General features: G+C 37.0%; 1 protein-coding gene across 1 annotated transcript; it reads right to left on the bottom strand.

Moving 5' to 3' along the window:
* Window positions 1–51,444: 51,444 nt before the first annotated feature.
* Window positions 51,445–128,446, bottom strand: LOC120538592 (sodium- and chloride-dependent GABA transporter 1-like). The gene is made up of 14 exons (XM_039767981.1): window positions 128,218–128,446; window positions 107,648–107,779; window positions 102,008–102,108; window positions 89,648–89,757; window positions 80,690–80,822; window positions 76,513–76,647; window positions 74,404–74,507; window positions 73,925–74,049; window positions 71,070–71,182; window positions 68,942–69,073; window positions 65,062–65,164; window positions 58,389–58,489; window positions 52,632–52,799; window positions 51,445–51,549 (listed from the first exon to the last, which is right to left on the bottom strand). Exons 1-14 carry the CDS (start codon window positions 128,444–128,446, stop codon window positions 51,445–51,447), a joined length of 1,791 nt encoding a protein of 596 aa, XP_039623915.1.
* Between the last annotated feature and the right edge of the window lie 15,733 nt (window positions 128,447–144,179).

Here is a 144,179-nt window from a genome sequence, read left to right as displayed (position 1 = left end):
GGCTTATACAAGAGCGCTAAAATTCATACTGATTGGGTTTTATGCATCTGAATTTTTTTTTGCATACACACATTTCTAGTTTTTTTCTTTATGCCATGTTTTACTGTGAATTCTTCACAGGTCATTATACATGAAATTCCAGGTGTTCAGGTTTTACCCTGAAAATTTGCATGTTAAAATAGTGGCAGCTGTCAATTGGAATTATGTGAATTTAAGCAACTGTGCTGTGCAATAGACTGGCACCTCATTCAAGGATGGTTCCTAATGTGAACCCAGTGGCCCTGTAATAAGCTAAGATGTTTTAGAAAATTGATGAATGTACTGCATGTTTAAAGTTGTAGAAAAAGAATATTCTCTAACACTTAATTCTTTTACAGGCAATTAGCCACTGATGTATACTAGTGTAAAATTTTGTTGTTGCATCACTGTCTTAGTAGCCATTTGAATTTGATTATCCATTGTCACACACGTGTGAGTAGGAGGCAGCTGAAGGGCTTAAGTAATGGCAATACCACAACTGACCAGGGGGTGGCGGGGTGCACTAACTGTGTTTCTCAGTTCCCTGCAGACCGTTCCCGAGAAATCCTGCCAGGTTCCACTACTCCAAGCGACGTTACTTTCGGGTCCAGGCCCTCCGATGATGTTACTTCCGGTCCAAACCACATCACTTTTGAGTCCCGGTCCTTCAATGATGTCACTTCCGGGCCACCCCTTTCATTGACGTCACTTCCCATATGGGCTTTTAAAGCCTCCATCTTACCACCAAGAAATCAGTTCTGTTTTGGACTCAGTATTACAAAAATCTCTGTCAATTTAAAAACTTTTTGCAGCCAGGGATATTATACGGGTGGCTGCCCCAAACCTTTTTATGATGTCTGGTCTGTGTTTTTATCACACCATCTGTTATTCTGTAGATAGAGCATTATATGGGCAAAGTAAGGTATTGAGACATGAATCTGCATCATAGTGATTCCTGTCTTTGCTCATTAGCCACTTTTGACAGGACAGCATCATCTTCACACCTAGAATAATGCCAAAGAAACTCTAAAGTGATAGCACAAAGGAGGGGTGAATGATTGAAGAATACAATGTAGCAAAAGAACATCAAAAGCCTACAGCAAACCTTTATACCCAACTGGAAATGTATATGCTTCCTGCAAATCCCATTCTCTATTTCTTCTTATTGATAAAACCTGACCCAACTTTCTTCCTGACTCCAAGGTCACCATAAATACGATTAGCTTTACCTAATGTGTTTAACACATATCCCTGAATCAGTTCAGTGACAAGCCTTAGAATAACTTCAGAGTTGCTCAAATGTTAAACACAAGGTCTTCTAACTCACAGACGCATCACAGAGAATTATACAATAGACTCATTTCTCTGATTCCCCTTGGCACTCTTTGAACCTATGCTGATCTTGGAAAGATGTGGAAGAATGTCCTAATAGGAAAATTAAACAAGGTGAAAGAGAAAGCCGCCTGGCTTCCTGTGCACTAAGAGGGATTAAATTCTATTATTTCTTAGGAAAGAAAAGTGCCTGTCAGCTGATACAAAATTGTTCAACCAAAGAGGGAGGTGGTAGAATCAAGCTTCCAAGTCAAAATGCAGAATCAGAACTGTGATCTAAACTGACAGGACAGCAACGGTGGTGCAGTGGTAGCACTACTGCCTCTCAGTAAGGTGACCTGGGTTCAGAGGTCCTCCCTGCGTGGAGTTTGTATGTTCTCTCTCCTTGTCTGCATGGGTTTCCTCCGGGTGCTCTGGTTTTCTCCCACAGTCCAAAGACATGCAGGTTAGAAATTGTTTTGGCTTTGCACCCTGTTCTATCTAGGATTTGTGACTCCTACAACTCTGTTCAGAACAAAGCAGGTTAGAAAATGACTTGACATCACTTGATAAAAATTAACCAAAGGTTAGCTATCTCTTGTCTTTGCCCCTAACTTGCACATAATATAGTATTTGTTTTGTGAATTTTAATCCAATACACAGATAATGTGTCCTAAAGGCTTCATGATGATATCACACATTATAACTCCATCCCAACTGGCAGCAGATGACATTTCTATTAACAATGCAGCTGCAATCATCAGGAAAAAGACCACAGAAAGATGGCACCAGTGGCAAAACAGTATATCAAAATAGCTTAGTGGTAACCACATTAGCACAATGCTAAAATATTATAAAGTGTGTCCATATCAAATACAAGTACACAAGAGCTATAAAAATTAAGATGAAAGGTCCATTAATAGTAGTTACAATAGAACCTATTTGTCAGCCGAGACATACTGTACTGGGCTACTACTAGGACTTTAGATCTTCTCTTTCTTTTGGGTATTAATACCAGAAGGAATACAGTATGCCAACATGGTCTCTATGCTCTATAGACAGATTTTATCTATTCTTGGGGCACACCCTGCAAAGTAAGGACTCTAGCAAGACCCTGTCTGTTCATCCACACTGGCTAGCATTTTTATTTAACTGTGTGGAATGTTTCCTCTCTGGACTTTGAATGGCACTGCCCTTGTTACATATCACCAAGAAAGTTTCATATCTGCTTCTGGCAGCACCTTGCTAACCAACAGCCAAGCAACTCCCTGCACAGTAGACCACAGTGCCTCATTTAACAAAAAAAAATCTGAATTACTTACATAAGAATTAGTCACACAAAAATTACATTCTAATTTTAGCTTTTCAACACACCCTTTACAATGGAAAGCTTCAGAAAACTGAAAACGTATCAAAGAGTACTATATTATAAATGTAGAATTGAAAATTTGAATTACTATTTTTAAATTTTTGTTACTAGAACAGAACACATTCCCATAGTAAAAAATAACAAAAGGCGCAGTTAAACTCATTCTAGAACTTAAGTGCATTTAAAAAATGTACTGTAGAAATAAAAGAACTGGTGTAGTAATAAAAGAATCAATAGGATTTATTTCAAACTTCTGTGATAAAGACTCTCAAGAACACAGCCAAGTCAAATTTATTATCATGTGCATTCACTACAATGAAATTCTTAGTTTCATGTCTCTTCAGAACAGTTAACAACAAAACAATGCTAACAAAAGACACAAACTTGATTACTGTATATGCTACATATACGATATGGTATTTCTAGTATTATATATACTCTCTGCTTGTTATGTTATAATGTTTGTTGTTATGATTGAGTTTTAAGCGGCTGAGCTCTTTAATTACCCTGTTTGCCTTTTAAAGTGGGGAGTATTGTATATGTCATAAATAGAAGGCGGATAGGTGTTAATAATATTCTATGCCACCTTCACCATCCTCTACGGTACATTACAATCTTGAGCTGATCAGGTGCCGTACTAGGATGTGTTGTAGCCAGTGAGAATGGACTTCACTGTGTACTGTAAGAGATGGCCAGCAGCTCAACCTGGTCAGGACGCCCCTGCGATGGAAGGATTTTTAAGGACATTGCCTCCACCAAAACACTAGATGGCAGCTCCCATGGAGTGTAACGGTGCCCTGGATTCCTGCAGGGCATTCTGGGACTTGGAGTTTGGTTTCTCAGCCCTGCTGAGTACTGTGGGTGCTGCCAGGAGGAGCTGTGAGAGGAATGGAGGAACCATGCCTCATCCATAGCCCGGAAGTACTCCCAAGTCATGAGGACAGGAGCCCAGAAGTACTTCCAGGCTGGTTAAAGAACTTTAATTCTCTTCCTGACCGGGAAGTGCTGGCAAGTCACATGGACGGAAGAGCAGAAGCACTTCTGGGTCAAGGACTATATAAAGAACTGCTGAAGACCCAGCAAGTGAGCCAGAGTCGGGAGGCAGAGGATAGAGCTTTCCTGGGAGGTGTGGAGGAGAGAATTGTGTTGATTTATTGTTTATTTAATTGTTTATGGTGGCTGTGGTGCCTGAAAGGCACTTTTTAAAGAAGAAAACTATTAAAAGTCTTCTGGGTGCTTTTACTTTGTGTCCTGAGCATTTGTCTGTTAGGGTTAAAGGGGCAACAGTGAGCCCTAGCATTCACAGTATGTATAGAAGTTCTTGAGAAGAAATGGACAAATGTGAGCTATCAGATGTCTAGGAAAGTAGAGATGCTGGCAATCCTTTTGACAAGAGCCAAAATGTGTTGTGCCCACATAAGTTCATCAGTGATAGTCACTCAAAGAATTTTAAAGCTGATTACCCCTTCAGCAAAATCTCCTACAATGCAAATGGTAGTGTGGTTTGTGTACCACTAGTCTGTGCCAAGTCCTTTGTTTTAGATGACATTAAGAATCAGATTATTATTCTGGCTCCAATGAGTCAGCAGGCAAAACTCTTCTCTGTAAGCTGTCATCTCATTATTATTGGTGATCAAGCATATGATGGAGTTGGAGCTATGTCTGGCCGCACTGTCATAAGTGAACAAGCAGTACAAATGGAGACTTGGCACATTACTCTGTGGAGTACCTATGATAAGGGTCAGTCAGTATGGAGGTTAGGAAGTCCAACGTCTAGTTACAGAGGGTGACAATGAGTCCTAAATTAATGAGTTTGGTTTTCAGCTCTTCTGGTAAATATAAGTTAAATACTGAGCTGTAGTCTATAAGTAGGATTCAGATGTAACAATTTTTTTTTTTACTAGACATCCCAGAATGGTATGAAAAGCAGGGATATAGCATTCTCTGTACACTGGTTGTGTTGATATGCAAGCTGGAGATAACTATCTGGAATATTCTTTTTAATGTGTCCAGACACAAGTGTCTCTAAGCTTTTCACCATGACTGGATTGAGTACCACTGGTCTGTAGTCATTCAGATAGTCTGCTTTTATTTTCTTAGGTACAGGAATAACTATTGTCATTCTGAAGCAGAACCACAGAATCTCTCAGAGAAACATTAGTGATGCCATGGAAGATGTTGGCTAGTTGGTTGCTACAGATTTTAAAGCACACCTAGAAATTCTATCCAAACAGAAATCCTTGTAGACATGAACTCATTTAAAAGTCCTCCAAAGAAAGGACGACTCCTGTGGTGCTGCAGGCAATTGAATGTTGAGCTGCTTGTTATTATGATTAAAGCAGACATAGAAAGCATTATGCTGATCTGGAAACAAAACAAGCAGACATGGCTGCATTATATTCTACAGTGTGGTCCAGATCTAATTATGCGGATCCAGATCATCTGAATATTTTTGATTTATGCAGGGACGATTCCAGTTCGGCGCGAAGACAATTCTTCATGTCGTCAGTTCATGCACTTCTCGATGGTCCGGGATTTTTCGGGTGATTTTCTATGTAATAAACTTAATAAGTTATAGCGTAACAAAAATTGCATAATTAGATCTGGACCACCCTATACATTGTAGTCCATAAGCATCCTCAATCAATGACAAAGTTTGCAAGATTTGTTATAGTTGCAAAATTATGTCTCTAGTTTACTCCCATACTGATGTTTAGCAACTTTCATTGCCTTTTTAAGTTTGTATCCGCATTTCTTTTAGGTTTCAATAACACTGTTTTAGAATGCATCACTGTGTGCTTCAGTGGTGCTCCAATGTTTCTTATTGGAAAACATGCAGATTGGTTTCACAGGCAAATGGTCATTCACATTTTTTTGATGAATCCCATCGCAATGCCTGCATCCTTACCCGGATCTGACAAGGAGATTCGAAACACATCCCAGTTTGAAAAGTCAAAACAATACTGCAGATTTTCCTCTGCCTCTTTAGTTTAGTGCTGTACCCCTTTTCTTATCAGCTCCTCATATTTCTGTCTCTGTAAGCTGGTAGTAAGAGAACTGATGGGTGTGGGCTCCATAGCAAGCAATAATTTTATCAGGATATAACCAGAGTATTAACACTCCTAATGGAGTAAGTGATAGGTTGGTACGATAAATATTACTTAAATTTTCTTTGTTGAAGTACCCAGCAGAAATGAATCATTCCAAAGGATGTAAATACTTATATTTTGAAATAATGTTGTAGAAATCATTCAACACATTGTTTGTGTTGCCTTGTGTAGAAATATAAACAGTGCCAAAACTCCCTTGGAAGATAAAATAGATGACAGTTAATCAATAAATATTCCAGATCAGGTGACACCTCAGAGACAACTTGTTACATTTATGCACCATGTGTGGTTCACCATAAAACACAGACCTCCACCTTTGCTTTCACCTGACAGTTCCGTCCAGTCTCGACGAATCTCCAATGGCCAGTCTTGCCTGAATGCCATTTAATTTATTATTCAACAACCTCAAATTGGCCAGAAAAATGATTGGCTAAAGAGGTCAGTTGACACGGTTTGTTGCTGTTACTTAGAGGGCCCCCCTTCATCGCCCTTTCCTAGCTCTTCTTGTCTGGTTATTCTTGGTTGAGTCATGCCAGTTGACTGAATATCTATGATAGCAGCAGCCCCACATTTAATCAGTCATTCTTAATAGTTGCTCCAATGCTTAAATATTATAACTGACTGTATAGACAATAAAATAAATAAATTATATACAAAAAATAAAAATGTATGCAGGAAGAAACACACAAGACTTTGCCACTTTCCAACAACAAAAGTCACAGGCAGTCCATTTCGCAAGCATTTTTAGATTTTCTTCTGCATTGCTGTTTCTGAGAGCTCATTAGTCAGAAGATCTTCAGAGATGTTGCATTCACACAGCGGACTGTCTACTTGGACAAGAAAATGGTAGAGATGTACAATAAAGAGGTAAGCTACATCAAAAATCATGAGGCTTTATAACAAGCTAGCGAGCAGCAGTCACAGTCACTGCATGTGCACCAGGCGGTGGAAAGTTCAGCCAACAACTATGTGGCTTTAAAATCCAGGAGCAAATACATCAGCATACCAAGGAAGGAGCCTGTCGGAACATGCAGTACTCTAAGTTTCCATGGGATGTTGGAAAAATTATCAGTCACAGAAAGTTTTCTGTATAGACCCTCTTTATTGTTGCAATTAAATCCACCTTATTTACTGCACTGATTTCCTTAGAAAAACTCAGCAGCGTATGCTTCTGCCTTGAAACGTTGCACTCATCCATTACTTATTTTTTCTTTTTTCTTCAAACCACAGTAACAGTTTTCTAGAAACTTGGCATCTGAATACCATATTTAAAGCTTTTCATTGACCCCCTTTAGAAAAGTTTGTCATAATAATTTCCCTCTCCAGCCAAATCTTATGGGAATTTTCTTTTTATAGGCTGAACTGAGACACAGTTCATGTGTTACAAGTAAGGGAATGCTTTTAATTTTCAGAGCATTTTAGCTTGACAGTAGCAATTTGCTGCATTCAGTTCTGGATGTAACCTGTTTCAAAATGCATAACACAAGGCAACTCTTCCATAGTATGCATTCCTACACAAGTTTTATATGTTCTTAGTCATTGTTTGACTTGGCAAATCTTTATTTTAATGCTGGAAGAAGAAAAAAAAACTAGCAGTCCCTGCCAAAGTTTTGGTAAATGCATTTTTTTTTTCAGGGAGTAAATGGTGTCATAGTTCATTCTTGCTTGTTTTCTGGAAAGTGTCACTGAGCTCATACTGCACACAGAGAGCTCCTTGTTTCTCTGTAGTCCTATGTAAATGTAGTGATCCGAGAAGATCCTTTGCTTTAGGTAAGAAAATAAGACCTAAACCAGATATATTATTGACATATTTAAAGTCAGTCATTTTCTAAACCTATTAGTCCTGAAAATTGTCACAGAGGTGTGCAGGAGACTATCCCAGCTAGCATAGGGTGCAAGGCAGGAACAAACCCTGGACAGGGTGCCATGCCAGCCCATCACAGATCAAACACACACACACAAATCCATCCCAACCACACACTAGGGCCAGTTTAGGAAATGTCAATCCACCTAACCAATGCATGTCTTTGGCCTTTGGGAAGAAACCGGAGTAACTGGAGAAACTCATGCAGGGAAAACTCAGGACGTGAACCCAGGTCTCCTTACTGCAAGGCAGCAGCACTAGCGCTGCACCACCGTGGCATCCCATATTGTACATTACGTATATGCACTTACAATTGATTAAACATACATTTCTCTTGATTGGAACCATACAGCAAGTAAAGTTTGTTTTTTTGTTGGGTTTGCGTTAAAAGTATGGGCATAGAACAGTAAAGATTAGTGAACAAAATGGAATTTTTCCAAAGTAAATATAAAAAATAAAAATATTAAGTTAATTTACTAATAAATAATCCTGGGAATGGGATTGTCAGGTCAGTTTAGTTCACCAAAGTTGTCACCAGGAAAAGCAGAAGGAAAAACTTGGAGGTGATGATGTTTCATGAGAATTCTTCAGAATGTAAGTTCCAGTATTTCATTGTTATGTTTTTTTTTTGAGTTTACAACTATGAAATCTTGAACTTTAATACAAAACAAAATTTGTTTTCCATTTTCCTGCAACACCTATATGTTATGGCTCCAAATATCACTTCATTTCACTCCTACTCTGGTCACTAGCTACGTAACATTGACACATTTTCAGATCTATAAAAGTGCATATGTGGATGTATTGAGGTTTCAGTTCCTCAGCCTCTCACCATGGCACTTGCACACTTCATTTATTTCAGCCTCTTGACCGTCAAGAACATTAATGTGATGAAAATTTGTTTTGTTAAATTGGGTATTTGTAGACTGTTGGAGAATGATCATTGCTGTTGCCTTTATATTGTATTTTATCATTTTTATTATTATTGCATCTATACGAGTTTCACCAGTAACAAAACGAAGTAATGATAATCACCTGATACTGCCACTATCAGATATGGACTGTGAACCTTACAGTTCCATTACTTGATGTTTGCCTTTTATTGTACCAAGCAGCACTTAGGGTGTAAGCCCTTTAATTATTGATAGATAGATCTTTGTTTGTCCCCAGTGGGAAATTTGCCTTTTTACGGAAACTCTATAACCACATAAATATTATTATATTATAACAAACAGCTAAAAGACTAAAAGTAAAAAAAATAAAAAGACTGAAAAACATCTGACTTGGCCAAAGATAAAAAAAGATCTCACAGTCACAGTGAAACGTTATAAAGAGGTATTGCTGTTTGCATAAAGGATCCTCAGTAGCGTTTCATGACACTTCTGCTAAATGATTCATTGGCTGAAAGTCCTCAGTGTTAGTGTGTCACAGATAGGATGTGCAGCATTGATCATAATGGCATTTAGTTTTGTTCTCATTCTGTCCTCTGCTACTACCTCCATTATCAATGTAAAACCAACCAACAACCAAAAAAAGTTCTTCAGCATTGACCCTCTTAAAAAGAAACTAAAATACAAAACTGCATATCATATTTATCACGTCAAAGGTTTAATATGTTTGTCACGTCAATGCACATTATAATAACAGTTTGGTGATACAGTATGTAATATTATGCGTGTGTCATCATTTAGCTGGTTTGGCTTACTTGATGTTGGCATGCGTCTAAGTTTCTGTAGATATACACATGCTCCCATTCAAGTTTCTCATTTAAATCCCTGGGTTTTCATGAGAAATTGTGTATGCACATTTTGAGCCTCTTTTTTGTGTGAACGCAAGCTTTATAAATGAAGGCCCTGCACACTACAGCTTAGAAAATTATCCTGGCCATCACAGAGTTGTAGAATATCTACAGGATGTTACTACCCACATCAACGGAACACAGTCGGCTAAGAAAGAAAAGAGTCAGCACTATGGCATGTGCAGATCCAGAGATGGTATCCAAATGTGTAGCAAGAGTGGACAATGTAATTCATCTTCTCTGATGAAGACATTCGATATGTCAATAGGGGATTTCGTGTGCATTGTTGATGCTCGACTAAATCGAGCTTCATTGGTTATCCTTCTTATTCCCAATTTAAACTTTTCTCCCCATTAAAAAACTTTTCATTGAGTCATTCTGTTTTCACTTTCACATTAAGCCGGACATAATTTGGTGAATTTCAGCAGGTTTCACTCCCTCTGCCCGAAAAATTTTTACTATGGCATTTTTACTGTGGTGAAATCCCACAACGGGGCATCCATGTTCATTTAATCTTGGCTTCAGCTAGACTAATGGCAGAGCACTGCACAGTTCATGTCCGGACTACACACCACATGTGTCTTCACAAATATGTTGTATTGCATCATCTTCTAGCCATTGTGATTACTACGTAATTTTCAAATTGCCTTTCCTTTTTGATTTATCCTCATACAAAAAAGGACATGAAAACTTTTTTGTTTTTATGTTAACAACACAGACAAAAAAGAAAGTAAAAACCATAAAAATACACCTCTCTACCATTTCAGCCTTGAGAAGTGATGAATGTTAACTAAAGGAAACAAAAAAAGGAAGGGGACAGAAATTAATCAGTTGGACAGCAAATAGAGGACACTGAAGCACAAAGAAAAAGAGTGAGGAAACAATGGTGCAACTCTCACCCGGCTCCAGATCACCTGAAATGCACTAAGTCAACTCTGAATTGTTGAGGTGGGCGAGGTGTCGACATGCAATGCAGAAAGTTCCAGGAAAATTAGGTTGTAGGCAGGTGATCTTCCACTGAAGGCCAGAAATAATTTTGCAGAAACAGTAGCTAGAGAGATTACCCTTTGTTGCAAAAAAGAGTTGGAAAAAGTGGAGAAATACAAAAAAAAACTGACAAGGTGACAAGAGAACATGCACAGAAGGAAATGAGGAGAGAAATTTGGCCACACGGGACCAGCAACAAGCAACTGAAGGACTCTGCCAGAATATGTGAAAGAAAGTGCCAGGGGCATCTGAAGAACAGAGATGACAAAGTGGGCCTGGAGCCAAGCCCATTAAACTGTACTTGTCTTGTTTATTAAATATTTTTACGAAAATGAGTCATACTAATAATAACAATCATTCAACATAATAACATGTATTAGTAGGGAACATAAAATACATTTTTAAGGGCATTTTACTTTTTACTTTGAAAGCCTCAATGAAGTAAATTAGCCAGTAATTGAGGTCTTACAGAATGCTCCTCTGTTTTAAATCAGACGATTTTGGAAATTTGCCAACAACTGTGCCTTTTACACTGGAGATTGTGAAATTTTGAAAATGTGCGTGGCATATTCTGTTCAGGTTACCTCAACAACTGAACCTTCCTTACACGCCTCCGTGAAGAATAACTGCTTTAAATGTGAACTAAATTGGAGCTGTGTTGTTCCTAACAGACAGACATAGTTGGCAATGACAATTCATGCTTTTGCATTTTTGTGAAAATTCACCTCTAAAAGGAATACAAAAAACGATACAAAAAATTAAAAACTACAGAGAAGACGTCCTGACCTCCCCAACTTTGTTTTTGTGAGCATCTGAAGTCTTGAATCTATTAACACACTATAATGAAAGACCTCTTATTTGATAATTGTCTAATGTTGCTCTCTTTTTCTTTCCACATTTTGTGGTGTTAGCAGTGGGATTTTGCCTGTGGAACCGCAACGGAATATGTATCACGGAGCCACCTCAACTGCTTATGCTCCTCTTTCCCTATATTTTCTTTCTTCTTTTGTACTTCTTTCTTTTGATTTTCTAATTTGCTAGCCATAATTGATTTTTCACAACTATCACCCAATTCAATTTTCCAAGCTTTGTATGCTCTTTCTTTAGTTCAATCCTTTTTATCTATGGACAATATATCTTATACGCTAGTCCATCTCTCCCAGTTATAACTACCTTCCACTGGCCACCTCATCAGCTCTGCAATCTTTTTGTACTATTTCTTACAAAATTTCTTAACATCTGGCACATATTTATTAGCCATCTGTGAAGTAGGACTAAGTTTAACCGTGCCTACTTCACCCTTCTGACCTGAACTTTGTTTTTTATCCATTATCGCTAATCTAATGCAAATTTAATTAGGGGAACCGCTCCTAAATTCATCAAGGCCCCTCTTTGATTTTTGTTTTAATTTATACCGTTATGTGTGTAGGAGAATCGCTCCTTACACCCTCCAGGACCCATCTTGAGCCAAATATAAATGTGCAAAAGGTCAGGGGTGGGGGTTGATGTGTTTTCAATCCTATTTTTGTAAAAATTTATCTATTTGTATGGAATGATTACATAAAAAAAATGTGCTAAAGGAAAACCTACCAGTACTCCTGCCAGTTTGGTTTCAGAGCTCTCTGACAATTTCCTCCAGACAGAACTGAGTCTGTGAGCAGGGGCTTTTATTTAAAAGGCATGCCTACCTTGAAGAGTGCCAGCTGCTTCTTCTCACAATCCACTCTCAGAGCCTGTGCTGCTAGAAACAATCATCATAGCACTCTAAACCCCCTTCTGATACTATAAACTGTGGAAGAAAAAGAGAGACTTTTTGGACAATTATCAAATAGGAGGTATTTTATTATAGCACACCAGTGTATTCAAGGCCTTAAGTCTTGAATAAACTGGTATACTCCGAGTTATCACTTTAAAGAAGCTGCCATCTCCCCCTCACATATCCATTCTGCTTACATCATACACAGCTGTACTGTACTTCTTCAGGAAGATAATTCCAGGTACCTTCTGATTGCTTAATATTCCATGGCTTCAGATCTAATGGCTGCAGCACTTCCAGCATGTCTTAGAGCTGTAGCAGCAACACATCTGGCCTTAGAATCTTCACATCCTTTACTGCCAGGGTATAATGTCGCACCCCTAGTTCCACATGCAGTGGCTGCTGTTCTGACTAAAGCAGCTACTCGACACTTGATAGCTTCGATTAACGAAAGATGACTTGTCAATTTTAGGCGTTGTTCTCAATTAAATACTGCCACACTTTTACCTTCATCACCTGAAGTGGACATGTGGATGCGGAATTTTTTCACATTGCTTCTCCTCTAGCAGATCCCTGTGACACACTATTGTCAAATCCTGACTTAGAACTTTTTGTAGATGGCACCTCCAGCCATTTTATAGATAGTAATATTCCAATTCTAATTGTAAAGAAACAGAGTGCAAAGAAAAGTAATATACAAAAAAACATCTATTCAACAGAGTGTGCACAAATATTTGCCTTTCGTAGGGCTTGTATACTAACTAAAGAGTACACTGGTAATGTTTGTACAAACGCCTACTATGCTTTTTGGGGAATCAATGATTTTGAGGTGGTTTAGCATCATCATGCATTTTTAATGTCCTTTGGCTCCCCTATTTGACACAGTGTGCTAATTTCAAATTTGCTCAATGCTTTGTAGTTGCCATCTTCACTAGCTGTGATAAAATATCATGCACATAAAGGTAATGACACACTGACAAGAGGCAATGCTTTAGCTGATTTGCACACCACAATGTTTGCAGTGACTGACGCTTCAGTACTCCAGTGTCCTCCCTCAACGTCACAGGTGGATCTTTACTCAATTACTTAATATGCAAGTTCAAGCTAGTGAGAAAGAAAGGCAGGTCTGGGTCGCATAAAAGCATCTGACATTGAGGGTCTGTGCCGATCCAAAGACTTTCCAAAGACGGCCATCTTGCAGCACCACGGTCCCTTCAGCCCTGGATAGTCCCAGCTTTTCATGGTCCATCTAATCTGTCAAAAGGTTTTGCTACAGAAGCCTGCAAAACTTGTGGTCAGTGTATGAAATGTCAACTAGACAACATTGGTAAAGTAAAATCGTGTCTGGCTGGTGCTTTTCCTTCACCTTTTTGGGCCTTTTGTACATTTACATATTGATTTGTTGCTATTACCTAAAGTATTGGTTTTCAAATATGTATTACTAATAGTAGATTTGCTTTGTAAATAGGTAGAAGCTTTTCCTTATAGAAAGGCTGATCCAGCAGCTGTTGTTAAGCATCAATTAAAACATGTTTTTCATGACCTTTGTAAGGTATTAAGGATTAACAAACTTTTAACAAACTTTTGCACTTTTCTTATTGTCTGCAGCTTCCAGGTCGCTGGAGGAACTTTGCAGGCTCATTTGGACTCAGAAGATTTTGACTACAACTTAGACTTCACACTCATGTTCCAGAATTTCAATGATAATTCCTATAAAGCACATTGTCACAATAAAAGATACCTTTCACATATGAAAGATGAGCATGAACATACCCATGGTACTGTACATATGGTATTAATACATATTTGGCCGACTCTCACATTTGGATCTCTTTGATGCTTAACTACTCCAGTTGGGTTCGTACTGACTTTCTACATTCAGTCAGTACAGGTATTCCTTCAAATGTTGCACCTACGTGCCACCCATCACAACTGATAACTCAACGCATACTAGTTTATTCAAGACCTAAGGCCTTGAATCCATAGATGTACTATAAAATATTTGATCATTTCTAATGTGGCTCTGTTTTTCTTCCACTTATCAAATATGTTGGGAGGGAAGTTTTACTGAATTCCAGTTTGCCAATGTCTACAATAAATATTATTCTTCTGATATTTAATTCTACTAATTTTTTCACATGGAGACACTGTGGCAGTGGTAGCACTGCTGCCTCATAGCTCAAGTCACATTTTCAGCCGCAATAATTGGTCTAGCATAGTTGGCAGTGCCCGCTTCTTATTTTGACAGCCTCTTGAACCCAACGTGGTCAGTAATGTAACTGGATGAGATGTGCAATGAGGACAAATCACATATGGAGCAAGGGGATGGTGTAAAGTGTGCAAGTCCTTTATTAAAAACAAATCTAAAACAGTGTCCAAAGTGCAGTACTTCAAAACTCCATAAATAAATAATCCATAAAAACAATAAAATAAAGGTGGTGGGTAACATCATTAAATAATCCTATAAAACAAGGTTAAAATGAACAGGCTGGAAGCTGTCCTTTATAAAAATCCTGATGGATTATCCCAGTGGGCTTTGCAACAGGGGAGTTGCCCAGCCTGCAGCTGCATCTGACCTTCTCCTGGTCCAGTTGCCTTCTGTCTCCTGGCTCCATACGGCTACTTTACCGGACCGAGACTTGGGTCCCCCAACAGCCAGTGCGCTCACACTGTGGCTCACTCTCCCAAGCCTCCTTAACTCCTGCTGCCTTCCACAGCCTTACGTAGCGAGTCATCCCCACTGCCAGTCACTCCAGCTCCTCAAAACTGCTCAGCTGGATCAACCCCTTCTTTCTGCCCCCGCCTGCCGAGTGTCAGCCACAAAGTCCTCTTTAGGAGCTCTTCTCCTAGCTGCCTGCCTTCAGCAGTGAACCTGCTCTCATTTGCTCGCTTGCTAGCACCGGCTCTCGACATCTCCAGCCTTCTTCTTCCTTAACCTCTGTCCTCCTGTTTCTCCTTTTTATTTCTTTTTTCCTCTCTCCACACTCGCACTTCTCCTTTTTATAATGGGGATGTGGCACAGTGAATAGTGTGGTGAATAGCACATAGGATCTCCCAGCATCAGTTATGAACACGGACAATCCTGCACTTGTGCCATTCAGTGTGAAAACGCCTTCACCTATATCACGTCACACTACCACACCCCGGTGATTATTTATTTAAAAAGTGGCCATCTGTTTAGAGCCACAGACCCACTTGAGCATGGAAAAGGTGCTATATAAATAAAATGTATTATACCACAGGCAGACACTTTCTAAGACAACAGGGACACTTAGAATACCATTGTACTGTTATAATCCACACCAAACTACTTCAGTTTATCCTTCCCCTTTGACTTTAAAGCATTTTGCTGAGTTCCTGAAAATTTCCAATCACTACTAATAAGCACATTATCAGCATCATATTCCAAATTACAAAAAATCGTTAAACAAAACAATTATTCCACAATGGCTAAAAGAACATAGAGAAATCATAACTTAAGAAATTAAAAACAGAAAAGAAAAACTGACTACTTGAAATAAAAAGACAAATGTGCCAGGGATGAGACACTTAACTTTTTTCTGACAAATACTAAATACAGTATTAACAAAAACTGGTTGTTAAGCAAAGCTCAGCACGACTTAGAGCAGGGGATTGCAAAGTCGGTCATGGAGGGCTGTAGTGACTGCAGGTTTTTGTTCCATCCCAGTTGCTTAATTAGAAAACAGTCCTTGCCAATAACTGCTTGTTAGAACTTTAACTCTAGTATGTCAGGTTATTCTCACATCCTAGAGAATAGGATTTCATCCAAATGATTTGAAGCCTAATATGAATAATTCTCGGTCCTTCACTTTCCTTCCAAGTATTTAATTAAACCAAATAGTGCATGTTAAATACACACAGGTATAAATGGAAATACAGTAAGCTAAATGAGGAAATGCTGGTTTCTTGTGTAATAAGCAGCAATTATAAAACAAGAATACCGCTGTTTAAGACTAAACTAAGCAATAAAGGTTAAAAATCTTAATGAGCGAGACAACTAAAATGAAGCAGAAAAGTGTTACTGGAGCTTCACATTAAGCAATTGGGTTGGAACAAAAGTCTACAATCACTGAAGCCCTCTAGGATCGACTTTGCCAACTTCTGACTTAGAGTCACTACAGATAAATTGGAATTCCCCAAGAAAAATTATTAAACAAAGGAAAAAACAACAAGATTAGATAATTCAACTCAGGAAATACAAATTTAAAGAAGTCAAAATGCACAATAACTGCACAAGTGTTCCCAAATTATAACAACTGCATGCTGCCCGTAGGAGCATGGCATAAGAAGAAGTACTGTATGCCTGCATGTTGATGCTAACATAACAAACTCAGATATCTCAATGGATTTCAGGTGAAGCATTTTGGAGATTTCCTTTTGATGCCAGCATGGAACCTGCAACTTTCCTTTGGGTAAGTTGTAATAGCCTGTGAAGTTTGATTAAAGTAAGAATGGGAGAACAGCAATAGATGATGAACAAACAAACAAAGCTCAGATGGCTTTAACAGTTGAGCAGCATTTTTGTTATGTGAAATAAACCCATAATGCACTAATGCACTGAGGGCACTATATATTTGCAAATTGTGGTAGCCTCCAATGGCAAACCTCTGTTTAATAAAATACACAAATTTTAGAACAAATGCTAACATTATAACAGTCCTTTATATGCCCATCACTATGCCTAGGTTTAAATCTTTGTTATAGTTAAACAGAGCTTTGAAAAGCCCACAGCTATATGACGTTGCTTCATATCTCAAGAGTTCTGTCTTTAAATCCTGACCTGAACACTGCACATTATTCATGCTTCTAAATTAAAGTTCTGTGATACTCCAGTTTCTTTCCAAAGTCTAAATTATTTATGATAAGGTAAAATTTACAGTGTGTTGCCCTTGAATGGAATTTTGCCTATTGTTGCTTTCTGGCCTCTTAACACATAACTTCAGACCCCTGTGACTTTGTACTGGAATAAGGAGGTCTGCAAATTCAGTGAATAACTGAGTGCAAAAAAAAAAATCACTAGACTTCATTTGAAATTTAATTTGGGTTACTTTTCTAACGTCAGAAGTAATTTTGTTTAAATTTTAAACTTATGGGGTCTAAGACAGATATCAGGAACTAGAGAATTTAATTTTCCATCTGAAAAATAAAACTATGATTTGGCTAGAGGACAACATCTAAATTAGGCATAGGAAGAAGAGTGCATTTATTAAATATTTTATAACACTTGGTGCTTATTAAATTACTTGGCAGTCCTGCACATGATCTGTCAAATCTTTAGATCTATGGAAAACATGTTAATGAGCAAATTTAGAGCCCTGCTAATTAGGTAGCCAGGTTGATTTCAGCATGGGTGCTAAAGAACGCTCTTCTTCAAAGCAAACAATTTCTGGATGTTATCTGTCAATTAGAAGCTCAAGGGGTAAATGAAACATGCTTGGTGAAAAGAACGTGTCAGCTGCTAAGCTGTCCTGCACAAACAGGATATCTGTTTTAAGATTATATCCAAAGATGAAGATGTCATGTCTAAATATAGATTAACAGAACCGAATAAGTAAAAGTTCTTAGTGACCTGTAGGTTTCTAAACACTGGCAATTACTTTAAGAAGATAAAAAAAGTAAAAAATATGGGGTAATTTGAAAAGCACAGCCAATAGAATCCAACACAAAAATAACTCGTAGGAACAGCTAGTCAAGCAGGATGTACTGTAGGTGTAATATTTCAAATGCTCTGAACAGTAAATCAGCCTTGCTAGGAAGAGGGAGATGATTGGAGAATTCCTGTTTATGGTGAAAAGGGTGTTGTAACAGTGAAATACAAGTTGTGACTTCGATTTCTGTCTACTGTAACTAAAATCTAAAAAAGTTTTAAAAAATTCTTTGTAATCATTGGTACTGCTCATTGTATTCTGCAGCCTTTTACAGAAGATGAGAAGCCTGGATGCCGTCACATATGGCTGGCCCTTTATGTAAATGCAGAAAATTAATTTTGCTGTAATACTCTCTCCAGAGTTAATCCCCAGATTTTCAAGGGGCAGGGGGGGTCCCTTGAGCCTAGAAAGGGTTCTGGGAGTCTGTCATGTCCATCCATCCATCCAGCCATCCATTATCCAACCCACTATATCCTAGCTATAGGGTCACAGGGGTCTGCTGGAGCCAATCCCAGCCAACACAGGGCGCAAGGCAGGAAACAAACCCCGAGCAGGGCACCAGCCCACCACAGGGCACGCGCGCACACACACACACACACACCAAGCACACACTAGGGACAATTTAGAGTCGCCAATGCACCAAACCTGCATGTCTTTGGACTGTGGGAGGAAACCGGAGTACCTGGAGGAAACCCACGCGGACATGGGGAGAACATGCAAACACGTATAAATCCAGGGTTGAATGCAGAGGCAATTTCTTGAGTTACAGTAAGATGAGAATGCTCCATGTGGAATGAGGTCATCAGTGGAGTCCCTCAATGGTCTGACCTTGGACTGTTATTTTTTCTGATTTATATTGATTCTGGTATAAGTTAGTAAACTTGTGAAATTCACAGATGACACTAAAATATGAGGGACGGCAGACACTGAGGAGGCAGCAAAAATTATTTCAAAAGACCTGGGGCCTCATGTATAAACGGTGCGTAAGCACAGAAATGTGTAAGAATGTTTCCACGTTCAAATCGCGATGTATAAAACCTAAACTTGGTGTAAAGCCACTCACATTTCCACGGTACCTCTCTGCTCAGTTTTGCAGACTGGTGGCACCCAGCGTCAAAGCAGTCCTACTATTCCTGTGTGGTTATCCTTTCTTTTCCTGACGCGGCTTTATAAATACACTGAAATTAACCCCATATTGTTTATTAGTTTAATGCAGCTGATTGTAAGTAACCAGTAACAATATAATGGACCACGGAATGGTCAAACTATTCTAAATACCATAGCTGCTTTAGTGTTGTTACTCTCACTGCACCTTCTTCTTCTTTCAGCTGCTCCCGTTAGGGGTTGCCATAGCGGATCATCTTTTTCCATATTACTCTCACTGTACCACTCAGAGCAGCTGATCGGAAAGAGAATTATCGGTATACAGCATCAAGACACACTGCCTCAGCCATGCTTCCTATTTGAACTGCTTCTCACATGGCAAACGCTTCAAACCTTTCCTGTGCGGACCTCGCAGTTCAGAAAGAGTTTCATCCCAAGAGCTGTAAACGCACTCAATCAGTCCATCAACTGCTCCTTGTAGAACTGTCTGTGCTTATAAGTACAATCACCTCACTGTAAACTTGCACTACAGTTCTAATATTGCACAACCTGAGCCACTTTATAAAACACGTATTTACATATGATGACGATATCATTTTTAAGATGAAATGCAGCAAAATATATTTATTTATTATATTATACAGATAGAACTTTAACTTAATTTAAATAATCTATATCGTTAATAATTAAAGGACACAGTGTTGCTACGTTAGCAAGGATCTGGCGCTCCGCTCACGATTGTTCCTGCATGCCTCGCACTGTATGCTTCACTGGGACTGGCGTGAAGGATAGAATAATTAAACATGTACAACAAAGATATTTCAATGTTCCTTAAAAGTTTTGAAGAATCGAAGTTATAAGCTTATAGATGGCTTAACGTCTATTACAGAGCTGATTGTGTGGCGATCGGTTACTTGGAGAAAGAAAAGGAAGGACAGGAATTGGAGGTTAGTATGTTTGAAAGAGACAGTACTGCAGGGGCGGCCTTAGGCATGTGCAAACTGTGCACCTGCACAGGGCCACCAAGCCAATATACAGTATATTGAATATAAAACAGAAAGAGAAAATAACGACACAGCTAAAAATGCAGCGGCAAATTTCGGCAAAAGTTAAACGCTTGTGTCATGAGCACGAGGCGACTATGCAGTGTCTGCAATGGACGTGGCCATCCGCCGTGCATAAGATACCATATTGACATTGGCGAGCGAATAGGCCACCGATTCTTTCTCTGTCCAGGGCTGCCACGAGCCTAGAGCCGCCCTGAGTACTGCTGTAATAAATAATTTCATCGAAGGTCGCGCACAATCACTGCGCCACCGTGTTCCCATGTTTAATAACGTGCTTTAACTCTTATCATCATGAAAATGATATCCCGTGTACATCTCAGTATTTTAATTATTCAGAGAGCTATAATATCATGAATGTAATGGATTCAGTGTCCCGTCGGAGGAAGAGAGCCAGTTTAAGAAGCACGTAGTGATTCACACACATAGAGCACATAGAAGAACACATACAAAACAAAGCATTTAACCTGCTACTTTAATTACGATGTTATTTGAGAAACTGGTTAATTAAACGATTTTAAGATGAAGTTTATGATGTTCTACTTTCATGACAAAATAAACTACGTGATTAAAGTGGAAATTTCGAGATTGAAGTTGACATTTCATGCTTTTTCCATACTATGTGCCTTATTTTTTTCTCTGTACCGTAATAAGCTTTCATATGACATTCAGATGGTGGGCTACGACTTGCCTTTTCACGGCGACTTTGATATCTGACAACTTCTTTTTTACAGTATTTCGGGCACTGTGCGACTTTGTGAACTTGAGCTTTTGAGTTTCTCTGACATGCTATGTCAGTCGATCAGCTTCCTTTTGTTGTTTATACCACGGTTTAAACCAACAAATTGTACGTTTTTCCTTGCCTCCACTTGGTATTCGCTGAAATTCTTCCATTTTCCCTCTTGCTTTTCCCATTGTCTTTTCACAGAACACTGAGCTTAAGGGCTATTTATATTGATTTGCATATTCAAAGAGGCATACTGTAATTCTGGGAGGAGGTGGGGCGGGACATCAGGCGCATGCACAAGCGTTACTTTTCACGCTGATCCGGATTATGTAGCGGAACAACGTGGAAGTTTGCGTACACACAGATTCCTGCATCTGGATTTTTCTGTGCGTAAGCACATTTTGGCTTTTGTGCTTACGTCATGTTATAGTGTGAGTTCTACGCATGGCGTTATGCATGAGGCCCATGGACAGGCTTCAGAACTGGGCAAACACCTGGAAAATGCACTTTAATATAAAAAGTGCAAAGTGCCTCATGTGGGCAAAGTAACATCAATTATAAATACAAGATGAAAGACACTGACAAATATGAAACAAAATGATTTAGGGGTTTATGTTGTTACAACATTTTCATTGACTAAGCAATGCATAGGAGCAATTAAAAACGGCAAATAAAATATTACGTTATATCGTAAAAACTGTTGAATTTAAGTGAAGAGGCATTCTGCTCAAACTACAGTATATAAGGCACTAGTAACACCAAATCTGGAATACTGTGTGCAGTTCAGTTCACCACAGCACAAGAAAGACATAGCAGCACTTGAGGCTGTGCAGAGTTGAGCACCCAGGTACATCCAAAGGATTTAAGGACATGTCGTACTCTGACAGACTCAGAGTATAAAACCTGTTTAGTCTTGAACAGAGGAGACTGCATGGGGACCTAATCCAGGTATTTAGAATCTTCAAAAGCAATAATAAAGTAGATCCGGCAACATTCTTTCAGCTTAAAGGCGAATAACGTACTTGTGGACAACAGTGGAAATTAAGGGAAAGTGCATTTAAAACTAAAACCAGGAAGCACTTCTTCATGCAAAGATTTGTGGGACTCTGGAACAAACTACAGTGACATGAAGTTGAAGCAAAAACCCTAGCAACCTTTAAGAAGAATCTGGATGGGATATTGGGGCAGCTTAGCTAAACTGGACTGAATGGTTTCCTCTTGTCAATTTTCTTATGTTATGTTCTGTTTTAATCTTTACTTGGGAACAAATTTTGGTTCACAGTTTCACATTTAAAGGTTATGTTTCATCTAAACATTGTGCATATAGTAGTTATTTTTATTGTACTTTTGGAAATTCAAAATGGGTATTGTGATGCAGTAGTTAAGAATACAAAATCCCTGGGTTTGAATTCTGGGCCCCCTACAGAATTACCGTGTCTGTATACTCTGGTTGTCCTTCCAAATTCCAAAGATGTGCATGTGAAATGAATTGTTGGTTCCAATTTGGCCCCTAGTAGAGGTGTGTTTTTCATACAGTTGGCTGGAGTCCTGTCTAGGGTTGGTTCCTGCCTTGTGCCCAATGTTGCTGGGATAGTATCTGACTCCCATAACCCTGAACTTATGCGAATTTATATTATTTGAATTTTCATGACTTTATAGGAATTTGAGTTCCTTTTTTAACAATAATAAGTTTCAATGTTCACTTACACCCGCTTAGCATAACAACAAGCTCTTTTTTCAAGATTCCAGGTGATGTACAAAAATCAGTTTTTTTTAGCTGCTTCCATTTTTGATATCATATATGTATCAATGAAATACCATTCTTGTTCTCCCCCAAACATCTACAAATCATAATGACATGCCTTTTTACGTGGCTAAAGGGTTAATGTCCCAGTTCATCAATGTTTGCAGAAATACAGCAAGTAAATAGACAACCACCTCTAAAAGGAACGCTTCATTATTCCCAGACTTTTAGTCTCCTGAAAGTTCATTAGGTAGTAATCTGATTAAGGATCAGATAAGAGTGTATGAACCACTAACTTTACAAAAAGGCATTGCTACAGTGTAGAACTTCAGCTGAAGTTTAAAATTATTCAGAGTAAACAGTGCAAGTTCTTTGCTGATCCCTAAATGCTGACAAGCTGGCTTTAGTCATCACATTTCTGCACTGTGGAAGTAATGCCCTCTCTGTTTTAGAAAAAATAAAGACAGTTTCTTACTGTGCAGGATGCTGAAATGTTTCACTGAATGAACTATTGTATACTTTGCTGTCTAGCTGTTTAGATCTTTCCTTTTCTGCTATGTAATTAAACTCTAATTTCACACAATTAATTTTAACTATAACTGGGGGTTACATACTGTAAACATTTCATTCTTAAGCGCTTACACTGACTACTTCTAAAATTTAGAACCAGTTTCAAAATCCCATTTTGACATTTAAAAGAGTGAACTACTTCATTCCCCTTTACCTGACATAATTTATTAATGCTTATAATACTCCATGGCATATACTGCAATCACAAGGAGAAGACCTCTTTGTCGATCCAACAAATTTAAAAAAAACGACTGGAAGAGGAAGTGTCTGTATGTACAAAGCTCTGAAAGTTATAAATGATCCACCTCTAAATGTGAGAGACCTCAACACACATAAGATACATGATTTTATCATAGTGTGCTCTTGTTAGCTGATGGCAAACCTATTTATGATAAATTGTCTTTTTTGTAATCTGTAAATAGGGAAATAAGTATAACCACCTGTTAATAACCCTTTGTTCTGTTTTCATAAGCTGTTGTGGTGTTTGATGCCAGTATGCCTTTGTCTAAGTCATTCATCTGCACCTTGGAATAGGATCTGACTCTCAGTGGGAGGTAGTGGTAAACTCCAACATCAAACCCTTGTGTCATTCTACTACAATAATTGATACTAATCTGCTTTTTCCAAAGGAAAACAGCATGGAAGCCTTAATGTGGGCAAAGAAGCAGTTTTGAATAGATGATGAAAAACAATATTGCCATTTAAAGAGGACGCTCAGCTGCTATAATTACTATGTAATGGTAGTATATAATAAATAAATATTAGAGTGACCTATTTGCTTTAACTCAGATGAAAAGTAAAAACAGGAAAAAATGCATAGTCTCTGATTATGCCATTTTCAATAGTCATAGTGTTTGAAAAGTAAGGACCCCATTATTAAGGTAAGTACGTCTTGTGAAATCAAAACATTTTTCAATCTTAAAACATTTTTATTAACTTTATCAGAAACCTTTTTATATTGAAAAAAGACAAAAATTAGAACAGTGGCACTGCAAGAAATATTAGAAAAGGGGTGGCGAACTCCAGGCCTGGAGTGCCGCAGTGGCTACAGGTTTTCATTCTAACCCTTTTCCTAATCAGTGACCAGTTTTCACTGCTAATTAACTTTTCCCCATCACTTTAATAGTCCTATTAGAAGAGTTCAGCCCTCTGAATTGATTCCTTTCTTCATTTAATGAAAGCCAAGTAGAAATGAGATGTGAAACGAGCTAACAGATGACCAGCTAAACTGGGGCTTCAAACTCCAACCAATTTCACTCCAATCACTTTCTTAATGAGAAGCCAATTCTTGCTGTTTATTAAACCTGTTATTTAATTCCATGGCTTGTTGCTGCTCTCATTCGGCCACAGCACACATTTTGAAAACTGTTGTCTTTCTGTTCTTTCTAAGAGAACCGTCAACATGTTTTGATGTCCTGAGAGATCAACCTTACCAAGATCATAACCTCTCTTTAATTTCAGATATTGTGTAATGGGCACTGGGAAGCTGGTCATGTGGTGGCTTGTTTTGTGTCTCATTATTGTTTGGATGCTAATTAAAGAAAATAAAATAACTATGGGGCCTGAGTTAAGTTAATTAAAACAAGTAATCAGCAGCAAAAACTGGTCACTAATTAAGAAGATGGTAAGAATGAAAACCTGCAGCCACTGAGGCACTCTAGGCCTGGAATTCGCCACCCCTGTATTAGAACATAAGAAAAATCTGTGACAAGAACAGGCCATTTTCCTCACACGCTTGCCCATTTTACTTTTTTTCTAAATTAACATCAAGTTGAGATTTGAAGGTCACCAAAGTCCTACTCTCCACTACACTACATTGTGATTTATTGTATGTGTTTCTGGTTCTTTTTGTGAAGAAAAACTTTCTAATATTTGTGTAAAATCTGCCCTTGGAAATTTTCCAATCACCTCCACGATCTTGTTGCAGAATTTGTTTTAAAAATAATAGCTGGGATCCACTCTACTAATTCCTGTCAACTCTTAATCTCCACTTGCTTAAACTGAAAAGGTTCAGCTCCATCAGTTTGTCCTTATAGCTAATACCTCTTAGTCTTGGAATCAACCTGGCTGTTCTCCTCTGGATTTTCTCTACCGCTGCTGTGTCTTTTTTGTAATGTGAATATCAAATCAGGTGAGGCCTTACGAGTGTGTTATATAACTTAAGCACAACCTCCCTTGATTTGTACTCAACACATTGTGATATATAACTGAACATCCTATCAGCTTTCTTGATCATTTCTGTAAACTGTCTTGATGTAGACAATGATGAGTCCACCATGACTCCTAATGTCTTCTCATTATGATGCACTATGTATTATGGAATATCTTCTCGTTAGATGAACTTTCAAATTTCAGACCTCCTATCATGTATTCAAATCTAACATTTTTATTTTCTACGTGTTATACCTTACATTTACTTACAATAATACCATTTCTGTGTTTGGACCCTGGTTTGATTTCCATATAGTGTGCCTTCAGCATGGTATGCATATGTTCTCTCTCAATGAACTCTATTTTCCATCCAAAACCCAGAGATGCTCTTAATTTGATTGGAACATATGAATTGGAGTGTCTTGCGTAGTGTGGTGGTATCTGTTTTATGATTGTGTAAAGTTATCACGGAGGGGGAGTGCTGCCAGTAACCAAGAAGAGCAATACAGTCAGTGTTTGTGATGACTTCAACAGTCTCAACCAAGCAGACTGCAGAGAGAAGTACGTCTTACCCTCAGTGGAACAAACCCTTGGCATGTTTGCTGGGTCACAGGTGTTTAGCAAGCTGGATGCTAAAACAGGCTTTTGGCCAGTCTTACTGTTAGAGCAGTCAGCCAAATCCACCACAATTATTACCCCATTTGGATTGTATTACTATAAATGCCTGCCATTTGGCACTGCCTCAGCCTTGAAACATTTTCAAAGAAGGATGTCATTTGTCCTGTAAGTGCTTCCAGGTACTGTTTGCCAGATGGATCATATTCCTCATCTGGGGGGAAATGAGTCTCAACATGATGAGAGGTTACACAGTGTAGTAAAGAGAATCTAGAAGGCGGTTATTTTACTGAACATTGACAAGTGCGAGCTGAGCTGACAGTAACTAAAGTTTCTTGGTCAGCATTTATCAGAAAGAGGTATACAGCCAGATCCCGATAAGACAGCAGCTGTTTAAAAAATGAGAGCACCAGCCAATGTCAGGCAAACTCTGGATTTTTCAGGAGAAGGTAAACCACATAGATATGGGAAATTCAACCCAAGTCTATTTGAGAAGGATAAGCTTCTGAGAGATCTGCTCTCCACAAATAATCAGTGCTGATGGGACACTGTATAGCTCAGTGCCTGTATTCATTTAAAAAAAGCTGTCCCTCCCATCATTGCTGACATAGGTGGACCATAACAAGAAGCTAAAGATGTCAGCTGACACATACTCAGGCATTCTTGAGGCCTATATTAATGTAAAATGACAAAGGTCATTGGATGCCTGTGTCATGTGCATTCTGATTATTACCTCAGACAGAACAAAAGTAGTCTCAAGTAGAAAAAGAAGCCCCTTGAAAAACCTTGGCATGTAAAAAGTTCACAGATTCCTCACAGGACAACAGTTTAGACAGAACACAAGCCTCTGCTATGGACTCAAAGTCTGTCTGAGTTCCTGCCAGGGATCCAGAAATACCATCTCAGGCCTATGAGGAACCAAAAGAGTCACGTTCCAGGCCAGACATTGCTAATAGCAGACACTCTTTTTCACTTTTTGTCCAGTTATGCTGGGTTAGACTTGGGTTAGAATTTTGTTAAGTAGGTTTTATGACGTTGGGTAATTTGTTGGGACATTACATTTTCCATGTATTTTGCAACTCATTTGTAATATGTCCAGCAGAAAAACATATTCGGTATCAAAATATCCTAAGGCTGTAAACTATAACATTTTTAAAGGGAGAAGTATATAATCCCATGCCGTAATAAGTTAAACTGTCATGGGCACATATGCAGATGAGTTGGTTACTATTTAGGAATGCATATAGACCCACTCCCCAGCATCTTGAGGGAACTTGTTAATTAAGAGGTCCCACTGGAGCTCACAGTCATCAGACTACATAAAGCCTCTTCCCACTGTACCCATCTCCACCACAGTCAGTTAAAGGAGACACATTGCCACAAGAACCTTATTTCTTTTGTGGTGACACTATCAAGTCCAGTACATTGATATTTATTTGAGTATGTTTTAATGATCAGTTGAATAATCTATTTAAAAATTATTAATCTCATTTCATGGTTCCCAAAATATTTCACTGGAAAGAAAAGCAATAAAATTACATAATGAAAAATATCAACATTTAAAATATTTGAAGCTATTCAAAAACAGGGGCAAACTTTAAGCTCTTCAAATAGGAATGGATCTCTCTTATCACTATGCCCTCGTGTCACTAGTGACTTACAACAACATAAGACTAATTTTTAAAAATCCATAAAGTTATTAATTTACTTACTGTTACACATTTTATTACATGCTTTTGTACGCCTCTGCTTTTTCTCCATAGCTTCTTCAAATGGGCACTGCACAGCTGATTACAAGTGAGAAGAAAGTGAAGATGGAGCTTCTACTTGATAATTGAAGGCGTTTATCAGTTAAAACAGAGTGTAGCCTCACCTTCTAATCAGGGCCGGTGCAACCATTAAGGCAAATTAAGCATTCGTCAAGGGTGCAGATCATAAGGGGAGGAAATACCTAGCCACACAGGTTAGCTACCAAACAATCAGTTAGTGCACTAAAAAGCTTCGCCCAGGGCGTAAAATAATTTAGCATCAGCACTGCTTCTAACACATGTAAAATTACTTGTTTGTCAAGTACTGTTTTTGAGTGCAGGTCAAAATTACATTTCCATCAATTTATTCATTTGTTTTCATTTCAGTCGTGCATAGAAAGAACAAAGAGGTTGGTGGGAATGTATAAGACCAGAATATATTGTCAACAGTCCAAGCCCACAATCACTTAGCTAAAAGTCAAACAAAGGAATACAGTAATCCCTCGCTATATTGCGCTTTGATTTTTGCAGCTTCACTCTATTGCGGATTTTATATGTAAACATATCGAAATATATAGCGCAGATTTTTCGCTGCTTCACGGGTTTCTGCGGACAATGGGTCTTTTTACTTCTGTTACATACTTCCTCAGTTGGTTTGCCCAATTGATTTCATACAAGGGACGCTATTGGCGGATCCTGTGTGCTGATTGGCTCAGTGACGGAGCGCCGAATTTGATTGTGCTGCGTTAACCAGGAAGTCTCGTGTTTCGCTGTGTAAAGAGTTAACTTTTGTGCTCTTTTGTGTTTATCTTTGTGCATAGTCAAGCCCTTCATTATGGCTCCAAAACGATCTGTCTTTCGTACTTACTGTAACATATGTGATATCAGAGACTCTAGACATCTTTAAAATAATATTTAGGTTTTACTGTATATAAATAGTGTGTTTACATACAAAATTTCAACGAATCTTACCTAATATCTTAGAGAATACAAAGGGTTTATGCTGTATAACAGTGCGGGAAATGTTTATAGGACTGTGGGAGAGTTTATAAGGGCTTAAAATATATAAAAATAACCATATGAGTATATGGTTTTTACTTCACGGATTTTCACCTTTCGCGGGGGGTTCTGGAACGCAACCCCCGCAATAACACATTTACAAAATTTTATGTTTTACCTGTAATCTCAAATGGCGAGCAAGTGCATTGTGCTGACCTTTATACTGCCATACTAGTAAGTCACAGGACACAATCTCTGAGAATGTGTCACGGAAGTGGCCACTGAATCATGACAGAGAAGTCACAAAATGGTGTCAACCATGAAAAGCAAAATGGTGTCAAAAAACATGGATAAATAATGACCTTAAAACTAGCTTAAACAAAAAATAAATATTAAATTTGAAGTTTTTGATTATTCTGCAGTAGAATATAACAAGCAGATTTATATTTTTATTTTACGTAAAATGTGAAACAGGCAGAAAGGCATGCCTAGAGCGATATAATAAGCTGACAAAGCAGTAAGTAGCACGCTACAACCACACACAGTAAGCAGTTAGCCGTACCCCACTCTGTGGCATAAGGAACGTTCTGGGTAACCTAGATATCATCTTTTTAGATGCTAGATGCTGCTGAATAGCTGTTATGCTGTAATGGTATTTAGAGTTAGAGTGTCAGCAGACGATTGCATTTTCTTTTAAACTGAAATGTTCCCAGAACCATTTTCAAATTCTTTCCACTGGGATCCTCATCTATGATTTTTTAGCCGATTACTCAAAGAAGTAAATTTTAATCAAGAATGTTTTTAATTGATAGACTTCAGTCTTAATTGTGACACCCTGTGATGGCACGGGTTTGCTCCATGCTCCTTGTTACATTTGGGAGCCTCTTGAACCTGCCACTGTCGATAGTCATAACCAAGATGAGCCAGGCAAATGAGGACACATACATGCAACAAAGGGTAGGTGCAAAAGTGTTCAAGTGCTTTTATTAAAAACAATCAAAAGTGCAGAGCAATTTTTTGCAAATAAATATCCATAAAACTGAAGCAAATCCAGGAAGGTTAAAATATCCATAATTATATGTTCAGCTAAATGAAGCTAAATTCCACGTCAGGCAAAAACTCTTTAAAAATGCTTCTCCCTGGCTTACACTTTGCGGATCAATCAGCACAGGAGATGTCTCTCCTACAGGAATGGCCCCCACTCTAATCCAATCTTGGGTCCCTACTGGTTACAGGCATCCAGCAGTTCACCCACTACCAGCCTAGCTGAGCTCCTACCATCTTCCACTGTCTCTCCCAAAACTTATGAAGGAGACTACTGCAAGGATTGGGTCACCCCACACTCCTCATAATACACTTAATGTAAGTGACCCTCTTCAGCTCCCTCCAGTGTCCATTCTACACTTCCCTTGGGTCTCTTCACCTGGCTGCCTGCCTCCATCGTACTGCATACTGGCTTGTACACCTCCTGCTGTCTCCCCTTCTTTCTGTTAACCTTTGTCTCTTTATTGCTCCCTCTCCATCTACGTCTCTCTTTTTCTTTCTTTCCTCTACCTCTCAGCCATGCACGCCCCTCTTATACCAGCCTGAATGGGCACATGTGCAAACCTTGCCCACTTCAAGGCATGAATGAGGCACCTGACCAATCCACTCATTTTGCACGTGTGTGTGTGCAATCAGCCAAGCTACTGCAATCAACCCCGGAGTGGCACCGTCTTGTGCACATCCTCACCCAACTGAAGCCTACACACTACCGAGACCTGATTATTTATTGAAAATCTGCTCTATGCCACAGACCACTTATCACACACCCATAATTTGTTTATTTTTCATCATTGTTTTTTATGTGAATAAGTCTGGATCTTACATTTATGCAGTAGTTGGTGCTGAGATTTGTACATTTTTGCACTCTATATTTTCTATTCTGTACTGCTGGTGGAGCAATTGCATTTATTATATATTATGTTGTTAGACTTAGGCACGGCATTTAGATAGATAGATAGATAGATAGATAGATAGATAGATAGATAGATAGATAGATAGATAGATAGATAGATAGATAGATAGATAGATAGATAGATAGATAGATAGATACTTTATTAATCCTAAGGGGAAATTCACATAATCCAGCAGCAGTATACTGATACAAAAAAAACAATATTAAATTAAAGAGTAATAAAAATGCATGTAAAAACAGACAATAACTTTGAATAATTTTACCGTTTACCCCCCTGGGTGGAATTGAAGAGTCGCATAGTGTGGGGGAGGAACAATCTCCTTAGTCTGTCAGTGGAGCAGGACAGTGACAACAGTCTGTCGCTGAAGCTGCTCCTCTGTCTGGAGATCACACTGTTCATTTGACACCATTGACCATTCTATTTTACTGCACAGGCTAGAAAATGATGTTGGCACTTACAGGTACTGTGCTCACTTGGTTTAGTTCTTATTTATCAAATCGATTTCAATACGTACAGAAATATGCTGACAGTACTTCATCATTATACACAGAACTGAAATATGGTGTCATGGAGGGCTTAGTACTAGGACCTTTACTGTTTTCACTTTACATGTTTCCACTGGGATCTCTCATTAGGAAACATAATGTTAATTTTCACTCATATACAGATGTCACCCAGTTATAACTTTCTTTTACATCAAATGAAGTTTCTCCAATGTTGTCTTTAATTAGTTGTGTTAATGAATTAAAGGAGTGGATGGATGAGAACTTCCTATCTTTAAACACCGATAAAACAGAGATGTTAATTGTTGGAGGGAATGGAATGACCATTAATTTTACTGGAGTTATCTTTGACTCTAGCATGTCATTTAAAGCACATGTTACAAAGTTGTCTGAATCATGTTTCACCCATCTTAAAAATGTTATGAAATAAAGGCGCTTTCTAAATAAACAGGATTCTGAGAAATTAATTCAAGCATTTATTTCTAGTAGGATTGACTACTGCAATGCGGTGTTCACTGGATGTTAAAACTGTTCTTTATACAGCCTCCTGTTAATCCAAAATGCTATTGCAAGAATTATTACAAGAACAAGAAAATATGAATGCATAACTCCACTTCTTAAATCCTTACACTGGCTCCCGGTTAAGTTTAGGGTATATTTAAAAATCCTCTTTTTAACATATAAAGCATTAAATGGCCAAGGTCCCGCTTACTTTTCTGAACTTATGACTTGTCCCTTCGGTCTCAGCTTTTAAATCCCAGCTGAAGACTCACTACTTCAGTTTAGCATATCCTGACTAGAGCTGCTGATTAACTGTACATACTGCATTTCTGTTGTTGGTCATTAGCACTAAAACATGAGTAATATGACAGTTATAATTGATTACTAACCCTCACCTATTCTGCTTTTCTTCTCAGTACTCAAATGTGGCACTTGGTGCCACGGCCCACCTGCAAAGTTGTTTTGCCTGCCTAAAGTAAAGTCGTCCCTGATGGAGGATCTCAGGAATCGTGGAGTAGAGGGGTCCTTTCATTGGATTGACTGGCCCAGTGCTATTTCAGTTGTGGAATGGCCAAATGGGGGAGGCAGCTTGATGGCTGAGGTCTCCAGGACTCTAAACAAATCCAAATCATATTATGTGATATCATCTACTGTTAAATTCTGCTCCATACTTGTCAAAGTTTTATTTTTATACTGTATTGAGGATTTATTCTGTTCTTTGTGTTGTATTGTATTGTATTGTATTGACGCCCTTCTTTAAGACACCCACTGCACGCCCAACCTACCTGGAAAGGAGTCTCTCTTTGAACTGTCTTTCCCAAGGTTTCTTTCATTTTTTCCCTACAAGTGTTTTTTTTGGGGAGTTTTTCCTTGTTTTCTTAGAGAGTCAAGGCTGGGGGGCTGTCAAGAGGCAGGGCCTGTTAAAGCATATTGCTGCACTTCTTGTGTGATTTGGGGCTATACAAAAATAAATTGCATTGTATTGTATTGTATTTACTTTTGGAGATCAACAAAGTACTGACTTCCAGTGCTGAATTTCCAGTTGGTTAATCAGACAAAGTGTACAACATAAGAGGAGAATGCTTCACATGGGGACAGTTCACCTGTGCAACTGGCAACGGGTCTCTCCTTGAATTGTTGCTTTTTCAAATGAATATTTAGCATATAGTTAGTAGTCTTGTGAAATTCACAGATGACTCTAAAATTGGTGAGTTATCAAAGATTGAGGAGGTGGCACAAACAATTCAAAAAAACTTGGACAGGTTCCAATACTGAGGAAATACTGTAGTTTACAAATGCACTTTATGAAAAAAATGAAAAATGTTACCTGTAGGCAACTGAAATGTTAATTATGAATACAATCTGGCGAACACTCTTAAACAAACCATCTCCTGAAACACATATGTTGCACCTCAGAAAGACAGCGAGTGGGAAGGTGTGTTCCTCAAAGTCGCTGCTGGTCTAGTGATGATGACTTCCTTCATATTTCTACTGGACAAGAAGGGGAAGAGCTTGTGGTGAATGGACATAACGTCACTGGTTTTTGTGTGGTACTTCCTCCGTCCTGGGAATGGAAATGGAAATTTCTGATATACACAGTGCAACCCTCACTCCAATGCCCACCGGTGAACCCTTAAATTGGTCCCAGAAACATACTCATGTGTTTGACAACACACTAAATAGGTGTAATAATGCTAAATGTTTTAGATTTTTTGTTTTGGGTATAAAGAGGATTCTAACCCATTAAACCTGGAATAATGACCATCCAAGTATAAAACAGGAAATAGAGGATATTAACTGTACCCACCTATGATTAAAGACATTGGAGCAGAGTATCCAGAGTTACAGCCATTGAATTAAATCACAGGTTGTATGGCAGTGTAAAAGTAAGACATGAGCACTGAAGGAATACTACTTTTTAGATTGTGAGTAAAGATCAACATATACTTTTGAAATTGGTTAAGGATGGTTTTATTTTCATGGTGAAATTTGTCAAACAATAGTTTTATTTTAAATATTTTTTAATTAAGTGGACAAAGCATGCACAGTAAAGCTCAGTTCAAATATACAATCAATATATTCATTCAATACAGAAATACACACATTGTGTCACCAAATAAAAAAAAAATACGTCAGACCAGATGTTCAGTACCACATAGTGCAAAAAAGCCCAGACTACTTTAGTCATTCCTATACTGTATAGTAAAACCTGATTATTACAGAGTAGCTTAAATTTATTCTTGCCAAATTATATATACATCTTGAACCATTCCTTGCAAAATAATTAAACAAATACATTTTTTTAGTTTTATATACTATAAAACTGACAGACGCTGAGCAGGCTCCTGTCAATCATGGAGAATCTACTGCATCCACTGAACAGTGTCATCTCCAGACAGAGGATCAGCTTCAGTGTCAGACTGCTGTCACTGTCCTGCTCCACTGACAGACTGAGGAGATTGTTCCTCCCTCACACTATGCAACTCTTCAATTCCACCCGGGGATGGGGGGTAAACGTTAACATTATACAAAGTTAGTGTCTGTTATACCTGTATTTTTATCACTCTTTAATTTAAAATTGTTTTTTATAAAATATGCTGCTGCTGGAGTATATGAATTTCCTCTTGGGATTAGTAAAGTATCTATCTATCTATCTATCTATCTATCTATCTATCTAACTATCTGTGTGTCTGTCTGTCTGTCTGTCCGTCTATCTATCTATCTATCTATCTATCTATCTATCTATCTATCTATCTAAAACACCAGTTTCCTAAATGTGTTATATCAAATGTGCTTTGGACTCTTTCAGTTAAACAAAATGAGAAATGTAGTGTAGAGTACCACAGAAGATTTTTTATTGCATAATGTTATCATATCTGCTGTGTAAGGATTGGGAGTTATTGTAGATCTAATCGATATGATAATTTTTAACCCAAAGTGTTAGCATATATTGTAAATGTAAATGTAACCTAAGTGTGGAGCATTCCCAAAACATATGATGTAGCAAGGTTAAGTTTTAAATACAAATTATGGCTTTAGTAGAGAGAGATTCATGTTATCAGATAGTGGTCATGAGTGTGATTGTTTTTTTTTGTTTCGATTCTGCATTGATTTTAATATTAATGAAGGCTGATGAAGATGTCTATGGATAACCTGAATGTTATATTGATCTTTTTCCCACTTAGTATAATTAGTATTATTAGTAGTACTACCTGTAATTGTTACGGGCAATTAATTACATGGAGCATTAAGAACACACAGTGGAGCTTAAGTGAAGAAAAAAGAGTGAATGTGTTGGAGCTGTAAATTCCCATGGATGCTGAAGAAATTGCTTGTCTGGTTTGTTGACAGAAAGTGATCTAGTCGGAGAAAAACCCAACTGCTTGTCTTCAAAGAGTGCAGAACTAGAGTTAAAAGAAAATGGTTTGCCTCAAGGTCACCATATTATCTAATTCCTGTTTTTACATCTTCTGTGTGTTTTATTAGTTTAACATTTTAAAGTATGTGTCTAATTGTAGCACTACCTGTATTCTGGGGATGTGCAATTCCGAAGTGCAACTTTTGAAGCACAATTATGGCCTGAGGGAAGCTGAAAAGGAAGCAAGAGATGTGTGAGAAAGTGGCAGTGAGAAAAAACAGAACCAGTCTGAACTGGTGAACAAGGAAGCAAAACTTAAAATGTTAAATGTAATTACTCACAGGCTATTCTATTGTACATAGATAAGTCACATTCCCTGAACCCATAACACTTCTTAAACATACCAGCATAGTAATAACATCAAGAAATCTGTCCTATATGTCGTTTTGCCCTTTTGTAACCTCGGGAATCATACATAGCTTCTGTCATATGGAGTCAGTTGTACACTCCAAATAATACTTTAGTTGCATTAAATTAACACTGTGATTAATTTTGATGACAATATCTATTAATCAATTTTGTGTTTTATTAATATTATGTTTCTGTATGTTTTATCTAATAAAATTAATTAAACAATTAATCAAAATTGTTGTATTGGCAGTTTTGGCCTTACCATTCAGGCCTAATGTAAATTTCCCCTTGGGATTAATAAAGTATCTATCTATCTACCTATCTATCTAATCTTAACAGGCAGAGACCCTGGTAAATGTTAAAGTATGATGCTTTTGAAACTCAAAGAAGATGACAAGCCATGAAAACAAAATCCAGATGTGCACTCTACCACAAGTCTTCACCAATGGATTAGTAGGCCCCATCATTTCAGGCAGTCAGGTCCTATAATCAAGAGGCAGGCTTCTACACTGTACAGGCCCAGAAATGGGGCAATTGCTTTAAATACCAAAATGTCTTCACAGGAAGAGAGACCAATTTGCAAGAAACCAAATATCAGTTATTGAAATCAAGAACAGCACCTTAAATTGTGAGTGGGGACCAAAATCAAGAAATCAAATAATGAAATAAAAAGTGCAAAGTCTGAGACAGGAAATAAACTCAATGCCAGAGCATCTATATTAACAACAGATAAACAGAGCTGGGGTGGTTTAAAAGCGGTAGCACTCTGAGGCTCAACACACTGGACAGAAAATATTGAACACAAATACATATGTTAACATAATATGAAAAAAGCACAGATTTGAAGTAAACATAAATAAAACATGGAAAGAGCAAAAACCAAAAACATAATCAAAAATATAATATACAAGCTAAAATTAAAAAGACAAGAAAAAGCTTAAATAGAAAGAAAACATATGAACTAGGATGAGACCCTGGCTGAAACATAACAATGAGCCCTTCAGTCAAAAGGGGCAAAGGTTCTCTTTGGACTCCTCAGTATGATACAGTATGTACATATCACTTAATAAATGTTACATTATAATAATAATAATAATCTTATTTAGAAATGAATGTACAAATATAAGTGAAAATCAAAGAACAATAGGGTGAGTATCTCAGATAAAACATTTCTGGAGGGAGCATCTGTCAGCAGACATTGTACATGCAGATGTGGGTGTCTAGGCATGTGGGCATCTTACATCACAAAGAAGATGTACATAAAACACATGAGATAATGGGATTTAACAATGTTTTGAGTTCCATTTTGATATTTCCTTCATTTCACATTTCTTTTTCTTTGCACATTTTTCCCATATTTATGAATGTCTTAAGCAGGATCCTATTGTGATTTGCTTCATTGTTTCCCACTATTCTGCCCTCGCTATTGCATATCCCAGGAGCGCCTCATAAAACCATGCAAGAAAACTCACTCTTTCACTCAAAAGGAAACACATATCATTAAGATCTCTACTATTTCATTGAAATTACTGTGCAAAATGGTTTACATACCTGAATAATTGCCATTCATGTGGAAGTTTCATACAAATACAATTCTCCAGGCACATGAAATTTAAAGTAGGAAAAATACACTATACAATACAATACAGAAGTTTCAGTCAGCTGCATATTAAAAAAAATCACGTGGCATCAAGAAAAATCATCTTCCTGATGTGTCCTTGTCACACCCGTGCACATCGGGGGCAGCGTAAAGGCTCAGATAATGGTAATTTTCCACCAGAACTCAAGAAAACGCTGTTAACTGATACCTTATCTCCTCTCTGCAGACCGGAAAGTCGACCGCTTTAACACCCTTGACGTCATTTCTGGCGTCAGTCTGCCTGGACCCACCCCTTCCTGCCAGAAGTCTTTATTTCTGGAGGCTCCGCATCTTGAGGCAGTTTGTGTTGGAGACTCGCGTCAACAATGATTTTTCTTTTTAATGCGTTTATAACCCATGTTTTCTTTATTTTATATAGGGTTTGCATTCAGGTGCCCAAAATTGTTATAATTGTCTGTTTTTCCTTATAATCCTCCAAAAATGTATTTAAATGTTAAGAACTGTATTTTTTTCCACAGTATATTACACACCCAAGTCATTTTGCACATATAGCTGAGTTTCACTTCATATCACCTGCCATTTTCAACCTTCTGCACACTGAAATTTCCAGTTGCTTCATATACCCAAACATCTTCCATATATAGTGGAAAAGACTACAGCATAGCAGCACAGTATATGCTTCACATTCAGTGACATCGTCAGCATGATGGTGGTATGACATTGGAAAGTCTTGCTGTTGCTAATGCTAAATGTAATAGATGTAATTAAAGGTCTTTGGGTTCATAATTAATTTTAATAAAAACATATTGTTTCAAATTAACCGATATTGCCATATTACAATAGACCACTTTCCACTGATTGCCCCAGAATTGTTTAGGTATTTGGGAGTGTCAATCTCAAGGAAATTTAAAGATCTTTTCAAATGAAGTTTTTCCAACATGTTGAAAAGCATCAGACAAGATGATAACATGTTCTCAATTTACTTTAGCTGGGAGAATTAATATTATTATTTCTCATTGTGAGTATATTATTGCAGAAAATTTGACTTAATTGTAAGCTTGTTTATACAGAATGCAAAATGGCCACATAGTTTAAGATCAAAAGTAGAAGGTGATATGGCTTTAACTGACTCCTGCCTTTACTGTATTTGTACTTTGAGAATATGGACGGAAGTGGAAGGTAATGGGAATGTACCTGCTTAGTCAGCCTTGGAAACAAAAGCCTCCTCAAATCAATCTCTGTATGTTGTGCTTTGTGCTGTAGCCATCACAGTTTTTCATCTATTTACTAGAAATCTGGCCTTGTGCCCCTTCATTAAAATATATAAGCAATAAAAGAAACACTTTACAAAAAGATATTGTTTGCTGAAGCTCCGTTACAAGATCATTTTATATTCCAGCCATTATCTTTTAATGTATTTCATACATGGAAATCCTTAAGTATTTGGATCTTCCGATGTATTTATATAGGCAATATGTTTGCTCCTTTTTCATCAATTGTCTTAAATACAGAATTCCGTTAAAGCACCATTTTTTCAAATTGAAAAATCAGAAACTTTACTAAAAGGAATCAACTTAACTTCCCCAAACTTCCATCCACACTTATTCCTGAATATGTGTCAGCTATCAATGAGGAGATGTCATGATGCGCACCTCTGGATCATGCTTGGGACCCTCTTTGTGAATATCTCAGACTGAGAATGGAATTGAGATTTTCATACTATATAGTACATTCTTCACCAATCTGTGCAAAAATTATCTTAACATTATGTACCATACACAACTTTATGGATGAAGATTATCTATACTAATAAAAGGCAAAGCCCTCACTGACTCACTCACTCACTTACTCACTGACTGACTGACTGACTGACTGACTCATCACTAATTCTCCAACTTCCCGTGTAGGTAGAAGGCTGAAATTTGGCAGGCTCATTCCTTACAGCTTACTTGCAAAAGTTAAGCAGGTTTCATTTCGAAATTCTATGTGTAACGGTCAACAACGTCCGCCATGTTGAACTTTCTTATTTATGGCCCCATCTTCACGAAATTTGGTAGGTGGCTTCCCTGCACTAACCAAAACCAATGTACGTACTTATTTCGGTGGTATGACACCACTGTCAGCCGCCATATTGAACTTCCAACGTCACTAATTCTCCAAATTCCTGTGTAGGTAGAAGGCTGAAATTTGCTACTTATTTCGGTGGTATGATGCCACTGTCGGCCGCCATATTGAACTTTTCAACATCACTAATTCTCCAACTTCCCATGTAGGAAGAAGGTTGAAATTTGGCAGGCTCATTACTTACAGCTTACTTACAAAAGTTAAGCAGGTTTAATTTCTAAAGTCTTTGTTACTTATGGGCCCATCTTCAAGAAATTTGGTACACGGGTTCCCAACGTTAACTGAATCCTACTTACGTACATATATACGTCCATAGCCTGCAGCTCAGTCACCATGTGAGGCGGCATTGGGTCACCCATCCCAACGCCTCCCACGTTGTTGGCTGCCTGCCTATATAAGGCCGTCCATCGCTCCAGTCTCTTCATTCCCTTCCTTGTTTCGCCACGGGATTCACGTCTCCCTGCTGATAACTACAGCCTTTTTATTTAATCCACGGTTTCTCTGCTGTTTTATTGTTCATTTATTACGATTATAGTTATTATGTAGGTATTTTAGACTTACTTTACATTGTTCAGGTACCCATTTCCTTTATCATTCCAACCATACCCCCATTACCATGTCTATCGAGATGATCACTATCGATCAAAGAACTATCACTTACCGAGTGGTTTCCATGCCCGGAGATACCACCTATCTTTTCCATTCTCTTTGTTACATATTGCATGGCCATATCAGACTCACTCTTGATATCTGGAGAAACATTGTGTCTTATGTATTGAATGACTGGGACAGGTTCAAGGTGTGGACTGATGACGGCACAGGAGATAATTATTCTACACAGGAGCACTAGAAGAGTGAAATGCTTAAGCCCTTCACCTATGCATCTGCATGTGAGTTGATGGCTGCCGCTGAATTGTTCGGTTGTCGCTTTCAAGTGTACTGAAATGGCCAAATATTTTACACCTTTCGACAACCGCCAATGCCTCTTAAACATCTTAGACTGACAGGTGACGATTTCAGTAGTGGACACTTTGATGTTTATGAATGTTTAAACTCTCAAAAGCTGTATGTGAAGTTATCGATGAAACCGGTTGTATACTTACAACGCTTGACAGATGCCGAATGTCACTTCAACACAAGTCCTACAAATACTGTCGTAATTGAAACAAATCATGAAACTCAAACCGATTATGACAGCAGCAATTCAAGCTGTGAGATTTGAAACAAGATTACTGTTCACATGGCCAACTGTGCGTTGCATGCTCAAGAGTAAGCTCAGCGCGCGGCTTGGTCATATTACAATCGGAGGGCCGAACTCACAATGTGGTATACAAAGAGATCCTTAACAAATAATTATTGGTATATTTTTCCTCAGTTTAAAAAGGTTTAATTTTCTTCTTAATAAAACTTTTAAGGCAGTACTTCACTGCTGCAAAGCCCAGGTATTTTGCTATATATATATATATATTTTAAGATATGTACCCCAGCCAATACTTCCAGGCCGCCAGATGGAGCCCTCCTTGCAGCGTAGAGGTGCCCCAAATGCCAGTAGGGAATTATGGACAGTGGTCTTTAAATGCACAGCCCTACTGGATACCATCGGGGCCGCCAGGAGTCTCTGCAGGGAGGTCCAGGAACTATTTTCCCTTCGCTCCGGAAGTACGTCCCACTCACATGGACAGAAGAAATGACGTGCTTCCGGGATGAAAAAAAAGAGAAGTTTTACCTGACCCGGAAGTGATAGAAAGTCACATGGACTGAGGGACAAACACTTCCGGGTCAAGGAGTATAAAAGACTCTGGGAGATCCCAGACAGACAAGCTGAGTTGGGAGGCAGGGTGGCTAAGCGTCTGGGAGTTGGAGGAATTGTTATTGTTTTTGTTTATTTGAGTATTGTGGAGAGGAGCGTGCTTTGTGCACATTATTATTGTAATAAATATCATTATTGGACTTTTACCTGGTGTCTGACGTGTAGTCTGAGGGTACAAGGGTGCGAGCAAACCCTTAATCTGTCACAATATATATATATATAGAAATAGATATAGATATAATATGTGTGTGTATGTGTATATCTATATATATATATATATATATATATATATATATATATATATATATATATAGATATACTGTAGATATATATTGGGTGCCAAATAGGCAAATACATTGATTTTCTGAATATATAAAGTCGGCGTCAGAATATATAAAGTCAAAACTTGAATATATAAAGTCATTCCCGAATATATAAAGTCAAAACTTGGATATATAAAGTCAGCGTTGGAATTTATAAAGTCATTCCTGATTATATAAAGTCAAAGTCAAAATATATTGATTGAAACGACTCAGACACATTTTTAGTAAACTAAAAAAACTGAACTAAGTTAACAAAAACGTATTCAGAAAAATAAATTAAAAAAACACTGTTCAGTTAATGTTTTGAAAATGATGCATGTGCCCTGCCCAGGATTGGTTCCTGCATTGCACCCACTGTTGGCTGGGATCTGACCCTGTGGTCGGATTCAACGGGTTGGGAAATGGATGGATATTCCAGCACTGACTTTGTATATTCAAGTTTTGACTTTAAATATTCCAACGCTGACTTTATATACTCAGGTTTTGACTTTATATATTCAAGGTTTAACTATATATATTCGGGAATGACATTATATATTCTGACGCTGACTTTATATATTCAAGATTTGACTTTATATATTCCAGCGCTGACTTTATATATTCCAGCGCTGACTTTATATATCCCGACGCTGACTTTATATATTCAAGTTTTGACTTTATATATTCCAGCGCTGACTTTATATATTCAACTTTTGACTTTATATATTTCAGCGCTGACTTTATATATTCAAGTTTTGACTTTATATATTCAGAAAAAAGTTTTGACTTTATATTTACCGACACTGACTTTATATTTTCAAGTTCTGACTTTATATATTCTGAAGCCGACTTTATATATTCAGAAAATCAATGTATTTGCCTGTTTGGCACCCCATATATATTTAGATATATATATATATATATAATGTGTGTGTGTATGTGTATATATACTGTATATATATATATAGATATATAGATATACAGATAGATAGATAGATATAGATACATATATATAATGTGTGTGTGTGTGTATGTATGTACAGTATGTATGTGTATATATATAGATAGAGATATAGATATATATATATAGATATTATATATATAGATATAGATATATATACTGTATATATAATGTGTGTGTGTATGTATGTATGTATATATATATATATGATAGCAACACTCATAACAGTGACAAAACAATTACATTGATGGTCATGTTACGTTATTTTCAAGATGTTCCCTTTTTTGTTCATTACTTCTTTAACACACTATTTCTCCGCTGCGAAGAGCGGGTATTTTGCTAGTATGTATATATATGTTTATATGTGTGTGTGTGTGTGTGTGTGTGCGTGTGTATATATATATATATATATAAAAGCAACACTCATAACAGTGACAAAACAATTATATTGACAATCATGTTACATTATTTTTAAAATGCTTCCTTTTCTTTTTCATTACTTCTCTAACACACTATTTCTCCGCTGCGAAGTGCGGGTATTTTGCTAGTTCATAATATATACCTAACTAACTTTGGCACCCAACCCTCAGTTGCAGCCAGAATATTAGTGAAATGTGTAAATATACAAATGAAAACTTATTATTTATAGGGGGTTCGCCCCCTGCTCGCTTTGCTCGCCAAGGGTCTGCGGTACGCGGCAGCCACTTCACGTCTCTGCCGCTCACGTTTTGAAGAGGGGGGCAGAACACACCCCAAGGAGATACAGTCACTCCTCCGAAACCCCCTCTTAAACAGTGATACAATGGGAAACAAATGCAGATTTTTTTAACCTCTTATTTGCTCAATCAGCTGTTGGCTTGCTGCTGCTGCCGCTGCCGCCGCCGCCGCCGCCGCTGCCGCCGCCGTGCCACATGATCTACATCTCGCGCGGTACTTCGAACATTTAAAAGCCTGTACAGCTGTCCTATTCTTCGTCTTTTATTTCTGGCCCCGGGCACGGTTAAATCTCTTGGCACAAAGTCTCATCTCACGGGATGTGACTTCTTGATATTTTTTAGTTTATAATTTAAAAACGGAATAAGAATCTGAAAATCTAACAACATCACATTAAACTTCAATAAATTGTGAAAAGAATGATACCAAACATTTATATGTAGGTTTTAAAATAAGCCCAATTTAAAGTGTGACAAAAAACATGACATTAAAGTCACATAAAATCGTTGCACTTTTAAGCTTAGGATTTTATATATATATATAGAGAGAGAGTAGATAGTGAATGATGTGGTTTAGTAGGTCATGAGGTTTGACATCTTCCAAAACTGTAAACATCTAGTGAAACAGTCTTTATTTATGTACAGTATATCATGCCAGATTTTGGTTTCAAAATTCTAATCCAGTATTATTCAGAATAACATCACATCAGACAACATAGTGATAAACTCAATGGTTTTTTTAAACAACTCTGTTGGCATGTTGACTGACATTGCTTAACTGAAAAAATGTTAATGTATCGTACATTATGCAACGAGAAAGCAACAGCTTGAATTTCCTAAAACTAAAGCAAAGTTACATTTTTTTGTTTGGAACATTACAGGTTTTTTTCAGAATTTATTAATATTTTGCTAAAATAAATGAGCTGGTCCTCTGCCTTTGAGTCTGTTTTCACTTCAGTGTTTTAATTTGTATGAGGGGCTCTTTTATATGGGTCTTTTTTCAACATTTTCTATGAGCTGGGTAGAAGTTTATTTTTGGGTTTAATGTGTTTTGTTTATTATAATGTGATTTTTATGTCATTGTGTGTCTGATTGCTTGGTTATAACTTTTAAAGCAACACCTATTATTTTGAAACTTAAAAGCACATTACTTTTAATGATTTTTTCTAAAAATAATTTGTTTCCCATCCTATATGGATGGTTATATATTACTAAATGTGAAAAGGTTCTGACATGATTTGTCTTGATTTCAAAGACAATAATATCAACCAAATTTCAACAAAGTGTGTAGACTTGAAATCTACTGTAAGTAAATAGTAATATCATAGACATGTGCTTCTAAAGCGCCTTGGGATAGTGTTCTCTATAATAAGAGTGCTGCAAAATATACATTATTTTTGCCTGTAAATAATTACCACTTTCACATGTAAATCGGCAGTGTCTGCCTAGCAGCCTTGCCATTATGAGAGCGTCAACACCACCTTTTATCCAGCCTTGGGCATGAGTGTAGGCTTGGGCACACTGAGAGTATATTGTCTGGGCTGGGATGGGATGGGAATTCCTGTGTGACTGTGGTATAAGTACAAACACTCTTGGAGGAAGTAGACTAAAAATGACAGAAATGCAAAATCAAAATTCTTAGGAAATGTCACTTTACCCAAGCAGGTAATGTCTGCAGTGTGTAAGATTTCATTTTACCCTGTCAAATTAGGAGACCAGATTTACTAATAAAGACCATCACTTAGAGGTTATTCAGTATAGTCTCACAATGATCCTGTCACTGTCTATTAAGTTTACAATTTCTGTTCATGATTGTGTCGGTTTTTCAATTTAAATTGCGTAGTTAATGGGTAGAGTGGCATGGTGGTGCAGTGGCAACTCTTGCATGCACTCCCTTTGATGTTAAGTTGGCCCTTGTGTGTGTGTGGTTGTGTGTGTGTGAATCTGTGTACCTTGTTATGGACTGGCACTCTGACCAGGGATTGTTCCTGCCTTGTACTCCATGCTTCCTAGGATAAGTTCCAGCACCCTGCAACCCTGCTCAGGGTTAAAGCAAGCTTAGAAAATGGAATGGTGTGGTTAACAGGCGATGATAGATTCACCCAATGTATGTGTATATATCAGGGCACCCTGCAATAGACGTGTGAACTCTCTAGGGCTGCTTCTTGCTTTGTGTTTGATCCTGCCATGATATGATCCAGTTCCAATATTATATAATAAGTATGTGTGTTTTCTAGGACAGTTTTATAATGGTTTGGGGTAACAGAATTTGCAACCTACACTCAGACAGGTGAAATTTAAAAAATTTGTTTGAACATAACTGTGGAATTTGACATCTTAATGCATTGACTGCATTTTATATGGAGGATGTGTCCCTCCATTTTCCAAGCCTACTTGCCTTTCATCTTTGAGTTTATTCTAATATTCCATTGTTTTGTCCATTAAAATCAAAAACTGGATGTAACTGTTCCAATATATGACTAAATCATTTAAGATCAATGTTGGCATATGCAGGGATTTATATTTTCTGCCTTGAACCAATCACAGCTGATTTATTTTATGGCCATGTAAGCATGTGCAGATAACAGAAAAGGTAACAAATATGACTAATGTGTTGCAAATGTTGCCACCTACTGTTACAAAATTGTATTGCTTTTTGTAAAAATGGCAAAACAAAATTAAAATATATATATTATGCATGCATTTTAGGTAGGTATGAATAAAAATATGTTGTAATTTATGCATCATCTGATTCCAAAAAGGTAATCATATTTAATAAAAGGCCAGAATGGAACATGCATAGCTTCCTTTTTGCCTGTAATGATGCATTATCTATCTATCTATCTATCTATCTATCTATCTATCTATCTATCTATCTATCTATCTATCTATCTATCTATCTATCTAAAAGTGTTTCAAGTAATGTGCTGATCCATTTTGTATCTGTCAGTGTGGATTAACCAACATATGCACATCATTTCCTCCTTCATAGTTGTCCAAATTAGATCTCAGTACTTTAATAATAGCCATACATTATCATTGGAACTGTACATATCATATCTTATATCTGGTAGTTTTAATTCCACAGAATTAAACATCAACCTTTAAAATTATAAAATCTATTTCTTGAAAACAGGGGCCTATCCCTGTAATGACAATAGCACTACAACTACTATGTCTATTATAATTATTACTACTCATGCAAACACAGGAATTGCCCTTCACCAAACTGGACAGATTTACACAAACATGCACAGCTGCTATAACAGCCTCCACTCTTCTGGGAAGGCTTTCCATAAGATTTAGGAGAGTGTCTGTGAGAATTTATACTTATTCAACCAAAAGAGCATTTGTGAGTTGATGTTAGTGATGTTGAGTGAGAAAACTTGACTCTCAGTCGGTCTTTCACTTCATCCTAAAGGTGTTCAATAGGGTTGAGGTCAGGACTATACGAAGATCACTTGAGTTCCTTCACAAGTAATTAATCCAATTCTTTATGGACCTGGTTTTGTGCACAGGGCAACAAGCCATGCTGAAACAGAAAAGGGACTTTGCATACTGTAGCATTATTGGTACTCTTCACTGGAACCTAGGGACCTGGAACAAACCCTGACAAGACAGCCCCAGACCATTATTCCTCCTCCGCCAAATATGACAGTAGGCACTATGTTGTCCAGAAGGTAGTGCCCTCCTGGCATCCGACAAAAACAGTTTCATCCATTGACTGCCAGATTGTAAAGTGTGATTCATCACTCTAGTTTCCACTGCTCCAGAGTCCAATGGTGGTTTGCTTTGCACCACTCCAGCTAACACTTGGCATTGCAGATAGAAATCTTAGGCTTGTTAACAGCTGCTTGACCGTGGAAACCCTTTTTCAGGAAGCTCCTGATGTACAGTTGTTTTGCTAATATTGCTTCCAGAGGTAGTTTAGATCTCTGTGCTGAGTGCTGCAACAGAGATATGACATATTTACATGCTAGAAACTTTAGCACTTGAAGACCCTGCTCTGAGAGTTTGCTTGTACTACCACTTTAGAGTTTGAGCTGTTGTTGCTCTTAGACACTTTCACTTCATAATAACATCGCTTACAGGTGACCAGGGCAGATCTAGCGGAGCGTACTGACTTCATTGATTTCCACATACTATTGTTAATTTAGTGTATATAGTAAATGGGATCTTATTTTTTTTAAAATTACTCATATAGGATATACTAAAACCTTTAAAGTAACTCCATCTTTTTGTTACAAAGTACAAGCCTTAATGTCTATGTTTTCACCAGCTTATAGCAGGCCTACAAACCTAGGGTGGAGTGGTGGATCTGAGGCTAGGGATCTGCACTGGTAATCGGAAGGTTGCTGGTTTGAATCCCATAAGGTGAGGTGCTGTCAAAGTGAATGGTAAAGACTAAGAATATGATAAAGAAAGATTAAATAAGAAATAAACACTTTATTCAAATTAAATATTCATTTAAGTTTGTTTTATCCAAATTCCACTCCGAAAACAATTGTACTACTTAATTTTTTTTTACATCATCTGTGAGGAATTCTTTTTCAATGCTGACTAAAGCCAGGTTGATCTCAGATGAGTTTTTATTAATTTCAATTTTGAAAATGATCTTTCACAACTTGCGATTGAAAATTGTGATGGTAAGCAGTAATCTGAACGCAATTCAAAACGTGGGAAGGACATCCCTTCAGAACTGTACTAACCACTGGAGAGCATCCTTAGGATAAGGGGGAACTGTATTCCCCCCAGCTTGAAGGAGCATCATAAAGTCAATAATTTTGTCATATAATTGAATTGCTGTCACATTATTATAGTAATCTGCAAAGGCTGAACATTCCTTTTTTAATCTCTCTCTTTCTATTTTGTCTTCAATTGTGACTGAATGCAAATCCAGAAGAATTAAAATCGCTTTCAAAGGTCTTGAAGATGAATACTGTGGTCTTCAATTTATGTTTTCAGTCGGTTCATAATTGCTACCATAACTCTATTAATTTCTTGCAGTTCTGTCAGTCCACTATGTCCTGCTAATTCCCCCAGCATTATTCTTCTTCTCCCTTTACATGTTCACTGTGCATATGGGACTGAGGGAAGGAAAGGGAATGGAGCATCCCTCTAGTGCTGAAGCCCTTTTCAAGGTCGTTTGACTCGTCGGTTCGTTTTCCAGTCCCATGTGAAATAAACATAGTTTTTATAATGTTTTCAAGGGAAGGCTTCTTTTCTCTACATAGTGGCTTGGTCAGGCCCAGTGCGAGCACTTCTTGCGCTTAGTCATAGTGCTTCACTGAGAATGTGCTATAATAATTTAACTTTGTTCATATCAAATTAAAATTAGCTTCGAAACTGGACTCTCCTATAGAGCAACACTCTTTGGGTTTAAAGTCCAAAGTCTTAACCACTATACTACAGTTCCCTAAGTCTGTCAATACTTGTAGGATGACTTTCAACAGTGGAAAAGCATGTCGTTATATTCAGAAAGGTAAATTAAATCAAGTCTTTTCCCTCACAATGGACTTTTATCTACATTGACAAAACATTTTATATGCTTCTGTGTTATTAGACTTTTTGCAAATTATCAGAACTGCTGACAAATAATTTAAACTGTAATGATTACATTTCATCACAATAGGTGCATTCTAGCATATCAAAGTTAGGTATATCAAAGTCAGTGTTAAAACCAGAAACTCTTACATGATTATCATTTTTGATTGATGCTGACCAGCTAAAGTTTTAATACCTGACCAGTCAGATCTCAAATTTTGTCTGGACAATTTCTTTTTTAATTCTGTTAATTTAATACAATTTAGTGTTTGTAACTCCAGGCTGTGCAACTTGAGCCTCATTAGTTATTATTATTTTCTTCTTAAACAATTATGACATTACAGATTTGACCCAGAGTTTGCTGTTAGGGTAGATCTTAATGCTTTCAGTTGGAATAAGCAAAAGGTAATATAGCTAGTGGCAACACCTGACGGTTCATCTATATATGTACTTGTGTCTTTAAACATACCCCAGTTGTAACATTGAAAATATCCTTATAGGAGCCTAATGATGGACTAGTGTAATGCCATTGGATGGTTGTTGCTTTGTGCCAGGTGTTTTCAGGAATCATTTCTGACTATCCATGTTTTTATATTAGAGTAAGCGGATTCAGAAGATGAAAAGATAAATGGTATACTATATAAACCACTAAATATGCTTCACTAAAACTGACCATAAATAAATTAAATTATCTATTAGAGATTAATAAAATTACAGGCAAAGAAGATCTTTTAACATTTTAGAAACTCATATAGGGATATAGTAATCTTTTAGGGGTGTCAATAAAATTAGGGTTCAACATCAAAAAGGGCTACTAAACTCAAAGCAATGATGAAAGGATCTGACGTAGCATCCTAGATGGCCAGTGCTTTCATGGTGTGATACCAGCTCTGTGTAAATCCACCACACATTATTTCAAGCAACACAAACTTTATTTACAGTTATCGCTTTATAGATGTCAGGTATTCATTTATCCCATACGTTGCGAATCAAAAATTTGCAAATTTTGCAGCAAGGTTTACTTATGGCTTTCTTTACATCTTAATGTGAAATTGACATTCATCAATCATTGCAAATACAATAATACTTTAGTCCATTTTGCTTATAAATTTACATTGTCCAAAGTTGTATTTCACTTCTAATATCACATGGTCTACATTAACCAATAATACAGCTGATATACAGAGACTCTATTATTATTAGCCACTAAAGGAATGCACTAATATTGAACATTTCCCCAAAAATTTGAAGACAATGGTATTTTTAAATATAAACATTTTCTGCCTTTATTAATTTAGTTTCATTTTTGGAACTCCTTTTTCTAGCACCAATCCTAGAAAGACTGCACATAAGAGGACAAGCTGTGGACAGGACCCCAAACTACCATAGCACCCACTCCTACAGGATGACTTCTGAGTTGCCTATTGACATAATCTGCATATCTTCTCAGGTATATTTCTAAACTCCCCATGATACATGAGTGTCTTGTATTTCTTGTAGGGGCCGTGTTACATAATTATACTATGTATTTTTCATATATGATTGCATTCCATGAGATGGTGGATGCTCCTTAAGACTGTATATAAAAAACAGTTATTAATTTTTCATATATGGGAGGAAGCTGAAATACCCAAAGAGAGCAATGCAAGAATGGGAAAAATTCGATTCTGAGGATTTAAAATGGCTGCCCTACAGTATTTGGAATGTTTTTATTATATTTTAAATGTAAGATATATAAAACTACAATTCCTGAACTGACATTCCATTAAGTATTGATTCATAACTGCATCTGTTGCAGCTACAATTGCTTAGCTCAGGTCCCTCACTACTGTAAAATTAACTAATTAGGCTTAGCAAAAGGATACAATAGAATAATTACAGCATATTTATGTAGTTGGAAGTATCATGAGTGGTTCCAGTTCCTTGACCATTTACAGTAGGTTTCAATACCATGATAATAAGTAGAGAATTTATCAAAGCTTTAGTAAGCAATATCATAACTACTGATCTGATGGTTTATCTGAATAATACTTCACATAACAGTCACAATCTGATTGTAAAGAGGATGGTATTTATACAAAGAAAAGTGAGTATTCAAATGATTCAGATCCAGAAGACCCTACTGGTGAGCACAAAATTATTGCTTATTGGTGCAACATTCTAGCTGAAAAGCCAGCTGCTATTTTAATTCCACAGTAACCAAATAAATCATTTCTTTTTGGGAGAATTCTAACCCGCTGTGCTTTACTCTTCTTTAGGCATTAAGCTTCCCTCTGTTTCTGTTTCATTTATCAATATACTCAGCAACAGAGATAATGTTGTCACTTGAAACTTTAAGCATCAGAGAAGAATGTGAATTATTATTTTAGTTTGGGGGAATATTTAGTGATCGAGAACTCTCATTGGGATGACGTAATGTTCAAAGCTGCTGCCTCATAGCTCCAGGTAATGAGGTCCAAACTGTGGCCTAGTCACTGTCTATATGATGCTTACCTGAGATATGGACTGTTTGGACTTCTTCCGACACCAAAAATGTCTAGCTCAGGTATGAGTGTGTGTTTGTGTGTGCTTTGGATGGACTGGCAGCCTTTTTTTGGGTTAGTTTTTCCATTCTGTCTGCTTCCAATTCTTTAATGAAATAAGTGAATTTATGAAATTAATGGATGAATAATATATATAAAAATGATGACTTGCTATCAAGAGAGAAGCGTAAGTAATGCCCCAAACTGTGATCAAGAGTTAAAGCAGCCAAAAACAGTTACAAACTACTGCCCTAATTAATACGTTGGCAAGACATATAAATTAATCTTACTGATTTACCTTTATAACATTATATTTTGCCCATGTGCTTTATGGTTTAGAAAGATTACATTTTTCTTCAATTATTTTAGTATCTTGATTTATAATAATATATTTATTAAAAAACTAACTTAAAAATAAATGAATTATATAAAGCTGTATTTTTCTACCAGATAGTCTTATGACTTATTCAGTGTGAAGTTTACTTTTCCTAAAATTCTTTTGTTTTTCCATTTCTTAAATTCTGTGCATTGATTTATACAAGTGCATCATCTAAGCTCTCAGTTAAAGAAATGTTTGGCTTCAGTCCATTTTTCTGGATCTGCTCCTCATCTTTAGGATGGATCATCTTGTATAAGCGCTGAAAGCAGAAAATGAATAAAATGTCAAATGTTGTACAAATGAACTACCAGGAATGCCCTGCTGTACGTCTAAATGTCTGTCTTACACACTAACAAGATATAATTTCAGAATACACTACAGAGTACTAATTTTTTTAATTTCAAAAGAAACAATATCAATTTTATCTGAACTACCTGGCTCCAACTGGAAATTGCTAATGCTGCACACAATGAAAAAAACAGAATACTATTTTTTGGACATTCAATAAAGTAAAATTATACATTAAAAAAAATATCTTCTCTAGTTCTTCAAATAAAAACACATAAAGAATAAACACTTAACCAAATACTGCCTGGTTTCTGCTCAGATTCCACAGACCAATCTGCTCACTTGAAATTTCCAACGGTACACTCTTAAAAAGAATGGTTCTTTAATGGCATTGTATGTGGGTCTTTGCTGGTTTATGTGGTTCCTCATAGAACTACTTCTTGACTAAGAACCATTTCATTCTAGGATGAGTTTTTTTGCATATGAAGTTGGTTCATTGTGCTTTGAAAAACTTCCTAATACTGTATGTAGAACAAACCTGAAATATGAAATGTTGGTTACCTAGCAGGACACAGGCAGATCAAGAAAATCTGGGTTTAGCCTCTGTTAGATATACATATGCAGCCAGAGTCCTTTTAAAATCATGACCCCTTGGTATTTCATAAATCTGTTACCATCTAGTCTGTTTCAGATCTAAATAAATTAAAGATTCTCTATGGAACCTTCATGTGAATGGGTCTTTTTGGAATGAAAAATGGTTCCCTTATGGCGTCACTCTGAAGAACCACTCTGGCACCTTTATTTTTAAGAGGGTAGCTCTCCTCTTGAGATTAGAGATCTTGATTTTATATTTTGTAAGGCCTGAGGCCCGAAGTTTTGTAGACACCCATTTATACATATACTTCGCAGACCCTTTCTTATCTCTTTAGGGCTTCCTTTCACCTTTGAAGAAACACATTGACATTAGTTGTTTAAATCTGTTTTATGTAAAGTCACTGCTAATCTACTTTGAGGACAATGCAACAAACATAATGAAGTTTTATATCTTTCTACCTGTCTTATGCCTCCCTTGCTTGTGAAGAACAAGTAGATCATGTATCCTGGAATGAATACCATTGAAGATAAAGCCATAAACCAGCCAATTCCTTGGCCCCAGGTGGGGTACACATACTTGCCAAGGGTGAGTGGAGTCATCTCAACAGCACTGAAAAGAAAGACTCCCTAAAAAAATGAAAAAAAAAACAGCTGATGAATGTGACTTGTAGGAATTGGATTTTTACTATTTTTTTTCTTATAACATATTTGAAATAATTGCACCTATCCATAGTTATTTATGAACTTAATCTAAAGAAGGAAATTTTAAAACTTACACCTTCTTTACCACTATATATTATGTCACTTGGATCACGCCATTTCCTTTCTCATACCTCTATGGGTTATTGCAGTTTGTTTGTTCATTATGTTCTTGTGACTTGTAGCCACACATTTATCATTTTCAAATCTAACCTAAGCAAAGGCATTTTCGACTTTCCTATCCCAACACTGGCAGAATTTCTCTGAGGTCAGTTAAACCCAAATTGCTGATTGCAAGGAATGGATGAGTGCAGAGGATAAATGTATCGTCTGCCTGAGCTTAATTTTCAGGGCCTTACAGACAACTGAACAAACAGGTTAAAAAAAATTCCAACTCATCCCTAAATGGATTAATGCTATGCAATCTTCTGACTTCTCGTCACTTCTAGAACAGGTGCATGTTTGGCAGCCTGAGGATTGTTAATCGACTGTTTTTTATGTACTCTGTTCATATTTATTCCCAATTTAACCAATAATGCTGTACAGTTATCTGGCTATCTGTTTTTTGAACTGTTTATCTAGTTCTGTGTCAAGGGAATGCCAAGAATCGGGGTCCAGTCCACTTCGGTGCACACTCATACTCACATATAATTGCCTTTAACAGTTGCTAATTAATCTAATATGCATCTTAGGGATGCAAAAGGAAAACAAGAGAATCTGTAGAAAAGCTCACACAGGCTTCAACAAAATGTGAAAACTCCCCAAAGTAGTGGCTCTGGTGTAGTAGCGCTAAACACTTTAACACTGAGCTGTACTGTTCTACAGTTATCCATACTTTTGAAAATCCCACTGAACTCATTTTTCCAACAATGTGCAATTCCTTATAAATGATCCAAGCCGAATCTTTGAAGCAAATCTTTGTTAATTCAGATGGCACATTTCTACCCTTTCTGCTAAAAGAGCACATCCCCAAATTAGTCAAAGCAGAAAATACTAGTCATTTTACTTGTTCATCCATCCAGTACTCCTTTTCTGCAGTTGACTTTTTCCATCAATAAGTTGCGATGACTAACACACACCCCTTCCTGGCACTATAAGGTGATTCAAAGACATAATGCTAGCAGACCTGCTTTTGCCCACTTCTGTAGTCTTCTGCGCTCATCTTCTACTTTCATCATCTCTTAAGTCTTTTAACCATATTAACATACAAAAACAAAAATGGATTAGGCTTGTAGAGAAATTTTTAAAAGTGTCTTTTGCATTTACATATTAGCCTATTCCAACCTGTGTTTCTCACATTCTCTAGTCTGTCACGTACATTTGATGGTTGTCCCCTGTGAGACTTTTGAAAAAATATATTTTTTTACTGAGCACAATAGATATGGTTTGCCTCCACACTTACAAAAAAAAAATCATTTTTAAGTTTAGACAAGAGTAGTCACATAATATTTTGCAAAATTAAAAAAAGAGATCATGCAGCAGGTTTTCCTGATGGATGAATCATAAGCTACTTCAGAACATCAGGACATTTTGGCACCGTCATATTATATCTCAAAAGACGACATTGTGATGCAAACTGAGGTAAATTCACTGCTCCCTGAAGCAAAATTATCAGCATGGTAAAAGCGCCATCTTTAGAACCAATATGCCGCAATCTGTTGACATACTAAACTCCTTTGCCTCAGGGCTTTTGCATGTATTAGCTGTTAAGGTAATCTGAAATATTGTACGCCATTGTCTTATCGTCAGCTAATACGTAAATTAGTAAGCATCTGTGCACTGTGTTTCAAAAATGCAGTCAATAACAGTGCTTGAAAGAAAGAAAGAAAGAAAGAAAGAAAGAAATGTAAAATAGAAATGAAGTATTTAAAAGTAGCAGTAGTTGATCCTTCAGTTGTGAACCATGTGTTCATCTTGACAGAACTTCCCTGTTACTATCTCACAAAGGCAATCTGTAAAATGATTGTGCCACTGCACTCTTAAAATACTGGTTCTTTAATGGTACTGTATGGTTATTTATTAGGTTTTGTGGTTTCTTGTAGCTCTTTTGCTTGATCAAGCACCATTTTATTCTGGTATGGGTTCTTTGCATATGAGTTGGTTCTTTGTGCTTTGAAAAACGTCCTAATATCCATCCTTCCATTATCCAACCCCCTATATCCTAACTACAGGATCACGGGGGTCTGCTGGAGCCAATCCCAGCCAACACAGGGCGCAAGGCAGGAAACAAACCCTGGGCAGGGCACCAGCCCACCGCAGAGCGCACACACACACTCCCACACACTAGGGACAATTTAGAATCGTCAATGCATCTAACCTGCAAGTCTTTGGGTTGTGGGAGGAAACTGGAGCACCCAGAGGAAACCCACGCAGACATGGGGGAGAACATGCAAAGCTGTGGAAGCGAACCTGGGTCTCCTAACTGCGAGGCAGCAGTGCTACCGCTGCGCCACCGTGCCGCCCAACTTCCTAATATATAGAAGAGAAACAAACTTTTTAATGCGTGGTGGGCTACAGGACCACTAGCAGATTAAGAACACCTGGACTCTTGTTACTGGTCGTATGCAGTGAGAGTTCTTTTAAAATTGTGACCCATTGGTATTTCACACATCTATTGGCATCAATTCATGGTTATTCACTAGATAGATCCTGTTACAGGTCTAAATAAGCAAAGGTTCTTTGTGGAATCTTCATGTGGATGGGTCTTTTGGGAACCAAAATGGTTCATTGCTCTGAAGAACAACTGTGGCACCTTTATTTTGAAGAGTGTGAAACAATTTTCAGGTTAGATATGCCATACATGTTATGAGACCAACAGTTTCCAAGAAATTGTCTCCAGCATGTTAGCTTAAATAGTAAAGAATGAAATGACTGATACATTTTCCATTATTAAGATTATTTCTTTTTTGACGATTCTGATTTACAGAGGTATAATATGATAAAAAAAATAGTTTACTTGAGATTAAGAAGACCACTTAATAAAGTAACGTGTATATCAATTACTTATTAGTTTCTCAATAGTAAATCCTGAAAACTGGAAAAGTGACATATATTTTATGTCATATGTCCAACTGAATAATCAAAGCACTTATAAGTTACTCTTTGTTTACAATTTTATTTCCTAAAATCACCAGAATATACAATTATAGCCTTGCTAAAGTCACAATAAAATTTGATTATGTAATAAAATAAAATGTTAAATATAATTTATGTATGAATTGCAAATATCTTTAAATACATTTTTGCAAAATATAGTACTGTAGATACCCTTGTTCGTCAAATTATTTACTGATATTTACCATAATGTTTTGCGAAGCCAGCGCGACATCCTCCAGATTTGTAACAACTAACATTGATGGGATCACCCCCCGGTTATATAATGCTGATCATTTGCATTACAGACTCTGTGGGATGAGGTATTTGTTCTTGTAGACAAATGTTAAGGTTAATCTTCAAGTTCCATGTCAATTTAAGAGAGAGAAGTTCATACCCTATGCCTGCATAATAATTAGCCACATGTGTGGCAAGGAGCCTGACACACCCACCACCAAACACAGGAGGTTATATGAAATAATAATAATCATAAAAGATTTATTACTATCTACATGATGTTACTATCTTTCTGATAGACGAAAAAGTACAAAGCATCAGCACAGACAGTTTGGAGATCTTTCAGAGTGTCCTCAAAAAATAGAATGAGCCGGTGGCTTCAATCATGACACACCAGTTTGAATTTTCTGCCTTTAAAAGACCTACATATTTTTTTCTGAGTTCTGACTACTATTTTAACATTTCCAATTTGTTTTTGAGGAAAAATATAATTGTGCATCTCTGACTGTGTTCTTATCTTTTTGATCTCATGGAGGCACGGTGTTGCAGTGGTTGGCACTGCTGCTGTACAGTTCAGGTCACCTTTTTGGTCACAGTAATCGGTCCATTACAGTTGGCAGATGTTTCCCTAGCCTTCAGGGAAACTTTAAAGTTGATTGCACCATTAAATACAGTCCAATCTAGTTCAGTTTATCCTTTCCTATTGACTTCAATGCAGTTCACCAAGTTCAGCAATATTCAAAATCATGCAAACACCTCTATGATTCCTCCTAACTTGAAGTGAAGCGAACACCATGGAGTTCACTTATCATTAGTCCTAACTATATTTTCGGCACATACTTTATTTGCTACAAGAATGTACATTCATCCTTTGTGAATGAAGTTATATACTATACTGTAAGAGAAAAAGAAGACACCGCATTACTAACTCAACAATCCTGCCTAATGATTTCTTAAACATATTTCAGGGTTATAATTTAAAACTTTTACAGTGGGGCAAAGCTTCCTATTAAAGAACAGTAGGCATAATCTATGAAACATGTTGATAGGCCCATATCTCTGAATGTTACCAATGCACAAAAATCTGGAGTGGTTTCACCTAGACTTTCTCGTATACTCAGATATGGGTATTTAAGGAGTAAACCGCAAGACAATGATTATATATTTATATTATGTACATTAAAGAACTATGAACAACAAATCAAATCTAATTAATAATATATTAAACAATTATAAAAGTAAAGTTAAATAAATCATACTCTGCAGCTGCAGGAATAAAAGGTAAAGTACCACTTCTAGTTAACAGAAATAACCTAAAAGTTGACCAAAATCTACATTTTGTACCTAATACTTGTATGCAAAATTTGGTTGACCTAAGTGAAACCGTACTCAGGTTATCATGTTTACATACACACACACAGAGACAGACACACGGACATAATTCCAAAAATGGTATTTTTGAGCTAAGGGAGGTATAAAATGTTGAGATTATCAAAATCTCAAAATGGCATGTTTGGAGGATTCCAATACTTTCCCTACACTTTGTATACGAGAAAGTCAGGGAGGTCTAAAATGCTGAGATTCATCAAAATCTCTCCATCGAATCTTTGGACGATTACAATACTTTCCCTATACTTTGTTTATGAGAAAATATTGTGTTCAGGCTGGAGGTACTGTATGTCTACATTATTATTATGTCAAATAATGGACTTTTGTTTGAAATCAAATTCTTACATTAACCTTTTCTGGTATGGACATTGCTACCATTAATTGTGGACCTTAAGTGCTTACAGACATTCATTGTGGCTAATCCAATAGAACACAGACAACTGATTTACTCTTAGCATGCATGGAAACATCGATATTGAATGAAATAATTAACAGCTTTGAGGATCTTGAATCATTGTAAATCAAATATATAATTAGTAAAACAAAACCTGCATTTGTGCAAAACAATGCTGTTTTAAACAGTTTTTGAATGAAATGTTTGGACTTTTTTACACTTCTGTCAAGCATGTAGGTTTACTAAAACATTTGTTTCAAGGGTGATATATGTTTAAAGGTATATGTCATAAAGTATTGCATTTATGGAAGATGAGGTATAATCAAACAGTGACTAAAGCCTGAAAAAGAACCATCTAAACAATTCCTTCAGGAAGTGAAATTTAGTTCCAAAAGACATCTTACCAAGCAGACCATGGGAGTGAAATATTTCCAACACAGTTTCCACCAGTTGCAGGGCTTGTAGCCAATCATTTCTTCAATGTTATTATAAAATCGATTAACCCCTTAATAAAGCAAGAATAGGGATATAGTATTGGTTAGATTGTTATAGTTATTTTGAAAACAATACATTTTGGCACAATAATGTATATGGAAGTAAATTGGCAGTTTGGTTTTTGAGTATGTGTAAGCTAAGTAACCAATGACAGAGCTTTAGTAACTGTATGAAAGACTGAAGAGAAAACTCATCAAACTATTTCAAACACACATAATGAAATTGTGAAGTTATGCAGGTGTGCTCACAATTTTTAACCAAATTGGTCAAAACGTAGTTGACGGTCTTCAAAGACTGACATGCTTTCTTTGCAAATATGTCACACTGTTTCATCCCTGAAAAAAGTCCATTTGCTCTGTCAATTATCCCTAAATTGGCACTTTCCACTCTTCCACCATCTTCTTCTATTCCACTGCAATTATTTTTAGCTAAGAAATGCTAAACAATAAATGAACTGCATTATAAAAATTCTGAAAAGTAGTTTATGAATATGAAACCTTAAAAGACTTGGACAGTATTCCAATCCAAACAAAAGATCTCAGAAAGGTGCATTTTGTCCCACAATGCATAGTTTTGGCACCTTGCCTTAAAATGTGCCTGAAAACACATATAGCATGTTATGTCACAATTCACTGAAGTCCTTGCCTTCTCCCAGAAAAAAACACACTTTGAAAAATTCTACTACTAGTACAAGAATGCATTTTGTGACATGGGGGTACAAGTTGTGCTCCAGCCATTGAGATATTTTACCCTAAAAAAGTAGGGTACACCAAATATGAGAAAACATATAAAGCTGGTCTGTATCATAATAAAAAATATGAAGCCAGATCACATTTTTAATATGTTTACTGGTTTGGCCATCTAGAGGAATAAGAAAGTAATAGCTTCTTGCAATTTTATTGATGCCATAAGCAAGATTACTTAAAGCCAACTTCTTCACCTTTTCCAGGCAACATTCTTTTATTATTTAATGATGATTTAAAGATTTAATGATATTATTGAGATCTTGGCTATAAACACTGGTATCTATTTTGTTCAGAATATAGTATTTGAAATCATCTACAAATGGAATGTGGAAAATATCAAAAATATTTCCCTTCCTGTTCAAAACCTAGACCAACAACTACATATAGTATTTTTGTGATCTATATAGATATATAGATCTTTATAGATCTTTAAGCTGGACATTTTTAGCTTACTACCACTTTACTTTCCAGGCAAGACAGGCCTAAACCAATGATTTAAACGCTGCCCTAAGACACGCATGTTACATTAATTAGTGACTGTGAGTTGGTTAATTAGTAAGTGTAGTTGTGTGTGCATGAATGTGACACCCTGCCCTGGGCTGTTACTCATATTGTGTCCAATGCTGCTCAGATAGGCAGTTAATGGGTAATGGGTTTGAAAATGGAGGGATGTTTTTAAAAAACATCAATGAGTATGAAGGCACAGGAGATAGCACTGCTCCAGAGGACCATTTTGGATTCATGCCTTGGCTGCTGTCTGGAACAGTTTCCATGTTCACCATGGTCCATGTGATTTCTGCCAAAAATATGTGGACACCCTTCTAAATGATTATGTTTGGGTGTTTTAGCTGAATGGGCACAGATTCTCGTGGACACAATCCAAAATCTTGTTGAAAGCCTCTCCAGAAATGTTGAGGCTGTTATTGCCACAAAAGAGGAAGGCAAATCCATATAAAGGACAGGACAGGAGTTATTCTGAACAGTCAGCATGGGTTCAAAAGAGGGAGGTCGTGTTTTACTAACATGCTGGAATTCTATGAGGAGGCAACAAAAGGATATAATCAAAGTGGAGCTTATGATATTATTTATCTGGACTTTCAAAAAGCATTTGATAAGGTGCCACATGAGAGGTTGGGCATCAAGTTAAAAGAAGTAGGACTTCAGGGTGATGTTTTTATATGGGTTCAGAATTGGCTCAGACACAGGAAGCAGAGGTGATGGTGCAAGGAACCTCATCAGAACTGGCCGATTGTAAGAGTGGTGTTCCACAGGGCTAGGGCCGCTGCTATTTTTAATATATATAAATGACTAGCAAAATACCCGCGCTTCGCAGCGGAGAAGTAGTGTGTTAAAGAAGTTATGAAAATGAAAAGCAAACATTTTAAAAATAACGTAAGATGATTGTTAATGTAATTGTTTTGTCATTGATATTGAGTGTTGTTGTCATATCTATCTATTTATATATATCTGTATATATATATTTATATATATCTGTATATATCTGTATATATATATATATATATATAGCAAAATACCTGCGATTATCAGCGAGAAGTAAAAAGAAAAGGAAACATTTTAATAATAACGTAACATGATTGACAATGTAATTGTTTTGTCATTGTCATGAGTGTTGCTGGCATATATATACAAATATATATATATATATATATATATATATATATATATATACATCTATACACATATATATACACAGTTATATATATATACATATACACACATACATATATATACATATTGTATATATACATACTGTATATACACATATACATATCTACATATATACTGTATATACACATTTATATATACAAATCTACATATATATCCACATATATATATATATTAGGGGTGGGACTCGATTAAAAAAATTAATCCAATTAATTAGAGGCTGTGTAAGAATTAATCTTGATTAATCGTATGTAATCGCACGTAAATTTGCCCCAAATCGCAAATGGTTTTTTTAATTTAAAAGTGTTTTAGTGGGCGACAGAATCAAATAATAGACATGTACATGAATATTGTAAACTGAAGCTGTTTTAATTTCTGAAAAAAAGCCTTTAAACTGCATTTGAATTCAAAACAGAAACAAAAATATCATCCCTGGTTAAAATTGGGCAGACTTAAAAATAAAGTGGTAGTTTAAGTACTTTAAGTAGATTTTCAGAATAGTATTGTCTTTAAATAATAATAACCAAAATTTCAACATAAAGTGCAGTTTTTCTTCTGAAAAAAATAAGTCAGAAACATAAAAGGTAATTTGACCAACTTAATCTTTAAACTCTGAGTAACCTTAGCCAAAATTATTTTGTACATTAGGCTAAAACAGTGTGATCATTGAACATTTTGTAATTAGATGTAATTAGAATTACTAACGGTCACGGAAGTCCCATGATCCCCAGTAAGAGCCACAAAGTCCGCTTTCTGTAATGCATCTAATTTTGCTTGCTTTTCAGTGTGCACAAAACCATGCTTTTATCAAGGCTTCGCTCGGGAAGTCGAAATGATCAGTCGTAGGAACGCGCTTTATTCCGACTCTAACATTTTTGTAGCTGTGATGTGTGCATCAGTGTAATGGATGTACCAGGAAATGATGCATTGACAAAAGTTCCCGTTTGCTTGGAATTGAAAGTGTGATTAAATGCGTTATTTTTAACGCGTTATGGAGTACATGCATCGAAGCTTCTCAGCTGTGCTTGTGCTAATAAAGGGAAACATTTTAAAAATAACGTAACATGATTCTGCGTTAACCGAATATTTTTCATACGTCCCAAACCAAGGAGATGCGAAGGTAAAATGAATCAGTAGCGCGCGTACATTGTCAGTACACCCCCTCTCGGGAATCGAACCTCGAATGTCGGCATTAGAGGCGAAAACTCTACAATTGAGCCACAGCATGTGGCTTGTCTATTCGAGAGTATGTACTGTAGATAGGGGTATATATATACATTTAAATATATACCCGCGTATCGCAGTGGAGAAGTAGAAGTTATGAAAAAGAAAAGGGAACATTTTAAAAATAACGTAACATGATTGTCAATATACAGTAATTGTTTTGTGAGTGTTATTGAATGTTGCTGTCATCAAGGATTTGATTATCATTATTTCTTTCAATCAGGGTCGTATTTATACGATGTGTTGTGTTCAAGTTACATTCCGTGTTTGTCAATCGTTGTAAAGATGACAGGTTTCATTCATCGATTCGTTTCTTACTGCATCAATAAACAGCTCGTCTTCTTCTTTATCTGAGACCTGACACACTGCATGCACGGGTTTTTTTACACTGTCTTCCTTTAGCGGGACATTGACTTTTCCACCGTGTGCTTTGTTTCCACAGTAGCTGCATTTATGAATATGCTTATCAGGCGCTTCATATTTTTGCTGCCTTTTCAACTGTGTAATTCGGTTTTTGTTCAGCGCTCTTTGGAACTGTTGCTTTTTATCTGTGCACTGCGTCAGTTCACGTGAGCCACTCGGTGTACTTGCATCGAAGGTTCCCAGCTGTGCTGGTGCCATCTCGTGCTATGTCCATAGCTTTATTTAATGTTACCTTAGTCCTGGCACTTAAAACTTTCTCTCGCAGTTTCGCTGAGTTTGTGTCAAACACCACCCTGACCATCTCATCTTCCTCTCCATAAGCACAGTCCTTCACCCGTGAATATTTACCCGTGGCAGTTTGCTATTGGATTGCCGCTGACGGACGGCCTTCTATGGGCAGGCACTAAATTACAAACGCCAGCGGCAGCCTGTCTATGAACTTAATTTAAAGTGTAGGTTTACATCGTGCTTTGTTTCCGAAGTAGCAGAACTCGCTTCTTATTGTTTCGCTGCCTTCTCAATTATATAATGCATGTTTTCTTGAGCGCATTTTTGAGGTCTTCCTGGTTTTCTATGTACTGCGTGATTACGTGGGAGGCGTGATGATGTCACACGAAACTCCCCCCCGGCGTTGAAGCTCATCTCCATTACAGTAAATGGAGAAAAACTGCTTCCAGTTATGACCATTACGCGTAGAATTTCGATATAAAACCTGCCCAACTTTTGTAAGGAAGCTGTAAGGAATCAACCTGCCAAATTTCAGCCTTCCACCCACACGGGAAGTTGGAGAATTAGTGATGAGTCAGTGAGTGAGTGAGTGAGTCAGTGAGTGAGTGAGTGAGTGAGTGAGTGAGGGCTTTGCCTTTTATTAGTATAGATTTAGATAGGAATATAAGTAACAAGCTGGTTAAGTTTGCAGATGATACCAAGATAGCAGATAATTTGGAATCCATTATATCATTACAGAAGGCCTTGGATAGCATACAGGCTTGGGCAGATTTGTGGCTGATGAAATTTAATGTCAGTAAATGTAAAGTATTATACATAGGAAGTAAAAATGTTAGATTTGAATACACAATGGGCAGTCGGAAAATTGAGAGTACACCTTATGAGAAGGATTTAGGAGTCATAGTGGACTCTACGCTATCAACTTCCCGACAGTGTTCAGAAGCCATTAAGAACGCTAACAGAATGTTATATAACACGATGTATGGACGTCAAGTCCAAGGAGATTATGCTCAGCCTTTATAATGCACTGGTGAGGCATCATCTTGAGTACTGTGTGCAGTTTTGGTCTCCAGGCTACAAAAAGGACATAGCAGCGCTAGAAAAGGTCCAGAGAAGAGTGACTAGGCTGATTCCAGGGTTACAGGAGTTGAATTATGAGGAAAGATTAAAAGAGCTGAGCCTATACGGTTTAAGCAAAAGAAGATTAAGAGGTGACATGATTGACATGTTTAAACTTATGAAGGGAATTAGTACAGTGGATCGAGTCTGTTATTTTAAAATGAGTTCATCAAGAACACAGGGACACAGTTGGAAACGTGTTAAGGGTAAATTTCGCACAAACATTAGGAAGTTTTTCTTTACACAAAGAACGATAGACACTTGGAATGAGGTACCAAGTAGTGTGGTAGACAGTAAGATGTTAGGGACTTTCAAAACTCGACTTGATGTTTTCTTGGAAGAAATAAATGGATATGAATGGCGAGCTTTGTTGGGCTGAATGGTCTGTTCTCGTTTAGAGTGTTCTAATGTTCTAAATGTCCATGGTTTTGGAATAGAATGGCCGAAAAGCTCATATAGATGTGATGGTCAAATGTCCACAAAGCTTTTGGCTGTATAGTTTATCTGTTTAATTTGGTTTCCCTTCACACCTCAAAGAAGTGAGTGGTTAAGAGAGTGAAAAATCTCACACATTAGTATAACTAAAGAGTAAATTGTATACAAATTAAGAAAAGTATCTTTTTCACAGAGAACTTTTGGAACATTGAATGACCCAACAATATAGCTGAAAGCAGCATATTGGGGAAACTTTCATACTCATCTTGGATAATTTTAAATATGTGAACATACTACTTTTTCGTCTTTTTTTTTTGTTACACATTTTATTACATCTTCTTTAAGGTATCTGACCACAACTGGACATTATCAAACCTTAGGAATATTAAATTGATGATCATTTAGATGAATGTTTGTGTTTGCTTTTCATTTTGTGTTGTTATACCATGATTAGTAGATTGCTAACATGTTTAAAAAATACTGGATTATCTTGTACGGCCCAAATAAATTTGGAATATTCAAAATGCGGTTATTCATTACAGTGGTGAGTTAAACGTTTGCTCATTCTAAAATTATTTAAAGTAAATTTATGTGAAAATTTGCCCACCCTCCCTACTGTATGTACTATATTTAATAATGTGTCCTTGAGTTTTTGTTTTTGTTGTGAATTCATAATAAAATTAGATAATCTCAGAAGAGAACTTTGAAGAAATGTACCCACCGTAACACCAAGAAATGGAAATAGTTTCAAAGAAAACAAGGAACAACAGGCACATCCCACTGGCAGAGTAGTAATCAAACAACTTGAAAACATACAGTCCACCCTGGTATTAAAAACATAACAGAAGAATGGCAAAAATATTAGCATGTCACTCTGTAAATTATAAAGATCATCAACAAAAATATTTATGGCAAAATGAAATTTAAGAAACAGTTAAGGTATAGTAAAGTTACTACAGAAGTGAGTTTTTTAATTAGAGATAATTTTGAGAGTACTACTATAAACAAAGAAGTTAGATTCTGTAATGTATATTAGGTACATTTCTGTGTGATGTATTCTTAATTTTTGGTTCAAATACAGAAAATATTTAATTGGAAACTACAATATTTTGAACTAGTGATGCAATATGCCTTACAATTGTAAGTAAGCTAAACCAAAAAACCTTATTTATCATATATACACAGCACAAAGTTATGTGTTTACTTCAGATTTTCCTAAGGCATGCGGATTTGATGGACCAGCAACTCTAATTACCCCAAAATAACTAAGTGTGAATGTGTATGAGAACATTGCCATACACCCAAACCTTAGTTGCAGCCTAAGGTTTATATGTTTACTATAATTTTTTTATAGCTGCCAAAGAAATAGGGACTTACTACAGTAGGACTACCTTGCATTAGTTGATTTAGTTAATGTGCTAATCTTACAATAAACTCTTATTATTGATTTTTCCAATTTGAATGACAAGGATTTGTCAAGCAGCAAATAATTAATGACAGTGGTTGCTCTTGTACTGTTAGAGGATATGGAAAAACATTTCCAAATCACAATTATTCCCTTTGCAAATACTGTAGAGTTAAATGGCAGAAAAGTATTATATCCTCTACCAAGGGAGATTTTTTCAGTCTTTCTGCTGCAATGAAAAAAATTAAAACGCCTTATGTTACCCTGGAGTTTTTTGGGTACCATAATATTCTAGAAATAGATAACAGAGTAATGCTAGATATTATAGCTCTCCCAGATGTCCAAAGTGATATTACTCAGCTAATAACAAACAGAATTCTGGAAAGGCTTCTATAATATTACTATCAAACAAAGGATGTGCAATAAAATAACAGTAATTCAAATAATAATAATAATAAATGCATATTGCATGATTTTGATAGAAATACATATTTAAGATGGCCATTAGTGCTATTTCCCACTTACCAGATAGGACATTTGATGTGATTATTTTACATAGATGTTGTAATGGCTCTCATTCTCCAACAGGCATACATAAAAGATATGGATGATGTACCTTGTACTTGTGTTGTTATTCTAATTTTACATTCTATTTATATCAAATTTATTTTCTGTGCTTTATTGTTTCCATCATAGAGCTCGAAGTAAGTTTGCTGTTTCTCCATGTGCACACCCCAGCTCAAATATCAAGCCAAACCTGTAGAATCTACCAAAATGTCTAAAGAAGCACTTTAGACCCTGTTGCGGAAAGTCTCGATTGGCTGAATAAATCCACGTTTTTAAAATCACCATAAACCACTTGCATTTTTAAACCCAAAGATATCTCCCTATCTCCAGCTTTTCTTATATTTTACTCAGTCTGTGTGTGTGTATGAGAGAGAAAGTGTTGGAAAATCAACATGAGTGAATCAAGGGATGTACTTTCCTATCCAATGACGGTCTATGCTTTGCACTCAATACTGCTGGATAAATCAGGGCTCCCTATCACCCTGTATTGGGTGAGTGGGTTTAAAAAAATGATTAGATGAATGGGTTTTTTAAACACTTTAGGGACATTTTGTAATTTACCGCAATCATAAATACTTGTCAATTATTCTATTTAATTTATTTAAAATAAAGCTGGAGCCAATAAATAGTTCATACACTTTACTTTTCCTGCGTACTGCATATAAGTTTAGCCAACAGATTTCATGGTCAATTGACCAATCTGGATAAACTCTAAAAAAGAGAGACACTAAAAAGATAATGTGAAGATAATGACTATACCACAGATGCATGTGGATATGGCAAGGTCAAAATTTCAACTTCTAGTTATAAATGGATCTACATGTTGGGGATTCTTGAAAATGATTTGACCACTTTCTCAATGATGTTTGTCTATCCGGGTGTTTGTGATTTGAGCCTGTATGGTGTTCATTTTAGACCATTGTCAATTTTCACTCCTTACATCAACAAGTAACAGCATAAATCTGTTTCATATATAGACTCATTTGTCATTTGTTACTAGTCACTCATCACTACTCACTTTTCACTCATCACGCTACTTGTCACTACTTGATTTTCACACATCATGCATCACTCACCACTTTTCATGTCAAGAATTACGATTGAGACAGTGTTTCTTCTTTAAGCAGACTGCCAAGGGACTTAGCCGTTTAAGAACAGCAAAATCCACAGGAGTGCAAACAGAGTTCTAATTTGGTAACCTTGAAGGAAAAGAAGACCATTCCTAACCCCAGACATAATTCCAAGACTTGGCCAGAGTTATATCCTTGAGAGGGCCTAAAGCTGACTCATAGTCAACAGCACATTAAGTCAGGAACAAAGTTGGGCTGAAGGCTCATCTGGCGCCTGGAAGAGTGGACATGTTTGAAGAGAGAGCAAATAAGGAAGATTGGTTTTGTTCACAGGAAACAATTGACCATACATTTGATTAAATATATAGTGTATTTTCTTGTGTCTGTTATAAAAACTGTCTTGAATTTTTTACTGTAACATTTTAGATGCAGACAGCTACTAGTTATTTTTAAAAAGCTACAAGATTTAGCTTGATTTGCCAATCACTTTTATTTGCTAATTTATGTTCTAATCCTGGATGTCATAGTGGTGCAGTGGTAGCACTGCTGCCTCACAAAAAGGAGGCCAGGGTTCACATCTCAGGTACTCCCTGCTTGGGGTTTGCATGTTCTCACTGTGTCCACATGAGTTTTCCCCGAATGCTCCGTTATCCTCCTACAGTCCAAAGACAGGAAGGTTAGGTGAATTGGTGTAGCTAAACTGCCCTTGATGTGTGTGTTTCTTCACCCTGCAATGGACTGTCACCCTGTCCAGGGATTGTTCCTGCCTTGCATCTGATGCTTGCTGAAATGGGTTTTTGCTCTGGAGCTTTGAAAATGGATGGATGGATGGATTTTTCAAACATGCTCATTAAAATTAAAGCAGCCTGGACCATGAATTTGCAACAAACAATCAAAGGGCATAGTCACCCATATACGGTATCTATACTTAACTTAACTTTAGGCTAATTTAGCATCACCAATCAACCTAACGTTCATATGTTTATGAGTCACTAATGTTTGAACCCAAGAGTCTGGGGATGTGAGGTAGCAGTATTAACCATTAAGGTATCACATGACATCTCATAATTTAAATGTATATTAAATGTATTAAAAAAATCTATAAACAGTGAATAGATGGGCTTAAATGGAAAAACAGTAGTTAGTCAAAATATGTAATTCTTACAGCACAACTGTGCTTTAGAATAGGAGAAGAATGAAGTTCTTATAAAGGCATTACAGTAATGAGTTAACAGCTTTTTTTCTCAGCTGTTTCAAAACTATTTTTGCACAACAAACACAGTGTATTTTCATGTTATCTAGTTTATGTAATTTAAAACATGAAATAGATTAAATTCATCTTGTTCATCAAGGCATTCTTAATACAGTATAAGCTGTATTTAAAGAAGTTTCTGCTAGACTCCATCAGCTTTATTTATATTTTGTCTTTTAAAGAAATAATATTAGAAAGTAAGGTTCATGAAAACATACAGATGTTAACAGTAAAATATAAACAGAAAAATATGGTATCATGACAATCATTTTTATTACATGCAAAAAACTGCCATTAGTTAACATACCTGTGTAATATTTGAGAAGCCAATTACATAAGAAACAGCACAGACTACAGCAATGAATATTTTTTTTCTCTTCCTTAATATCTCTGGATATTCATCCATGAGGGCTGTAACAAAGCCTTCAACTGTGCAGAACTGAAACACAAACATGAAATTGCAGTGGGTGATTTTTTAACATTTATTCATTGCACCTGACTCATGTCCCAATAGCCAACGGCTCAAGTTAACATTTCCGCCTTCTTGTAATAACCCTTAATGAATAAAACATTAAATGTCTAAACAACATGCAGTTCTTTGGAGACACCAATTACAATTTCAAGCCAGCTGATATGCAAATGAGCTTTCAGCTACCATTTCTGAAATTAGATTTTTCTTTCTCTATAGCTAAATCAATCTTAACTACTTTTTCTGTTAATAATAATCACTTGTTCTCTGTAACAGGCAGGGCATTTTTCTGCTGTCATCAATTGTTATCTTGCATTTTGCCAAATTTGTGTATCTTCACTAATAATTAAGTCTGCCTTGCCTTGTGATGTACCAAACACTTACTCAATAACCTTTCTCCTCTCAGGTATGAACAAATTCTCATGTGACATATGCAAAATATTACAGCCTTATTTACCCCTATCAGAGTTTAATGCACGTAAAATAATTATAATAGACTAGAGCAATGGTTTATAAAATGTCTGACACATACTACAAGATTTTTTAATCATGCCAATATTGAAAATATAAGAGAGCCTATGCATACAGATTTAACCTATTCTCTTGTCATTTTGTTTGCCTTCGGTTATCGGAAGACACACACTTAAAGATTATGTCTAAAAAGATGATTTACACACCACACTTTTCATGAACAAAAACAAAAAAACAAACATGATGGATGATAATCAAGTTCAACTGGCTGCTATAGCTTATGAGCTATTTTGCAATAAAAAGTAAAATAAAAATGTGGAGAAATTCATTTATCTTGGCATGGTTTACATATTTGGTACATTGACTATTAGTCTTTTGCCTCTGATGCATTGCATATAAATAAGCTTGACATTACTCACTGATAACACAGGGTTTGTCTTTGTAAGCATTGTTTAATATTGATGATTTGAAACTGGGATATCTACAATTTGCTTGTTAGTAAATCAGGGAAGTGAATATTATTTTAAGTAATAAGAAAATTATATAATCACTACATACCTCACATTACTGGATTATCTGACATTATGCAACTTCTAGTTGGAGGGGATGTCAAAGTATATGACAGGATTTATGGATCTTTTCCCTAGAGGATATTGGATTACACGACTAGTTATCACAGGGGATGGTAAATTACACAAATGTATGATGACTTTCAAAAGTTATGTAAATAAAGTTCATGGTGTGACAGAGCCTGAAAACCTGTTGGAAACTGCAACATCTTTTGCTGTTAGTGTTCTCTTATTCATAGCACCTGATTTATTTCAGTAGTCAGAAGAACTAAACCTGCCCCAGAACAGGACTGATTGTCCTATAATTTGCACCTAGCCTTAGGCAGCAAGCATGTAAGTCAGCTGTTTTGATTGTTTTACAGGGTTAGCTATTTTAAAAAATGTATGTGTTTGAAATTAGGTTGCTGCTCTCCTCTTTTAAAGGGACGGTTGTTTTCCTCAGTTTCTACAGGATGCAAATAAGCATCATCCACTTCAGTATTGCTTCTATGTTAATAAATGAAACCATTTTCCAACAAAAAAAGTAAACAATGTACACAGCTGTGGTGAAGCAATCCAGGCTTTATGATTTTTTAAAAAAGATTAAATGATGCAATAGTACTGTACATGCAGAGCCATTCATCCTTCATGTTTGATCTGTTGTTGTTGTTTTTTTTATTTCATATCCATAGCTTATTCAATTTAGGTTTTAAAGTTCCCTAATATACTAATGTCTACCACAATATTTGGAAACATATTATATGCTTCTGTCATTCTCTGTGCACAGAAGTACTTTATATATTAGTATGAAATTTATTCACAACCAGTTCCCATTTGTATCCCTGTGCTCTTGTTGAAGAAATATTTTATGTTTGCAAGAGACTGGATTTTCCCATTTGCCATCACATAAATTGTACACTTTCCTCCTCATCTACTAAATATCTTACCTGGCTGTCTAATCCCAACATCATTAGCATAGAAAAGAAAAGAATAGACCACAACGTGGACATGGGCAGCTGAGTGACAGCTTGTGGATAGGCAAGGAATGCCAAACCAGGACCTGACCGAAAAACAGAAATTTGTTAAGAATCAGGGTAAGCAGGGAAATATTTTTAAAATCACACCAAATACAGATATTAGTTGTCAAAGATATTAGCTAAGTCAATGGGCTTAATTAATAGTACTAAGCTAGAGCAAGGGTTAACTAAGTGCACTAACATCTGTTCTCCCTCTTCTACAGAACACCAGGAAAACCTGCATAAAGTCAAACCCCAATCAGACTGTACATCTGATTACAGTTCCCTCCCTGATCCTGACCTCACCTCCACCTCCAATCCTTTGGACACACCTTTTCCTCCTCTTCACCTATAAAGCCAGCACATTACTTTCCTCAGTCAGTCATGTTTGGACACAGTCGTTTATGATTACTCAGTTGGTTCTCTTCTCACTGAGAATTTATTTTGAATATACGGGATGGATCCCCAAACCTTTATCTTTTTTTTTACACAGGGTTATTTAAAAAAATTCTAAATGAGTTTAACTCTGGTCAGTTTTCAGATTATACACTTGTGGTTTACATTGAGTAATAAGAAAACTGCCTGAGTTTCATATGTTTTGTGAGTGGTTAAGTTTTTCTCTTTTCTGTTGCCAGACAGCACAATGAAATAAAATGGCAATGCTTAAAAGATAAGTGGATATACCAATAATTACTGCTTCAACTTTAAGTCAGCCCATTTGATGGTCTAGGAGCAATGCTGAAAGCATACAGAAATCACATGTTTGAAGTTTGTCAGATTAACTGCCTCTTTGGTTATGTCCACACTACAACATATTATTTTTAAATGAAAACAATCTAGTGATGCATACTAGTGTTTTCACATTGTTTGCAAAAGTATCTCCATTCACAGTGAAATGTCCAAAAATGCATTTGACGTAGACATTCACCTACACTGGGCATGCATGCATCAGTGGGAAAATCCTCAAAGAGACATGCCGCAGGATTTATCACAAAACTGTAGCGACCAGTAAATTATTTGCCCTTTGCATGTGTGTACACCACTCAAGCTATATAAAACACAACTTAGATACAGACAGGTAAGCAACACAAGAGCCATGTCTGCTATGTTTTAATATGTTTATCTTCATTGAAAGGTTGACCAATCAAGGATTGAGACATTCTAACGAGTAGGATCCAATCAGGGAAGGCATACATAATAAGCACAAAGGAATCAGTGTGTAATTAGAGCCTGTGTTTTCAAAACTTTAAATTTTCACCCATCTTCACCGAAACACTGAGTCTAAATATACAGCTCTTGGACAGCATTTCAAAAGTCTCTGATTTTGGAATTAAAAATGTTAAGCTAGTGTGAATGAAAGGTGATAATGGAGGCTAATGTCTGCATTTTTAAATGAAGTACTACTTTAGATGTAGCCTTAAACATGATATTACTACTCACGTATGTTTAGTGCTTTTAGAGAAATTGAAAATGTAATCAATACATGCAACTTCATGAATTCTCAAATATATAAATTACAGAGGATAAGGAAACTGAAACATTTTAACTAAGCTATGAAACATAGGAAAATTCTCATAATGCCCTAAAGTAGTATTCAATGTTTTTTCCGTTCATTTACAATATCAAGTTTAATAAAACTCTTCATTTTTTTCCAAAGTGAGCTGATTTAATTATGGAGATAGTTAGACCTATCTTTGATTGAAAAATCGATTTAAAAATTATAGTTATGCAGTGGTTAATGTTACTAACATATACTGTAGCTCTAATATCAAATCCCTCATCCAACCGCTCTGTACAGTTTCATGTTCTCCTTGTATATGTATATGTGTGGATTTTTTTTGGATCTGAGAATATAATGTTATAATATTCAGAGCATTTTAATCCATACAAGGCCTCAAGGCTCTCATAAAACAATTCTCAATGTTCTCTGAAACATACACAGAGATTCTGGTGAGAAATCAAAAAAATAAAACTAATAAATGGATGTGGGGTAACCTTTTGCCTGCTAATTCATGTTAGAAGTGGCACGATGGTGTACTTTTCAGCACTTCTGTCTCTTAGCTCTAAGGATCAGAGTTTGATTCCAGGTCAAGTTATTGCCTATGTAGTGTTTACACATTCTATCCATGCCTACATAGCTTCTATATATTCATGTAGACATGTGTATAAGGATGACATTGGTCCAGTATGAATGAGTCTGTGTGATTAAGCTTGAAGATTTTATCCTGCACAAGGTTGCTTCTTCAGTTGCTGCAAGATAATAGGCTGGAGGACTGCAAGTGATGCAATGGAAACTCCCCTTAAGCTCCCCTTAATATTAAATTGATAAAAGAGGGTTTTGAAAATGGATAGATGCAATTCAAAAGTAAAAATAATGGGCTGGAGAGTTGATAAAGTTGTTGCTGTAAACTTATTATAACATACTGTTCCCCCATGAAAAACATTCCCCTTCTCAATCAATCAATCAATCAATTCTAAATGGTTGTTCTTTAGCAGCGCTACCTAAAAACTGCAAGGCCAGAACAAAATCACTGAGAAGATTTCTAGCAGTCCTCAATATTTTTTAAGTAATAAAAAACAGAAATGACACAATCTGTAAAAAAAAACAGTTCAGTTGAGATTCCTTTCCCTGATGGAAATTGTAAACCACATTACACAGGACTGTCCATAACAGTAACAGTTCCAGTAAAGAATTCATAGTATGACATTTGCTTGGTAGCTAGTAACTAAGTGAGTCCATTTTCTCCTCCAATCATTTATGGAAAGAAACTCAACATACGCCATACCTGAGGCTGCCAACTCCTGAATGGGTTTCTTTGTAATCTGAGACATGAATCCAATGATGGAGAAAATAACAAAACCTGCAAACATACTAGTACTAGAGTTTATACAGCAAACAATGATCGAGTCCCTGCAAAATAAAGAAACGAATTAATGTCTAATTTGATAAAGAATAAGAAATCAAATGTCATTAACCTCTGACCTTTTTTGTTATTGTTTTACAGGGCATTTCACACAGTGAATAATTAGAACTTCAAATTGTTTATCATAATTTAACTATATTTTCCATTATAACTAATTTAAAAACTCAAAAAGAGATTTAATGTCTTAAACACAGTTCATCTAGATAGATAGATAGATAGATAGATAGATAGATAGATAGATAGATAGATAGATAGATAGATAGATAGATAGATAGATAAAAGTTGTGGGTTGTGTCCCACAGTTTCATTGATAGACAAGTTGGACCCTTCATCATACCTACTTGTAGACATTATTATGGAAGGGATTATAGCTTCCAAGGGCAATTAATGAACCCAAACCCAAGCCATATGAAAAGAAGATCTGAGTTGCTGCATCCAACCAAACCTTTTTTGGAAGAAAGGGGACATAGAGATAAGAGAACAAGTAATAAAATGAAGGAAACTAAATGAAAAAAGATAGGACTGAAAGAAATGAAACATAAAAGCATTAAGCACCTTTATACACCTTAACAAGACTTGGAAAAACTGATAGTACAAAAACCATCAATGTAATTATAATTCATATGGGAACAAATAATGCCCATTAGCAAATGTGTTAGGTCCAAAACTAGTAACAACAATCATTTAGATCAAAGCTACAATTATTGGAAGCGTTAAGACGAAAAGAGTATACACAGGAATGTAAGTTCTTCTCTGGTGAGGTGTCAACCTGCTGGAACACCAAGCTGTAGCAGCACCATCCTGTTTAGAACAGGGGTGGATAATATTCTGGAATTCCATTTTAATGTCAGTAACTGATAAGGAATAACATTTCATAGCTTGAGATCCTGTTGTTTTTCAACAACGCAGTTATTTTTCCAATGTTTATCAATCAATGCAAGGAACTGTGTCTAGACCAGGGTTGTTATAGTTTTGTATTTTATACTTGTTTATATTTGTGTATTATTTATGATCTCACTTCAATATCCAAAAGCTTTGCAATACCAAGAATGTTGTAAACTCAATGTTCAGATTTTTTCATTAATTTACAAGAGTTTCTTCAGGTGACATCATACTTTCATCTCAGCTTTGCTATGCTGTGAGAGCTGCATGTGCAGTGCTGTATAATATTGCTATAAAGGGGTAAGAAGTTGATTGAAAAAAATCAACATTCCTTATGTTAAGGCAGAGATTGTTTAAATAGACTGGTATGGATACTGAGCCATCATTACTACCATTTTTACATTTTGTTCCTTAATTTCTAATTAAAAGACTTTGTTTATTTTCCATCTCTCTAGATATTCATTAAATAAAACATCAGACCACATTTGCCTCCTGTAATTTGGTGTCAGTGTGTATTGCTGGATAAGTTACTGTGCACATCTATTTGGCTTACTCACAATTACATCTAGTATGCTGTCACTTAGGAAAAGAGTAACATTTTGTAAGAAACCATCTAGTATACCTGCCTTGCACTCTTAATATACAGTGAGCAGCAGTTTTGGAAGCACTCTTGTAATGCCACACACATTCAGAAGTGCCATTATACTTTACTGGTTGAGCAAAACGACTTCCTTCTTATGTCTCACTATCACTAGCACTAGACTCTGCCATGCTATCACTGTTCATTTCTAAAAACTGTCACTGCTATGACATGATAAATGACTTACTTCTCCATGCATTTTATGTTCCCTCAGCCTGTATTCAGCTCTCTTGTTGCAGCAAACACTGCTCTAACAACTACCATTCATCACTAGCTGCAGTTTGCTGGAGATGAGTAAACTCTGGGATGACAGTGTGTGTGTGGATACCTGTGGATGCATTATTTCAGGCATAACAGTAAAGAAGTTGAAGATGACTTGATTAACCAGGCTAGGAGCGCAAATACTATATTCTTTGGAAAAAAAGAACAAACAATTTATTGATGTTTCTTGATCAATTTTGTGTTATCTTCTGGCCATAGGGCCCTGGCTGTTAGCCTGTGCACACATCCATCGTTGACAAAAACTGAAATATTTTCTGATATTTATTATTTTAGTTCCTTTGGTCTTTTCTGTCACTGCATAGTTTTAGTTTTCATTTACAATAATAAACTTGGTCTGAACTGTGTTCTTTTCATGCTATGTTTAGTAGTACTGGGCTCTAGTGAGTTAGATTCTGAATCGCTACTACTGTATGTAGTGCTTCTAATAACTTAGTTTACACACTTATTTCACAAATCTTTACACTATTTTTGTATTATTTTATATACTAAAATACATTTTAAAATTAATTTGGATTTTTATTTAATATATAAAATAAGTGGGATGAAACATAGTAGGCATCAAACATTCCCAAAATATCTAACAAGTAGCAAATTTCACAATATTTCACTAGAACCTAAAAACAAAAAGCAATAAAACCAGAAATACCTCTGAACTGGTCAGTTTGCTGAAATCTGGAGTTATATAAAAAAGGATCCCTTCTTTTGCTCCAGGTAATGTTATACCACGAAAAAAAAGGATGAACAGCATAAAATATGGATAAGTAGCTGAGAAGTATACAACCTAGTGAATAAAAATAAAAAACATATTAAATTAAGGAATGTGTGGAGCAAACTGTTTTGGTTTAGGAAGAAGGACTTTTTTTTTTTTTAAGTTTTAGGTCTTTCCCCTTTGTAGGTATGATATTGTAGGGCATTCTTCTAGTCTTCTCAGATAAACTCCTCTGAATCCTTTAAAACATCCCAGCAGATGGTTCAAAGTTTATGTGAGTTACCCCAAAGGTGTATTATTGGAACTGTTTTATGTTTTCAGATTTCATTCAGCTAACATTTTGTATCTTGAGACCATGTAAATGCTTACAATCTGACACAAAATATGCTTTGTGTCCTTGTGATATGGCTTTTCCGAAGTAATTATAAAATATATCAGGATTACCAATGACCACAAACACAGTGACTGGGTTCTTTCAGTCTAATGCTGTAAACTATCCATTCGTGTATGTGGCTTGACATTTGAAAGCCAATTGAGAATTTAATAATTATGTTATATTCAACCCTAACCTCAAAATAACATCACAAGCTGTTTTACAAAGAGAGAGGGGTTGGGAGCATGCACTGATATAGCACTTTGCCACACCAACCACATGGCGAACCACTTCAAGATCCAAAGTAAGACCCAGGTGCAGCCATGCAATGGTTGACACCTCAGCACCACACTAGTTCAAATGGAATGGAACAGTGTGAGTTTTTTTACAATGGCTGGAGTGCCAATCCTGCCACCAGCCCTAAGTTTTCCCTACAAGTTGAAGAACCTGCTTATAGGGCTGGACACAAGTTAAAGTCATACCCAGGGCAGAGCATTTCCAGGTTAAGGGTCTTGCTCAATGGCCTGGCATTTACATGGATTCTATCCAATGACCTTCCAGTTGTCAGCACAGATCCTTAGCCTGAGAGCTACCACTCTGCCCCGTGAAGCAAACAAAGAAATAATATAATGCAAATCATTAGCCTGTCTCTAAGCCATCAGTACTACATTCTGTAAGGGTCTGGAGCCTGAGCTGCTTCTTCTCAAGATCAAGAAGAGCTTGATTAAGTGTTTTTTATATATTACAGATAATCTGGAATCTTAGGCATAGATACTTATCTCCAGAAGGGGAAATATACACAGGACCTTTGGATGTTATATTATCCATGTATGGCAACTCCAATTTAGAGATGTGAAGTGGTTTGGAGATAAGAAAAGATTATTAAAATAAAAATTATTTGTTAACACAAATGAATTTGCTGTGGTTCTTGGTAAGGTGGAAGCAGATGAATGAACTGCTCCCACTTGCATACATTAAATAGGCTCTATTCTCATCTGAATTGGTAGTGTAATATTAAGATTAAAAAAATGACTGGAAATACAGCAGAAGGAAATAATCATTTTAGGATTGTGATATAACTTTTTTGAACTATATTTATTTTGGTTTATTATTTGTGTGTAGCAGTCGTATGGAAGATAGGAGATACCTTTGGAAATCAAAGATCTGTACCATTTTCTATTGCACTAACTCCTCAAAGACTTATTGGAATACACAGGTTCAGAAAATGACTGAATAAATCAATGAACAAATAAACATAAAATTAAGAATTTATTGTTATTATGTTGTTATTGGTTGTTTTTGCACCATATATGCATTTCCTTTTCACTTCATGTGTGAGACAGCCATACATTAAAGAAAAAAATAAGTTTGGAACTCAAGGATCCCTTTGAGTTTGTATGCTCTAAAGAAAAGTCTGGCAAAATGTTTTCAGTGTGTGAACCTAAGAAATACACTGAGTAGGCTAATGGTTCATTATCCATTGTATGCAGTGGCCCAGCTGGCAAGAGGTTGACTCACGCAGAGTAATAGAAAGCAAGAAAAAGAGCTGTCAATGCACTGAAAGAGGATTAGATAATTCTCCTGGAAGCTGAAAGCCACCTTTCTATGTCAATATGAACATTTATTGTTCTTGTTGTTAAAGGGTAGCATTTCTGACTACACAGAACCCAGAACTCACAGCCAAATCCACCAACAGGATGACTTGGGTACAAACCTTGGGGCGGTGCTCACAAAGGGGCCTTGGCATATACTGTACAAGGAAAAAATGACTAACAACAAGAAAAGTTCAGATTTTCAAAAACATGCACTCTTAGTAATTTGCTCTCCATCACACATTTCTACCTCACTATGATCCTTACAATTATAAACCTATCCAGCCAGACCTGAATAAAAAGCTTTTAAAAGGAAAACATGAGTCCTGTTTGATGGATATAGCTGTGGCATGATTAGAGCAGGTGTCTAATAGATTTATTTTATGAGATCTAACATTGGAGATTTAACCATCAAAATCAATGGTCATTCTTAATGAGAGCCCATTAGTGCAGAGAAAAGAAAAATTGAAAAAGAGAGGAAAACAGATGATGCAGTGAAAGATGAAAGAGACTCTATACAGATATACAGAAAAAGGCAAATATGCAGTCCAGTTCTGCAGAGTCTCATAACACCAACATAGACTTGAACAACAATTTGCAGATACGCACCAAACAACACCAAAACCGAGTGAAGGATTATCTGTATAAATTTTATTTTTATTTGGTGTAAACAGGCAAACCTAAAATGTTTTCTTATATATTACTTTTGCCACAAAGTGGAATAGGCTTTTTAAAAGCGTTTAAATGATGTTTGTTAACTGTGCTATCAAAAGAAAATTGATTTCCTACAGACATGATGTTGGACATCAATTAATTTGTTACTTTCATTGCAATATGCAAATGAGCAAAAAAGAAGGTCATGGTAATATAAAGTTTTGTTTTTTTTTTCTTTCTAGTTCAATCCCCATTTCTGATTTATTATTGACATCGTATGTGACATTCATAATGTCTGAGTATAGTAGGGGTAGTGAGGTAACAATAATTGGTGTTTTCAAACTTTCCACAACCAAGGTAAGATTTGTAGGAAAACAGATGCAAGTCTGCAATATCATCAACTGGCAGATAAAAGAACAATACAGCAGATACCAAAAATGTGCTAAACATCACAAAAGGAATTGTTCAGAGCTAGGCAGATAATAAATCTAGTGGATGAGCTTGTAGAAAAATTACACTTTATATAATTGGTTGTCTCAAAGCCAGACTGTCTCTTGGTTTCCTCCCACATCTCACAGAGCTGCACATTACATTGTCTGCCAATTATACATTAGCTCTAATGGAGGATAGTCCTGCTTAGGACTGGTTCCTGTCTAGTGGCTGATGCTGTCAACATACGCTTTGGGTCCCTATGACCCTATATTGGGATTGACAAGTAAATGAAAAAAAAAAATTATGATCACTTCAAATAATGATTACACAGTTGCGCAGTGGCTGCTTAAGGGCCATGTGAGTAAATCCTGGCCCAGTCCCCGTCAGTGTGAAGTTCATGCCTGTGTCAGTTTTCTGCAAGTGTTGCATGTGTAAGAGTCTACTATCCAATAATCGCACCTGACACTCCCAGGATTAGCTAAGGCTTTTTACAGCCCTGTAATAAAATGCATTTTCAGAAAATAACTGATAGTTGGATAATTCAAATAAAGATTTAAAAATATTTAATTAAATATGTTCTAAATACAAATATGCACATAAAGACAATATACTGACTTTTGCTGTATGTTGTATGGAAGAGCTCTTACATATACATGTTTTGCTTATCTAATGATTATATATTTGAAGAGACTTAATCTTACTTATCAAGGATTCAAGGATTATAAAGCACTGTGATCATGCTAGTATTTGTATAAACTATAGGACTGGTCCATTAACTAATGAAAGTGGTTTCATTACCAATCATATGACACATTGAAACCTGCTTCAAATAATCCGAGGACGGGGGGTTGCCATCAATGGTAATGAAAGTCTGCAAGTTTTATTCATACAGAATGCATGTCCTTCAGCCATGCAGATCGTGGAATTTGATTAATTTTATTGTCTGATTGTTTACTTAATATTAAAATGTGTATATTACTGTATATTATATTGTGAAGGTGTATAGATTTTCATGAGATATTATATTTTATATTTTAATTTGGTAAAGCTGTGTTGTACATACCTTCCCTGTCCATTCCACTCCCTTCCAAATGGAAAAGTAGACAAGCACCCATGCCAGAGCAAGAGTGCCAGCGAGGGGCCACCTCACATTGCCAGGTTCATCTAATCCTCCAGTTATCTGATGCATGTTACGTCTGCAGAATGCAAATTAGATAAGCTCAAACAGACTTTACTGGCAGGACAATGTTATACCAGAGTTTCCCAAATTAGTTTGGAAAATAAGTTTTAGTAAGTAGACAAATTAATAAGAGAATATATATATATATATATATGTTTCATCCATCCATATTAAATTATTAATTAAAGTAGCTGTGCAACTCATCTAAGAGGGGTTGAAATCTAAGTAATCTACCCTCAGCGTTAACGTTTGCAGTGCAGTGTATCAATCCAGTTGCTATGTCTCTTTTTATATACCATTTGATACAGGATTCATAAAGGTAGTGTGAATGCTTGTGATGCACCATTTGTTGGAAGCAAAGACATAGCAACTGGATGGATCCACATATAAACACACAGATACTTTCTTTTTTTATTTTATTGATTTTATTGTAATAATTCCATAAAAAAGGTCAATTTTTACAAAAATAGAACTGAAAACAAATCAACCCCCACCCCTGAGAAAGAGACCATGGCTAACACAGAAAAACTTAAACCTAGTAAAAATAAGTAAATTGATGAGTTTATTAGGTGGATAAAGATAAATGAAGAAGAAAAAGAAATGGGGCGAGGGTCTACTTCCTCAGTGCTTTAAGAGTTTAATCTAAAATGTTATTGATTAGATCCTTTCTGGTTTGCAAGGGTTGAAAAAGGTGGTTGTTGTGCAGAGGTGCCACAAATAAAAGCTTCTCTATCTTAAAATGCTTCCTACATTGGTTCCATATTGTGAGTAAGTGAAGCACAATTGGGTTGTTAGTATATTGGCGATAACTTGCATTTATAGGGGCACAAAGCAGGGAATATAGAGAAGTACTGCAGGATTGTATTTCTATTGCGGACCAAGCCTGTGTATGTTCATCTATTTGTGTCCATGTCCAGGTTTTTATAGCTTGTATGTTTGCTTCCCAGTAATAAAACTGAAAGTTTCGTAGAGCCATGCCACCTTCTGCCTTAGGTCGTTGTAGAGTCGCTCTTTGGGTATGTGGATGTTTTAGGTTCCAAATAAATGAGGTTATGGTTGAATCTAATTGCTTAAAAAATGATTTATTGATGTATATTGGAATGTTTTGAAATAAAAAGAGAAGCTAAGTGAGGATATTCATCTTAACAATGTTAATTCTTCCAGCTAGAGTGAGGTGAAGGGTTGACTATCTATGCAAGTCTTGCTTAATTTTTTCATACAGATGGCGACATTTTGTTGATAAAGAGCTTTATGTTTACTTGTGATGTTTACCCCTAGGTATTTAAACTGATCTGCAATGATAAAAGGGAGGTTGACCAATCTAATATTGTATGCTTGAGGATTCACTGGAAAGAGCACACTTTAATTCAAATTAATTCTGAGACCAGAAATCTTTGAAATTCTGCAAGTGCTGTTAGGACTGCAGGCACAGTGTTTTGTGGGTCTGATATATACAGTACCATATCATGTACAAATAGAGAAATTTTCTGTTCAAGTCCTTCTCTGATAATCCCCTTTATCTGATAATCATTTTGACAGTGAACTGCCAGTGGCTCAATGGCAACTGCAAAAAGTAGTGGTGACAAGGGGCATGCTTGTCTGGGACCACGTTCTAATTTAAAGTAGTCTGAATTAATGTTGTTAATACAAACTGAAGCTTCTGTATTGGTATACAGTAATTTGATCCATGCACAAATGTTCGGGCCAAACCCAAATTTCTCTAATGTAGTGGAAAGGTAGTTCCATTTAATCATAATGTTTTTTCTGCATCCATGTGGTATAGCGGGTCCACAGCCCTCTCAGCAAGGGCCAGTTTTTTCTAAATAGATAATCGACGCTTGCGGCTTAGTGGAGGGGGCGTGGTGGATGTACCATGATCTCAGGGCGATCTGCAGTGTGGGCATTTCTCAACTAGTGCACAGGACTGCCCACATTGGTGATTGTTCCTGGGATTGTCAATGTGCTGCAGCTGCTATGCCCTCTCAATATAAAGAAGCGCGAGTCGGTTAGGAGGGGAGAAGAAAAGAATAGAAGGACAGAGGTTGCAGCAGGAAGCTAGTGAGCAAGTCGGTGCGAGTGAACGAGCGAGCAAACGAGCAAGCAAGAGAGAGAATGCTCGCAGGCAGCTGAAGGGAAGCCTGGGTGTTTAGCTGACACCCGAGTGGGTGATGTAGTAGTAGTCGCTCCTGCTGAGTGAATGAGTAGCGGGAGTGACCAATGAAGGGCTCCCGAACAGCGATGGGAGCGTGGAGCAGAACCCGCATCGTCACAATCCAACGATAATAATATCTCTGTGGTGTTTGACTTATGAATATATTACATTAAACAGGTATTGAAGATTGGAAGCTAAGTGTCGGCCTTTAATAAATCCAGTTTGATCTTGTGATATTACCGAAGGCAGCACTTTCTCCATCCTTCTAGCTAGGACTTTAGAGAGTATCTTAACATCATTATTCAGAAGTGAAACTGGTCTGTATGATGCACATTGTAATAAGTCCTTGTTTTGGTTTGGAAAGACGGTGATTAATGCTTGGCGAACAGTTTGAGGTAGAATTTGATTGTCTCTAGCTTCTGTGAATGTTGCTAATAAAAGGGGAGCTAGCTGAGTGGAGAATTTCTTATAAAATTTGACAGGGTAGCCATCGGGGCCTGCTGCTTTCCCACTCTTAAGTGACTTTATAGCATCTAGTAATTCTGATAGTGCCAAAGGTTTATCCAATTCCTCTGCACTAAGAGTATCTATTTGTGGTATCTGTAATTCATACAGAAATACATTACATTGTGTGTTGTCTTCTTTAAACTCAGTAGAATATAAGGATTTATAGTAGTCTCCAAATGTGTGCATTATATTTTTATGGTCAATGATTTTGTCTCCGTTCGTGTTGGTGATTGCATTGTGAACTTCTTGCTTGTGGATTTGTTGAGCTAAGAGCTTATTAGTTTTCTCTTCATGTTCATAGTAATGATGTCTTGATTTAAAAATGAGATGTTCAGTTTCTTTGGTTGTTAATAGGTTGAGCTCTGAATGCAGAGCCTGCCTTTTCCTATGAAGAGGCATGTTCTTGATCTATTCTTGTAATTTCGCTGGTTAGCTCTGATACCTGCTTGGTTACTAATTTATTTCTGTCTGAAAGATATGAGATAATCTGTCTTCTTAAGAAGGCCTTCAGGGTTTCCCAGTGTATTCCTGCAGAGACCTCTGAGGATATATTTGTCTCTAGAAAAAAAACTGATTTGTTTTGATATAAATTCTGTACAGTTCTTGTCTGCTAAGAAAAGTGGGTTAAGACGCCATCTGCAAGATGAGTATGTGGGGCATAATGATTTTAGCTCCAAGATCAGAGGGGCATGGTCGGAAATGACAATAGCGTCTTACTTACGAGATTTAATCGTAGGGAAGAAATTATTATCTATAAAGTAATAATCAATTCTTGAGTAGCAATGATTCACTGGTGAGTAGAAGGAATATGATCTTGAGTCTGGGTTTAGAAAATTGCAGGGGTCTGATAAATTGTACTCAGTTACAAACTGTGTAATTGTCTTTGCAGTGTTAGATGTCATCACCCCTGTGACAGGAGACCTATTTAAGTCTGGATTTCAAACACAGTCCTCAGCCATTATACAGTAATTTTATGAGTGTTCACATTGGGAATGGATGTAAATACATTTTGCATGAATTCCCTATCATCCACATTTGGTGCATAGACATTTATCAAAATCACTTTACAGTTAAATGAATTGCCCATGACAATCACATATCTCTCTTCAGGATCAGATACTACATCTGATACTAGAAATTATATTTGTTCCTTTCATTAAGGTGAATACAGGAGAATAAATGGTGGTGTATATGATGTCTCCGTGGTTATGTGAGGTACAACCACTTCTATTACCTCACCAAGTGAGAGAAGTATGGATGATGCTAATGAAAATATGGATGAAGGTCTTGCTGCACACATGTCTGAGACATGGAAAAATGCACCCCGGTCTACAGAGTATTCTGCCTCTGGACTTCCAGTTTCACTGTTTTAAACTTTCCAGGTTTTGTGCCCCCTGTGTAAGTATCTATTTCAGCCATTTTAATTTAACCATAAAATAACTGATAACTTGCTAGCCTCGTGGCACAATGGTTAGAGAGGTTGCCTCAAAGATCCAAAGTGATGGGTCTGAATCCCACATCCTGTCAATGTCCTGTTTGAATGTTCTCTCAGTGTAGGCAAGGGTTTTGCTTACACATCCCTAAAGATGTGTGGGTTAAATTAATTAATGATTACAAAAAGACCATGTGTGAGTACATAATCACTGTGATGGACTGGTGCCTGACTGGCTCCTCACTCTGAGAGTAATTGGCTCCAATACCCCTTTCTTTGAGCTGAATTAGGTGAGTCTGAGTAAGTTATATGCTATACTATGTTACACTCTTGCCCATTCTACAGTGTCTAAGTCAGGTTTCTTTCAGGTCCTTTAATAAACTGTTCATCCAGTTTATTTCCAGCTGGGAAATAAAGCCTGTCCTTTGACTACAAAGGCACTTACCTATCATACAGTGCAAGCCATTCCATTAAAGAGGTCAGTCTCGCACATACCCACACTGGTCTAATTTGAAAACAACATTTAAGCTAATAATGTTGTTTGGTATGAACTCAGAGATAAAGTCATGCAGATATGAGGAGAATGTACAGCTTTCACATTGTCAATGACTGGGTGTGGGGATCACACACAAGATTCAAGATTATTTATTTAGGTATCAAATCTAATTACTGCACCACAGTGCTGCCCTTTGATTGTAAAACCTAACTATGAGTGAAACAATTCATGCAAAACTGAATTCACAGCAAAACCCAGTCCTTTGCTTTGCAAAACAATTTGTGAAATAATTTGTGTTTTGCTTCCAGCAAAATGTGTGCAGCTCACAAAAGAAGATGGGTGCTCAGTTCCAAAACTGGAATTGTTTCTTTCAATAATTCTGCATGCATCTGTCTGCCATTTAGTATTTAAATAAAGATCTCTACAGAATTTATATCAAAACAAATCAGTTTCTTCCTAGAGAAAAATACATCCTCAGAGGTCTCTGCAGGAATACGCTGGGAAACTCTAAAGGCCTTCTTAGGAGAACAGATTATTTCATATCTTTCCCACAGAAATAAATTAGAAACCAATAAGGTATCAGAGTTAACCAGAAAAATTACTAGAATAGATCAAGAACATGACAGGTGTCCAAGTGAAGCTCTTCATAGGAAAAAATATATGTGCTCTTTCCAGTGAATTCTCAAGCATACAATATTAAATTAGACCCCTTCCCTTTTATTATTGCAGATCAATTTAAATACTTAGGGGTAAATATCACAAGTAAACATAAAGATCTTTATCAACAAAATTTCGCCATCTGTATGGAAAAAATTAAGCAAGACTGGCATAGATGGTCACCCTAGCTGGAAGAATTAATGTTGTTAAGACGAATATCCTTCCTAAGCTTCTTTTTTTATTTCAAAACATTCCAATATACATCAGTTAATCATTCTTTAAGCAATTAGATTCAACCATAACCTCATTTATTTGGAACCTGAAACATCCACATATCCAAAGAGCGACTCTACAAAGACCTAAGACAGAAAGTGGCATGACTCTACCTAACTTTCAGTTTTATTACTGGGCAGCAAACATACAAGCTATAAAAACCTGGACATGGACACAAATAGATGAATATACACAGGCTTGGTCCGCAATAGAAATAAAATCCTGCAGTACTTCTCTATATTCCCTGCTTTGTGCCCCTATAAATGCAAGTTATCGCCAATATACTAACAACCCTATTGTGCTTCACATAATCAGAATATGGAACCAATGTAGGAAGCATTTTAAGATAGAGAAGCTTTTATTTGTGGCACCTCTGCACAAGAACCACCTTTTTCAACCCTTGCAAACATATGCAGTTTTTAATATCTGGAAAACATTTGGGATTAAATCACTTAGAGATCTGTACATAGACAACGTCTTTGCATCCTACGAACAATTACATTCCAAATTTAACCTTCCAGGAACACATTTCTTTCACTATCTTTAAATTAGAAACTTTGTTAAACAGAACCTGCCCGATTTTCCTCATCTTCCACCTTCCTCTTTGCTGGAAAAAATATTTCTCAATTTCGAGGACTCAGACAGCATTTCTGCAATATATAAAAATATTTTACAGTCCCTCCCTTTCAAAGATCCAAGAGAACAGTGAGAAAAGGATCTCTCACTCAAAATATCAGAAAATGAATGGAAGGTAGCAATGCAGAGAATTCACTTGAGCTCCATATGTGCAAAGCATACAATTATTCAATTCAAAATTATATATCGACATATCTGTCTCATTTAAAATTGTCCAAAATGTTTCCAGGGCAAGATCCAACCTGTGAACGCTGCAATCAAGCTCTAGCCTCACTGGGTCACATGTTTTGGGCCTGCACCAAATTAACATCATTCTGGACAAAAAATTTTTAAGTGCCTATCAGACACTTGGTGTCACAATCCCTCCTAATCCACTAACAGATGTGTTTGGTGTTCTTCTAGATGGGCCTAAAGTGGAGAAGGACAAACTGTGATTGCCTTCACTACACTATTGGCACACAGACTTATTTTGCAAAGTGGAAGAATCCTAACTCTCCTCTTTTAAGTCAGTGGGTAACTGATGTTTTATATTATTTGAAATTGGAAAAAATCTAATTCTCACTTAGAGGATCTGTTCAGGTTTTTCAAAACCTGGCAGGATCTAATCAATAATATTTTAGAATAAGTTCTTAAAGTACTGAGGAAGTAGATTCTCTCCCCATTTCTTTTTCTTCTCCATTTATCTGTATCCACCTAATAAACTCATCAATTTATTCATTTTTACTATTTTTAAGTTTTAGTCCATTGGCCATGCTCTCTTTCTCAGGTGTTGGGGTTGATTTGTTTTAATTCCTATTTTTTTTTTGTAAAAATTGATCTATTTGTATGGAATGATTACAATAAAATCAATATTTTTTTTTTAAAAAAAGATCTCTACTGAAAGAAAAAAAAATCACCAGAATTGTTCATATCAAAGGAGGCAGCTTCTCATGTAGTGAGATTTTCTTATGGTGAAAACACAGTAATTCTTTGTGTCAAAAATATGTAGGATGTCACATTAAAAAAAATATACTACACTCCTCCACAGTGATGTGAACGAGTGATATAAATAGAAATGATTTTACTGGTATAGTATGGAATACATGTTTTTTGAAGATATAGAAAAGAGCAACGGTTAACGCAGACATGTTAACAAGGCTTTAGTGAGCAGTATTTCTTTTTTTTTTTCCTCCTAAAGAAGCTTTAAAATTAAATGAGTTTCACATTATGTAATTGTAAAATAACACTGGCAATGAAAAAATAGCTTGATAAAACATATAATATTACGGCTTCCCTTAGTATTTACATTAAAAAAGTAAACCTCAGAATTTGTTCATGTAAATAAAAAATTGTTCATTTGATTCAACTTGTATTTTCAAACCTACTTAATCCAGTTCAGAGTCTCAGGGTATGGGACACTAGGCCAACACAAACATGCACCCAACCTCAGACCCATACACTAGAGTCAATTAAGAGTTGCCAGAATGGCTTTGGAATTTAGGAGAAAAATTGAACAACCTGAATGAGAACCCACGCAGATGTATGGAGACTGCAACAGCAGTGCAAGTGTGAGACTCAAATCCAACACACTGGATTTGTTAAGCTGGCTCACTTACCACACTGTACTACTATGCTGCCCAAAAAATTACAAAGTTAAAAATATTTAATTGCAATCTGCAATGTTTTAAACTTGGCTCATAACAGAATATTTCCACAAATTAAGACCAGATTCCATAGCTTATACATAACAGAAAAGTCACCTAAACAACATTAATTAACTAACACTCCACTTACACAGTTAATATTCCATACTTTTTTCTACATGCATATTATGTTATGTTAAATAATCCTGAGGTTATGATTATACATTATATGGTTCTGCTTACAATTATTATAGATGTGTCCCTTAAATTTAGGTTGAATTCAGCTATTGGGACAACCTTCATATTGACTATAATGTTATAAAATGTGCAAGAATTGCTTCAATTTTGAATCTGTTGAACTTGTCTGAAGAAGTTACCTTTGATACTTTGAGATCTCAACCCACCCTCGCCTTAACACTCGTGTCCAAGGTGCTACTGCCAGCTGCTGGTGGAGGGATGGTAAGAAATGAATATTGACGGAGAGCTGTGATTTTTCTTCTGCAAATTTCATTTTCTGAAAATGCTTTAGTCAATCTAAGGCCATCCAAAAAATGCAAATGTAGTTCAAAGTAATGCGGTATTATGTATAAGAAAAAATAATTAAATAAAATAACAGACTCTGCTTGTTTTTAATATTAATTTTTCCTTTTCCTTTTTAATGTCATAATTGTATTTCTTTCAACCTTCATTCTTGGAGCTTCATTTTAATCTTGTACAATCCCAAGGTGTACTTTCACACTGTTTTTGTGGCACTCAGGAGCTTTTGGTTAATAAACACAAATTGCAGTTATGCATTTCATTTCACACTTTATTACTGATGCTTCACACATTTGCATTCTGTAGCTTATTTCATTTATGTATTAACCTTTAGTCAGCACAAAAGGCAAACCATGAATTTTAACTATATGGTAATTATTGTCTGTATAAAGCCAATGGCTTTTTAAACTGCTGAATTTATTCCACAAGTAATAATTACAGTTTGCTGTAAAGTTAATCTTGCCTTCTTTTTCTAGGTTTCTTTCTATTTTAAAAAAGAAAAGTAAACAAATGATCATTAGTGACTTACTCCCAAAATTCAGTGACTGCACTGGTCATGTTGTTGGTGTCTAGGATGGAATAGTTTGAGAAGCAGCTCGCAGTGTTCCAAGGATTGTCACATGTCTGCCATGGCAATTCCTGTAAAAATAATGGCAAGATCATCACACACCCATTGGATTTTAGATAGATAGATAGATAGATAGATAGATAGATAGATAGATAGATAGATAGATAGATAGATAGATAGATAGATAGATAGATAGATAGATACTGTACTTTATTAATCCCAGGGGGAAATTCACATACTCCAGCAGCAGCATACTGATAAAGAACAATATTAAATTAAAGAGTGATAACGATGAAGGTATAACAGACAGACAATAAGTTTGTATAATGTTAATGTTTACCCCCGGGGGTGGAACTGAAGAGTCGCATAGTGTGGGTTGATCCTTTTTTTAATATAATTCACAATGGAAGATAATTGACTTCTGGATATGCTGTAGACCTGCATGCCAAATACAGGTAATTTAGGTATTTTGTTCAATATATTTTCCAGCCCTCACTGAAAATATGGTATCACTGCAGGAGACTGTGACACCCCAGGTAAGGACACTGTTGTACAATTCCTGACTTGGGGTGTCAATAGATGAGACAGAGCAACCAGGGGATGGAGTAAGTGAGACTCAAACTGAAAAAGACTATTCAAAAACAAGATTCTGTTTTATTCTAGCAGTGCTCAAGCTATTTTACAAACAAATGTCTTGTAAAAAATATTTACAGTCCAATGCAAAGACATTTCCAAAAAGAAAAATCAGTGTAGGTGTTACCTTTAATAGTTAAAATGGTTTCCTAATCAAAAGCCTAATCAACAAGCTACAAAGCGCATCACGAAGGACAGGCTGAACAAAATAATAAGAAAATGGAAAAACTAAGCACCTACTATATACACAAAGAACGGTACGTATCTCCACTATTCAGTTAAACAATTCACTAGCACAAACCTACATTAAACCCTGGTTTTATATCGCGAGCCCTTTTGACCATCCAATAATCTGGACTTCCAATAATACGTCACGTCGGGACGGGTATCATTTGTCAACAGCTGCTCAAGTGCAATCCACCCTGTTTAAATATTCCGTCTCTCGCTCTCTCGCGCGCGCGCGTACCCGTCTTTCTTGGTGACTTGTGGGCTTCCAGTACTATGACGTTAGAATTCCCTTTGCCGGCTACTTTAAAACTGAGCTTTCTATCCTTCACACCTGTTTCTCTGACTTTAAATATTGCACTTTCGCCCTGTCTCCTGCTGCGGCTACAGAAGCGCGCCTCCGCACTCGGTCATCAGAAACAGTGAGCGCGCTCGACAACCGACCTCAGACGCGTGCCTCGGTGTCGGCGAGTTTGGGCCCCACGGCTCGCTCTTGGAGCACCTGTAGGCCTCCAATCACCACTTCGAGCATCCCGGCGCGCAAACTAACGGTATAACTTTGTACCTTTACCGTGTTAATCTGTGAAGGGGCGCTAAAACAGGTAAATGAAAACTGTATTTCTTTAAACTTTTTTTCCCTAAATGTCCGTGACATGCCAAGCGGCTGCCTCTTTATGTGCATTATTTACAGCCACTGAACTTGACTTATCACAGAGATATTTTAAGGCTGACATGCTACTGTCAAATGCACCTTTGCAAGACAATGATATATTCCCACATTCCTTGAAAGGCACAGTTTTTAGCACATGAAAGGCACAACATATCAGCACCTTTAGAAGTTTTCATACTATCGATGTTTGCATTCTTTGAAAAACTGTGCCTCAAATATAACCTTACATTAACACATTTGCACGCAATGTATTGAAGTCTGGCTGACTTCCCTAGCCATCACAGAGCATCTACTGTAAAGACTGCACTGACTAGAAGTGATGAAGATTTAAGCAGTACCTCCTGACTTTGCCAATTACTTCAAAAGATTGCATTCCTAATGAATATTAAACACTGTAGTAAAAGAAGTTTCAATTAGAATATTAGATAATGAATGGAAATCAGCTGTTAATAAAATACCCTCTTCATCGATTTGTGCAAAGCATGGCCTAACTCATCTAAAAATCGTACATCACACACGTCTCTAAATTGGGTCAAAAATGTGAAATATGTTGTCAGGTCATACTGTCTGTCTTGGAAGTGTGTCATGTGCTGATCTTACTAAAATAACACTTTCGCACCTTTATCAAAACTGCAAGCAGGTCCTCCAACTTGAAGGAAAACTTGGGGGTTGGTGGCAAACTAGTGTGGTGCTAAGCTGTCACCTGTTGCACGGCTGCGCTTGGGTCCTAATTTGGGATCCTGAGGTGGTTCATCATGTGGTGTGTGCAGCAACATGCTGTATCAGTGCATGCCCCTAACCTCTCCTCTCTTCCTATCAAACAGCTTTGGATTATTATAAAGCCCTAGACTCTTTAACAGTTTTGTCTGTGGTGACAACTAAATTGTATCTTACACTACATTTGTAGCATGTTACATTATCCAACGGAAATGGAACGATCATAACACATCTACCAGAACTGACTGGGAAATTTTACTAAAAATTAGAAAACATCAAATTCATTTTTTGTCAGCACTGTTTTTAGAATGTGGCCATTATTAATGTTGTCTTTAATTAATTAAGCACACTGAATCTCAGCTTACCTTTAGAATGCATCGGTATCTTGGAGTGATGTCTTTATATTATGTCCTGTGATATCTTTCTTTGTTAGATGGTGAGGGGAGGTGAGATCAGAATTTGATTTGAATAAGATCTAGCATTTTATGTTTGGCTAATTTGTAATTTACTCCCTACTATGTAATATACAATACTAATAAAAATATAAATCTATACAGTATATAAATGTGGGTCTCAGTCTGCAGTGGTCTGAACTTAAAAATTCTGAACATGCAAATAAGCACTTAAAACCCCAAAGTGTTTCTTTTCAACTGAGTTCTGGTTAATTTTTATTTTGCATATTCTAATTTTTACTTATGAACGAAGCAAGCTAGTTTTGACGCAAATGAATACATAGCAGACATCACCAGTGTTGAGACATAGTATAGCAATGTATCTGCTTTGTCATCATTTTCAATCGTTTTTTGCATTTGTGTGTCACTTGTCACTGAATTTAACCAGCATGTATAGCCTTGCAAATAAGTCACATGTAAGCAGCTACATCGGCAACTAACTGTTTAGGTGACTGTAGGATCTACTGCTTATAATGTCAGGTCGTGCCATCTCAAGGAGAACAGCTGCTTTGAGGGGGAAGTGACACCCTGAGCAATTCATCAACAGAGAGCACATGTCTCGCAATCGACAGTTAGAGGTGGGTTTTCGCGCCATCATTATGTCTATTCCAACTTCATGATATAAGATATCATTATCAAAAGCTGTAGGGTGGTTATACAGTATACTTATTGTCGCATACACATGCCTGTCAGACAACTTCAGGATTTGTTGACTTGCAATTCCACCCTGAGTTGAGGCTTGGCACTGCCTTATAAAAAGTCTCTCCTCTCCTTCACTCTAAAATCTGGAGAGTCATGGGCTGACAACGTATGATGTCACCTCTGGTTTTGGGGCACTCTTCCACCTCATTGACCTCATAACCAGCACTACCACCATCTTTCCTCAGTCTGATTGGAGATGCCTGTCTGTAAAGATGTATTTTGGGGATCACCTTTTGGTGTCCAAGCCCTTAATCTTTGTTTTTGTTTTACTTTAAATTGGTTGTGTTTTGTGATTTAAAGTACAGTAATATTGCTTTTTCTTAATATGTTTGAAATGTAAGTAGTAAAGATTATATATTTGGGCAAATTTCACATTAACAGGCATTTTTCAGGGCAAATTCTAACTTAAATACAATATCAGATTACTAATGACCACATCAATTGAAATTGTTTGTAACTTGAGATCAGCCTATATTTTTCTTTATTAATTGCACTTTATTAGTTCCTTTACCATAAATTACCATTGTTCCTTTAAAATGTTTTATATATTAACAATATTTGCCTTGCCTTCTAGTCCTGAAAGCTCTACCCAAAATTTTGCACTTAACTTCGTTCTGTTTGTATCCTATCTTGCACTAATAGTGGTATTTCATGTGTGTTCCAGGATTTCAAAGCTCTTCATACATTTTTCTATCTGCACGTGGATGGTTTTCCCTAATATTGTATGGTTCAATTGGTAAATTTGATATTGTGTTAATATTTTGTTAGTCTTAAACGGTGTATGGTGAAGATGCAATAGTTAAAACCAATATTTCATAGAAAATATTCCACTTGGAAATTTTCTAAAAGTACTTGTTCCCATTACTTGTTAATGAGAAGCTGCAGCTTGTCACAGGAGAACTGAATGCAAGCAGAGACCAACACTCAAACCAAACCATCTAACTTACGCTGCATGTCCCTAAAATAGTACCGCATTGGTTTAGGTACTGCAAAAATATATCTAATGCTCATATACTGTGTAGGAGGAGAACCAGCATCTCAGGTAAGACAGAGAAATATACATTACCCAGAGGGGAGGCCAGAGTGATGATGGAAGCATATTGGCCGGTGGACCAGAGAAATAAGTTTGTTTCCAGCCGGCAGGAAATAATAGCCGGGAATAGGAAGTTGTTCAATACTCCTACTATGCTAGGTGGCAGAGGTCCTCATATGGGAACCCAGTCGGGACACCCACAGGGATGCTTGGGAATTCAAGTGCAGGCCTGTTGGGGTCCCTATGTATCGATAGAGGGCAGTGTTGGGAGAGGACGTCCCTATTTTTCTTATGGCCCGGAAGTATTTCCCTTTGGTATCGTAACACAAAAAATTAGTAAAAAGTAGTTATTCATCTCTGTGCAATGTGCCACATATAGAGCCTGTGATTTGCTAGTAAAATTACCTGTGAATACAAAGGATTCACAGGTCTAATACTGAAGTATGCAATATTAAGAGAAATATCTCTTACTTAAGTGACTATAACCATTCCACAGCAGAGCTTTTTGGTAACACTTTAGTTTAGGTACTGCAAAAATGCATCTTTTACTCATTTACCCGTATGTAACATCTTAAACAAAGGCTTGTTTGGGTCAACATGACGCTTATATAATAACATCAATAGATATGTGGATATATTGACATGATAGTAAAATTACAGTATTTGATAATATTAAGGATTCACAGGTCTTATACTAAATATCTAATATAATATACTGTATAATATCTAATCTATATCTAATCTATCTAAAATATCAAGTGAAATGTGTTTCAGTTAAGCCACCTTAGAGCACTCCAAAGTGAAGTTCTGTTAGTAGGTCACATTGCAGAGATGAATAACCACTTTACTGATGACCCAAAGAAGTGTATGTTAGGGTCTGGTTACATTAGAGTAAATGAGTAATAGATATATTTTTGGAGAACGTAAACTGTTACCAGTTATTTTAGTAAGCCACATTGCAAAGATAAATAAACAAATTGGTTTTTTTTGTAGGCATTATTAAGAGCAAAATAAAGCTTTGTTAAGGTATTGATAAATAATAGTAAATGATCTTTTATCCTTTAAATGAAGTACAAACCTAGGTACTCATGGGCAACATGGGTGTTTGTAGGTAGTGAATGGTGTGAACCAAATAAAGATTACAGTAGCTATGGAGCTGGAACACTAACTAGTAACCACTGTGCAACTTCATGGAGACTGTTCCCCTATCTAAAGGTAATTCTTTTAAAATTGAGTTTTCCTGCTTTACTACAATAACCTAGTCTATGCTGTCTATTGAATATCCATTTTACTTAACTACAATTTACCTTGCACGTTTGTCAGTCACTTCCTTTAAAATAAAAAAAAGTTTAGCTTTATTTATGTTCTTGGTATCTTCATGTTGCTTGATTACTTAACTGCTTCATTAATGGAATAGGAGTGAGTGGGAGACTTACAACTGCCACAGTGGCTAGTGGTGCAATGCTAGACCATCTAATTTTTAAGCATTTATAAAGTTGTGCACTTCTGCATATACTTATGAAATTACAGAATGCCAAGTAAGGAGATGATGGCCAGTTGATCAAAGTCAGTAAAACTTTAACATTGTCCGTAAATGACTCTGGATACATGCCACCAAAAAGATGCAAAATGTAAGCAAATACAATCAAAAAAGTATAAACAACATGAGTCACATCACACCATGCTACGGGTATCGTTTCCTTGAGCACAGAAGAGCTTGGATCTTTACAATAACCATCTGGAAGTATGGAGTTGGGAACAGCATGAGAAACCTGGGGTCTCATTTATAAAACTTTGTGTAGATTTAAGCATGAATATATGCATACAACAAAAAATTTGAAAATGCGTGAATCATGCTTGTGTTTTTACTGTGCTGTGGTTTCTGATCCTAAGAAGTGACAACAGGCAGGCTGTATAAACTAATGAAAAACAAAAACGTTCTTCAGTGCCGATATAAAGAGAAGCTCTGAGAGACTGCTTTGGAACTACAGACTGGGATATATTGCTTGGGTCACATAGTGAGAACATTGAAGAGGCTGTTGAATGCACAACTGATTACATCAACTTCTGTATGGACATTGTAGTTCCAGTAAGAACAGTATGCTGCTATGCTAACAACAAGCCATGGGTTACAAGTGACATCAAGGGCCTTTTGAACCAGAAGAAAAGGGCTTTTAAAGGTGGTGATCAGCATGAGCTCAAGTGTGTGCAGAAGGAACTCCGAGTCCAGCTCAGGGCGCGAAAGAGCAGTACAGGAGAAAGCTGGAGCAGAAGTTGCAGAACAACAGCATGAAGGAAGTGTGGGATGGGATGAAGATTATCACTGGCTGCAGCTCGAAGCGGGGTGCCGCCATCGAGACAGACGTGGAGAGAGCAAACCAAATGAACAACTTCTTTAATAGGTTTGATCACAGTAACCCACTCTCACCTCGGAGTACTGCATCCTCCAACCATCCTTCTGCTGATACCAGCATAGGTGAGACATCCCCACCCACAATTACAGCAGCCCATGTGAGCAGAGAGCTGAGAAGACTTCGTGCCAGCAAAGCAGCGGGTCCAGATGGTGTATCGCCACGACTGCTGAAGGCCTGTGCATTGGAACTGGGGAGTCCTCTACAGCGCATCTTCAACCTGAGCCTGGAACAGGGAGAGTCCCAAGGCTTTGGAAAACATCTTGTATCACCCCTGTCCCAAAGGTATCACGTCCTAGTGAGCTGAATGACTTCCGGCCTGTTGCTCTGACGTCACATCTGATGAAGACCATGGAGCGGCTGCTGCTTCACCACCTAAGGCCACAGATGTGTCACGCCCTCGACCCTCTGCAGTTCGCATACCAGGAGAAGGTGGGAGCGGAGGATGCCATCATCTATATGCTACACGATCCCTCTCCCACCTGGACAGAGGCAGTGGTGCTGTAAGAATTATGTTTTGGACTTCTCTAGCGCCTTCAACACCATCCAACCTCTGCTCCTTAGAGACAAGCTGACTGAGATGGGAGTAGACTCACACCTGGTGGCATGGATTGTGGACTATCTTACAGACAGACCTCAATATGTGCGTCTTGGGAACTGCAGGTCTGACATTGTGTTCAGCAATACAGGGCGCGAGGGGACTGTACTTTCTCCGGTCCTGTTCAATCTATATACATCAGACTTCCAATATGACTCGGAGTCCTGCCACGTGCAAAAGTTCGCTGATGACACTGCTATTGTGGGCTGCATCAGGTGTGGGCAGGAGGAGGAGTACAGAAAGTTAATCAAAGACTTTGTTAAATGGTGCGACTCAAACCACTTACACCTTAACACCAGCAAGACCAAGGAGCTGGTGGTGGATTTTAGGAGGCCTAGGCCCCTCATGGACCCTGTGATCATCAGAGGTGACTGTGTGCAGAGGGTGCAGACCTTAAATATCTGGGAGTGCAGCTGGATGACAAATTGGACTGGACTGCCAATACTGATGCTCTATGTAAGAAAGGTTAGAGCAGACTATACTTTCTGAGAAGGTTGGCATCCTTCAACATCTGCAGTAAGATGCTGCAGATGTTCTACCAGACGGTTGTGGCGAGTGCCCTCTTCTACGGTGGTGTGCTGGGGTGGCAGCATAAAGATGAAAGACGCCTCACGCCTGGACAAACTTGTTAAGAAGGCAGGCTCTATTGTAGGATTAAAGTTGGACAGTTTAACATCTGTGGCAGAGAGACGGGCACTAAGCAAACTTCTGTCAATCATGAATAATCCAATGCATCCACTGAACAGTGTCATCTCCAGACAGAGGAGTAGCTTCAGTGACAGACTTTTGTCACTGTCCTGCTCCACTGACAGACTAAAGAGATCGTTCCTCTCCCACACTATGTGACTCTTCAATTCCACCCGGGGGAGTAAATGCTAACATTAATTTTATTTTAATTTTTTTCATTTTTTCATTTTTATTACTATTTAATTTAATATTGTTTCTTTGTATCAGTATACTGCTGCTGGATTATGTGAATTTCCCCTTGGGATTAATAAAGTATCTACAGTATCTATCTATCTATCTATCTATCTATCTATCTATCTATCTATCTATCTATCTATCTATCTAAAGCATTTGCCCTAGGGAATTAAAATACAGTCTGTGCATCATGTTCATCAATTTTGAGCTCTAATATGTTTGTCACATCAATGCACATTATTATAATGACTCATTGATATGAATTATTATACTCATGAGTCATCATTAAACTGGTTTGGTTTGACTGCATTTTTCAACTTGATCAAGAGTGTAGTCATTTCCCACTTTTTCCAAAATGTGACCTATGGATGGGTCAGAGTTACCATAAATATATGCAAGTTTTCCTATCAAGTTTACTCTTATAAATCCCGACGTTTGAGTTGAAGGTTGCATACACACATTTTGAGCATATTTTTTGTTTTATGAACATACTGGATAATATTTATAAACTTTAAGTTGAATTGAAAATGTCATTATATGCATTGTCACACACGTGGGCATAGGAGGCAGTCAAGGGGCTTAATAGAGGGTAAGATGCTGAGTCGGGAGTTGATGAAGTGCAGCAATGTCTTTTCTCCCTCTTCTACAGATCATCAGAAGGGACACCCAGTAAAACCAAGATCAAGTTTGGCATAACTGTCCAGGCCATGCCCTCTTACTAACCTCCTTTCCACCAGTTCCCTCATGGACCTGCCTCTTCCTTCCCACCGTTTATAAAAGACAACCACCTTACCTTTCCTTTGGCTCTGCTTGGGACTCAGTCTTTTAAGACTTCTTGGTGATACTGTTTTAATATTTTGCCTCGCAATACACGGGGTGAATCCCCAAACCTTTTTCTGTTTTTGTTTCCTTTCTTACACTATGTAAACTGAAAAGAACACATATACATTTTCTATGGTACTTGCGCCAATAGACTGCTGCTCACAAGTTTTTTTCCTGTACTTGGGAGATTTATTTGTGATGGTGTAAGATTTATACAAAAGCTATACAAAAAAAGAATTAGGGTCAGCTGGCATCACATGTTAAAATTCTGAATTTGACCAGCTGAAGGGTAATGCAGAAAGACTATTGTGAGAAAACAGTTGAAGGGCTGTTTAATTCTGGTTAAATAAAACCATATGTTTATTTCCCTTTATTTCTAATATAACAAATAAAATGGTAAAAACCCGAGTCAGGCTCAAGGTGATGGGTGATAATACCCTTTATAGCGTACTATGAGCATTCTGTTACCATTTAGTGGATAAAATAACATTGTGCTCAAAAAAATCAGATATTTTTATGTGTTTTGATATTTTATTATAACTGTATGTTAACAATCAATATTCATGAGTGGGGTGAAACCTCCAATGAAAACCACAATGCCAAACAAAAAAAGATAAAGTTAGTTTTAAAACTGAAATCAAACCATTGTTGGAAAAAAGCAATAGTCATCAGACGTGAAACTGGGATTTGGTATGACTGAAGTCCTGTGATATTCCTTCGGAATCTAGTTGCATGATGCTGCATAGCAAATAGGCAAAATAATTGTGATCAAGTGCAAAGACAAGTTAGATGTTAGCAGTTGGTGCCGTTTAAATGTGGCAACTGTCAATGTATGTGTCAGAGGGAATGTGGAAGTCTTGCACTGTGTCAGCACTTCTACTGTCTTATTGCAACACTTGGCTGTGTTTTGGTGATTGTTTCAAAAAATATCACACAAAGGACATGTAGTAAATCTGTATCAGTACTGCCATGGACAATTGACATACATTTTCTACTGTATTTATGTTGGCATTTTGGTATTTACATGTTTCTGTTACACATAGCAATATGTTTTTCTTGTTGAAAAAAATGATGTTTTTGGCTCAATTTTCCTAGTGTAAATATAATGCTAAGGAGATTAATCATTGATTACAGCAGTGTCTATAGTACTTGCATATACGGTATATGGCAAGATATCTTTGAAGAGTTAGGAGGCATGGCTGCACTTACACAGAGTGTGCATTTTTAGAGATTGGTTAGACTTTTGTATTCATGATCATGATTGGTTCATAAGCTATTATCAGTTACCAAGAGCCATGCTTACAGACATATGCCAGTAGGCTCATTCCACCCTTGAAAGCTCTTCTACACACTGTTAGAGACGTTCTCTCTGTGCTTGAATTTTTTGAAACAGGGACTCTTTAGAGAGAAAATGCAGACAGGTGGGGGGTACAGAGTATTCTCAGCCGAATCTTGCCTACTTCCTTGACTTTAACCACCATTATCACTGCCTGACAAGCTATATATTTTGATTTTTCAGCAGCTCCAATGCTTAGGATACAAAATAAAATATTAGTTGTTTCCTTTTGCTTCTGCACCCAGAATATCTATTTATTTTTTTTTCTTTATACTCCAAATTGGCAGTTGCTTTCCAGTTTAGGAGTGCTATTCAAAGGTGATTTCTTGCAGTTTTTATGGTATTATTTCTTACTATATCTGTGGACAGTCTCTATGGAGAAATGACACACTTGTTCATGAGGGTTCAGTTTTGTGATTTATAAACTGGACATGCCTGGAAAGGATTTAGAAATTTATTTGGGCTTGCCAGCATTTTGTAAATCATTTATAGAAACTTTTATGTAATAATTTTACAACCACATTCAGGATTAATCAACACACAAACATGTCCCCTTGGCCTTATACATCTGTCCGGTGCTCAGAAGAGTAGGTAGCCACTAGAGGGAGCTCTAGTCTTGTGCTCCAGTGTCTCCAAAGAGGCCTACTTTAAGTGTGGGGTGGGAGTGGGGAAGTACAGTTTTCTGTCTCCAGACACATAACAGGTGTGGAGTTTTCAGGACAGCCAAAGGAAAAACTGAGGAATGAAAGGTTATGTTTTTTTTTTGGATTTGTTCACAGACATAGCAGGAATCGGAACATGAGTGCTTGGATATGAGTATTTGGATGTGGAGAAAGAGGTATGCCAACCCATAAAATAGGCATTTCAGCATGTTTAGAAAAACCCACTGTGGCATCAAGTTTTTGCTTTGCATTATTCCTTTGGCAAATGTACCCCCCACATGTTTACCTATCCATTGTCTTTACATAAAATAGATTCACCTCCATCTTTCACGTACATTGCACCCAGAATAATGCCAATGCATAAAAGTAAGACGGATATTGTCCAATACAATATGGTTGAAAAATAATAAAACATACCATATACTGTAATTTTCATGTTTATTGTTACAATTTTCAAAGGTGAGATTTCTTTAATAGTAACAAATCTTTCCAATACTCTGAAATGCCTTCAACCATTTCAGCACTTGACTGATGCATTTAATATGGGTGTAGGTTTAATACCCTCTCTCAGTAAATCCTTCTACACTTTCTACAAAATTTCAAGCAATTCTTTAACAGTAAATTTCCTGTTGACCAAGACCAAAGTTGTCTACGGTGAGATTTTGAAAGTCATTCCATGACGGAATATAAAAATCTCTTTAGAAAACATATTTAAATTAATTGATGTTAGTGACAGAGGATAAATCTTCCTTACTAAATCTAAATTTGGTATTATAATTTTTCCATAAACATAATCATCTAGTAGAACAACACATCGTAAGATTTCCATTATTAGTAATTAAGACCGTTTTTGACAGCTTTTACCAGTACAAATAAGCAAGTCAAACACATTTGTTTGGCAACTATGGGCACACAACAATGCTTTCATCAAAACATGAAATATAAAAAATACAACATAACAATTGAAATGTCTGTTAATCCTATGACAAGCAAATATGTCTTACCTTTTTAAAAATCTGTTCTGTTAAATCAGAATATTCTTTAAGTGAATAGGAGCCCAGTACATGAAGCAGCTATAAGCACAATGGCCTTAATGTCACTTAAGCATATATGTCATATAAATTCATAATAAAACTTACTGATTTGAAGGAGCAGAACAGATAATACAATGCCCAGGCAATGATGATAATGTAGTAGATATTAAGCCAAAAGGAGAGTACAACAGCTGCCAGGCCGACACCTGAAAGAAATTACAGTCAGATTGTGAATCAGCTGTAACTGTATTAATTTCTTTATGGCATTTATTCCATTATAAAGTCACAAGGACTTGAAAGATGTTCTAGGAACATAAGGTGTAAAGTTCAAAGCTAATCCAGATGGGACACAAAATTCATCATAGGGCATTTTCATGCACACACCCATGCTCACCAACAGCTTGGTGGGAAAAAATGTTTTATTTTTGAAAGAGAAATGTAAACAAAATAAATAGATCATAAAAGTTATGTTTCAGAGGAAACAAATGGTGTGCTTCCCCCTCATTCACATGACTTGCTGCTCTTATTCCATCATTCTATTTGTCATTCAGGAAGTATGTTTCTGCCTGTTCCATTTGCTTCAAGTTCATCAAGCAGCAAAATGTGCCCATGTAAATTTCATATCTGATCATTTCTGTGGTGAACAACACCCTACACCTCAGGATCAAGCTAGTATTTTATTCAGAGGTCCACCTCTAAAGAACATTAAGCGTGCTGTTCAGAACAGACTAGCCAGACATTCTAAATTTTGGCCCTTGAATGAATATTACAAGTCAAGGAGAGGTCATTATAAACATAGTTCATTCAAGTTAGAAGTGGGACCCTCCACACCTCAGCACATACTTCAGAACATTATTATGGAGACTGACTGGAACATGGTGCCAGCAGTAACATATCTCAGTTACTTGAAGTCTGTTCTGGAGATCTGTTAAAGTGTTGTAGTAGTGTAAATGTGCATATTGCAATTACCAAGGCATTATTGACATTGCTGAAACTAGTAAGCCCATGTATCATCTCAGTCTTGAACAAATATAGTATTTCTTGTCTTAGTCATTCACAATTTCAACATTTTGACAGTATCTACTTGGTAAATAGAAAGGAGGATATTCTAATACTTCATGCACAAAGGCTTCCATCCAAGGAGTTTTTGCGAAAAAATATTTAGCGCTTCAAATTTTTTTACCGATATAGCTGATGGAAATGCTAATTATCGATAAAAGGTTGTACATGTTGACATGATATTTTTCCGTTTAACTTTAGCGCATAAATTCCATATCGATACTTCAGATGTCGCAAAAACTACATTGGAAACACTTTTTGTCGGAAAAAAGGGCTTTAATGCAAATAAATGTGTCACATGATACATTTTCATCACGTGCAATCAAAACGAGAATGGCAGAGCGGTTCGCATGGTCTGATGAAGAGACTCGTTATTTCTCGTGATGAGCCAATGCAGTAGCGTATAGGCTGGGTCTCCTGCTACTAAAAGGGGTACCTGAACTCCCTCTACATCAACTGTAGCCTGGGGGTGTCTCTCAGGATGTCTAAATAATACAAAAACCACAAAGGTAATTTACTGTGCCAGTCAAAATATTTAAAAAAACCGTGTGTTTTATCATCTAAACATTTTTTTCTTATTATTAAATGGCAGATGTTTTAGCATATATGAGAAATTCCCTCATTAATATTAACTTTAGTTTTTTTTTTTGATTAAATGTCGATATTTTGTGTTAATTCAAATTTCAGTTTTAATTAAAAACCTTAAGGGAAGCAGGTTACAGTACTAATTCAGTTGTTATCGCACTGAGAAGGGATGTTGAAAGGTAGGCTCACCTGTACAGATTCGATGCTGCAAACACAGCTGCACCATGGGCACTTCCAGGAGTGCCAACACAAATGTCTCGTATCATGCACCTGTCATCAACAAGGGCCTGGAGAACAATAGATGGCCACCCTTTGCGATTAATGTAATCGTGGTAGCCTTCCATCGGGGGAAGAATAGGCACATGCGTGCCATCCAGCGCACCGTAAATCTGTGGCACAAGATGCACCAAGGAATTGCGGTATGCAATTTCATTGGCCTCCGCTACAGTCAGAAGTCTGATATAACGCCGCATTAATTTTTCTTTAATAGCAGTGCACACAGCATATACACATCGATGGACGGTAGTTTTACTAACCCCGAAAGTTTCTCCAACTACTCTATACTCGGCGCAGGTTGCCAGCTTGTAAAGGGCGATGGCAATCCATTTTTTGGTTGGAATCGGTGGCAACCTGCGATGGGCGCAACATCAGGACTGATGAATTCACACAACATCTCAAATGTTGGCCGTGTCATTCTAAAATGTTGCAGCCAGAGATTTTCTGTGAAGTGTCTCTCCACCACCTCCTCCCAGAAGGTCTTATTCTGTCTTCTCTCTCATACCCGTGGGTTTCATCGCACTAGGGTAATTTCTTCGAGCTCTAGGGCTATCAGACAAGCAACTGCTTCATTCTGCTGTCGTCTTCGGATATTATGTACAATTCCAATTACAGTATTTGTGAAACTGAAATAACAGTAAGCTTGCAAATTTCAAAAAACTGTCTGAATAATCTCTCCATTTCTTTGTTTCTTTGTTTAGTGGAGGGGGTGTAACGTGGAAAACAAAAGGTAGATAATTTGCGACATACACAAAATTATGTATGGAAATGGCTCAAGGGCAAATTTTTTTTCGCGATACAACAAAACTTATGCGACAGTTCGTTTTGGGGGGATGACGTCATTACGCACACCATTTTATCGATAAAAAGCCAGCTCGATAGAAACAGGCTGGAGACAGCAAATTTCGCACATTTTTTTACGTATATTCTGTTTGTCGATAACAAAACGTTGCAAAAAACTGGATGGAAACTTGATGGTAAGGACTACATGAGTTCTAGAAGAATCTGACAATATGCTAAGCAATTTAAATATGGAAACACAGACATTGCTCTTCAGTTACCTTTTATCGGTTGCTTGCGCTCTGCCTCTGCTGACAACAGCAAGAAAAAAGTCAGATCATCAGATACTGTAGAATCAATATAACCCTGGACGATCACCCAAAATATAACCGATAAGGATATCTAGGCAGCTGTGTATTACTGTTTATACACAGCTAAAAAGTTCTACCACATGAGTCTCCAAACTTCCAAAAAAGTGGGATTTTGTTGAGAAGAAAACAACTGAAAATTGCACCTGGGCACTGTATGATGGCCATCCTTGTGCCCCGACGACCTAAGGCCATGTGGAAAGAAAATTTCCCCTCGGGGGTTAATAGAGTATATCAAAAAAGGTATACAAATTTGATTTCAAAGTTATGGTTTTCTATTGCATCTTTATTAAATCATTACACTAAAATGGATATCCCCAACCGCCATACTTATTTACTTGAGCTACTGTGCAACAAAAGCTTACTGATGTATATTAGTGGAATGCAGGACCTGCGCTTACATAATGCAGCCCGAGGCAAGGCACATTTTTAATTCTGCAAAGCACATGTCCATTGTTACTAGGCATAAGGTGGTATACTTAATCGGCATATAATGCATATTATGATAAAGGCTCTGTGTTGGGCTGGCGCCCTGCCCAGGGTTTGTTTCCTGCCTTGCGCCCTGTTTTGTCTGGGATAGATAAAGGCTCAATGTAGTGTATCCTCAGAATAATGGACAAAATAATAAATATCAAAATAAGTACATAAATAAATATACAATATGTATTATTTCATAAAAATTGTAAAAATTAGCTTTAAAGCAAACATGCAAAATAGGCATCAAAACAATAAAATGTGTATATTCTTCAATGCTTTTCTTTGACCTACCAATTTTTATTTATTTTTTCGAGTTTTGTGAGGGCGGCACGGTGGCAGCACTGCTGCCTCACAGTTAGGAGACCTGGGTTTGCTTCCCTGGTCCTCCCTGTGTGGAGTTAACATGTTCTCCCCGTGTCTGCATGGGTTTCCTCCCACAGTTCAAAGACATGCAGGTTAGGTGCATTGGTGATCCTAAAATTGTCCTCTGTGTGTGCGAGCCCTGTGGTGGGCTGGCACCCTGCCTGGAGTTTGTTTCCTGCCTTGGGCCCTGAGTTGGCAGGGATTGGCTCCAGCAGACCCCCGTGACCCTGTAGTTAGGATATAGCGGGTTGGATAATGAATGGATGGATGAGTTTTGTGATTGTGAAACTGAATGTGAAGTTAAACTTGTCTGTTTAGCTAATCTTGGATGATTTTTTTAAATAACTTGGAAGTTTCAAACTCTGCCCTGTATTCTACAGACTATTTTAGCTAAACATGCGTGATGCAGATTTAAGAGACATTAAACCAACCTTTTACATGTGACTGACACCTTCATTTAATTCCAGAAATTAACAAATTATTACAAAATGACAAATCAACGCATATACAATACAATGTGTGAAAGTCATCAACACCAGTATAATGTACTGACTTGTCAATACAAATTGTGCAGCATGTTTTGTTTCTTGTTAGCTCCCAGCACAGTGAACTGAGGTGGTGTGAAATGTGTTATGTAAGATATGAAACTCTGAAATGAAAATATGTCTTACAGTTTTTAAAGGTGGCATATCAACAAGACACTGGATGTTTATGTAACTCTTAAGGCTCAACCTTAATTCTAATTTTTTGCATTATTATTTCTTAATGTTAAAAATACTGTTGCTTGAAAATTACCAAAGAGCCACGCTTGCCTCACTCCACATGCCAGCCTAGGTATGAAATGCCCTTTACTGTTCAGTCCCACCTCTCAGACAGGTTGCCATATGACAGTTGTGAGTGTGAGAGTTTATTTTTTACTTTTTACATTTGTCTATTTAAAATACCGGGAATCCGAAACTTTGTAAATGTATTTTTTTCATTTAGTACTGCAATAATACTTATCACTTAATGGAAAGACCTATCCTTCTATATAAAAGTGGTCGGGATTGTCCTTCCGTCCCTGAATGCTACGCAGGCGCGGCGTTTCACACACGACCCGTCCCTTTTGCAATGCACGATGGGATTTGTAGTTTCGTTTTTCCAGGTAAAAGATGATTTTCTACTCCAGACTGTGCGATATCTTCTTCTTCTTTCTTACTATATAAAAGCAGTCGGGATTGTCCTTCCATCAGGTGAGTGGAAAGCGTAGCAGTATTCCGCTTATCACAGACTTACTACTTGCAGCTTGCGGTATGAAGCGAGATGATGTGAGCAGAGTTCTGGTGCTCCCATTGTTCGCTTTTGTGCGCGATGCGCTGGAAAAATAGACAAAATTATGTCTCTGGAAATAATTAATGTTGATGGAGTACAAATGCCTCACTGCGTAGTAAATATCAGGGGGGTTCAAAAGGGCGACCTCAATATAGAAAAAAGTTTAAATTTCATCACAAAAATAACAGAAACTATGAGTATTAAAGTAATATCGCTCAAATGCAATATAACCAAATTAATGAGTTTGTATAAAATATCAAAATGATCTACATATTGAATTGCCTTAAGAAGTGGTCAGCTTAAGCATTGAGCACACAGTAGTATTTAAGCCTGGAATGGGCTGCAGGAAACAGCAGGGCTGTCTTTATGTTTACATGTGTATCTTTAGAATGTGGAAGGAAAACAGGGCCTACTCAGCCACTGGGCCAGTGTGCAAACTCCTTTTAGTTACGTGCCTGAATTCAATTCTAGTGTCTTGTAATTCTAAGGCATCATCATCAAACTATGCATCTCTATAAATTCTTACCTTTGAACATAGGGGCCAGCTTCCAGACCCCCAGGCCACCAACAGAAGTGTATTGTCCTAGAGCTGTCTCAAGTAGGAAGAGTGGAATTCCAGCAAAAATCAGCGTCATGAAATAAGGAATCAAAAATGCACCTAAGAGAGGCAAGAAAATCTGCTTTGGTAAAACAGTAAAAAAGAAAACCACACAGGCATTAATTTCCAAAACTGATTTTTTACAGTTTTTTACAATTGCTAAAGCACAATTTTGACAACAAGGCTCATTGTTGCAAATCATTTAGCACAATTCACAAATCACCTCACCCAAAGAGCAAACACCTCACATATCCTGCAAAATGAAACACTGCAACCAAAACTACATATAGAATGATCATAATGAAACTACTGCACTAAATGGCACACATGTCAGTCATATCACCAGATTTTTGTCTAACCAACTACGCACTGTTGGGCAAAATGAAAAGCACTCTCATCTTTAGTATGCTCTGCCACAATACTAAAATAGTCCAAATTGTAGAAAATTAGAGTGTTCACATGCACAGAAATATTTGCAGATACACACACATGCATTTATTTTTTATTTTATGCACAGCAGATATACTATATTTACCTTGGAGCGAACAAAAATATGCTCAGAAAAAACAGTAAACTGAAAAAGAAAATGTGCAGACGAAATATATAGAAAAAAAAGAGGCAAGAAAAATAATTAGGCAGCATCTTGCCTCTCAGCTGGGTCTGGCCACAATGCCTCGTCCACATCACAGGCAATATCTTCCCTTGCCAGACATCGAGGGAAGAAGCGCCTTGAGTGCCATATCCATACCTGAATCGCACCCACATCAAATTCATCACATGCCTCTTCCATAGCCTGCACAAGAGGCATGCGCACATAGGGCTGCCGGTCGTATACCTTCCACCGCCATGCCGAAAAGAACTCTTCTATGGGGTTCAGAAATGGTGAGAATGGTTGGAGGTATTGCACGAGAAACAGTGGGTGGTCAGCAAACCAATTTTGGACTGGGGCTGCATGATGAAAGCTCACGTTGTCCCATACTACAACATACCGGGTTCTTGCATGGTCTGCATCATTCATACGCTCTGGTGGAATGAGAATGTTATGGTGTCTGTCCAGAAATGTTAGAATATGGCCTGTGTTGTATGGTCCAAGGTTGGCATGACGGTGGAGGACACCATGCATATTGGCGATGGCAGCGCACATTGTGATGTTCCCACCATGTTGGCCAGGAACATCTTGTATAATGGCTTTGTGGCCAAAGACGTTTCTTCCCCTTCTTCTGGTCTTTGCTAGGTTGAACAAGCCTCATCTATGAAGATGAACTCATGTGGGATTGCATGAGCATCCATTTCCAGTACTACCTGAAAACAACAAACTAAAATCAGTCAATATGGTGTTATCCAGTACACTGGGAAACAATGTTGCGTGTAATGTGCTGCAGTCAATATTGTACTTACATCCACATATACTCGTCTGAGCTCTTTGTTTCTTTGAGAGTTTCTCTCAAAAGGCACCTTATACAATTGTTTCAGGCTGATTTGGTTTCGCTTGAGAATGAGAGACAATGTGGGCAGACTGACTCATTGAATGTAGGTGAATATGGTGTTTTCTTGGATGTTGTTGCCTTGAATTTCTCTTAATCTGATTTCACTATTCTCCAAGACCAAGTTTACAATGGCAGCTTCCTGTACCCCTGTGAACATTTCGCCGCTTCCTCCACCATGGTTGCGTCTCTTAGTCCTTTACAAAAACAAAAAACAAAAATATAGGGCTTGGACAATGCAGCCTAAAGATTCCCCCACAGTAGAGTAAATTGGACAGGAAACTTGTACAGTTAGTGTATGACAAAGTACACAGGTGTCACCCAACTGATACACTATGACATGGGGTGTACTACACAGTGTGAAAGACATTTTGGTTGCATACCTGTGCTCCAGTCTAAATGTCCGGATGACAGAGGCAACAGTAAAACGGCTCAAGTTGGGCTGCACTCTACGTCCAGCCCCTTGCATTCAGCCCATGGTTGATGGCATGATCAACTAAGGTTGCTCTGATTTCATTTGACAGTTGCTGTCTTCTGCGCCCATAACCTCTTATACCAGCTCTACCCCTACCTCTCACTCTTCCTCCCCCTCTCATCCTCACCCTCCCTCTTCCTCTTCCTCTCTCTGCAATGTCTTCCATTGTTTTTGAAAAAAAGTTGCTCACCTGTGGTCTTTTTATAGTGCTTACTTCCTGATTGAAGTGGTAACAATTAACCATTGAGGTGTTTGGCCAGGTGGCACATATATTGGCCAACTAGCTTATGTTCTGTCCTTTTGAATGGCAGTGTGTTGTAATGGCAAACATGTGATCTTATGTCAGATTGTTGTGTATTATGCAGAGAACCATGTTCAGTGCATTTAGAAAGTGCCATTTTAAATTGCAAAATGTGTGTAAAGCAGGAAATGTGTTTTAGAGACTTGAGGAGAGGTTTTGCTCCCTATGTGTCAGTTTGAATAATTGTGCTATGCATGTCATTTTAGTGTGTTAGCAATTGTGAAAAACTGTAATTTACAGTATAAATGGCATTAAAGACTTCTCTGTATATTGTATGGATAGATATCACTTAATTTACAAAATTTTGTGTACATTCAATCATTGTTAAAATTACTATTGTGTACCTTTTGACTGCAAAACCTATTTTTTCCAGAGGAAAAAATAATAAAATCAAGACACTTATGCATACCCTGTAAAATGCAATACTGTGACTTTATTTGGAATTTTTCCTGAATTAAAGAGAATTCATTAGAGTTGATCGTTGTTATATTTTTATCGAGACTCCCTTTTGTTTTATGTATCTGTTGCTGTGAAGTGTCCTTTGGTTGCTAGAGTCATGTCCATGGATATTGCTGCTGTTATGTCACAGCTGTAACACTTTACTGCATGAGCCGGCGCATTCTGTTTCAATTTAGCAGTTTTCTGGTGTGGTTTGTGGTACTGGTTACAGAAAAGTGAAATTCCATATTGACCACGAGTTAGGATTATGTACAGGTGTTTGGTATTAAGGATTATTGGAATTATCGGTTTTGACTATGGTTATGTTATTTAGTTATGACTTCAATTCTGTCTTTCTTCTAATTCTGAATAAACTCTTCTTGCCTGTTTCAAGCCCTGGCATAGAATAAGGACCACCTTAAGAATGGCTGTAGTGGCATCCTTTTGGACCCAGAATAATGTTAATTGAGCCACAAATATAAAAAAAATGTTGCATTTAAAAATGAAAACAAAACACAGAAAAGAAAGGGAGGACAGAGAGTACAAAGAAAACAACTGCTGCTCTTCTTGGCCTTACTACACAGACTGCTGTCCAGTCTGTCTACTTTGGTGAATTGCTCCTGATGTCCGCACTGTAGTTAAGCGATATTGAATCTCTTGAGCCAGTGCAGGGTTTCCCTTTCTGTTGTGGGGCATCTGGGCAAAATGTCACACCTTCTTTGCAAAAACAATCATGGACTGGAACATAAATCAAATTGAAAACTTAGAGTATTTAAAGTGAAAATTATATTGAATAGTATTTCACAGGTAATTGTAAGAACTATGCACTTGTATGTTTCTGGTCAATTTACATAAAACAATATTTGAAATCCCTACATTATAGCCAAGAGACTGTCAGCTGTGTGAAAGGGACTGAGAGGTAAAGAAAAGACAACAAAAAGTGACATGGTTATCAATGAAGTGCAGGCGATAAACACATTTTATTTGGAAGCATTACTAGTGTGGTGTTGGGTGAAATTATAATACACTATGTTGGAAAACAACAGCTGCTCGATTTTCTAAATTTCCTTTCCCCGGCCAAAAAAACCAGAGCACTGAGGATACGAGATAAATTTTAAAATGGTTCACAATGCACAATAATTGGAAAGAAGGAGCCAGTTAATTATTTTCATTTATCAAAGCTAAAGAGGTATTTAAACATTTACACAATTAAGATTGAAAGTGAGTTGCAAAGTTCCCAGATGAGCTGTCCGTAAATAACTGGAGTTACACAAGCTTGACCACAAAGATAGAATTCAGACTTGGTAAACTCTGTGGAAAATGAAATTCTGTATTATAAATATAAAGTGTTACATTTAGGAAACAAAAATGTTAGAATAGATTACACAATGGCAGAAATAAATCCTAAAATTATACCATATAAGAAGGACCTAGAGGTCACTGTACACTATTCACTTACTACATCCAGGCATTGTACAGAAACAATTAAGAAGGATGTTAGGTTATATAATATGATTTTATGAAGATTTTCAAGTCAAGAGGGTTATACTTAGGTATATAATGCATTAGTGAGTGCAATAATTGTCTCCATAGAGCAATTAGGCTGATTCCAGTATTGCAAGGTATGATATATAAGGAAAGACTGGAGGATTTGAAATATTTCAGTTTAAGCAAACAGAAATTAAAAGGTGACCGTATGTTTAAAATTAACAAGCAAATTAATGTGGAGTGGACATGTTAATATGAAAAGAGTTCCTTAACAAGAACACAGTAGAAACCTATGGTTGTATTTTTCCAAAATGCTAGAAAAATTTCTTCACACAGAGAACTCCAGGCACATGGAATAAGTTACTAAGAATTAATTTCATTATATTTTTGAGAAATTAGGTGAATGGTATTGATAAGCTTTGTTGGGCTAAATCACCAGGGGCCTCATGTGTAAATGGTGCATGCGAACAAAAATGTTGCATAAGAACGTTTCCATGTTCAAATCGCGATGTATAAAACCTAAACTTGGTGTAAAGCCACGCACATTTCCACGGTAGCTCATATCCTGTCATACGCAAGTTCTCCACTCGGTTTTGCAGACTGGAGGCACCCAGCGTCAAAGTAGTGCAACTGTTCCTGTGTGGTTACCCTTTCTTTATTTAGATCCACACCCCTGACGCGGCTTTGTAAATATACTAAAATATACTAAAATTAAGCGCATATTGTTTATTAGTTTAATGCATCTGATTGTCATTAACCTACTGTATAACAATATAATGGTCCACAGAATGGTCAAACTATTCTAAATACAATAGCTTCTTTAGCGTTGTTACTCTCACTGCACCTTCTTCTTATTTCAGCTGCTCCCGTTAGGGGTTGCCACAGCGGATCATCTTTTTCCATATTACTCTTACTGCACCACTTGGAGTATTTATATCACTGTATCTGAGCGGGGAATCACAGCTGTACAGCAGCTGATCAGAAAGAGAATTATCGGTATACAGCATCGGTATACAGCCATGCTGTCTATTGAACTGGTCTAATACGGCAAACACGTCAGAGCCTTTCTTAGACTGACCTCTTGGTTCAGAAACAGTTTCATCCAAAGAACTATAAATGCTCTCAATCAGTCCATCAAGTGCTCCTTGTAGAATGCCTTGTACTTATAGGTACAATTACCTCACTGTAAACTTGTGATACAGTTATAATATGGCACAACCTGAGCCACTTTATAAAGCGTGTATTTACATATGATGACAATAACATTTGTAAGATGAAATGCAGGAAAATATGTTTATCATATTATACAGATAAAACTTTGATTTAATTTAAATAATCTATATCCTTTTTAATAAAACCCTTGTGTGCGTCCAGTGTCCGTGTGTGTGTCTTCTGGTGAAGTGCGCATGCGCAGGGCCACACAGCACGTGTTCAGTCTCTTCCTGTGCATTCCCTGTGCAGAGAGAGAGACAGATACACACACACACACACACACACACACACACACACACACACACACACGAGTCACACACACGAGGCACACACACAGGCGTGCGCACGTCACACACACACACACACACTCACAGGCGAGAGACAGACAGACACACACACAGACACAGAGGCGCGCGCTTAAGAGAAACACACGCAGGCCCGCGAGAGAGACACACACACACAGCGGCACGTGTGCATTGTTGCAATGTTACTTTTCTTGGTTGTTTATTAAATTACAGATTTTTCAAATGTTCATTTTTTCCCCTGTGCTTAAAACTCATTAAAAAATTAGTTTTTAGCGAGCGGGTCATAAGGCCAATATGCAAATTCTTGCAGTGTTAGTTTTCTCTGTTGTTCAAGGTTTTCTCAGTGTTATTCAATGTTTTTACATTTAGTTTACTATTACGCTATGCTTTCTATGGTATAGTTAACTATATTTGTGCTTAAAAACTTAAAAAAATATATATTTACATACAGTTCATACGGTCTGGAACGGATTAATTGTATTTACATACAATCCTATGGGGGAAATTACTTCGGTTCATGACCAAATCGGGTTACAACCAGAGTTTTGTAACGAATTATGGTCGCGAACAGAGGTTCCACTGTATTACTGTCAGACAAAATTACAAGCATTTCATGGAAATACAAACCAGTATTACTGAGAGAGAAAATTAAAGGCACACAATACAGTGACACATATTACAGCCAAATACAAGGTCCCTTGCCATTTAATATAGACTGTTCATACAAATGTTTATGCACTACTGTTCTAGCGCCGTTATTTTAACGGGCTTAATGTCTAGTTGTTAATAATTATACATGTGAGGACACGGTGCCGCAGCACTAGCGAGGCGCTGGCGCTCCATTCACAGATTGTTCCTGCCTCACGCTGTATTCTTGCTGGTGCTGGTGCAACACTGGAAGGATAGATGTACTACAAAGATATTTCAATGTTCCTTAAAAGTTTTGAAGAATCGGCACTCTTAAGCTTACAGATGGCTTAATGTCTATTACAGAGCTAATTGTGTGGCGATTAGGTATTTGGAGAAAGAAAAGTAAGGACAGGAATTGTGGGTTAGTATGTTTGAAAAAGACAGTACTGGTACAATAATTTATTTCATCGAAGGTCGCGCATGGCGCAGCAAGCATCTTGCGTGAGACATGAACAATCACTGCGCCACCATGTTCCCATGTTTAATTACATGTTTTTAACTCCTATCATCATGAAAATGATATCACGTATATATCTCAGTATTTTAATTATTCAGAGAGTTGTAATATTACGAATGTAATGGATTCTGTGTCCTGTCGGAGGAAGAGAAAGCCCAGAAGCACGTAGTGATTCACATACATAGAGCACATAGAAGATAAAATACAAAACAAAGCATTTAACGTGCTACTTTAGTTACGATGGGATTTGAGAAACTAGTAAATGAAATGATTTTAAGGTGAAGTTTATGATGTTCTACTATAATGACAAAATAAACTATGTGATTAAAGTGGAAATTTAGAGGTTAAAGTTGAAATATCATGCTTTTTTCCCACTATATGCCTTTTTTTTCCTCTGTACCCTAATAAGCTTTCATATGACACTCAGACGGTGGGCTATGACTTTCCTTTTCACAGCAACTTTGATATGTGACAACTTTTTTATTTTGCGCATTGTGCAACTTTGTGAACTTGAGCTTTCAAGTTTCTCCGATACGCTATGTCAATCGATCAACTTCTTTCTGTTGTTTATACCACTGTTTAAACCAACAAATAGTACATTTTTCCTTGCCTCCACTGAAATTCTTCTATTTCCCCTCATGCTTTTGTCATTGTCTTTTCACAGAAGGCTGAGCTTAAGGGCTATTTATATTGATCGGCATATTCAAATAGGTGTAATTCTGGGAGGAGTCTGGGAGGGGAAAGCAGGCGCGTGCACATGTGTTACTTTTCACGCTGACCGGGATTTATGTCTTGTTGTTGTAGCTGCTATGTTCTTATAGTGTCTCCCTGATGGTAGCAGTATGAACATTTCATGTTGTGGGTGGGTTGTGTCCTTAATAATGTTATGGGATCTACTGAGAACTCTGGTGTTATAGATGTCCTCTCGTTCAGGGAGTGCTGTTCTAATGATATTTTGCCCAGATTTTACCATCCATGGTACAGCCTTCCAGACCCGTGCTTTACTTTTCCTAAATCAGACTGTGATGGAGTAGGTGAGGAGATTTTCAATTGTGCTTCTCTAGAAGTTACTGAGGATAGTGCTTGGCATACCAAACTCCCTCAGGCTTCTCAGAAAATACAAACTCTGCCGGGCTTTTCCCACCAGGTCTGTGATATAGGTCCAAGTGAGATTCTCATACATATTAATTCAAATAAATTTAAATGTGGTCACTCTCTCCATCTCAGTCACTCCAATGTAGAGTGCTATTCGCTGTCCTGTCTTCTTCTGTGGGTCAACAATCATATCCTTCATTTTGCTGGTGTTAAAAGAGAGATTACTGTCCTGACACCACTTCACAAGGCCAGACACCTCCCTCCTGTACACTGACTCGTCACCCCCAGAAATCAGTCCATTGACGGTGGTACCATCTGCAACTTTAATGATACTGGTGTCAAGCTAGGAAGTAACACAGTCATGAGTGAAGAACGTGTACAGCATGGGACTCAAAACACATCCTAGTGAGATTAATGTATTTATGGTTATTGTCTTGGAAATGTTGTTCTCCAGCCTGACTGACTGGGGTCTGCCTGTTAAAAAGTCCAGGACCCAGTTGTAGAGAGTATGTGGCACACATAGAGTTAAGATCTTGGTGAGCTTAGCTGGTATCATAGTATTAAAAGCTAAGCTATAATTAATAAACAGCAATCAGGCATAGCAGTCCTTGTTCTCCAGGTGTGTAAGAACTGTATGCAATGTTGTGCCTATACTATGTGAACTTGTTTGGTCTATTCAAACTGTAGAGGGTCCATTGTGTCGGGTATGAATGTCTGAATGTGACTGGTAATGTCTGAATGTGACTGGTAATGATTCTCTCTTAATTATATATCTACAGGTTAACAATAGCAGCTATCTTAAAAACATCCCACTGAGTACACTGAAAGCAGTCCTGAAGCTTCTGTTCAGATCCTTCTGTCTAGATTTTAACAATTTTCCTTACAGTGGGAACTTGTTTGAGGAGCTGTCTATATGCCGGATAGAGTAATACAGAGGTGTGATTGGACTGTCCAATTTGAGGGTGAGGTTCAGTCTTATATGCCACCTTCACATTACTATACACGTGATCCAGTGTGTTTTCTCAACCTGTAGGAAAAATAACGTGTTGTTCATATACTGGCATCACAGTCCAGAAGTTATAGTATCGGGGTGTTTGTTTTCTTGTGCAGTTTAAACCTCATGCAATGTCTCCAGTGCTGCCATGGGGTTTACATATGAAGGAATGTAAACAGACAAAATGAATACAGCTGTAAACTCCCTCGGAAAATACAAGGATCTGCATTTCAGCATTAGGTACTCAGCATCACTCGAACAGTGTTTACTGACAGTACAAATTTCCCCACCTTTGAGTTTTTTAAGATGCCGCTGTGCGATTCCTGCAATGAAAGGACTGAATGTATAGCCATACAGCTGATTCCAATATATTTTCTTATAACCAGAATTTAGTGAAATTCAGTGTGTAGCAGTCTCTCACTTCTCACTGGGACATAATCCTGGCTCTGAGTTCATCCATCTTATTTTCAAGAGATCGAATGTTAACAAGCAGAAGACTGGGGAGAGGTGGTCTGCTAGCCCTAGCCTTTAGCTTATCATGTAACCCACCACTCTTGCCTTGCTGCTGCTTGGGTGACTACTTTCTCCAGTTGCATTCTTCACTTGCCTATGCTGCCAGCAGGCCCTACACACAAAAGTTCTGGTGGAGGAAATAGTCCAGATCCGGCAAGTTAAGAATAATATCATCAGGTTGATGTTTACCAATCTCTAACAATGTTTCTTTGTCATATGTGATCAGTGCAGATGAGTTACACATGTCTAGAAACTTAAAAACAATAAGGAAAATCAAAAAAGAGGGTTATAGGAGGAGTACACAGAGACATCAGCCACGATAGGTGCCATACATAAGTAAGATACATCTTTTTCTATGTGCCATGTGCTTTGTGGGTGGTCCCACAAGTCAAGCTGCCCATCATTGTTAAGGCTGAGGAAAACCTGTAGTCCTTGGCAGTTTATTGAATTTACTGGCTTTGGTAAGTTTCTGTGTGATTTTGTTTTGTGCTTGTGTGAATTATTGGATTTTTCACCTCTGTGTTCTGTTTTTAATTATTCTTTGGATGTGTATTGGTACATTGTTTGTCTTGGCAACTGCTTTGGCCTTTTGTGTTCATCAGAGCTTTAGCCACAGAGCATTTTAGTAAAAACAATGACTCAAAATGCCCACAGGCCATTAAATCCCTACTGTTCAATAAAAAGGAACATGTGGAATCTTTATAAATATGTAGATTCTACATTTTCATTGAGTAGCTGGGATTTGATGGCCAGTGGGCATTTTGAGTCATTGTTGGAACTTATTGTCCTTAGGAACCCCAAGTTCACATTTAGTATTTTAAACTGTTTTATGATACTAAGAATATCATCAAAGCATACCAAAGAATACTGTTCTAATAAATCACAAAATATATAATTTACAAAGGAATGAAACACTGAAAGTGAATTGGCTAAACCACAGGGCATGACACGGTATTCATAGTGGCCATTTGCAATATTAAATCCAGAATACAATAACACAGTCCATCTTGAGAGGCGCTGCTATTTCTCTAAGATTATAAATAAGAATGCTAGTAATTCCAGAGTCTTATTCTCGACAATTGATCATCTACTAAACCCAGGTAACTCAAAGGAATGCCTCCTAAGTACTTCCAGTAAAACCCGTAAGGCTATTGCTGTATTTTTCAATCAAAAAATTAATGATATTAGAAATAACATAGTATATCTCCCCAACACTACAGATCCTCCTAAACCCCAGTACTCCATTATAAACAAATTAAACTCTTTCTCTAGGATAGATTTACCTGATTTACATAAAATAATTTCTCAACTGTAAACCTCCACCTGCGTCCTTCACCCAATATCAACAAATTTTTTCAAATAAGTATCGGGCGTGCTAATTGATAATATTCTTGATATAGTAAATTCGTCATTAGATACGGGAGTCCCAGACGTTCTTTTGACTGCTGTAGTTAAACCCCTACTTAAGAAAAATAATCTTGACCCCTCTGCTTTTGGAAAGTTTAGACTCTTCTCTAACCTGCCTTTCTTAAGTAAAATTCTAGAGAAGGCAGTCATTATGCAGTTAAATGACCACCTCAATATACATGCTATTCTTGATAAATTTCAGTCAGGTTTTAACAGGTGCACAGAAACTGCACTTGTTAAAGTAGTAAATGACTTGCGGGTAAATGCAGACAGAGGCCATTTATCTGTTCTCATCCTCTTAGATCTGAGTGCTGCATTTGACACCATTGATCATAATATTCTTAGAAATCGCCTTAGTCAATGGGTGGACCTCTCTGGCAGTGTCTTAAATTGGTTTGAATCCTACCTGGCAGGGAGAAAATTCTTTGTTAGTTGTGGGAATTACAACTCAAAGACCCATATATCCTATATGGTGTTCCACCAGGCTCTATCCTGGGTCCGCTGCTCTTCTCAATCTACATGCTTCCGTTAGATCAGATTATCTCGGGGCATAACGTGAGTTACCACAGCTATGCTGATGACACAGCTGTATTTATCAATAGCACCTGATAACCCCGATTCTCTTGATTCACTAACACAATGTCTTACTTGTATTTCTGAATGGATGAATAGTAATTTTCTCAAGCTAAGTAAAGAGAAAACTGAAATCTTAGTGATTGGCAATAACGAATACAATGAGGCTATTAGAAATAAAACTTGGATACATTAGGATTAAAAGTCAAGACGGAGGTAAAAAGCTTAGGGGTAATTGTTGACGGTAATCTGAATTTTAAATCGCATATCAATCAGATCACTAGGACAGCATTTTTTCTCTTAAGAAACATAGCCAAAGTTAGACCTCTTATATCACTGAAAGATGCTGAGAAATTAGTTCACGCGTTTGTTTTCAGTTGACTAGATTACTGTAATGCAATCCCCTCAGGAATACCCAAAAAAGGCATAAATCGTTTGCAACTAGTTCAGAATGCAGCTGATAGAATCCTAACTAGGAAAAGAAAATCCAAGCGCATTTCTCCAGTTTTGATGTCACTACACTGGTTACCTGTGTCTTTCAGAATTGACTTTAAAATTCTGCTGATGGATTATAAAGCCTTAAATAATCTTGCCCCATCTTATATATTGGAATGTCTGACACCCTATATTCCAAATCGTAACCTTAGATCCTCAAATGAGTATCTTCTTAGAATTCCAAGAGCAAAACTTCTGCTGTTATGCACCTAAAATCTGGAATAGCCTGCCAATAGGAATTCACCAGGCCAATACAGCGGAGCACTTCAAAAAACTTCTGAAAACACATTATTTTAACATGGCCTTCTCATAACCTCACTGTAATTTAATCCTGATACTCTGTATATCCAGTTCATTATCATAACTATTCATGGTGGCTCTAAAATTTGTACTAACCCCTACTCTCTCTTCTGTTTCTTTTTACGGTGTCTTTTTGGTGGTGGCGCAAAGCACCGTGATGTTCCGACAGTGATGGATTAAAATCCAGAAGTCTGCATGACCATCACCATCAAGAGCATCCATGAGAACCCTAAATACAAAGAGGACTGCTTCATTTATGTTAGGTAGAATGCCCAGAGGGGACTGGGCGGTCTCGTGGCCTGGAACCCCTGCAGATTTTATTTTTTTTCTCCAGCCATCTGGAGTTTTTTTAGTTTTTTCTGTCCTCTCTGGCCATCGGACCTTACTCTTTTTCTATGTTAACTAATTTTGTCTTATTTTAATTTCTTATTTTGTCTTTTATTTTTCTCCATTATGTAAAGCACTTGGAGCTACTTTTTTGTATGAAAATGTGCTATATAAATAAATGTTGTTGTTATTACGATGGAAAAACTACACTGACAACTCAAAACAAGATATTCCCTTTATGTTACGGTGTAGGCAATTCCCCATTTGTTTAGCATATTGTATGGCTATCGCCAAGTCACAACGACAAATGTTTAATAACATCGGAGTTTATTTGCTAGGCTCTGTTTTTACCCATGGCCAGTTGTACACTACATTTTCCAGAGTTACATCGAAACCCTGGTTAAACGTATAGGTACTTGCAGGTTACACACAGGAGAATATTTTCGCTGACAATAACGTTTATGCAACAAATTCCGTTTTCAGACAATTATTATAGATGTCAGTATGCTACATTACCTGATGGAAACACTTCACACATACTGACTTACATGTGCCCTGCATTTCCCCTCTTATCCAATATGTTCTGTTAACCTGTTCATGTTACACTTTGTATTGTAAATATTCATGCTGTTCTGACTATAATAACATCCCATACTAATCTGGTGACTATTCTAATATTCAGTCCTTTCACAAGTCATTACTTATTAAATGATCTAATTTGTTCTATTTAATTTGCTGAAATGTAATTGTTCTTTTTGATGTTCATGACTGTAATTCCTTTTCGTGAATGGCATCATGTTGTCAATGCTAATGCTGTTTAGCAATTCCATTTTTAAACTACCGGAGCCCAAAGTTAGTATGGTATGTGCAACCTTACTTTTGATTTTTGAAATAGGATTTCCAAAAGAGAATGTTTCCAGTGCAGCTCAAGTCTATTTTTTTCCTTCAACGGTGAGAGATATGACTTTTTAGAGAAGTGTGATAAGCAAAAAATATCATGGATGGCACAACGTTTAAAAAAATATTTATATTACTTTTGTAATCTCTGGTTTGCATCCAAACCTCTCATTTTCTACCAGTCTTAGCTTCTTTCTCATGTTCACAGGTTTTACCATACATATACTGCAGTGATAGCAGAGCTCAAAACAGCAGATATGATCTTTTATTTACTGTTTCTCATTCTTGTCATCATCAGTTGACAAATATGCAGACATACTGCACTGAAATGATGTGAAGTGTTGTAGCAAACAATATCTATCCTATTAGGTTGCATCTGTCTGAAAAAATTGTTTTTACACTTTTGTGTATGTGACACACATGACACACATACTGTAGGACAAAGTGGGGATTTTCCATTCTGCTATGCTTTAGTAGGCCTAGCTGCTTCTTTATCCATTTTCAAAAATCAATACATTTGTTTGTGATTCAGGCTTTTATGTGTGCTGCGCTTGATAGAAGTGTTTCTGGATAGTAGCAACCAGTGTTTGTCAAGGTGATAGTTACTGTATCTGTGAATGAAATGTAACAGGTGATCCCTGTGTCCCATTTGTTTGTGTGCTATGGATTTCTGAACTGTTTATGCATTCGTCAATATATTTTATTGTTCCGACAATGACGTCACCACGGCATCATCTTGTTGTTTGTTTATGTAGTGGATACCTCTATTATTACTAGTAACGTGACTGAAATTCTCTGTTACACGTAACATCACCTTAAATTTCCTAAAATGGTGGCACAGAAAGGACTTCATCCATGTATTGCACACTGCCATAAATAGAAACAAAAAACTTTGTAGTTTAGTAAAGGGAAAACAAGATGGTGAAAGACAATTTTTTTTCTTTTATTAACCTTCAGATTTCATCTTTGTGTATTCACCTTAGATGTTTTCTACTTTTGGCTTTCTCTGGTATTCTGTCCCTTATTGTCCCTGACCTCATCTCTGTTCTGTCCTCCAATTTTGCACCTCCCTTAGCCTTACAGGAAGATAAAAAGATGCTTCCTAGAAAACTTAGTGCTAGGATCTTTTCCATGTTTTTATTGCTGGTTTGTCAGCTTATGTTCTCTTGTGTGCCAGTAAATCTACATCTAGCCTCCTTAATTTGATTATTGCCTGTTCTTGGTGACTCATCTTCTAATTGCATTGCCTCCAACAGTCTCAATGAGATCATTACAGTACCTCTCTGTGCTACCCTAAACCAGAGTCTAGAAACAAGTGTTACCAACTCATCTCCTGAAAACACAAAGGGACCATGCAAACTTTAAATGGTAGGCAAACCAGCCAAGTAGTGAAGTTCAGAACAAGAAGTATTGAAAAATATATATGATTCATCAAAATTTGAAATGCACACATCAGATAAAGAACATTTGCAGACAGTATTATAATTAATGTTAAGTCATATCAAAAAGCACTGATGTGAAATTTTTACAATTAAAAAAACAAAACAATTACAAATGTTAGCACTCAGAAATCATAATATTATTATACAGTATTATTAGACAACACATGCAGAAATTATGTACTTTATCAATATAAAGACACAGAATCAACATAAAAACAATTACATTTTTACTTAAAGTTTGTCAACTTTAACAGCTCCCCACTCTGCCTGGACACTCTTAAAAATAATGGTACCAGAGTTATTCTTTAGAGCAGTGCCTTAGGGGAACATTTTTGGTTACCAAAAAACCAATTCACATTAACGTTTCATAAAGAGCCTTTATTATTTAGATCCATGATAAGCTCCCTACAGTTAATAATCGTGACTTGATGGTAACAGATCTGTGAAATCCCAATTGGTTAAAAGGACTCTTGCTGCATACATCCAGGATAAGTAACTCTGGCTAAGTCCTGGGGCTTCATGCATAATGCTGTATGTAGAATTCACACTAAAACATGGCGTAAGGACAAAAGCGGAAATGTGCATACGCAGAAAAAAATCCAGATGCATAAATCTGTGCATTCGACAACTTCCATGTTCTTCCGCCCATAAATCTCGGTTCATCGTGAAAAGTAACGCATGTGCATGCACCTGCTGTCCCGCCACGTCTCTTCCCAGAATCAAATCACGCTTCTTTGAATGTGCAAATCAATATAAATAGCCCTTAAGCTCAGCGTTCTATGAAAAGACAATGGCAAAAGCATGGGGGAAAATAGAAGAATTTCATTGAATACCAAGTGGAGGCAAGGAAAAACATACTACAGTAGAGTCTCACTTATCCAACCTTCGCTTATCCAACATTCTTCATTATCCAACGTCCCACCGCCAAAAAAAAATACATCAATCGGCAACAAGAACTGTATGTTGTGAGCGTAAGCTTTGTCTATTTTTTGTTGCTAAGTTCATTTTTTGTTATATTTTTCAGTTATTTTGTTGTAAAACATGATTACAGTGGATTATGTGGCCAGCCCTATCTGGCGCGTGTGCATGTGTCTCCCTTGCACGCTTGTGTGTGTGTGCGTGTGTCTCCTTTGCACACTTGTGTGTGTGTGCGCATCTCTCGCACGCGTGTGTGTGTGTGTGTGTGTCTCGCGCGCGTATTATATCGTTATCATATGTAAATACACGCTTTATAAAATGGCTCAGGTTCTGCAATATTATAACTGTATTGCAAGTTTACAGTGAGGTAATTTTACTAATAAGTACAAACAGTTCTACAAGGAGCACTTGAGGGACTGATTGAGTGTGTTTATAGTTCTTGGGATGAAACTATTTCTGAATCGCGATGTCTCTACAGTAAAGGCTCTGAAGTGTTTGCTGTTTGAGAGCAGTTCAATAGACAGCATGGCTGAGGCAGCGTGTGCTTGATGCTGTATACAGATAATTCTCTTTCCGATCACACTGTGCACTCAGATGTAGTGGGATAAATAGTCTGAGTGGTGCATTGAGAGTAACAACGCTAAAGCATCTATGGTATTTGGAATAGTTTGCCATTTCCATGGACCATTATATTGTTACAGGTTAATTACAATCAGATGCCTTAAACTAATAAATAATATGTGGTTAATTTCAGTGTATATGATAAAGCCACGTCAGGGATGTGGATCTAAAAAAGAAAGGGAAACCACACTGAAACAAAAGCACTGCTTTGGCGTTGGGTGCAGCCAGTTTGCAAAACCAAGCGGTGAACTTGTGTACGCCAAGCATTTAGCTAGCTTGAAAATGTGCGTGGCTTAACGCCAAGTTTAGGTTTTATATATTGCGATCTGAGCATGAAAACGGGAGTATGCAACATTTTTGTGCATACACACTGTTTATACATGAGACCTCAAGTTTTCTTAAACAGTTATGTCCTGCTAGGTATTCGATCATTAATAATTTTAGTTTTTTTCCTTCTTTCTACAATTAGGAACTTCTTTAAAGCACAAGAAACCGAACTTGTATGCCAAGAACCTGTTCCAGAATGAAATGAGGCTTTGTCAAGCAAAGGTTCAACAATGAAACAACCCAGTAAAAAACCATAAAGTGCTATTAAAAAAAAATATTTTTTAGAGTAAACTGGGATTGATGATCTTCTTTTATATTGAATTGCACCAATGAATTTATAGTAAAGAAGTCAGGAAAATGTAGGCACATAATCCAGAAAATGGTGCCTACTAGAATTTCTCAGAAATATTTAGAATTAGTGATGAGTCAGTGAATGAGTGAGTGAGTGAGTGAGTGAGTGAGTGAGTCAGTGAGGGCTTTGCCTTTTATTAGTATAGATATACAGTACATAGGTATAAATACATCCATTCAGATATATACATTGGTTGAGATATACAGTATATACATTGGTTTGTATAGGTCTGTTCTGCGTGGAGTTTGCATGTACTCCCCATGTCTGCATGGGTTTCCTCCGGGTACTCCGGTTTCCTCCCACAGTCCAAAGACGTGCAGGTTAGGTGCATTGGTGATTCTAAATTGTCCCTTGTGTGTGCTTGGTGTGTGTGTGTGGGTGTGTGCGCCCTGCGGTGGGCTGGCTCCCTGCCCAGAGTTTGTTTCCCACCTTGCGCCCTGTGTTGGCTGGGATTGGCTCCAGCAGACCCTCGTGACCCTGTAGTTAGGATATAGCGGGTTGGATAATGGATGGATGGACAACTGAAATTCTTAGAGTACTTATGGAATTTATAATAATTATAATAATATACTGTCAGGCACATGTGATTAGGAGGCATCCTCAAGGCTCTATGCAGGTAAGCACCACCTGGAGTAGATAGGGACCGCTTTTCTTTTTTCGTTCGCAGTTCATAGTAACCGTGAATAGAAGGCGACTGATAACACTTTTGGGTCAATGTAAATTGGGACCCCCTCTTCTTCCCGGAATCAGGGCTACAAAACCAATGGGGACTGGAAAGAGGCTGTCATTTTTTTGACTAACCACGACTGAGTAAGATCACTCAGAAGCACTACATTCTTTTCTTGTTTTACCACCCTCGAGTGATGTTTATTTTGGCTAGATTTTTCCCTCACTTCCGCTGGATTAAACGGGGGATTTGCAGGTTCCCCAACACTTCTTTGCGACTCAAGTCAGCTATTATCACAGTATACTTTGATACCTTTTAAAACTATTTTATTTTGTTTTTAAGATTCATGCGCCATCCAAGTAGGCAAATAAATGTTACAGAATACAGATAAGATACTTCAATTGTACTGCATGTGCAGCTTTCTAAAAAACAAGCATTCAACAATAATTCTAAATGAGAGGGGCAACTATTGATTTGTCATTTAGAAATGTAAAACAGAATTCCATCTTTTTTATAATACTATGAAATATGCAACATGAATAGGATTGCTGGAATATATGATCATCAGGCTATAAATGTGATGTTTCCTGGAAAATTTTCTATAGGTGTCACCACCTGCTGGGCTCATACCTGCAAAGAGAAGCAGTTGGTCTTATTCTTTACCTTTTGTGTCTAATTTGGTTTCTCAGCTTTCATCCTTATTACTGTGCCTTGTCCATTGTAGTAATGAAAGGACAACCTCCAATAGCTGTCTTACAATATACTATTCTGCCTATTATATTCACCCAATAGTAGCCATTTCCCTGTCATTGAGTTATACTGTATATTAAGGTTTGTGATGCCCATTTCAAACAGCATGTTGTAAATCGAGTCCTGGTTGTTTTAAATGTATTTATTTATCAATGAATTTAATGGTTTTAAATATTGTATTTATCCAGTGGCTTTTATGTATTTAATCGCACATGAGTGCATATGACAGCTAAAGTAATTCCTGTCGGTGCAGTAATTATCAAGCATCAGCTTTGTGGTGTGCAGCAGAGAGCTGCAAGGATATATAGGGTGAAGAGGTAAGTGCTTAGTCAGAAACAACAAGAACAAAAACCATAAAACAAAAATGGAAGAGCGATCACTTGTTAGAAGGATAGGTATTCAATGGTAAAGTGAGAGAACAACATGTGTAGCATCAGCTCTGTAGTGCTACTGAAATGGAGCAGGACTGATGGCTAGTGCAGAGGTTCCAAGGTGCAGGTATGCTTAAGTCTGCTGACATGTAACAAGCAGATGAAAGTGGAGAGAAGCCACAGGAACCTTCATTTAAAGACTGGAGGTTCCATAGTGTAGAGTCATCTGCTGTAGGCCAGGGTGCCATGGTGAGCTCCAGTGACCGTTTGTGAGGCACTGATCAAGGTGGCAGACAGGGATGCGTCATTGTTAGCTGCAGCATTTTAACATATGTGTTAGATGTAAAAATGAGTGGTCACCTGTAATGTGTTCGTCCAGTCAACAAGTGTGCTGAGAAGTGTAAAAGGTGTCCCCCATGAGGAGTTTTCGTAATGTCGTATGGATTATTAGACGGTGGAGGAGTGTCACTATTAAGTCTTAGTGCACTCAACAAGTTTTCAGAATGTAAAATGGGAGGATGGAGGGCTGGGATCTCAAAGATCAGTGCTGGAAGCCTAAATCAATTAGAGTAGGGGGAGGCTTTTCAAAGATCAGGCCTGGACAGAGGGTAAATACCTGGAAGTGCCCCCAAACAACACCACTGGGCAGGCTACGCAAAAAGAGACTCATGATGGCATCCAGATGAGGGCAATACTTCATTGAAGGATTGTTTTGGATTTAAAATTTATTTATGAGGATTATTTATTATTTTTTATTTATGGAGCCCCCAAAGGCAGTTTTTTAAGGGCATGATTTTAAAGAACACTTATTTATTGAGTTAATTTATTCACTGTTGCACTTTTACAGTTTTAATTCTTTGTTGTTCAAAAAACTTCTAGTACACATTTGAACTGAAAAAATTGCCTGTCTGCTCATTCATCCTAGTGAATCTTGGTTCATGACGACTGATGTCTTGGTAGTGGTCAGTGCCCCTTTCTGGAGGGCAATGGGGCATTACAGAGCACCCTGACATAAACTAATTCCTTACCAGGCATTCCCCCTGACACTTTGTACATACAAGTATGTCTGTACAGTCTGATAATTTCCATGTTGAGATGAAACATTTTCTTTAAACCAGGAATTTGCAATATATTTTGTGTGTCTACACCCTGTCTGTCCTTTCCAAGCCTCAGTGTTGGCTCATTTCAGATGTGTTGTAATTCCCAATCCTTCATACATTTTCTCCCTAAATTCTGTTAAGTTGAAAAAAAGTGTTTCTTCTATTGTCTGTATTATTACTCACAAAGAAGAATTATTTTCTGAAAAGATTGCTCTTTCTAGTGAAGACCTGTGCTTTTTTGTAATATTGTTTAATCTATTGCAAAACAAGATACAATACTTTAGTTTTGTGAAGGTCATTACTGTTTTTTTTTTTTCAATAGGTCTGTAGTCAAAACCTTCTGCCATAAACTTAAATATCTATTTCCAGCTTTACAGTATTTCTGTTAACAGGTACATTTTAATGTAATCAATGTATACTTCAAACTATTAGAAGAATTAAAAATTAATAAATATATAAAATAAATATAAATATATATATTTTCCATCATCAAGCTTACCTCCCCCATTTTTGCCACAGAGGTACGGAAACCGCCAAACATTTCCCAATCCAATGGCATAACCAACACAAGAAAGCAGGAAATCGAACTTGCCCTTCCAAGTCCCTCGTTCAGGAAGGGTCTTTTTTGGCTTTTCAGGGTTGTCAAGGTCTATATCCTCAAATGGTATAGCTTGCTTATCATCACTTGGAGAGTTGATCTCCACAGAACTTTGCCCTGTCTTTCCCATGACGTTGTTTTGTGCTTCTAAATCCACACATTCGCCATCCACTGAAGCATAAAGAGCCTTTTTAAGACTAAGTCTAATTAAGATAGTTCAGTCTTTCAATTATAATATCCACCGCTATCAAACCTGTAAATAAAAGGAAAAATGCCTTATGTTAAAAAGAATCAGGACAACTGTATGTTGTGAACAAATGTATTTTATTACACTGTAGCTAAGAATTTTTTCAGCAATTACTTGCTGTCTTGGATAGTTTCCAGTTGTATTATATTCATCCCTTATCAGAAATTCCCAAATTACTTCATGAACTTTTTTAGGTGAGCCATTCCTAATGTAATTGTATCACTGTGTACTGTTTGCGAAAATTTTAAGTTAATTCTATTCATCCTTTCAATTTAAGAATATTATTATATCAAAATGTATATCAATTATTGATTATTTTTTAAAACAATTTACAACTATGTCAGTAAAATATTTGACTGTAATAATGAAAATAAATAAATATGTATTGCAATATTATTATTAAATTTAAATAACATTTATTAACAGAATTGCTTTGAAGTTAATTAAATACTTACAAGCTTGTTCAAAGGAAAAAAAAACTCACTACAGCCTTCTGTTAGAAATTAGAATGAAAGTTCTTAAATAAAGGAAATAAGTGTCCAGAAACAAGAGCGAGAGTGAATGACTTTACATTAAGGCGAGTGATGAGTATTTACTTTCAAGCAGACCAACTCCCTGCCCTGTGGTGCTATCCATAATATTGAGTTATCTGTAATAAGGTTTGAGTTCTTGTCTGAACAAATTATCAGTGAGCATAAGTGAGGAGCAAAACCATCTAAAGAAGATCAATGAAACAAGAAGTGAAACCATTAATATAGTTTTCATGTTACATAAGCTTTCTTTTTTACCTAGCTATCTGAGTGAATAAATTATTGAGACATTTCATAAAACTTGAAAAATGTTGCATCATTTGTCAAGTAAAAATATTTACTGCAATTTATATAAGTGATCTGAATGTAACCACAAGATAATCATTTACGGAAGTATCAAAAGGTATTACTAAATAAACCAAAAGAGAAAATGCTTCTAATAGCAGAAATGGTCATTTGAATGTTCTTATAGCACTATAAAAGTCATCCATGCATACTTAAACCAGTTCAGGGCTATGGAAGCCAAAGCCATCCAGCATGGGCTACAATGGAAGACACCAACCCCACACAGAACATTAGTCCATTGCAAAGCACTCTCACGCAGGTCTAATACATAGTCACAGATTTACCTAACATGTATATGGGCACATACCCAGAGAAAAGCCCACTAATACAAAGCGATAATGTGCAAACGCTACACAGACAGTTACTGGGCTGAGATCTGAATGCAGGACTCCTAAATCTGCACCCACTGTAATATCCAAGTTAATTTCTGCACATGTACAGTGAAAATTCTTTTTCAGAGACTCTCAAAACATTTTTTTTTAAAAAAGGATAACATTTTTGCTGTGCTGTTAAAGTAGAAATTAGGTAGTGCAATTAGATGGCAGTTCTTTTTTAATATTTATGTGTTTTTAGTAACTCAGCATTTTTTTATTTTACTAACAGCTCAGGCACGAAATGTTCAGGCATTCACACAACCCAAGAAGTAGCTTTTTTTTGGATTTGAGACCTTAAGGAACATTGCTGCAACCCAACTGCATTCCCAACTGTTTTTTTTCATATCATGAAACCATCATTTGCATTTTAGGCCTAAGGACAGTTTGCTATATGCATCATGGAAAATAAGTCGTCATTTACAATCAATGAAGTCATTTTCATGACTTTCAAACATACAGTACAGAGGTTTTAAATTTTGAATAATCAACGTGACCATGAAGAAAAATAACCCTACTTTCTTGAGTCATGGATACAATGCAGGTGCAAATAGTCAAATTTGGATTTGCTTTACTTTTGTAGTACTTAAATGCTGTTCTGTCATGTGATTTGGATTCTTTTAGGTGAATAAACGTTTTCATGAAAGTAGTGTGATATAAAATATTACAACCAACTTTGTAAACCTTTGGTTTTACTCCAAATATTTCTGTTAAGATCTTTAGGAGTAATTTTAAATCCTAGGCTGTCCATGAGATATACCAATATTTTTACACAAAAAGGTTTAAGTGCGTGACATTCCCAAAACATGTGATGTGGACCAAGGTTATTATAGTTAACAAAAACTAAAATCAAAACTTAAACTATTATTAAAAAAACATTTTCGTAAACTGAAATAAAATAATTAACAAAACCGAAATGAAAAACTAAAACTAAATGAAACTATTGAAGTAGCTGGAAAAACTAACTGAAATAAAATAATAATTTACAAAAATATTTTTAGTTTCATTTTCTGAATGAATATTCTTGCCGTTAGTCTTTAACCCTTGTAAGTTTTACCTCTAAAACAAAAGCCAAGCAAAATGACACCTTTTATTGGCTAACTACAAAGGTTACAATATGCAAGCTTTCGAGGCAACTCAGGCCCTTTCATGTTTACATCTTGCCTGAAGAAAGGGCCTGAGTTGCCTCGAAAGCTTACATATTGTAATCTTTTTTTGTCATCTTGCTTGGCTTTTCTCTAAATTTATAATGGCTAAGATGGTACAACACCCTAGTACTACATCTAAAACAGAAAGCCATCCATCACGAGCCGCCTGCACATATTCATCCAGTAAACGGCTGGTGACGGAAGGTGGCTGTTCACACAGCATTTGCAGTGACAGAGCGAGCTGAATGAGTGCTCATAAAGCATGTAAAATAGAAAGTGATTTACGTGCCACCTTTCTTTGCGCTTGTTGTATATCAAGATGTAATTCAAATGGCTAAATTCAGAATGTGTTGGTCAACAAAACGTTTACCATATGAACAGAAAAATCATGAGTGAATAATGTTTAAGTTTATATCTCAGGTGACTGTTTTTTGTTGACAGCAATTCACCTGCCACTTCACACAGGAGAAATCATTTTTACTTTCTCATGTATGAAGTATAGAGAAAGTACAGTAGTCATGAAAACATTTGACCTCGATATTTTGATGAATCTTGACTTTATAGACATCCCAGAGTCCAAAAATACAGTTTTTTGGAATTGTGTGTGTGCACATGTGTGGGTGTGTCTGTGTGCTTGTAAACACGATAACTCAAAAATTTGTCTTCCTTTTTTCAATGTTTTTCTCTCTCTCTCAAAACAGATAGTTGAAATATCATACTGTATTCTTTTTGTTCTTAACATCAGCCTTATCATACATATTGCATACCAGGGATTTTACATCCAAACCTGCTGCGGTAGGCTCCAGGTTGCCTGCAATCCTGCTCTGGATAAACAGGTTTAGATAATGCATATATTGTTTTTAATCTCAGATGCTGTCTCTGTCATTTTATGCCTGTCCATACTCTTATTACCTGTTCTTGCACTGCTCATTATGGGTTTACTGTCCTTAATGTTATTCAAGTCTCACTGCCCCTGACCTTGACACTACATGCTTGTTTTTCTTTGTTTCCCTCAAAACAGCTAGGTGGGGTCTGCACACTGATTCAAGCCTAAGAGCCCTGTTCTTCCTGAGCCCCCGTGATTTTCATGAGAAAATATTTTAAAAATGATAAAATTGTGTAAAATTGTTCATATTCAGTATCTAGTTTTGATTATGCTTGCTTTTATCAGACAAAAACAAAAACAGATAGTAAACCATGTACTGTAGTAAGGTTCCACTAACATTAAACTCGTATCCAAATCTGTTAAGTGTACAGTTCTGTCTGATTGTGACACAAAACTAAACTCCACAGGAGTTCCATGCCATAATTACTAAAACTAAAACTGAAACTAATAGATATAAAAATAAAATAGAAATGTCTTTGTGAAATAAAAACTAAACTAAAACTAAAAATACACGATGAAGGAAAACTAAAACTAAACTGAATTTCCAAGTAAGGTCAGAAAAAATATAGAAATAAAAACTAATAAAAAGGCAAAACTATAATAACCTTGATGTAGATGCATGATTTTAGAATTTTAGATTAGATATTCACTATGTGATCAATGAATATTTTCTAGTTAAATTATGTTCTTTTTAGCACATATTGAACTACAATAGAATGTATTTTATAAATGGCTGAATTCCATTACTTTTCTGAAATTTAAATCCGAGACTCCTTTTCCCTCATTTCTTAAGATCATTACAGGGGAACCTGTTTACAATTGTTCGATATAATCTGAACGTACTGTCTGAATCTTCATCCACAAAGGCTAGCATCACCTCAGACAACCAGTCTGTGTAGTTTGCTTTAAATCAAGTTTCAGTTTGTCACTGGAAGACTAAATTTGCATCAAAACATTCAAAAATCCAATAATTATCAATACAGAACTCTCTAAATGTTACAATCCCTGGTGTCTTATAATAGATTGAATGTTGAATAGGTTAAACAAAGTGAAAATGGGTGATTATCATGTACAGTATAGGGGCATTTAGTCAATGGTGATCCACTGGATTGTTGGTATATTTACAGTAACTAGTTTTGATTGGATCAAAACATATAAAGAAGTTTTAGAACAAGAGCACTTTTCTATTGCTAACCAAGATGACATAACCCTCGTTGATATGACTGCTAATGGATGGTTACTTTTGATCTTGCCTGTCTCAGTACTTTTGACTTGAATGTTTTACTGTATATTCCATTGCACTATTGCAGTGTTTCTTGAGTTCAGTCCTGAGGACCCCATGTGGTTGGTGGTTTCTGTTCTACTGGTTACACAATCGGTGAGTCATTTTCCATCGAATTGATCTCATTGTTTAATTAGCTAGTCCTTTTTTGATGTTCTCTTTTTCTGCACTCTGTAAAGCACAGTACTGTAAGATTTACATTTATAAAAGATTTAGAAATACCTTATTTTTGTTCTGTCCTGGCTTTAGATGTTTTACTCTCTTTTGACATCTTGTTTCATTTCACCTTTTTTCTCTGAATTTAGTTCCTTAATTAAATCATGATAATTAGAGCTATCGAAAGATGCATAATAACAAAGCCAAATGATATTGAATGCTATAAGTCGTCAGTTACTTCAGTGTCAAATGCGTTAGCTTGGTTACCTGGATTTTACGGCATAAACAGACAGAACATTTGAAAAAAACTGAATGAAAATTGCAATGAAAAAAGTGTTCCATTAAATCAGGAGTCCACTTAAAAGTAGAAGTTGGTTAGGATGAATACTTCTAGTCACACTGCGACCCTAAGGTTGATCTTGACAACCACTGTGTTCCTGTATTAGTTTTTACTATTTTAGCTGTTATACTATAGACATAAGTTAATCTAATATGACTTCAAGAATTTTTTAAGTTAATGAAGGATGAACACATCAACGGTTATGCACAATCACTGATTCATTGGGAAAATGCTCACAATTTTGAATGGGGCAATGATGTGTCATAACTGTATGATGCAGGTTACCAAAATCATCCATGTAAACCAAGCAGTTGTGAAATAAAATTTATTGAGAAAAGTAGATTTTCAAAGTAGAACAATCTCTGATAATGCTCATTTGTTTAATGCTTGACATTACTGCTTTCAGTGACAACTATTTCTATTATATTTCTATTTTCTTTTACATATGTCCTTTAATAAATGAATGCCTTTAAAGTTTAATTTTTCTTTTTTGTGTATTGTTAACATGCAGTAATTAAGTCTGAGCTATTCTTAAATGTTTACTTCATTTATTATCTTAAAACATCTTTCACAACATTCCTTAATACGTCACTGTGTTTTATTTCTTTCATTTTTTTATTGTCGAGAGTCCACTTACCCAGTGGAGGCTGGGTGGCCTTTTGGCCTTGGTACCGCCTTTTTCTTTCCTCGGGCAAACTGGTGTTTTTGTTTTAGTTTTTTGTTTTGTTTTTTTCTGTTCTCACCTTGTCTTGTTTTGTTGTTACTTATTCTTTAATATTATTGCCTTATTTTATTTGTTTTTCTTTTCTTGTAACTTTTCCTTTGTCATGTTGTAAAGCATTTTGAGCTACATACAGTAGTTGTATGAAAATGTGCTTTATAAATAAATGTTGGCGTTGTTATACTTTGACAGTGAGGGTTTAAAGCATCCTTTGAGATGTAAGGTATGTAGCAGATCCCATCAATAAAACTTTAAAATTCTTGGTTAATCAGATGAATGCCCATTTTGACACATAAATAAAACATATCTAGAAAAACATGAGCTGATAAATGACATTTTTAAAGTTTTAATGGAAATAGGAATGAATTCAAAAGAATTTAGTAAAACTACAGGTGCATATGCTCAGTTTACCAGATTAATGAAACATTATGAAAATGAAATGTGTATTAATATCAACCTCAAAATGTTATCACTGCCAAACCTGTCAACTCTGTTATAAATACATTATATAGTGCTCTATGTGTTAATCAATGAGTTATGAAAGATTAAATATTTAACAAAATCTTTGTTTTCAGTTCAAAGTAGAATATTTAAAATTATAGTGTGCTGGCAAAGATATTCTAATCTTTTAAAGTTATAGTATACTGGCAAAGAAACCCAGCCACAAGGGATGCACAAACCAGGGTGTTTCATCGTGCCGGTCCCAAGCCTGGATAAATGGGGAGTTACGTCAGGAAGGGCATCCGGTGTAAAATTTTGCCAAATCAATATGCAGACAACGTTACAAATTTCCATACCGGATCAGTCGAGCCCTGAGTGCTAGTGGAAATTGGGCTACTATAGGCCGAAGAAGGAGAAGAAGAGGGGGGAGACATGTCTGGAGGCAGGAGGAAAGTAAAGAGAGTGGAACTGAGGGTAGGAACTTTGAATGTTAGCAGTATGACTGGTAAGGGGTGAGAGTTAGCAGATATGATGGAGAGAAGGAAGGTTGATATATTGTGCGTGCAAAAGACTAAATGGAAGGGGAGTAAGGCCAGGTGGATTGGAGGTGGATTCAAATTGTTCTATCATGGTGTGGATGGGAGGAGAAATGGAGTAGGAGTTATTCTGAAGGAACAGTATGTCAAGAGTGTTTTGGAGGTGAAAAGAGTGTCAGACATAGTAATGATTATGAAACTGGAAATTGGAGGTGTGATGATGAATGTTGTTAGTGCATATGCCCAACAAGTTGGGTGTGCAATGGATGAGAAAGAAGATTTTTGGAGTGAGTTGGATGAAGTGATGAACAATGTACCTAAGGTGAAGAGTTACCAGACAGCTGGGAAACTACAGGAGATTCAATAAGGGTGACAGCAAGAAGGGCGCTTGGCGTGACATCTGGAAAGAGGAAGGAGGAAAGGAAACCTGGTGGTGGAATGAGGAAATACAGGAGAGTGTACAGAGGAAGAGGCTGGCAAAGAAGAAGTGGGATAGTCAGAGAGAGGCAGAAAGTAGACAAGAGTACAAAGATATGAGGTGCAAGGTGAAGAGAGAGGTGGCATGCAAGGTGAAAACAGAGGTGGCGAAGGCTAAAGAAAAGGCTTATGATGAGTTGTATGAGTGGTTGGACACATAAGGAGTGAGAAAAGGACCTGTACTGATTGGCTAGACAGAGGGACCGAGCTGGGAAAGATGTGCAGCAGGTTAGGGTGATAAACGATAAAGATGGAAACGTACTCACAAGCAAGGAGAGTGTGTTGAGCAGATGGAAACAGTACTTTGAGAGGCTGATGAATGAAGAGAACGAGAGAGAGAAGAGTTTGGATGATGTGGAGATAGTGAATCAGTAAGTGCAACGAATTACCAAGGACGAAGTAAGGACAGCTATGAAGATGATGAAAAATGGAAAGGCTGTTGGTCCAGATGACATACCTATAGAAGTATGGAGGTGTTTAGGAGAGATGGCAGTGTTTTTAACCAGATTGTTTAGTGGAATTTTGGAAAGTGAGAGGATGCCTGAGGAGTGGAGAAGACGTGTACTGGTGCCAAAATTTAAGAATAAGGGGAATGTGCAGGACTGCAGTAACTACAGGGGGAATAAAATTGATGAGCCACAGCATGAAGTTATGGGAAAGAGTTGTGGAAGCTAGGTTAAGAAGTGAGGTGATGATTAGTGAGCAGCAGTATGGTTTCATGCCAAGAAAGAGCACCACAGATGTTTGCTCTGAGGATGTTGATGGAGAAATTTAGAGGCCAGAAGAAGTTGCATTGCATCTTTGTGGACCTGGAGAAAGCATATGACAGGGTGAATCGAGAAGAATTGTGGTATTGTATGAGGAAGTCGGGAGTGGCAGAGAAGTATGTAAGAGTTGTACAGAATATGTATGAGGGGAGTGTGACAGTGGTGAGGTCTGCGGTAGGAGTGACAGATGCATTGAAGCTGGAGGTGGGATTACATCAGGGATTGGCTCTGAGCCATTTCTTATTTGCAATTGTGATGGACAGGTTGACAGCCGGGAATAGAATGGAGTCCCCATGGTCTATGGTGTTTGCTGATGACATTCTGATCTGTAGCGATAGTAGGGAGCAGGTTGAGGAGACCCTGGAGAGGTGGAGATATGCTCTAGAGAGGACAGGAATGAAGGTCAGTAGGAACAAGACAGAATACATGTGTGTAAATGAGAGGGAGGTCAGTGGAATGGTGAGTATGTAGAGTAGAGTTGGTGAAGGTGGATGAGTTTAAATACTTGGGATCAACAGTACAGAGTAATGAGGATTGTGGAAGAGAGATGAAAAAGAGAGTGCAGGCAGGGTGGAATGGGTGGAGAAGAGTGTCAGGAGTAATTTGTGACAGACGGGCATCAGCAAGAATGAAAGGGGAGGTCTACAGGACGGTAGTGAGATCAGCTATGTTATATTGGCTGGAGACGGAGGCACTGACCAGAAGGCAGGAGACAGAGCTGGAGGTGGCAGAGTTAAAGATGCTAAGATTTGCATTGGGTGTGTCGAGTAGAAATGAGCACATTAGAGGGTCAGCTCAAGTTGGACGGTTGGGAGACAAAGTCAGAGAGGCAAGATTGCGTTGGTTTGGACATGTGCAGAGGAGAGATGCTGGGTATATTGGGAGAAGGATGCTAAGGATAGAGCTGCCAGGGAAGAGGAAAAGAGGAAAGCCTAAGAGAAGGTTTATGGATGTGGTGAGAGAGGACATGCAGGTGATGGGTGTAACAGAACAAGATGCAGAGGACAGAAAGATATGAAAGAAGATGATCTGCTGTGGCGACCCTTAACGAGAGCAGCCGAAAGAAGAAGAAAAAGATAGTATGCTGGCAAGAACTTGATTCCAAAATGCTTATAAAACAGAAATTGATCCATTTCTGGTCATACTGTTTGATCCATGTCGTTTAAACTATAAATATGTCAGCACAGTTGTTTTTATTTTGTCTGGTAAAACTCACTACTGAGAATGATTAGAGCTGGAAATATTTGGGTATATTACACAGAATATGTTAATTTGTATGTTTATGTTATGCTGCAAACAGGCATTAGGTATGGACAAATTTATGAATGGTTTTATCGATTGATGACGTGCACTTAACCAAAATTCTTAAAGCAGATTGTCGTTCAAAAAGTAATTGAGGAAGCAGATTCTCTCCCCTCTTTTTTATTCTATTTATTTTTATTAATTTATTGAATTACCTATTTACAGATTTTTACTAGTTTAAAGTTTTACTCTACTGGACTAGCTCTCTTTCTAATGTGTGGGGGTTGATTTGTTTCAAACCTAGTTTTGTAAAACTTGACATGTTTGTATAGAATGTTACTTGATTTTATTAAAATCAACAAAATGCAAAAAAAAAAGTAAGAACAACCAGTGTACTTTATGAACAATGCAACAATGAACATCCCTCAATGGGAAGTAAGGTCAGACTATACAAATATGACAGGACAGCAATATTGAAAATATGTGGGTTTTGCTTTTGTCTCAACAGGCTCATTAGAAATGAGGATAATTACTTTGAAGTTTGATTTATACTGCCCATTAAGAACAATCATGGATTTTGATCATAATTTGTTCTGTAATACATGTGTTAAAGTTTACTATAGGGGTAATAATGGCAGTGTTATTCTTGTGTTCCATCAGGAGTTTGAGTTGCCTATTGTTGCTCCAGATGACATTCAACCCATTTATCTAAGGGAGAAACTGTGTAAAGGAATAATGGCTGCGCTTTATTATATCTTGCCTAATTTTCCCCTGAGTACTGTAAACAGCTTATATTATTTACTGAGCTGTTGCTTTTCTTCTTTACAGGTGTGATGGCAGTTATAACAATCAAAACTCTTTTGAAATAGCACAAAAACAGCAACATATAAAACGTACATCCTTTGCAAAATATTTCAGGCCTAGAGCAGAAATAAGTGCTGTATTTACTGTTTCAGTTTTGCTTTTCTTATTTTAAAATGACTTACAGACACAATGAATCACATCGGGCTTGTTTAGGGCAAGAGATCAATCAATACATGCACTAATGAATGAGTTCACAGTGGCTTCATTTACATGCAAAATAATCAATTCTCTATTAATCTGTTCCACTGAATTAGAAACATGTTTGTAAAAATTGCAATTAGGTTGTGTTATGAAATGTTCTTAAATTATTTAAAGTTGATGGGTGGCCTAGATGAGGGTGTTTGATGTCAAAGGCCATTGATGATATCTCTAAATGTATCACTTTTCTTTCTGGTTTTACCAGCAATGTGTAGGAATAGACTGGATGACAACCAAGAACTGCTTAGTGACAGCTGGAGAGATAGCAAACTGTTCAGAAAGAATGTAAATGGGGGCAGCAAAAACTAGCAAACCCCACACACACCTTCCATGAGCAGGAACCCAACAAAATCAACAAACCCAACAAAGCCAAGGAATTTTCCTACAGGGAAAATTCAACAGAGTGCCTGGTTGGTGTTGTTAGGGGAAAGTAAATGATCACCCCAACTAGTTGGATCAATAGATATGAACCCATTCTATAGGGGACTCAACAATGAGTGTGGAATGTACATGAGGCAGGAAACCCATTGCCTTAAGATCCAACAGTCAAGGGTGAAATGCCTAGTGAAGAGATTAATGGTGTAGCACACAAGTATAATGCAGGTGGAATGAGGCCCAAAATTAATCCACTGTAGATTAAACCTTGGTGCATCTTAGGCCCTGAACCAATCCAGATCATCAGAATATCAGGAGGTGAAACATTCTCCAACCAATAAGGAGAGATAGTGATGGTATTTTGAAGATGTGGATGGGATTCTGGAGGCAGCTGCAAAAGGAAATGCAGATAAGAAGTTCAAAACCTTGCCAATACGTAAGGCTCATGACTGAACAAGCTAGTGGAGAGCGTCTTTAATCACCATCATGTCTCAGGTAAAATGAGGGACAACATAATAAATTATTATAGTGATTTCAGAATACAAGTTACTTCATAAGAAAGTAATTCAGAGTGATATTATCTAGGAATTTTTACTGGATGCACTGTTCAGTCACCTTTTTTATATTATCCATGAATATGCTGGCCAAATAAGTTGAGGTAGAGTACAGAGACTCTCTGAGAAAGTCCACAATCGGTCAGCCACCGATCCAAACATTCATGCATAGTTTGACATTTATAAATAGAGTAACTCTAGGATGCAGATTGATTCTTCAGGGTCTGGAAAGGCTCATTTAATGAGCATGTCTGCGTTTTAGACTGGAAAAATCCAGGTCTTTAGTGATCAGGAAGGAGGCGAGGAAGCTGGTAGAGAAGCCCATGAGAAGCCTTAGAGGATACTGTATTTATTCAAGAGGTTGAACAAGAACTGGATGTTATACTAAAAGTTGTAGATGAGTCAGACCTGATAGGAAAATTCAAGAGCTCGATATATTGGTATAAAGTCTTGCGACCTACCCTGTGGCCCCTTCTTATTTATGAAGTCACTCTCTTGATGGTCAAGACCTTTGAGAGGAAGATCAATCAACACCTTTTTAAATGGCTAGGCCGCCCTCAAAGCCTAAGCAGTACAAATAGAAAAACATATTCAAGCTGCCCATCAGCAGTCTGAACAAAGAATTAATGATTATCTATGCAAAGTAGGGGCTTTAATGCAAGGATTCGATTGACACAAAGATCTCTCAGGTTGGTATTGAAGTGGAGCATGGCAGAAACAGTGGAACACGCAAAAGCACCAATGTGCTATAGAGCACGAGTGGAAAATGTGGTATCAGGAAAGGCAGAGCTCGATAGTTTTAAGACTCCATGCCTAACAAGTCCCAGAGCAGAGAACAGTGCCAACTACACTATCAGGAGGAGAGAGCTGGAATAAAGGAGATGCACTTGAGTAGGCAAGCTTTGCTTTGCATGCAGTTTTGCAAAACTGACACCAAAATTCATTTCTCAGGCAATTTCCTAATTGTGAAACAGCAAACTCAGTAAAGAGGTTTTTAGGGTGGATAACAAGGAGCACTACTCCCTAATGCTGTTATCACACATCTGTGCTTACCTGTGTTCTTTTCTGCAGCTGCGTAAAGTATGTAATCTGTACCACATTGGTAAAATCAGTTCTATTTCTGCCTGTCATTCACATCACTGCAAAAAAGTGCAGAACATTTTTTAAAAATTATGCTACATATTTTCCACTTACAGACGCACTAAAACACACTATGCATATTACTTTCCTAATCATGTGCTATGAATTGAATTAACCATAGGTGATCCACAAACAAGGTGCAGAAATATCTCTGTGATGATCAATAGAGTGAGATGCACCTAAGTTGGATTTGAAATGACATAGCAAAGGGCCTGAATGTTTGTGATATTTTACCTTTTTATTTATTAAGTTTGCAAAAATGTCTAAGCTCCTGATTTCATTTATCACTTTGGGGTACTGAGTGTCATTTAAAATGGGGAAAAATTAATTCAGATTCACGTGGCTGCAAAATAACAAAATGTGAAGGGGTCTGAATACTTTCTGAATTAATTTATTTATATTGAACATTTATATAGAGCAACAACCTTACAGCCTTTGTTTTGAATTCTCCTTTGAAGTGATGCATGCCATCAAGCACTACTTCTTTTCTTTTTTGTTTTGCGTGATGTCTCAGGACAATAAAAGGGATGACCTGGTTGGCACTGAAATATTCCTGCCGCAGTCCTGAGTTTTCATTTCTGCATGCACACATACACACATATCTACACTATGTATGCTGTTGTTTTCATTTATCTTTTTCTTTTTTTATCAGTAGTTGGCATTGTATTACTGTCACCAGTCTAAGAGACACATGCAATTTCATGCTACATGAGACAATGGACTTGAACTTGAAATTAAACTTGAATAACTTGTTTTATCTCATTTCACTGATGATCTGTTGGAGTATGATCTGGGGCATAAGGAGAAAGCTGTATTACGTTGAATTCACTGCCATTTCAGGACATCACTTGGCTTCTGACATTATCCTGCTGAAAAAGCCAACGTTCAAATATTCTGTGGCATTCAAGCACAGAATGCTCATTTCACACCTCACTAAATTACTCTGTTGCCTAACAAGATGAATCCATGCCTTCATGATATTCTTCTCATATTCTGCTCTTCCATCAGCATGAATTAGTAGAATTTATCAGAAAAGAAGTTGTATTTCCAATTCTTCAGTCTGCTGTGTTTTTAGAACATTTTAAAAATGTTTGTGCTCCTTAACCTACTAAATGGTCCTTTTTTGTCAGAGGTGGATTTCCATTGAGTTAATTGTTGCTGTACTGTGCCTGGAGTAGGGTACACCAATCTGTTTCTTTGTTTGGGCTGTCTTCCACCTTTGGTCTCCAGTGTCTTTTATACCACAGGACTATTTTGGGCCTGTTCTTTGAATTTTCGTGACACTGTAGTGTGTGAAAACCATAACAAGGTTACTCTGATGCCACCACATCATATGTTGACTATCATGCTGTGTTCAAACTCACTTAATTCTTTTGTCTTGCAAATTCTTCACATCTATGGATCTTTGAATGCACCACATACATGCCTTCCTGATTTAAACAGGATTGTCTGCTGAAACCTCTCTATCACAGATTGATGATGACCTTATAAACCTATAAAACATTCATTTTTGTAGAAAGGGTAAAGGAACTAAATTACATTAAACACTTAGTTATTGTACATTATGTGTATTTTTATATTTTCAAGTATAATCTATATTTAACATCACAAATGTGAGTAAATGTTAGAAAACTATGGATGGTGTGGCGGACCGCCCACATCTTGACAGTGGAAGGAGTGGAGGAGATACCTTATTCTGAGCATTTCCTCACCCAGAGCACTAGGTGGCAGCCTCCGTAGGTGGTAGCAGTGCCTTGGACCCTCACAGGGCTCCTTGGGAATTTGGAGGAGCCCTGCTGGTTTCCATGGGTGCTGCCAGGATGCGCTGCAGGAACTGTTGAGCCCAGTTTTGCAAAACTGACACCACGCCACACCCGGAAATGCTGCCTGAAGAAGGTCATTGGACACCTGGAGCGCCTATAAAAGGAGCCAGCTGACACTACTCTGGGAGCCAGATTCGGGCGGAAGTGAATGAAGCTTGTTAGGAGGACAGAGAAAAAAAGAAGAAGAAAAGGCTTTTGTGCTGGACTGTGTTTAGTGTGCTTAAAATGTGCTGTACAGGTGGGAAACGGGGGAAGGTGTTTCCCATAGGAAAAAAAGAGAAAAATAAAAGCGTGCATTCTGAATTTGTGTCCTGTGCCCTGTAGGCCACAATAGATAAGGTAAAGCAAATATTATTGTTCTGTCCATGAAGGACATGGTGTCTGAAATATTACTCAATTAAAAAGACATTAAACCTTTATTTACACTTAGTTTTCTTCCTTCCTTTTAAAAACATACTCTGAAAGATTACAGAATTCCAGGACCATTGTTATATGCCTTTTGGATCCAGTATTTGCAGTGATGGAGTTGTGTAGGCTTTCTTGGCATTAAAAGAAATCCTTTAAAAGTGGATGCACAGAAGGGGGAATGCCTATCCATGAAAAAGGAGAGCATGCTCCTTCCATGACTTGCTTCACACCAAATGTGCTTTTAGTTCTGTATTCAAATCAGCTCTGACTGGGTTCTGCAGGGAAGCATGGAATATTGGCCTTTTAAAATTAATCTTATGCATCCTAATGTATAATGTTATGATACTGCAGAAAATTGCTTTTGTGTTTAAGTAACTCCAGTAAAGAAATAACTCACGTGAAAGTGGAATACATAGTCAATAAATAAGAAATATATCTGTAAGTTCAACTAAGAACTTGAACTGGTCTGAAATGAGGATGCTTAAAGAACCACACACATCTTTTTTTCTAGCTTTGCCTTGAGGACCATACAATAATTTTGAAGTGAAACAAAAGGCTAGATGTTACAGCATGATCCTGAATATAATTCTAATTAGATTGTTAATGCTTATACTGTGATCAGATCAAATGCATATTAATTTAATTTTAAATCATGGCACATTTCCAAATATGAGACAAAAAGCTAACCAGAAAAGGAGCCCACATGAGACAAGTGGTTGTTTAATCTGTTGTAAAAGTTTTATTAAAATCAATTGTGAAATGATTCAAACAATACAGAAAAAAAAGGTTTGGGGGCAGCCACCCGTATATTTGAAGTTGGCTGCCAAAAGTGAAGGATTGTTCAAAACAAAGGTCTTAATAGACTTTAGTCCAAACCAGAACTGGCAGGAAGACAAAACATGGCGGTTTTAAAGCTGGGCTGAGGAAATTACATCATCTGGGCTGGAACTTTAAGTGATGTCATCTGGGCAGGGACCGGAAGTGATGTTATTGGTCCCAGAACCATTGATTT

This window comes from Polypterus senegalus, chromosome 11 (genome assembly GCF_016835505.1).
Source record: "Polypterus senegalus isolate Bchr_013 chromosome 11, ASM1683550v1, whole genome shotgun sequence".
In the NCBI taxonomy this organism is placed as follows: domain Eukaryota; kingdom Metazoa; phylum Chordata; class Cladistia; order Polypteriformes; family Polypteridae; genus Polypterus; species Polypterus senegalus.
The sequence above is the reverse complement of the archived record's forward strand: the minus strand, read 5'-3'. Positions and strand labels throughout refer to the sequence as shown.

What these genes read in the sequence shown, in the direction of transcription:
- LOC120538592 (XM_039767981.1), bottom strand. Translation starts at nt 128,446, where the DNA reads ATGGGAAAGACAGGGCAAAGTTCTGTGGAGATCAACTCTCCAAGTGAT. An exon ending in GCAAACTGACCAGTTCAGAG is followed by an intron (nt 74,508 to 76,512) that starts GTATTTCTGGTT and finishes CTTCCAAAAAAG; the next exon opens with GTTTGGTTGGATGCAGCAAC. An exon ending in TCACTCCCATGGTCTGCTTG is followed by an intron (nt 52,800 to 58,388) that starts GTAAGATGTCTT and finishes TCATTTTTTTAG; the next exon opens with GGAGTCTTTCTTTTCAGTGC.